Below are 144,179 nucleotides of genomic sequence, written 5' to 3'. Positions count from 1 at the left end.
ACATGCTTATGTCTTATGAAATAAAATGTTTTCTGCAATGCTGTAAGACAGTTTTTAATGTGTTAGAAGTTATATACACAAAAACTAATGTTAGGACTTCAATGATCAAGATTGTCAGTTTACAGCTTTCTGAGTCCAGTAATGCTGAAATAGTGTTTCTGTTCAAATGAAGTGAAATCAAGCCCAAATCTGCTCAAAAGCTTTTCTCTCTATTAGAGGAAGCTGTTTCATTCAGTATTCAGTGCAAATCTTGCCAAACTGAAACAAGCTTATGCCTTATGAAGTACAATGTTTTCTGCAATGCTGTAAGACAGTTTTTAATGTGTTAGAAGTTATATGCACAAAAACTAATGTTAGGACTGCAATGATCAAGATTGTCAGTTTACAGCTTTCTGAGTCCAGTAATGTTGAAATAGTGTTTCTGTTCAAATGAAGTGAAATCAAGCCCAAATCTGCTCAAAAGCTTTTCTCTCTATTAGATAAAGCTGTTTCATTCAGTATTCAGTGCAAATCTTGCCAAACTGAAACAAGCTTATGCCTTATGAAGTACAATGTTTTCTGCAATGCTGTAAGACAGTTTTTAATGTGTTTGAAGTTATATGCACAAAAACTAATGTTAGGACTGCAATGATCAAGATTGTCAGTTTACAGCTTTCTGAGTCCAGTAATGCTGAAATAGTGTTTCTGTTCAAATGAAGTGAAATCAAGCCCAAATCTGCTCAAAAGCTTTTCTCTCTATTAGAGAAAGCTGTTTCATTCAGTATTCAGTGCAAATCTTGCCAAACTGAAACTTGCTTATGTCTTATGAAATAAAATGTTTTCTGCAATGCTGTAAGACAGTTTTTAATGTGTTAGAAGTTATATACACAAAAACTAATGTTAGGACTGCAATGATCAAGATTGTCAGTTTACAGCTTTCTGAGTCCAGTAATGTTGAAATAGTGTTTCTGTTCAAATGAAGTGAAATCAAGCCCAAATCTGCTCAAAAGCTTTTCTCTCTATTAGAGAAAGCTGTTTCATTCAATATTCAGTGCAAATCTTGCCAAACTGAAACAAGCTTATGCCTTATGAAGTACAATGTTTTCTGCAATGCTGTAAGACAGTTTTTAATGTGTTAGAAGTTATATGCACAAAAACTAATGTTAGGACTGCAATGATCAAGATTGTCAGTTTACAGCTTTCTGAGTCCAGTAATGTTGAAATAGTGTTTCTGTTCAAATGAAGTGAAATCAAGCCCAAATCTGCTCAAAAGCTTTTCTCTCTATTAGAGAAAGCTGTTTCATTCAATATTCAGTTCAAATCTTGCCAAACTGAAACAAGCTTATGCCTTATGAAGTACATTGTTTTCTGCAATGCTGTAAGACAGTTTTTAATGTGTTAGAAGTTATATGCACAAAAACTTATGTTAGGACTTCAATGATCAAGATTGTCAGTTTACAGCTTTCTGAGTCCAGTAATGCTGAAATAGTGTTTCTGTTGAAATGAAGTGAAATCAAGCCCAAATCTGCTCAAAAGCTTTTCTCTCTATTAGATAAAGCTGTTTCATTCAGTATTCAGTGCAAATCTTGCCAAACTGAAACAAGCTTATGCCTTATGAAGTACAATGTTTTCTGCAATGCTGTAAGACAGTTTTTAATGTGTTTGAAGTTATATGCACAAAAACTAATGTTAGGACTGCAATGATCAAGATTGTCAGTTTACAGCTTTCTGAGTCCAGTAATGCTGAAATAGTGTTTCTGTTCAAATGAAGTGAAATCAAGCCCAAATCTGCTCAAAAGCTTTTCTCTCTATTAGAGAAAGCTGTTTCATTCAGTATTCAGTGCAAATCTTGCCAAACTGAAACTTGCTTATGTCTTATGAAATAAAATGTTTTCTGCAATGCTGTAAGACAGTTTTTAATGTGTTAGAAGTTATATACACAAAAACTAATGTTAGGACTGCAATGATCAAGATTGTCAGTTTACAGCTTTCTGAGTCCAGTAATGCTGAAATAGTGTTTCTGTTCAAATGAAGTGAAATCAAGCCCAAATCTGCTCAAAAGCTTTTCTCTCTATTAGAGAAAGCTGTTTCATTCAGTATTCAGTGCAAATCTTGCCAAACTGAAACTTGCTTATGTCTTATGAAATAAAATGTTTTCTGCAATGCTGTAAGACAGTTTTTAATGTGTTAGAAGTTATATACACAAAAACTAATGTTAGGACTGCAATGATCAAGATTGTCAGTTTACAGCTTTCTGAGTCCAGTAATGCTGAAATAGTGTTTCTGTTCAAATGAAGTGAAATCAAGCCCAAATCTGCTCAAAAGCTTTTCTCTCTATTAGAGAAAGCTGTTTCATTCAGTATTCAGTGCAAATCTTGCCAAACTGAAACATGCTTATGTCTTATGAAATAAAATGTTTTCTGCAATGCTGTAAGACAGTTTTTAATGTGTTAGAAGTTATATACACAAAAACTAATGTTAGGACTGCAATGATCAAGATTGTCAGTTTACAGCTTTCTGAGTCCAGTAATGTTGAAATAGTGTTTCTATTCAAATGAAGTGAAATCAAGCCCAAATCTGCTCAAAAGCTTTTCTCTCTATTAGAGAAAGCTGTTTCATTCAATATTCTGTGCAAATCTTGCCAAACTGAAACAAGCTTATGCCTTATGAAGTACAATGTTTTCTGCAATGCTGTAAGACAGTTTTTAATGTGTTAGAAGTTATATACACAAAAACTAATGTTAGGACTGCAATGATCAAGATTGTCAGTTTACAGCTTTCTGAGTCCAGTAATGCTGAAATAGTGTTTCTGTTCAAATGAAGTGAAATCAAGCCCAAATCTGCTCAAAAGCTTTTCTCTCTATTAGAGAAAGCTGTTTCATTCAGTATTCAGTGCAAATCTTGCCAAACTGAAACATGCTTATGTCTTATGAAATAAAATGTTTTCTGCAATGCTGTAAGACAGTTTTTAATGTGTTAGAAGTTATATACACAAAAACTAATGTTATGACTGCAATGATCAAGATTGTCAGTTTACAGCTTTCTGAGTCCAGTAATGTTGAAATAGTGTTTCTGTTCAAATGAAGTGAAATCAAGCCCAAATCTGCTCAAAAGCTTTTCTCTCTATTAGAGAAAGCTGTTTCATTCAATATTCAGTGCAAATCTTGCCAAACTGAAACAAGCTTATGCCTTATGAAGTACAATGTTTTCTGCAATGCTGTAAGACAGTTTTTAATGTGTTAGAAGTTATATGCACAAAAACTAATGTTAGGACTGCAATGATCAAGATTGTCAGTTTACAGCTTTCTGAGTCCAGTAATGTTGAAATAGTGTTTCTGTTCAAATGAAGTGAAATCAAGCCCAAATCTGCTCAAAAGCTTTTCTCTCTATTAGATAAAGCTGTTTCATTCAGTATTCAGTGCAAATCTTGCCAAACTGAAACAAGCTTATGTCTTATGAAGTACAATGTTTTCTGCAATGCTGTAAGACAGTTTTTAATGTGTTAGAAGTTATATGCACAAAAACTTATGTTAGTACTTCAATGATCAAGATTGTCAGTTTACAGCTTTCTGAGTCCAGTAATGCTGAAATAGTGTTTCTGTTGAAATGAAGTGAAATCAAGCCCAAATCTGCTCAAAAGCTTTTCTCTCTATTAGATAAAGCTGTTTCATTCAGTATTCAGTGCAAATCTTGCCAAACTGAAACATGCTTATGCCTTATGAAGTACAATGTTTTCTGCAATGCTGTAAGACAGTTTTTAATGTGTTAGAAGTTATATGCACAAAAACTAATGTTAGGACTTCAATGATCAAGATTGTCAGTTTACAGCTTTCTGAGTCCAGTAATGTTGAAATAGTGTTTCTGTTCAAATGAAGTGAAATCAAGCCCAAATCTGCTCAAAAGCTTTTCTCTCTATTAGAGAAAGCTGTTTCATTCAGTATTCAGTGCAAATCTTGCCAAACTGAAACATGCTTATGTCTTATGAAATAAAATGTTTTCTGCAATGCTGTAAGACAGTTTTTAATGTGTTAGAAGTTATATGCACAAAAACTAATGTTAGGACTTCAATGATCAAGATTGTCAGTTTACAGCTTTCTGAGTCCAGTAATGCTGAAATAGTGTTTCTGTTGAAATGAAGTGAAATTAAGCCCAAATCTGCTCAAAAGCTTTTCTCTCTATTAGATAAAGCTGTTTCATTCAGTATTCAGTGCAAATCTTGCCAAACTGAAACAAGCTTATGTCTTATGAAGTACAATGTTTTCTGCAATGCTGTAAGACAGTTTTTAATGTGTTTGAAGTTATATGCACAAAAACTAATGTTAGGACTGCAATGATCAAGATTGTCAGTTTACAGCTTTCTGAGTCCAGTAATGCTGAAATAGTGTTTCTGTTCAAATGAAGTGAAATCAAGCCCAAATCTGCTCAAAAGCTTTTCTCTCTATTAGAGAAAGCTGTTTCATTCAGTATTCAGTGCAAATCTTGCCAAACTGAAACTTGCTTATGTCTTATGAAATAAAATGTTTTCTGCAATGCTGTAAGACAGTTTTTAATGTGTTAGAAGTTATATACACAAAAACTAATGTTAGGACTGCAATGATCAAGATTGTCAGTTTACAGCTTTCTGAGTCCAGTAATGCTGAAATAGTGTTTCTGTTCAAATGAAGTGAAATCAAGCCCAAATCTGCTCAAAAGCTTTTCTCTCTATTAGAGAAAGCTGTTTCATTCAGTATTCAGTGCAAATCTTGCCAAACTGAAACATGCTTATGTCTTATGAAATAAAATGTTTTCTGCAATGCTGTAAGACAGTTTTTAATGTGTTAGAAGTTATATACACAAAAACTAATGTTAGGACTGCAATGATCAAGATTGTCAGTTTACAGCTTTCTGAGTCCAGTAATGTTGAAATAGTGTTTCTATTCAAATGAAGTGAAATCAAGCCCAAATCTGCTCAAAAGCTTTTCTCTCTATTAGAGAAAGCTGTTTCATTCAATATTCTGTGCAAATCTTGCCAAACTGAAACAAGCTTATGCCTTATGAAGTACAATGTTTTCTGCAATGCTGTAAGACAGTTTTTAATGTGTTAGAAGTTATATACACAAAAACTAATGTTAGGACTTCAATGATCAAGATTGTCAGTTTACAGCTTTCTGAGTCCAGTAATGCTGAAATAGTGTTTCTGTTGAAATGAAGTGAAATCAAGCCCAAATCTGCTCAAAAGCTTTTCTCTCTATTAGAGGAAGCTGTTTCATTCAGTATTCAGTGCAAATCTTGCCAAACTGAAACAAGCTTATGCCTTATGAAGTACAATGTTTTCTGCAATGCTGTAAGACAGTTTTTAATGTGTTAGAAGTTATATGCACAAAAACTAATGTTAGGACTGCAATGATCAAGATTGTCAGTTTACAGCTTTCTGAGTCCAGTAATGTTGAAATAGTGTTTCTGTTCAAATGAAGTGAAATCAAGCCCAAATCTGCTCAAAAGCTTTTCTCTCTATTAGAGAAAGCTGTTTCATTCAGTATTCAGTGCAAATCTTGCCAAACTGAAACTTGCTTATGTCTTATGAAATAAAATGTTTTCTGCAATGCTGTAAGACAGTTTTTAATGTGTTAGAAGTTATATACACAAAAACTAATGTTAGGACTGCAATGATCAAGATTGTCAGTTTACAGCTTTCTGAGTCCAGTAATGCTGAAATAGTGTTTCTGTTCAAATGAAGTGAAATCAAGCCCAAATCTGCTCAAAAGCTTTTCTCTCTATTAGAGAAAGCTGTTTCATTCAGTATTCAGTGCAAATCTTGCCAAACTGAAACATGCTTATGTCTTATGAAATAAAATGTTTTCTGCAATGCTGTAAGACAGTTTTTAATGTGTTAGAAGTTATATACACAAAAACTAATGTTAGGACTTCAATGATCAAGATTGTCAGTTTACAGCTTTCTGAGTCCAGTAATGCTGAAATAGTGTTTCTGTTGAAATGAAGTGAAATCAAGCCCAAATCTGCTCAAAAGCTTTTCTCTCTATTAGATAAAGCTGTTTCATTCAGTATTCAGTGCAAATCTTGCCAAACTGAAACAAGCTTATGCCTTATGAAGTACAATGTTTTCTGCAATGCTGTAAGACAGTTTTTAATGTGTTTGAAGTTATATGCACAAAAACTAATGTTAGGACTGCAATGATCAAGATTGTCAGTTTACAGCTTTCTGAGTCCAGTAATGCTGAAATAGTGTTTCTGTTCAAATGAAGTGAAATCAAGCCCAAATCTGCTCAAAAGCTTTTCTCTCTATTAGAGAAAGCTGTTTCATTCAGTATTCAGTGCAAATCTTGCCAAACTGAAACATGCTTATGTCTTATGAAATAAAATGTTTTCTGCAATGCTGTAAGACAGTTTTTAATGTGTTAGAAGTTATATACACAAAAACTAATGTTAGGACTGCAATGATCAAGATTGTCAGTTTACAGCTTTCTGAGTCCAGTAATGTTGAAATAGTGTTTCTGTTCAAATGAAGTGAAATCAAGCCCAAATCTGCTCAAAAGCTTTTCTCTCTATTAGATAAAGCTGTTTCATTCAGTATTCAGTGCAAATCTTGCCAAACTGAAACAAGCTTATGTCTTATGAAGTACAATGTTTTCTGCAATGCTGTAAGACAGTTTTTAATGTGTTAGAAGTTATATGCACAAAAACTTATGTTAGGACTTCAATGATCAAGACTGTCAGTTTACAGCTTTCTGAGTCCAGTAATGCTGAAATAGTGTTTCTGTTGAAATGAAGTGAAATCAAGCCCAAATCTGCTCAAAAGCTTTTCTCTCTATTAGATAAAGCTGTTTCATTCAGTATTCAGTGCAAATCTTGCCAAACTGAAACAAGCTTATGCCTTATGAAGTACAATGTTTTCTGCAATGCTGTAATACAGTTTTTAATGTGTTAGAAGTTATATGCACAAAAACTTATGTTAGGACTTCAATGATCAAGATTGTCAGTTTACAGCTTTCTGAGTCCAGTAATGTTGAAATAGTGTTTCTGTTCAAATGAAGTGAAATCAAGCCCAAATCTGCTCAAAAGCTTTTCTCTCTATTAGAGAAAGCTGTTTCATTCAGTATTCAGTGCAAATCTTGCCAAACTGAAACATGCTTATGTCTTATGAAATAAAATGTTTTCTGCAATGCTGTAAGACAGTTTTTAATGTGTTAGAAGTTATATACACAAAAACTAATGTTAGGACTTCAATGATCAAGATTGTCAGTTTACAGCTTTCTGAGTCCAGTAATGCTGAAATAGTGTTTCTGTTCAAATGAAGTGAAATCAAGCCCAAATCTGCTCAAAAGCTTTTCTCTCTATTAGATAAAGCTGTTTCATTCAGTATTCAGTGCTAATCTTGCCAAACTGAAACAAGCTTATGTCTTATGAAATAAAATGTTTTCTGCAATGCTGTAAGACAGTTTTTAATGTGTTAGAAGTTATATACACAAAAACTTATGTTAGGACTTCAATGATCAAGATTGTCAGTTTACAGCTTTCTGAGTCCAGTAATACTGAAATAGTGTTTCTGTTGAAATGAAGTGAAATCAAGCCCAAATCTGCTCAAAAGCTTTTCTCTCTATTAGAGGAAGCTGTTTCATTCAGTATTCAGTGCAAATCTTGCCAAACTGAAACATGCTTATGTCTTATGAAATAAAATGTTTTCTGCAATGCTGTAAGACAGTTTTTAATGTGTTAGAAGTTATATACACAAAAACTAATGTTAGGACTGCAATGATCAAGATTGTCAGTTTACAGCTTTCTGAGTCCAGTAATGTTGAAATAGTGTTTCTGTTCAAATGAAGTGAAATCAAGCCCAAATCTGCTCAAAAGCTTTTCTCTCTATTAGAGAAAGCTGTTTCATTCAATATTCAGTGCAAATCTTGCCAAACTGAAACAAGCTTATGCCTTATGAAGTACAATGTTTTCTGCAATGCTGTAAGACAGTTTTTAATGTGTTAGAAGTTATATGCACAAAAACTAATGTTAGGACTGCAATGATCAAGATTGTCAGTTTACAGCTTTCTGAGTCCAGCAATGTTGAAATAGTGTTTCTGTTGAAATGAAGTGAAATCAAGCCCAAATCTGCTCAAAAGCTTTTCTCTCTATTAGAGAAAGCTGTTTCATTCAATATTCAGTGCAAATCTTGCCAAACTGAAACAAGCTTATGCCTTATGAAGTACAATGTTTTCTGCAATGCTGTAAGACAGTTTTTAATGTGTTAGAAGTTATATGCACAAAAACTTATGTTAGGACTTCAATGATCAAGATTGTCAGTTTACAGCTTTCTGAGTCCAGTAATGCTGAAATAGTGTTTCTGTTCAAATGAAGTGAAATCAAGCCCAAATCTGCTCAAAAGCTTTTCTCTCTATTAGATAAAGCTGTTTCATTCAGTATTCAGTGCAAATCTTGCCAAACTGAAACAAGCTTATGCCTTATGAAGTACAATGTTTTCTGCAATGCTGTAAGACAGTTTTTAATGTGTTAGAAGTTATATGCACAAAAACTAATGTTAGGACTGCAATGATCAAGATTGTCAGTTTACAGCTTTCTGAGTCCAGTAATGCTGAAATAGTGTTTCTGTTCAAATGAAGTGAAATCAAGCCCAAATCTGCTCAAAAGCTTTTCTCTCTATTAGAGAAAGCTGTTTCATTCAGTATTCAGTGCAAATCTTGCCAAACTGAAACTTGCTTATGTCTTATGAAATAAAATGTTTTCTGCAATGCTGTAAGACAGTTTTTAATGTGTTAGAAGTTATATACACAAAAACTAATGTTAGGACTGCAATGATCAAGATTGTCAGTTTACAGCTTTCTGAGTCCAGTAATGTTGAAATAGTGTTTCTGTTCAAATGAAGTGAAATCAAGCCCAAATCTGCTCAAAAGCTTGTCTCTCTAATAGAGAATGAGGTTTCATTCAGTATTCAGTGCAAATCTTGCCAAACTGATAGATGCTTATGTCTTATGAAATAAAATGTTTTCTGCAATGCTGTAAGACAGTTTTTAATGTGTTAGAAGTTATATGCACAAAAACTAATGTTAGGACTTCAATGATCAAGATTGTCAGTTTACAGCTTTCTGAGTCCAGTAATGCTGAAATAGTGTTTCTGTTCAAATGAAGTGAAATCAAGCCCAAATCTGCTCAAAAGCTTTTCTCTCTATTAGATAAAGCTGTTTCATTCAGTATTCAGTGCAAATCTTGCCAAACTGAAACAAGCTTATGCCTTATGAAGTACAATGTTTTCTGCAATGCTGTAAGACAGTTTTTAATGTGTTTGAAGTTATATGCACAAAAACTAATGTTAGGACTGCAATGATCAAGATTGTCAGTTTACAGCTTTCTGAGTCCAGTAATGCTGAAATAGTGTTTCTGTTCAAATGAAGTGAAATCAAGCCCAAATCTGCTCAAAAGCTTTTCTCTCTATTAGAGAAAGCTGTTTCATTCAGTATTCAGTGCAAATCTTGCCAAACTGAAACATGCTTATGTCTTATGAAATAAAATGTTTTCTGCAATGCTGTAAGACAGTTTTTAATGTGTTAGAAGTTATATACACAAAAACTAATGTTAGGACTGCAATGATCAAGATTGTCAGTTTACAGCTTTCTGAGTCCAGTAATGTTGAAATAGTGTTTCTGTTCAAATGAAGTGAAATCAAGCCCAAATCTGCTCAAAAGCTTTTCTCTCTATTAGATAAAGCTGTTTCATTCAGTATTCAGTGCAAATCTTGCCAAACTGAAACAAGCTTATGTCTTATGAAGTACAATGTTTTCTGCAATGCTGTAAGACAGTTTTTAATGTGTTAGAAGTTATATGCACAAAAACTTATGTTAGGACTTCAATGATCAAGACTGTCAGTTTACAGCTTTCTGAGTCCAGTAATGCTGAAATAGTGTTTCTGTTGAAATGAAGTGAAATCAAGCCCAAATCTGCTCAAAAGCTTTTCTCTCTATTAGATAAAGCTGTTTCATTCAGTATTCAGTGCAAATCTTGCCAAACTGAAACAAGCTTATGCCTTATGAAGTACAATGTTTTCTGCAATGCTGTAATACAGTTTTTAATGTGTTAGAAGTTATATGCACAAAAACTTATGTTAGGACTTCAATGATCAAGATTGTCAGTTTACAGCTTTCTGAGTCCAGTAATGTTGAAATAGTGTTTCTGTTCAAATGAAGTGAAATCAAGCCCAAATCTGCTCAAAAGCTTTTCTCTCTATTAGAGAAAGCTGTTTCATTCAGTATTCAGTGCAAATCTTGCCAAACTGAAACATGCTTATGTCTTATGAAATAAAATGTTTTCTGCAATGCTGTAAGACAGTTTTTAATGTGTTAGAAGTTATATACACAAAAACTAATGTTAGGACTTCAATGATCAAGATTGTCAGTTTACAGCTTTCTGAGTCCAGTAATGCTGAAATAGTGTTTCTGTTGAAATGAAGTGAAATCAAGCCCAAATCTGCTCAAAAGCTTTTCTCTCTATTAGATAAAGCTGTTTCATTCAGTATTCAGTGCTAATCTTGCCAAACTGAAACAAGCTTATGTCTTATGAAATAAAATGTTTTCTGCAATGCTGTAAGACAGTTTTTAATGTGTTAGAAGTTATATACACAAAAACTTATGTTAGGACTTCAATGATCAAGATTGTCAGTTTACAGCTTTCTGAGTCCAGTAATACTGAAATAGTGTTTCTGTTCAAATGAAGTGAAATCAAGCCCAAATCTGCTCAAAAGCTTTTCTCTCTATTAGAGGAAGCTGTTTCATTCAGTATTCAGTGCAAATCTTGCCAAACTGAAACATGCTTATGTCTTATGAAATAAAATGTTTTCTGCAATGCTGTAAGACAGTTTTTAATGTGTTAGAAGTTATATACACAAAAACTAATGTTAGGACTGCAATGATCAAGATTGTCAGTTTACAGCTTTCTGAGTCCAGTAATGTTGAAATAGTGTTTCTGTTCAAATGAAGTGAAATCAAGCCCAAATCTGCTCAAAAGCTTTTCTCTCTATTAGAGAAAGCTGTTTCATTCAATATTCAGTGCAAATCTTGCCAAACTGAAACAAGCTTATGCCTTATGAAGTACAATGTTTTCTGCAATGCTGTAAGACAGTTTTTAATGTGTTAGAAGTTATATGCACAAAAACTAATGTTAGGACTGCAATGATCAAGATTGTCAGTTTACAGCTTTCTGAGTCCAGCAATGTTGAAATAGTGTTTCTGTTGAAATGAAGTGAAATCAAGCCCAAATCTGCTCAAAAGCTTTTCTCTCTATTAGAGAAAGCTGTTTCATTCAATATTCAGTGCAAATCTTGCCAAACTGAAACAAGCTTATGCCTTATGAAGTACAATGTTTTCTGCAATGCTGTAAGACAGTTTTTAATGTGTTAGAAGTTATATGCACAAAAACTTATGTTAGGACTTCAATGATCAAGATTGTCAGTTTACAGCTTTCTGAGTCCAGTAATGCTGAAATAGTGTTTCTGTTGAAATGAAGTGAAATCAAGCCCAAATCTGCTCAAAAGCTTTTCTCTCTATTAGATAAAGCTGTTTCATTCAGTATTCAGTGCAAATCTTGCCAAACTGAAACAAGCTTATGCCTTATGAAGTACAATGTTTTCTGCAATGCTGTAAGACAGTTTTTAATGTGTTAGAAGTTATATGCACAAAAACTAATGTTAGGACTGCAATGATCAAGATTGTCAGTTTACAGCTTTCTGAGTCCAGTAATGCTGAAATAGTGTTTCTGTTCAAATGAAGTGAAATCAAGCCCAAATCTGCTCAAAAGCTTTTCTCTCTATTAGAGAAAGCTGTTTCATTCAGTATTCAGTGCAAATCTTGCCAAACTGAAACTTGCTTATGTCTTATGAAATAAAATGTTTTCTGCAATGCTGTAAGACAGTTTTTAATGTGTTAGAAGTTATATACACAAAAACTAATGTTAGGACTGCAATGATCAAGATTGTCAGTTTACAGCTTTCTGAGTCCAGTAATGTTGAAATAGTGTTTCTGTTCAAATGAAGTGAAATCAAGCCCAAATCTGCTCAAAAGCTTGTCTCTCTAATAGAGAATGAGGTTTCATTCAGTATTCAGTGCAAATCTTGCCAAACTGATAGATGCTTATGTCTTATGAAATAAAATGTTTTCTGCAATGCTGTAAGACAGTTTTTAATGTGTTAGAAGTTATATGCACAAAAACTAATGTTAGGACTTCAATGATCAAGATTGTCAGTTTACAGCTTTCTGAGTCCAGTAATGCTGAAATAGTGTTTCTGTTCAAATGAAGTGAAATCAAGCCCAAATCTGCTCAAAAGCTTTTCTCTCTATTAGATAAAGCTGTTTCATTCAGTATTCAGTGCAAGTCTTGCCAAACTGAAACAAGCTTATGCCTTATGAAGTACAATGTTTTCTGCAATGCTGTAAGACAGTTTCTGTTCAAATGAAGTGAAATCAAGCCCAAATCTGCTCAAAAGATTTTCTCTCTATTAGAGAAAGCTGTTTCATTCAGTATTCAGTGCAAATCTTGCCAAACTGAAACATGCTTATGTCTTATGAAATAAAATGTTTTCTGCAATGCTGTAAGACAGTTTTTAATGTGTTAGAAGTTATATACACAAAAACTAATGTTAGGACTTCAATGATCAAGATTGTCAGTTTACAGCTTTCTGAGTCCAGTAATGCTGAAATAGTGTTTCTGTTGAAATGAAGTGAAATCAAGCCCAAATCTGCTCAAAAGCTTTTCTCTCTATTAGATAAAGCTGTTTCATTCAGTATTCAGTGCTAATCTTGCCAAACTGAAACAAGCTTATGTCTTATGAAATAAAATGTTTTCTGCAATGCTGTAAGACAGTTTTTAATGTGTTAGAAGTTATGTACACAAAAACTTATGTTAGGACTTCAATGATCAAGATTGTCAGTTTACAGCTTTCTGAGTCCAGTAATACTGAAATAGTGTTTCTGTTCAAATGAAGTGAAATCAAGCCCAAATCTGCTCAAAAGCTTTTCTCTCTATTAGAGAAAGCTGTTTCATTCAGTATTCAGTGCAAATCTTGCCAAACTGAAACATGCTTATGTCTTATGAAATAAAATGTTTTCTGCAATGCTGTAAGACAGTTTTTAATGTGTTAGAAGTTATATACACATAAACTAATGTTAGGACTGCAATGATCAAGATTGTCAGTTTACAGCTTTCTGAGTCCAGTAATGTTGAAATAGTGTTTCTGTTCAAATGAAGTGAAATCAAGCCCAAATCTGCTCAAAAGCTTTTCTCTCTATTAGATAAAGCTGTTTCATTCAATATTCAGTGCAAATCTTGCCAAACTGAAACAAGCTTATGCCTTATGAAGTACAATGTTTTCTGCAATGCTGTAAGACAGTTTTTAATGTGTTAGAAGTTATATGCACAAAAACTAATGTTAGGACTGCAATGATCAAGATTGTCAGTTTACAGCTTTCTGAGTCCAGCAATGTTGAAATAGTGTTTCTGTTGAAATGAAGTGAAATCAAGCCCAAATCTGCTCAAAAGCTTTTCTCTCTATTAGAGAAAGCTGTTTCATTCAATATTCAGTGCAAATCTTGCCAAACTGAAACAAGCTTATGCCTTATGAAGTACAATGTTTTCTGCAATGCTGTAAGACAGTTTTTAATGTGTTAGAAGTTATATGCACAAAAACTTATGTTAGGACTTCAATGATCAAGATTGTCAGTTTACAGCTTTCTGAGTCCAGTAATGCGGAAATAGTGTTTCTGTTGAAATGAAGTGAAATCAAGCCCAAATCTGCTCAAAAGCTTTTCTCTCTATTAGATAAAGCTGTTTCATTCAGTATTCAGTGCAAATCTTGCCAAACTGAAACAAGCTTATGCCTTATGAAGTACAATGTTTTCTGCAATGCTGTAAGACAGTTTTTAATGTGTTAGAAGTTATATGCACAAAAACTAATGTTAGGACTGCAATGATCAAGATTGTCAGTTTACAGCTTTCTGAGTCCAGTAATGCTGAAATAGTGTTTCTGTTCAAATGAAGTGAAATCAAGCCCAAATCTGCTCAAAAGCTTTTCTCTCTATTAGAGAAAGCTGTTTCATTCAGTATTCAGTGCAAATCTTGCCAAACTGAAACTTGCTTATGTCTTATGAAATAAAATGTTTTCTGCAATGCTGTAAGACAGTTTTTAATGTGTTAGAAGTTATATACACAAAAACTAATGTTAGGACTGCAATGATCAAGATTGTCAGTTTACAGCTTTCTGAGTCCAGTAATGTTGAAATAGTGTTTCTGTTCAAATGAAGTGAAATCAAGCCCAAATCTGCTCAAAAGCTTGTCTCTCTAATAGAGAATGCGGTTTCATTCAGTATTCAGTGCAAATCTTGCCAAACTGATAGATGCTTATGCCATATGAAATACAATGATTTCTGCAATGCTGTAAGACAGTTTTTAATGTGTTAGAAGTTATATGCACAAAAACTTATGTTAGGACTTCAATGATCAAGATTGTCAGTTTACAGCTTTCTGAGTACAGTAATGCTGAAATAGTGCTTCTGTTCAAATGAAGTGAAATCTAGCCCAAATCTGCTCAAAAGCTTGTCTATCTATTAGAGAAAGCTGTTTCATTCAATATTCAGTGCAAATCTTGCCAAACTGAAACATGCTTATGTCTTATGAAATAAAATGTTTTCTGCAATGCTGTAAGACAGTTTTTAATGTGTTAGAAGTTATATGCACAAAAACTAATGTTAGGACTTCAATGATCAAGATTGTCAGTTTACAGCTTTCTGAGTCCAGTAATGCTGAAATAGTGTTTCTGTTCAAATGAAGTGAAATCAAGCCCAAATCTGCTCAAAAGCTTTTCTCTCTATTAGATAAAGCTGTTTCATTCAGTATTCAGTGCAAATCTTGCCAAACTGAAACAAGCTTATGCCTTATGAAGTACAATGTTTTCTGCAATGCTGTAAGACAGTTTTTAATGTGTTAGAAGTTATATGCACAAAAACTTATGTTAGGACTTCAATGATCAAGATTGTCAGTTTACAGCTTTCTGAGTCCAGTAATGCTGAAATAGTGTTTCTGTTGAAATGAAGTGAAATCAAGCCCAAATCTGCTCAAAAGCTTTTCTCTCTAATAGAGAATGCGGTTTCAATCAGTATTCAGTGCAAATCTTGCCAAACTGAAACATGCTTATGTCTTATGAAATAAAATGTTTTCTGCAATGCTGTAAGACAGTTTTTAATGTGTTAGAAGTTATATGCACAAAAACTAATGTTAGGACTTCAATGATCAAGATTGTCAGTTTACAGCTTTCTGAGTCCAGTAATGTTGAAATAGTGTTTCTGTTCAAATGAAGTGAAATCAAGCCCAAATCTGCTCAAAAGATTTTCTCTCTATTAGAGAAAGCTGTTTCATTCAGTATTCAGTGCAAATCTTGCCAAACTGAAACATGCTTATGTCTTATGAAATAAAATGTTTTCTGCAATGCTGTAAGACAGTTTTTAATGTGTTAGAAGTTATATACACAAAAACTAATGTTAGGACTTCAATGATCAAGATTGTCAGTTTACAGCTTTCTGAGTCCAGTAATGCTGAAATAGTGTTTCTGTTGAAATGAAGTGAAATCAAGCCCAAATCTGCTCAAAAGCTTTTCTCTCTATTAGATAAAGCTGTTTCATTCAGTATTCAGTGCTAATCTTGCCAAACTGAAACAAGCTTATGTCTTATGAAATAAAATGTTTTCTGCAATGCTGTAAGACAGTTTTTAATGTGTTAGAAGTTATGTACACAAAAACTTATGTTAGGACTTCAATGATCAAGATTGTCAGTTTACAGCTTTCTGAGTCCAGTAATACTGAAATAGTGTTTCTGTTCAAATGAAGTGAAATCAAGCCCAAATCTGCTCAAAAGCTTTTCTCTCTATTAGAGGAAGCTGTTTCATTCAGTATTCAGTGCAAATCTTGCCAAACTGAAACATGCTTATGTCTTATGAAATAAAATGTTTTCTGCAATGCTGTAAGACAGTTTTTAATGTGTTAGAAGTTATATACACATAAACTAATGTTAGGACTGCAATGATCAAGATTGTCAGTTTACAGCTTTCTGAGTCCAGTAATGTTGAAATAGTGTTTCTGTTCAAATGAAGTGAAATCAAGCCCAAATCTGCTCAAAAGCTTTTCTCTCTATTAGATAAAGCTGTTTCATTCAATATTCAGTGCAAATCTTGCCAAACTGAAACAAGCGTATGCCTTATGAAGTACAATGTTTTCTGCAATGCTGTAAGACAGTTTTTAATGTGTTAGAAGTTATATGCACAAAAACTAATGTTAGGACTGCAATGATCAAGATTGTCAGTTTACAGCTTTCTGAGTCCAGCAATGTTGAAATAGTGTTTCTGTTCAAATGAAGTGAAATCAAGCCCAAATCTGCTCAAAAGCTTTTCTCTCTATTAGAGAAAGCTGTTTCATTCAATATTCAGTGCAAATCTTGCCAAACTGAAACAAGCTTATGCCTTATGAAGTACAATGTTTTCTGCAATGCTGTAAGACAGTTTTTAATGTGTTAGAAGTTATATGCACAAAAACTTATGTTAGGACTTCAATGATCAAGATTGTCAGTTTACAGCTTTCTGAGTCCAGTAATGCTGAAATAGTGTTTCTGTTGAAATGAAGTGAAATCAAGCCCAAATCTGCTCAAAAGCTTTTCTCTCTATTAGATAAAGCTGTTTCATTCAGTATTCAGTGCAAATCTTGCCAAACTGAAACAAGCTTATGCCTTATGAAGTACAATGTTTTCTGCAATGCTGTAAGACAGTGTTTAATGTGTTAGAAGTTATATGCACAAAAACTAATGTTAGGACTGCAATGATCAAGATTGTCAGTTTACAGCTTTCTGAGTCCAGTAATGCTGAAATAGTGTTTCTGTTCAAATGAAGTGAAATCAAGCCCAAATCTGCTCAAAAGCTTTTCTCTCTATTAGAGAAAGCTGTTTCATTCAGTATTCAGTGCAAATCTTGCCAAACTGAAACTTGCTTATGTCTTATGAAATAAAATGTTTTCTGCAATGCTGTAAGACAGATTTTAATGTGTTAGAAGTTATATACACAAAAACTAATGTTAGGACTGCAATGATCAAGATTGTCAGTTTACAGCTTTCTGAGTCCAGTAATGTTGAAATAGTGTTTCTGTTCAAATGAAGTGAAATCAAGCCCAAATCTGCTCAAAAGCTTTTCTCTCTAATAGAGAATGCGGTTTCATTCAGTATTCAGTGCAAATCTTGCCAAACTGATAGATGCTTATGCCATATGAAATACAATGATTTCTGCAATGCTGTAAGACAGTTTTTAATGTGTTAGAAGTTATATGCACAAAAACTTATGTTAGGACTTCAATGATCAAGATTGTCAGTTTACAGCTTTCTGAGTACAGTAATGTTGAAATAGTGCTTCTGTTCAAATGAAGTGAAATCTAGCCCAAATCTGCTCAAAAGCTTGTCTATCTATTAGAGAAAGCTGTTTCATCCAATATTCAGTGCAAATCTTGCCAAACTGAAACATGCTTATGTCTTATGAAATAAAATGTTTTCTGCAATGCTGTAAGACAGTTTTTAATGTGTTAGAAGTTATATGCACAAAAACTAATGTTAGGACTTCAATGATCAAGATTGTCAGTTTACAGCTTTCTGAGTCCAGTAATGCTGAAATAGTGTTTCTGTTCAAATGAAGTGAAATCAAGCCCAAATCTGCTCAAAAGCTTTTCTCTCTATTAGAGAAAGCTGTTTCATTCAGTATTCAGTGCAAATCTTGCCAAACTGAAACATGCTTATGTCTTATGAAATAAAATGTTTTCTGCAATGCTGTAAGACAGTTTTTAATGTGTTAGAAGTTATATACACAAAAACTAATGTTAGGACTTCAATGATCAAGATTGTCAGTTTACAGCTTTCTGAGTCCAGTAATGCTGAAATAGTGTTTCTGTTGAAATGAAGTGAAATCAAGCCCAAATCTGCTCAAAAGCTTTTCTCTCTATTAGAGAAAGCTGTTTCATTCAGTATTCAGTGCAAATCTTGCCAAACTGAAACTTGCTTATGTCTAATGAAATAAAATGTTTTCTGCAATGCTGTAAGACAGTTTTTAATGTGTCAGAAGTTATATACACAAAAACTAATGTTAGGACTGCAATGATCAAGATTGTCAGTTTACAGCTTTCTGAGTCCAGTAATGTTGAAATAGTGTTTCTTTTCAAATGAAGTGAAATCAAGCCCAAATCTGCTCAAAAGCTTGTCTCTCTAATAGAGAATGCGGTTTCATTCAGTATTCAGTGCAAATCTTGCCAAACTGATAGATGCTTATGCCATATGAAATACAATGATTTCTGCAATGCTGTAAGACAGTTTTTAATGTGTTAGAAGTTATATGCACAAAAACTTATGTTAGGACTTCAATGATCAAGATTGTCAGTTTACAGCTTTCTGAGTACAGTAATGCTGAAATAGTGCTTCTGTTCAAATGAAGTGAAATCTAGCCCAAATCTGCTCAAAAGCTTGTCTATCTATTAGAGAAAGCTGTTTCATTCAATATTCAGTGCAAATCTTGCCAAACTGAAACATGCTTATGTCTTATGAAATAAAATGTTTTCTGCAATGCTGTAAGACAGTTTTTAATGTGTTAGAAGTTATATGCACAAAAACTAATGTTAGGACTTCAATGATCAAGATTGTCAGTTTACAGCTTTCTGAGTCCAGTAATGCTGAAATAGTGTTTCTGTTCAAATGAAGTGAAATCAAGCCCAAATCTGCTCAAAAGCTTTTCTCTCTATTAGAGAAAGCTGTTTCATTCAGTATTCAGTGCAAATCTTGCCAAACTGAAACATGCTTATGTCTTATGAAATAAAATGTTTTCTGCAATGCTGTAAGACAGTTTTTAATGTGTTAGAAGTTATATACACAAAAACTAATGTTAGGACTTCAATGATCAAGATTGTCAGTTTACAGCTTTCTGAGTCCAGTAATGCTGAAATAGTGTTTCTGTTGAAATGAAGTGAAATCAAGCCCAAATCTGCTCAAAAGCTTTTCTCTCTATTAGATAAAGCTGTTTCATTCAGTATTCAGTGCTAATCTTGCCAAACTGAAACAAGCTTATGTCTTATGAAATAAAATGTTTTCTGCAATGCTGTAAGACAGTTTTTAATGTGTTAGAAGTTATATGCACAAAAACTAATGTTAGGACTTCAATGATCAAGATTGTCAGTTTACAGCTTTCTGAGTCCAGTAATGCTGAAATAGTGTTTCTGTTGAAATGAAGTGAAATCAAGCCCAAATCTGCTCAAAAGCTTTTCTCTCTATTAGATAAAGCTGTTTCATTCAGTATTCAGTGCAAATCTTGCCAAACTGAAACAAGCTTATGTCTTATGAAGTACAATGTTTTCTGCAATGCTGTAAGACAGTTTTTAATGTGTTAGAAGTTATATGCACAAAAACTTATGTTAGGACTTCAATGATCAAGATTGTCAGTTTACAGCTTTCTGAGTCCAGTAATGCTGAAATAGTGTTTCTGTTCAAATGAAGTGAAATCAAGCCCAAATCTGCTCAAAAGCTTTTCTCTCTAATAGAGAATGCGGTTTCAATCAGTATTCAGTGCAAATCTTGCCAAACTGAAACATGCTTATGTCTTATGAAATAAAATGTTTTCTGCAATGCTGTAAGACAGTTTTTAATGTGTTAGAAGTTATATGCACAAAAACTAATGTTAGGACTTCAATGATCAAGATTGTCAGTTTACAGCTTTCTGAGTCCAGTAATGTTGAAATAGTGTTTCTGTTCAAATGAAGTGAAATCAAGCCCAAATCTGCTCAAAAGCTTTTCTCTCTATTAGAGAAAGCTGTTCAATTCAGTATTCAGTGCAAATCTTGCCAAACTGAAACATGCTTATGTCTTATGAAATAAAATGTTTTCTGCAATGCTGTAAGACAGTTTTTAATGTGTTAGAAGTTATATACACAAAAACTAATGTTAGGACTTCAATGATCAAGATTGTCAGTTTACAGCTTTCTGAGTCCAGTAATGCTGAAATAGTGTTTCTGTTGAAATGAAGTGAAATCAAGCCCAAATCTGCTCAAAAGCTTTTCTCTCTATTAGATAAAGCTGTTTCATTCAATATTCAGTGCAAATCTTGCCAAACTGAAACAAGCTTATGCCTTATGAAGTACAATGTTTTCTGCAATGCTGTAGGACAGTTTTTAATGTGTTAGAAGTTATATGCACAAAAACTTATGTTAGGACTTCAATGATCAAGATTGTCAGTTTACAGCTTTCTGAGTCCAGTAATGCTGAAATAGTGTTTCTGTTGAAATGAAGTGAAATCAAGCCCAAATCTGCTCAAAAGCTTTTCTCTCTATTAGATAAAGCTGTTTCATTCAGTATTCAGTGCAAATCTTGCCAAACTGAAACAAGCTTATGCCTTATGAAGTACAATGTTTTCTGCAATGCTGTAAGACAGTTTTTAATGTGTTAGAAGTTATATGCACAAAAACTAATGTTAGGACTGCAATGATCAAGATTGTCAGTTTACAGCTTTCTGAGTCCAGTAATGCTGAAATAGTGTTTCTGTTCAAATGAAGTGAAATCAAGCCCAAATCTGCTCAAAAGCTTTTCTCTCTATTAGAGAAAGCTGTTTCATTCAGTATTCAGTGCAAATCTTGCCAAACTGAAACTTGCTTATGTCTTATGAAATAAAATGTTTTCTGCAATGCTGTAAGACAGTTTTTAATGTGTTAGAAGTTATATACACAAAAACTAATGTTAGGACTGCAATGATCAAGATTGTCAGTTTACAGCTTTCTGAGTCCAGTAATGTTGAAATAGTGTTTCTGTTCAAATGAAGTGAAATCAAGCCCAAATCTGCTCAAAAGCTTTTCTCTCTAATAGAGAATGCGGTTTCAATCAGTATTCAGTGCAAATCTTGCCAAACTGAAACATGCTTATGTCTTATGAAATAAAATGTTTTCTGCAATGCTGTAAGACAGTTTTTAATGTGTTAGAAGTTATATGCACAAAAACTAATGTTAGGACTTCAATGATCAAGATTGTCAGTTTACAGCTTTCTGAGTCCAGTAATGTTGAAATAGTGTTTCTGTTCAAATGAAGTGAAATCAAGCCCAAATCTGCTCAAAAGCTTTTCTCTCTATTAGAGAAAGCTGTTCAATTCAGTATTCAGTGCAAATCTTGCCAAACTGAAACATGCTTATGTCTTATGAAATAAAATGTTTTCTGCAATGCTGTAAGACAGTTTTTAATGTGTTAGAAGTTATATACACAAAAACTAATGTTAGGACTTCAATGATCAAGATTGTCAGTTTACAGCTTTCTGAGTCCAGTAATGCTGAAATAGTGTTTCTGTTGAAATGAAGTGAAATCAAGCCCAAATCTGCTCAAAAGCTTTTCTCTCTATTAGATAAAGCTGTTTCATTCAGTATTCAGTGCTAATCTTGCCAAACTGAAACAAGCTTATGTCTTATGAAATAAAATGTTTTCTGCAATGCTGTAAGACAGTTTTTAATGTGTTAGAAGTTATATGCACAAAAACTAATGTTAGGACTTCAATGATCAAGATTGTCAGTTTACAGCTTTCTGAGTCCAGCAATGTTGAAATAGTGTTTCTGTTCAAATGAAGTGAAATCAAGCCCAAATCTGCTCAAAAGCTTTTCTCTCTATTAGAGAAAGCTGTTTCATTCAATATTCAGTGCAAATCTTGCCAAACTGAAACAAGCTTATGCCTTATGAAGTACAATGTTTTCTGCAATGCTGTAGGACAGTTTTTAATGTGTTAGAAGTTATATGCACAAAAACTTATGTTAGGACTTCAATGATCAAGATTGTCAGTTTACAGCTTTCTGAGTCCAGTAATGCTGAAATAGTGTTTCTGTTGAAATGAAGTGAAATCAAGCCCAAATCTGCTCAAAAGCTTTTCTCTCTATTAGATAAAGCTGTTTCATTCAGTATTCAGTGCAAATCTTGCCAAACTGAAACAAGCTTATGCCTTATGAAGTACAATGTTTTCTGCAATGCTGTAAGACAGTTTTTAATGTGTTAGAAGTTATATGCACAAAAACTAATGTTAGGACTGCAATGATCAAGATTGTCAGTTTACAGCTTTCTGAGTCCAGTAATGCTGAAATAGTGTTTCTGTTCAAATGAAGTGAAATCAAGCCCAAATCTGCTCAAAAGCTTTTCTCTCTATTAGATAAAGCTGTTTCATTCAGTATTCAGTGCAAATCTTGCCAAACTGAAACTTGCTTATGTCTTATGAAATAAAATGTTTTCTGCAATGCTGTAAGACAGTTTTTAATGTGTTAGAAGTTATATACACAAAAACTAATGTTAGGACTGCAATGATCAAGATTGTCAGTTTACAGCTTTCTGAGTCCAGTAATGTTGAAATAGTGTTTCTGTTCAAATGAAGTGAAATCAAGCCCAAATCTGCTCAAAAGCTTTTCTCTCTAATAGAGAATGCGGTTTCATTCAGTATTCAGTGCAAATCTTGCCAAACTGATAGATGCTTATGCCATATGAAATACAATGATTTCTGCAATGCTGTAAGACAGTTTTTAATGTGTTAGAAGTTATATGCACAAAAACTTATGTTAGGACTTCAATGATCAAGATTGTCAGTTTACAGCTTTCTGAGTACAGTAATGCTGAAATAGTGCTTCTGTTCAAATGAAGTGAAATCTAGCCCAAATCTGCTCAAAAGCTTGTCTATCTATTAGAGAAAGCTGTTTCATCCAATATTCAGTGCAAATCTTGCCAAACTGAAACATGCTTATGTCTTATGAAATAAAATGTTTTCTGCAATGCTGTAAGACAGTTTTTAATGTGTTAGAAGTTATATGCACAAAAACTAATGTTAGGACTTCAATGATCAAGATTGTCAGTTTACAGCTTTCTGAGTCCAGTAATGCTGAAATAGTGTTTCTGTTCAAATGAAGTGAAATCAAGCCCAAATCTGCTCAAAAGCTTTTCTCTCTATTAGAGAAAGCTGTTTCATTCAGTATTCAGTGCAAATCTTGCCAAACTGAAACATGCTTATGTCTTATGAAATAAAATGTTTTCTGCAATGCTGTAAGACAGTTTTTAATGTGTTAGAAGTTATATACACAAAAACTAATGTTAGGACTTCAATGATCAAGATTGTCAGTTTACAGCTTTCTGAGTCCAGTAATGCTGAAATAGTGTTTCTGTTGAAATGAAGTGAAATCAAGCCCAAATCTGCTCAAAAGCTTTTCTCTCTATTAGAGAAAGCTGTTTCATTCAGTATTCAGTGCAAATCTTGCCAAACTGAAACTTGCTTATGTCTTATGAAATAAAATGTTTTCTGCAATGCTGTAAGACAGTTTTTAATGTGTCAGAAGTTATATACACAAAAACTAATGTTAGGACTGCAATGATCAAGATTGTCAGTTTACAGCTTTCTGAGTCCAGTAATGTTGAAATAGTGTTTCTTTTCAAATGAAGTGAAATCAAGCCCAAATCTGCTCAAAAGCTTGTCTCTCTAATAGAGAATGCGGTTTCATTCAGTATTCAGTGCAAATCTTGCCAAACTGATAGATGCTTATGCCATATGAAATACAATGATTTCTGCAATGCTGTAAGACAGTTTTTAATGTGTTAGAAGTTATATGCACAAAAACTTATGTTAGGACTTCAATGATCAAGATTGTCAGTTTACAGCTTTCTGAGTCCAGTAATGCTGAAATAGTGTTTCTGTTGAAATGAAGTGAAATTAAGCCCAAATCTGCTCAAAAGCTTTTCTCTCTATTAGATAAAACTGTTTCATTCAGTATTCAGTGCAAATCTTGCCAAACTGAAACAAGCTTATGTCTTATGAAGTACAATGTTTTCTGCAATGCTCTAAGACAGTTTTTAATGTGTTAGAAGTTATATGCACAAAAACTTATGTTAGGACTTCAATGATCAAGATTGTCAGTTTACAGCTTTCTGAGTCCAGTAATGCTGAAATAGTGTTTCTGTTGAAATGAAGTGAAATCAAGCCCAAATCTGCTCAAAAGCTTTTCTCTCTATTAGATAAAGCTGTTTCATTCAGTATTCAGTGCAAATCTTGCCAAACTGAAACAAGCTTATGCCTTATGAAGTACAATGTTTTCTGCAATGCTGTAAGACAGTTTTTAATGTGTTAGAAGTTATATGCACAAAAATTAATGTTAGGACTGCAATGATCAAGATTGTCAGTTTACAGCTTTCTGAGTCCAGTAATGCTGAAATAGTGTTTCTGTTCAAATGAAGTGAAATCAAGCCCAAATCTGCTCAAAAGCTTTTCTCTCTATTAGAGAAAGCTGTTTCATTCAGTATTCAGTGCAAATCTTGCCAAACTGAAACTTGCTTATGTCTTATGAAATAAAAAGTTTTCTGCAATGCTGTAAGACAGTTTTTAATGTGTTAGAAGTTATATACACAAAAACTAATGTTAGGACTGCAATGATCAAGATTGTCAGTTTACAGCTTTCTGAGTCCAGTAATGTTGAAATAGTGTTTCTGTTCAAATGAAGTGAAATCAAGCCCAAATCTGCTCAAAAGCTTTTCTCTCTAATAGAGAATGCGGTTTCATTCAGTATTCAGTGCAAATCTTGCCAAACTGATAGATGCTTATGCCATATGAAATACAATGATTTCTGCAATGCTGTAAGACAGTTTTTAATGTGTTAGAAGTTATATGCACAAAAACTTATGTTAGGACTTCAATGATCAAGATTGTCAGTTTACAGCTTTCTGAGTACAGTAATGCTGAAATAGTGCTTCTGTTCAAATGAAGTGAAATCTAGCCCAAATCTGCTCAAAAGCTTGTCTATCTATTAGAGAAAGCTGTTTCATCCAATATTCAGTGCAAATCTTGCCAAACTGAAACATGCTTATGTCTTATGAAATAAAATGTTTTCTGCAATGCTGTAAGACAGTTTTTAATGTGTTAGAAGTTATATGCACAAAAACTAATGTTAGGACTTCAATGATCAAGATTGTCAGTTTACAGCTTTCTGAGTCCAGTAATGCTGAAATAGTGTTTCTGTTCAAATGAAGTGAAATCAAGCCCAAATCTGCTCAAAAGCTTTTCTCTCTATTAGAGAAAGCTGTTTCATTCAGTATTCAGTGCAAATCTTGCCAAACTGAAACATGCTTATGTCTTATGAAATAAAATGTTTTCTGCAATGCTGTAAGACAGTTTTTAATGTGTTAGAAGTTATATACACAAAAACTAATGTTAGGACTTCAATGATCAAGATTGTCAGTTTACAGCTTTCTGAGTCCAGTAATGCTGAAATAGTGTTTCTGTTGAAATGAAGTGAAATCAAGCCCAAATCTGCTCAAAAGCTTTTCTCTCTATTAGAGAAAGCTGTTTCATTCAGTATTCAGTGCAAATCTTGCCAAACTGAAACTTGCTTATGTCTTATGAAATAAAATGTTTTCTGCAATGCTGTAAGACAGTTTTTAATGTGTCAGAAGTTATATACACAAAAACTAATGTTAGGACTGCAATGATCAAGATTGTCAGTTTACAGCTTTCTGAGTCCAGTAATGTTGAAATAGTGTTTCTTTTCAAATGAAGTGAAATCAAGCCCAAATCTGCTCAAAAGCTTGTCTCTCTAATAGAGAATGCGGTTTCATTCAGTATTCAGTGCAAATCTTGCCAAACTGATAGATGCTTATGCCATATGAAATACAATGATTTCTGCAATGCTGTAAGACAGTTTTTAATGTGTTAGAAGTTATATGCACAAAAACTTATGTTAGGACTTCAATGATCAAGATTGTCAGTTTACAGCTTTCTGAGTACAGTAATGCTGAAATAGTGCTTCTGTTCAAATGAAGTGAAATCTAGCCCAAATCTGCTCAAAAGCTTGTCTATCTATTAGAGAAAGCTGTTTCATTCAATATTCAGTGCAAATCTTGCCAAACTGAAACATGCTTATGTCTTATGAAATAAAATGTTTTCTGCAATGCTGTAAGACAGTTTTTAATGTGTTAGAAGTTATATGCACAAAAACTAATGTTAGGACTTCAATGATCAAGATTGTCAGTTTACAGCTTTCTGAGTCCAGTAATGCTGAAATAGTGTTTCTGTTCAAATGAAGTGAAATCAAGCCCAAATCTGCTCAAAAGCTTTTCTCTCTATTAGAGAAAGCTGTTTCATTCAGTATTCAGTGCAAATCTTGCCAAACTGAAACATGCTTATGTCTTATGAAATAAAATGTTTTCTGCAATGCTGTAAGACAGTTTTTAATGTGTTAGAAGTTATATACACAAAAACTAATGTTAGGACTTCAATGATCAAGATTGTCAGTTTACAGCTTTCTGAGTCCAGTAATGCTGAAATAGTGTTTCTGTTGAAATGAAGTGAAATCAAGCCCAAATCTGCTCAAAAGCTTTTCTCTCTATTAGATAAAGCTGTTTCATTCAGTATTCAGTGCTAATCTTGCCAAACTGAAACAAGCTTATGTCTTATGAAATAAAATGTTTTCTGCAATGCTGTAAGACAGTTTTTAATGTGTTAGAAGTTATATGCACAAAAACTTATGTTAGGACTTCAATGATCAAGATTGTCAGTTTACAGCTTTCTGAGTCCAGTAATGCTGAAATAGTGTTTCTGTTGAAATGAAGTGAAATTAAGCCCAAATCTGCTCAAAAGCTTTTCTCTCTATTAGATAAAGCTGTTTCATTCAGTATTCAGTGCAAATCTTGCCAAACTGAAACAAGCTTATGTCTTATGAAATAAAATGTTTTCTGCAATGCTGTAAGACAGTTTTTAATGTGTCAGAAGTTATATACACAAAAACTAATGTTAGGACTGCAATGATCAAGATTGTCAGTTTACAGCTTTCTGAGTCCAGTAATGTTGAAATAGTGTTTCTTTTCAAATGAAGTGAAATCAAGCCCAAATCTGCTCAAAAGCTTGTCTCTCTAATAGAGAATGCGGTTTCATTCAGTATTCAGTGCAAATCTTGCCAAACTGATAGATGCTTATGCCATATGAAATACAATGATTTCTGCAATGCTGTAAGACAGTTTTTAATGTGTTAGAAGTTATATGCACAAAAACTTATGTTAGGACTTCAATGATCAAGATTGTCAGTTTACAGCTTTCTGAGTACAGTAATGCTGAAATAGTGCTTCTGTTCAAATGAAGTGAAATCTAGCCCAAATCTGCTCAAAAGCTTGTCTATCTATTAGAGAAAGCTGTTTCATTCAATATTCAGTGCAAATCTTGCCAAACTGAAACATGCTTATGTCTTATGAAATAAAATGTTTTCTGCAATGCTGTAAGACAGTTTTTAATGTGTTAGAAGTTATATGCACAAAAACTAATGTTAGGACTTCAATGATCAAGATTGTCAGTTTACAGCTTTCTGAGTCCAGTAATGCTGAAATAGTGTTTCTGTTCAAATGAAGTGAAATCAAGCCCAAATCTGCTCAAAAGCTTTTCTCTCTATTAGAGAAAGCTGTTTCATTCAGTATTCAGTGCAAATCTTGCCAAACTGAAACATGCTTATGTCTTATGAAATAAAATGTTTTCTGCAATGCTGTAAGACAGTTTTTAATGTGTTAGAAGTTATATACACAAAAACTAATGTTAGGACTTCAATGATCAAGATTGTCAGTTTACAGCTTTCTGAGTCCAGTAATGCTGAAATAGTGTTTCTGTTGAAATGAAGTGAAATCAAGCCCAAATCTGCTCAAAAGCTTTTCTCTCTATTAGATAAAGCTGTTTCATTCAGTATTCAGTGCTAATCTTGCCAAACTGAAACAAGCTTATGTCTTATGAAATAAAATGTTTTCTGCAATGCTGTAAGACAGTTTTTAATGTGTTAGAAGTTATATGCACAAAAACTTATGTTAGGACTTCAATGATCAAGATTGTCAGTTTACAGCTTTCTGAGTCCAGTAATGCTGAAATAGTGTTTCTGTTGAAATGAAGTGAAATTAAGCCCAAATCTGCTCAAAAGCTTTTCTCTCTATTAGATAAAGCTGTTTCATTCAGTATTCAGTGCAAATCTTGCCAAACTGAAACAAGCTTATGTCTTATGAAGTACAATGTTTTCTGCAATGCTCTAAGACAGTTTTTAATGTGTTAGAAGTTATATGCACAAAAACTTATGTTAGGACTTCAATGATCAAGATTGTCAGTTTACAGCTTTCTGAGTCCAGTAATGCTGAAATAGTGTTTCTGTTGAAATGAAGTGAAATCAAGCCCAAATCTGCTCAAAAGCTTTTCTCTCTATTAGATAAAGCTGTTTCATTCAGTATTCAGTGCAAATCTTGCCAAACTGAAACAAGCTCATGCCTTATGAAGTACAATGTTTTCTGCAATGCTGTAAGACAGTTTTTAATGTGTTAGAAGTTATATGCACAAAAACTTATGTTAGGACTTCAATGATCAAGATTGTCAGTTTACAGCTTTCTGAGTCCAGTAATGCTGAAATAGTGTTTCTGTTGAAATGAAGTGAAATCAAGCCCAAATCTGCTCAAAAGCTTTTCTCTCTATTAGATAAAGCTGTTTCATTCAGTATTCAGTGCAAATCTTGCCAAACTGAAACAAGCTTATGCCTTATGAAGTACAATGTTTTCTGCAATGCTGTAAGACAGTTTTTAATGTGTTAGAAGTTATATGCACAAAAACTTATGTTAGGACTTCAATGATCAAGATTGTCAGTTTACAGCTTTCTGAGTCCAGTAATGCTGAAATAGTGTTTCTGTTGAAATGAAGTGAAATCAAGCCCAAATCTGCTCAAAAGCTTTTCTCTCTATTAGATAAAGCTGTTTCATTCAGTATTCAGTGCAAATCTTGCCAAACTGAAACAAGCTTATGTCTTATGAAGTACAATGTTTTCTGCAATGCTGTAAGACAGTTTTTAATGTGTTAGAAGTTATATGCACAAAAACTTATGTTAGGACTTCAATGATCAAGATTGTCAGTTTACAGCTTTCTGAGTCCAGTAATGCTGAAATAGTGTTTCTGTTCAAATGAAGTGAAATCAAGCCCAAATCTGCTCAAAAGCTTTTCTCTCTAATAGAGAATGCGGTTTCAATCAGTATTCAGTGCAAATCTTGCCAAACTGAAACATGCTTATGTCTTATGAAATAAAATGTTTTCTGCAATGCTGTAAGACAGTTTTTAATGTGTTAGAAGTTATATACACAAAAACTTATGTTAGGACTTCAATGATCAAGATTGTCAGTTTACAGCTTTCTGAGTCCAGTAATACTGAAATAGTGTTTCTGTTCAAATGAAGTGAAATCAAGCCCAAATCTGCTCAAAAGCTTTTCTCTCTATTAGAGGAAGCTGTTTCATTCAGTATTCAGTGCAAATCTTGCCAAACTGAAACAAGCTTATGCCTTATGAAGTACAATGTTTTCTGCAATGCTGTAAGACAGTTTTTAATGTGTTAGAAGTTATATGCACAAAAACTAATGTTAGGACTGCAATGATCAAGATTGTCAGTTTACAGCTTTCTGAGTCCAGTAATGCTGAAATAGTGTTTCTGTTCAAATGAAGTGAAATCAAGCCCAAATCTGCTCAAAAGCTTTTCTCTCTATTAGAGGAAGCTGTTTCATTCAGTATTCAGTGCAAATCTTGCCAAACTGAAACATGCTTATGTCTTATGAAATAAAATGTTTTCTGCAATGCTGTAAGACAGTTTTTAATGTGTTAGAAGTTATATACACATAAACTAATGTTAGGACTGCAATGATCAAGATTGTCAGTTTACAGCTTTCTGAGTCCAGTAATGTTGAAATAGTGTTTCTGTTCAAATGAAGTGAAATCAAGCCCAAATCTGCTCAAAAGCTTTTCTCTCTATTAGATAAAGCTGTTTCATTCAATATTCAGTGCAAATCTTGCCAAACTGAAACAAGCTTATGCCTTATGAAGTACAATGTTTTCTGCAATGCTGTAAGACAGTTTTTAATGTGTTAGAAGTTATATGCACAAAAACTTATGTTAGGACTTCAATGATCAAGATTGTCAGTTTACAGCTTTCTGAGTCCAGTAATGCTGAAATAGTGTTTCTGTTGAAATGAAGTGAAATCAAGCCCAAATCTGCTCAAAAGCTTTTCTCTCTATTAGATAAAGCTGTTTCATTCAGTATTCAGTGCAAATCTTGCCAAACTGAAACAAGCTTATGCCTTATGAAGTACAATGTTTTCTGCAATGCTGTAAGACAGTTTTTAATGTGTTAGAAGTTATATGCACAAAAATTAATGTTAGGACTGCAATGATCAAGATTGTCAGTTTACAGCTTTCTGAGTCCAGTAATGCTGAAATAGTGTTTCTGTTCAAATGAAGTGAAATCAAGCCCAAATCTGCTCAAAAGCTTTTCTCTCTATTAGAGAAAGCTGTTTCATTCAGTATTCAGTGCAAATCTTGCCAAACTGAAACTTGCTTATGTCTTATGAAATAAAATGTTTTCTGCAATGCTGTAAGACAGTTTTTAATGTGTTAGAAGTTATATACACAAAAACTAATGTTAGGACTGCAATGATCAAGATTGTCAGTTTACAGCTTTCTGAGTCCAGTAATGTTGAAATAGTGTTTCTGTTCAAATGAAGTGAAATCAAGCCCAAATCTGCTCAAAAGCTTTTCTCTCTAATAGAGAATGCGGTTTCATTCAGTATTCAGTGCAAATCTTGCCAAACTGATAGATGCTTATGCCATATGAAATACAATGATTTCTGCAATGCTGTAAGACAGTTTTTAATGTGTTAGAAGTTATATGCACAAAAACTTATGTTAGGACTTCAATGATCAAGATTGTCAGTTTACAGCTTTCTGAGTACAGTAATGCTGAAATAGTGCTTATGTTCAAATGAAGTGAAATCTAGCCCAAATCTGCTCAAAAGCTTGTCTATCTATTAGAGAAAGCTGTTTCATCCAATATTCAGTGCAAATCTTGCCAAACTGAAACATGCTTATGTCTTATGAAATAAAATGTTTTCTGCAATGCTGTAAGACAGTTTTTAATGTGTTAGAAGTTATATGCACAAAAACTAATGTTAGGACTTCAATGATCAAGATTGTCAGTTTACAGCTTTCTGAGTCCAGTAATGCTGAAATAGTGTTTCTGTTCAAATGAAGTGAAATCAAGCCCAAATCTGCTCAAAAGCTTTTCTCTCTATTAGAGAAAGCTGTTTCATTCAGTATTCAGTGCAAATCTTGCCAAACTGAAACATGCTTATGTCTTATGAAATAAAATGTTTTCTGCAATGCTGTAAGACAGTTTTTAATGTGTTAGAAGTTATATACACAAAAACTAATGTTAGGACTTCAATGATCAAGATTGTCAGTTTACAGCTTTCTGAGTCCAGTAATGCTGAAATAGTGTTTCTGTTGAAATGAAGTGAAATCAAGCCCAAATCTGCTCAAAAGCTTTTCTCTCTATTAGAGAAAGCTGTTTCATTCAGTATTCAGTGCAAATCTTGCCAAACTGAAACTTGCTTATGTCTTATGAAATAAAATGTTTTCTGCAATGCTGTAAGACAGTTTTTAATGTGTCAGAAGTTATATACACAAAAACTAATGTTAGGACTGCAATGATCAAGATTGTCAGTTTACAGCTTTCTGAGTCCAGTAATGTTGAAATAGTGTTTCTTTTCAAATGAAGTGAAATCAAGCCCAAATCTGCTCAAAAGCTTGTCTCTCTAATAGAGAATGCGGTTTCATTCAGTATTCAGTGCAAATCTTGCCAAACTGATAGATGCTTATGCCATATGAAATACAATGATTTCTGCAATGCTGTAAGACAGTTTTTAATGTGTTAGAAGTTATATGCACAAAAACTTATGTTAGGACTTCAATGATCAAGATTGTCAGTTTACAGCTTTCTGAGTACAGTAATGCTGAAATAGTGCTTCTGTTCAAATGAAGTGAAATCTAGCCCAAATCTGCTCAAAAGCTTGTCTATCTATTAGAGAAAGCTGTTTCATTCAATATTCAGTGCAAATCTTGCCAAACTGAAACATGCTTATGTCTTATGAAATAAAATGTTTTCTGCAATGCTGTAAGACAGTTTTTAATGTGTTAGAAGTTATATGCACAAAAACTAATGTTAGGACTTCAATGATCAAGATTGTCAGTTTACAGCTTTCTGAGTCCAGTAATGTTGAAATAGTGTTTCTGTTCAAATGAAGTGAAATCAAGCCCAAATCTGCTCAAAAGCTTTTCTCTCTATTAGAGAAAGCTGTTCAATTCAGTATTCAGTGCAAATCTTGCCAAACTGAAACATGCTTATGTCTTATGAAATAAAATGTTTTCTGCAATGCTGTAAGACAGTTTTTAATGTGTTAGAAGTTATATACACAAAAACTAATGTTAGGACTTCAATGATCAAGATTGTCAGTTTACAGCTTTCTGAGTCCAGTAATGCTGAAATAGTGTTTCTGTTGAAATGAAGTGAAATCAAGCCCAAATCTGCTCAAAAGCTTTTCTCTCTATTAGATAAAGCTGTTTCATTCAGTATTCAGTGCTAATCTTGCCAAACTGAAACAAGCTTATGTCTTATGAAATAAAATGTTTTCTGCAATGCTGTAAGACAGTTTTTAATGTGTTAGAAGTTATATACACAAAAACTTATGTTAGGACTTCAATGATCAAGATTGTCAGTTTACAGCTTTCTGAGTCCAGTAATACTGAAATAGTGTTTCTGTTCAAATGAAGTGAAATCAAGCCCAAATCTGCTCAAAAGCTTTTCTCTCTATTAGAGGAAGCTGTTTCATTCAGTATTCAGTGCAAATCTTGCCAAACTGAAACAAGCTTATGCCTTATGAAGTACAATGTTTTCTGCAATGCTGTAAGACAGTTTTTAATGTGTTAGAAGTTATATGCACAAAAACTAATGTTAGGACTGCAATGATCAAGATTGTCAGTTTACAGCTTTCTGAGTCCAGTAATGCTGAAATAGTGTTTCTGTTCAAATGAAGTGAAATCAAGCCCAAATCTGCTCAAAAGCTTTTCTCTCTATTAGAGGAAGCTGTTTCATTCAGTATTCAGTGCAAATCTTGCCAAACTGAAACATGCTTATGTCTTATGAAATAAAATGTTTTCTGCAATGCTGTAAGACAGTTTTTAATGTGTTAGAAGTTATATACACATAAACTAATGTTAGGACTGCAATGATCAAGATTGTCAGTTTACAGCTTTCTGAGTCCAGTAATGTTGAAATAGTGTTTCTGTTCAAATGAAGTGAAATCAAGCCCAAATCTGCTCAAAAGCTTTTCTCTCTATTAGATAAAGCTGTTTCATTCAATATTCAGTGCAAATCTTGCCAAACTGAAACAAGCTTATGCCTTATGAAGTACAATGTTTTCTGCAATGCTGTAAGACAGTTTTTAATGTGTTAGAAGTTATATGCACAAAAACTTATGTTAGGACTTCAATGATCAAGATTGTCAGTTTACAGCTTTCTGAGTCCAGTAATGCTGAAATAGTGTTTCTGTTGAAATGAAGTGAAATCAAGCCCAAATCTGCTCAAAAGCTTTTCTCTCTATTAGATAAAGCTGTTTCATTCAGTATTCAGTGCAAATCTTGCCAAACTGAAACAAGCTTATGCCTTATGAAGTACAATGTTTTCTGCAATGCTGTAAGACAGTTTTTAATGTGTTAGAAGTTATATGCACAAAAATTAATGTTAGGACTGCAATGATCAAGATTGTCAGTTTACAGCTTTCTGAGTCCAGTAATGCTGAAATAGTGTTTCTGTTCAAATGAAGTGAAATCAAGCCCAAATCTGCTCAAAAGCTTTTCTCTCTATTAGAGAAAGCTGTTTCATTCAGTATTCAGTGCAAATCTTGCCAAACTGAAACTTGCTTATGTCTTATGAAATAAAATGTTTTCTGCAATGCTGTAAGACAGTTTTTAATGTGTTAGAAGTTATATACACAAAAACTAATGTTAGGACTGCAATGATCAAGATTGTCAGTTTACAGCTTTCTGAGTCCAGTAATGTTGAAATAGTGTTTCTGTTCAAATGAAGTGAAATCAAGCCCAAATCTGCTCAAAAGCTTTTCTCTCTAATAGAGAATGCGGTTTCATTCAGTATTCAGTGCAAATCTTGCCAAACTGATAGATGCTTATGCCATATGAAATACAATGATTTCTGCAATGCTGTAAGACAGTTTTTAATGTGTTAGAAGTTATATGCACAAAAACTTATGTTAGGACTTCAATGATCAAGATTGTCAGTTTACAGCTTTCTGAGTACAGTAATGCTGAAATAGTGCTTCTGTTCAAATGAAGTGAAATCTAGCCCAAATCTGCTCAAAAGCTTGTCTATCTATTAGAGAAAGCTGTTTCATCCAATATTCAGTGCAAATCTTGCCAAACTGAAACATGCTTATGTCTTATGAAATAAAATGTTTTCTGCAATGCTGTAAGACAGTTTTTAATGTGTTAGAAGTTATATGCACAAAAACTAATGTTAGGACTTCAATGATCAAGATTGTCAGTTTACAGCTTTCTGAGTCCAGTAATGCTGAAATAGTGTTTCTGTTCAAATGAAGTGAAATCAAGCCCAAATCTGCTCAAAAGCTTTTCTCTCTATTAGAGAAAGCTGTTTCATTCAGTATTCAGTGCAAATCTTGCCAAACTGAAACATGCTTATGTCTTATGAAATAAAATGTTTTCTGCAATGCTGTAAGACAGTTTTTAATGTGTTAGAAGTTATATACACAAAAACTAATGTTAGGACTTCAATGATCAAGATTGTCAGTTTACAGCTTTCTGAGTCCAGTAATGCTGAAATAGTGTTTCTGTTGAAATGAAGTGAAATCAAGCCCAAATCTGCTCAAAAGCTTTTCTCTCTATTAGAGAAAGCTGTTTCATTCAGTATTCAGTGCAAATCTTGCCAAACTGAAACTTGCTTATGTCTTATGAAATAAAATGTTTTCTGCAATGCTGTAAGACAGTTTTTAATGTGTCAGAAGTTATATACACAAAAACTAATGTTAGGACTGCAATGATCAAGATTGTCAGTTTACAGCTTTCTGAGTCCAGTAATGTTGAAATAGTGTTTCTTTTCAAATGAAGTGAAATCAAGCCCAAATCTGCTCAAAAGCTTGTCTCTCTAATAGAGAATGCGGTTTCATTCAGTATTCAGTGCAAATCTTGCCAAACTGATAGATGCTTATGCCATATGAAATACAATGATTTCTGCAATGCTGTAAGACAGTTTTTAATGTGTTAGAAGTTATATGCACAAAAACTTATGTTAGGACTTCAATGATCAAGATTGTCAGTTTACAGCTTTCTGAGTACAGTAATGCTGAAATAGTGCTTCTGTTCAAATGAAGTGAAATCTAGCCCAAATCTGCTCAAAAGCTTGTCTATCTATTAGAGAAAGCTGTTTCATTCAATATTCAGTGCAAATCTTGCCAAACTGAAACATGCTTATGTCTTATGAAATAAAATGTTTTCTGCAATGCTGTAAGACAGTTTTTAATGTGTTAGAAGTTATATGCACAAAAACTAATGTTAGGACTTCAATGATCAAGATTGTCAGTTTACAGCTTTCTGAGTCCAGTAATGCTGAAATAGTGTTTCTGTTCAAATGAAGTGAAATCAAGCCCAAATCTGCTCAAAAGCTTTTCTCTCTATTAGAGAAAGCTGTTTCATTCAGTATTCAGTGCAAATCTTGCCAAACTGAAACATGCTTATGTCTTATGAAATAAAATGTTTTCTGCAATGCTGTAAGACAGTTTTTAATGTGTTAGAAGTTATATACACAAAAACTAATGTTAGGACTTCAATGATCAAGATTGTCAGTTTACAGCTTTCTGAGTCCAGTAATGCTGAAATAGTGTTTCTGTTGAAATGAAGTGAAATCAAGCCCAAATCTGCTCAAAAGCTTTTCTCTCTATTAGATAAAGCTGTTTCATTCAGTATTCAGTGCTAATCTTGCCAAACTGAAACAAGCTTATGTCTTATGAAATAAAATGTTTTCTGCAATGCTGTAAGACAGTTTTTAATGTGTTAGAAGTTATATGCACAAAAACTTATGTTAGGACTTCAATGATCAAGATTGTCAGTTTACAGCTTTCTGAGTCCAGTAATGCTGAAATAGTGTTTCTGTTGAAATGAAGTGAAATCAAGCCCAAATCTGCTCAAAAGCTTTTCTCTCTATTAGATAAAGCTGTTTCATTCAGTATTCAGTGCAAATCTTGCCAAACTGAAACAAGCTCATGCCTTATGAAGTACAATGTTTTCTGCAATGCTGTAAGACAGTTTTTAATGTGTTAGAAGTTATATGCACAAAAACTTATGTTAGGACTTCAATGATCAAGATTGTCAGTTTACAGCTTTCTGAGTCCAGTAATGCTGAAATAGTGTTTCTGTTGAAATGAAGTGAAATCAAGCCCAAATCTGCTCAAAAGCTTTTCTCTCTATTAGATAAAGCTGTTTCATTCAGTATTCAGTGCAAATCTTGCCAAACTGAAACAAGCTTATGCCTTATGAAGTACAATGTTTTCTGCAATGCTGTAAGACAGTTTTTAATGTGTTAGAAGTTATATGCACAAAAACTTATGTTAGGACTTCAATGATCAAGATTGTCAGTTTACAGCTTTCTGAGTCCAGTAATGCTGAAATAGTGTTTCTGTTGAAATGAAGTGAAATCAAGCCCAAATCTGCTCAAAAGCTTTTCTCTCTATTAGATAAAGCTGTTTCATTCAGTATTCAGTGCAAATCTTGCCAAACTGAAACAAGCTTATGTCTAATGAAGTACAATGTTTTCTGCAATGCTGTAAGACAGTTTTTAATGTGTTAGAAGTTATATGCACAAAAACTTATGTTAGGACTTCAATGATCAAGATTGTCAGTTTACAGCTTTCTGAGTCCAGTAATGCTGAAATAGTGTTTCTGTTCAAATGAAGTGAAATCAAGCCCAAATCTGCTCAAAAGCTTTTCTCTCTAATAGAGAATGCGGTTTCAATCAGTATTCAGTGCAAATCTTGCCAAACTGAAACATGCTTATGTCTTATGAAATAAAATGTTTTCTGCAATGCTGTAAGACAGTTTTTAATGTGTTAGAAGTTATATGCACAAAAACTAATGTTAGGACTTCAATGATCAAGATTGTCAGTTTACAGCTTTCTGAGTCCAGTAATGTTGAAATAGTGTTTCTGTTCAAATGAAGTGAAATCAAGCCCAAATCTGCTCAAAAGCTTTTCTCTCTATTAGAGAAAGCTGTTCAATTCAGTATTCAGTGCAAATCTTGCCAAACTGAAACATGCTTATGTCTTATGAAATAAAATGTTTTCTGCAATGCTGTAAGACAGTTTTTAATGTGTTAGAAGTTATATACACAAAAACTAATGATAGGACTTCAATGATCAAGATTGTCAGTTTACAGCTTTCTGAGTCCAGTAATGCTGAAATAGTGTTTCTGTTGAAATGAAGTGAAATCAAGCCCAAATCTGCTCAAAAGCTTTTCTCTCTATTAGATAAAGCTGTTTCATTCAGTATTCAGTGCTAATCTTGCCAAACTGAAACAAGCTTATGTCTTATGAAATAAAATGTTTTCTGCAATGCTGTAAGACAGTTTTTAATGTGTTAGAAGTTATATGCACAAAAACTAATGTTAGGACTTCAATGATCAAGATTGTCAGTTTACAGCTTTCTGAGTCCAGTAATGTTGAAATAGTGTTTCTGTTCAAATGAAGTGAAATCAAGCCCAAATCTGCTCAAAAGCTTTTCTCTCTATTAGAGAAAGCTGTTTCATTCAGTATTCAGTGCAAATCTTGCCAAACTGAAACATGCTTATGTCTTATGAAATAAAATGTTTTCTGCAATGCTGTAAGACAGTTTTTAATGTGTTAGAAGTTATATACACAAAAACTAATGTTAGGACTTCAATGATCAAGATTGTCAGTTTACAGCTTTCTGAGTCCAGTAATGCTGAAATAGTGTTTCTGTTGAAATGAAGTGAAATCAAGCCCAAATCTGCTCAAAAGCTTTTCTCTCTATTAGATAAAGCTGTTTCATTCAGTATTCAGTGCTAATCTTGCCAAACTGAAACAAGCTTATGTCTTATGAAATAAAATGTTTTCTGCAATGCTGTAAGACAGTTTTTAATGTGTTAGAAGATATGTACACAAAAACTTATGTTAGGACTTCAATGATCAAGATTGTCAGTTTACAGCTTTCTGAGTCCAGTAATACTGAAATAGTGTTTCTGTTCAAATGAAGTGAAATCAAGCCCAAATCTGCTCAAAAGCTTTTCTCTCTATTAGAGGAAGCTGTTTCATTCAGTATTCAGTGCAAATCTTGCCAAACTGAAACATGCTTATGTCTTATGAAATAAAATGTTTTCTGCAATGCTGTAAGACAGTTTTTAATGTGTTAGAAGTTATATACACATAAACTAATGTTAGGACTGCAATGATCAAGATTGTCAGTTTACAGCTTTCTGAGTCCAGTAATGTTGAAATAGTGTTTCTGTTCAAATGAAGTGAAATCAAGCCCAAATCTGCTCAAAAGCTTTTCTCTCTATTAGATAAAGCTGTTTCATTCAATATTCAGTGCAAATCTTGCCAAACTGAAACAAGCTTATGCCTTATGAAGTACAATGTTTTCTGCAATGCTGTAAGACAGTTTTTAATGTGTTAGAAGTTATATGCACAAAAACTAATGTTAGGACTGCAATGATCAAGATTGTCAGTTTACAGCTTTCTGAGTCCAGCAATGTTGAAATAGTGTTTCTGTTCAAATGAAGTGAAATCAAGCCCAAATCTGCTCAAAAGCTTTTCTCTCTATTAGAGAAAGCTGTTTCATTCAATATTCAGTGCAAATCTTGCCAAACTGAAACAAGCTTATGCCTTATGAAGTACAATGTTTTCTGCAATGCTGTAAGACAGTTTTTAATGTGTTAGAAGTTATATGCACAAAAACTTATGTTAGGACTTCAATGATCAAGATTGTCAGTTTACAGCTTTCTGAGTCCAGTAATGCTGAAATAGTGTTTCTGTTGAAATGAAGTGAAATCAAGCCCAAATCTGCTCAAAAGCTTTTCTCTCTATTAGATAAAGCTGTTTCATTCAGTATTCAGTGCAAATCTTGCCAAACTGAAACAAGCTTATGCCTTATGAAGTACAATGTTTTCTGCAATGCTGTAAGACAGTTTTTAATGTGTTAGAAGTTATATGCACAAAAACTAATGTTAGGACTGCAATGATCAAGATTGTCAGTTTACAGCTTTCTGAGTCCAGTAATGCTGAAATAGTGTTTCTGTTCAAATGAAGTGAAATCAAGCCCAAATCTGCTCAAAAGCTTTTCTCTCTATTAGAGAAAGCTGTTTCATTCAGTATTCAGTGCAAATCTTGCCAAACTGAAACTTGCTTATGTCTTATGAAATAAAATGTTTTCTGCAATGCTGTAAGACAGTTTTTAATGTGTTAGAAGTTATATACACAAAAACTAATGTTAGGACTGCAATGATCAAGATTGTCAGTTTACAGCTTTCTGAGTCCAGTAATGTTGAAATAGTGTTTCTGTTCAAATGAAGTGAAATCAAGCCCAAATCTGCTCAAAAGCTTTTCTCTCTAATAGAGAATGCGGTTTCATTCAGTATTCAGTGCAAATCTTGCCAAACTGATAGATGCTTATGCCATATGAAATACAATGATTTCTGCAATGCTGTAAGACAGTTTTTAATGTGTTAGAAGTTATATGCACAAAAACTTATGTTAGGACTTCAATGATCAAGATTGTCAGTTTACAGCTTTCTGAGTACAGTAATGCTGAAATAGTGCTTCTGTTCAAATGAAGTGAAATCTAGCCCAAATCTGCTCAAAAGCTTTTCTCTCTATTAGAGAAAGCTGTTTCATTCAGTATTCAGTGCAAATCTTGCCAAACTGAAACATGCTTATGTCTTATGAAATAAAATGTTTTCTGCAATGCTGTAAGACAGTTTTTAATGTGTTAGAAGTTATATACACAAAAACTAATGTTAGGACTTCAATGATCAAGATTGTCAGTTTACAGCTTTCTGAGTCCAGTAATGCTGAAATAGTGTTTCTGTTGAAATGAAGTGAAATCAAGCCCAAATCTGCTCAAAAGCTTTTCTCTCTATTAGAGAAAGCTGTTTCATTCAGTATTCAGTGCAAATCTTGCCAAACAGAAACTTGCTTATGTCTTATGAAATAAAATGTTTTCTGCAATGCTGTAAGACAGTTTTTAATGTGTCAGAAGTTATATACACAAAAACTAATGTTAGGACTGCAATGATCAAGATTGTCAGTTTACAGCTTTCTGAGTCCAGTAATGTTGAAATAGTGTTTCTGTTCAAATGAAGTGAAATCAAGCCCAAATCTGCTCAAAAGCTTTTCTCTCTATTAGAGAAAGCTGTTCAATTCAGTATTCAGTGCAAATCTTGCCAAACTGAAACATGCTTATGTCTTATGAAATAAAATGTTTTCTGCAATGCTGTAAGACAGTTTTTAATGTGTTAGAAGTTATATACACAAAAACTAATGATAGGACTTCAATGATCAAGATTGTCAGTTTACAGCTTTCTGAGTCCAGTAATGCTGAAATAGTGTTTCTGTTGAAATGAAGTGAAATCAAGCCCAAATCTGCTCAAAAGCTTTTCACTCTATTAGATAAAGCTGTTTCATTCAGTATTCAGTGCTAATCTTGCCAAACTGAAACAAGCTTATGTCTTATGAAATAAAATGTTTTCTGCAATGCTGTAAGACAGTTTTTAATGTGTTAGAAGTTATATGCACAAAAACTAATGTTAGGACTTCAATGATCAAGATTGTCAGTTTACAGCTTTCTGAGTCCAGTAATGTTGAAATAGTGTTTCTGTTCAAATGAAGTGAAATCAAGCCCAAATCTGCTCAAAAGCTTTTCTCTCTATTAGAGAAAGCTGTTCAATTCAGTATTCAGTGCAAATCTTGCCAAACTGAAACATGCTTATGTCTTATGAAATAAAATGTTTTCTGCAATGCTGTAAGACAGTTTTTAATGTGTTAGAAGTTATATACACAAAAACTAATGTTAGGACTTCAATGATCAAGATTGTCAGTTTACAGCTTTCTGAGTCCAGTAATGCTGAAATAGTGTTTCTGTTGAAATGAAGTGAAATCAAGCCCAAATCTGCTCAAAAGCTTTTCTCTCTATTAGATAAAGCTGTTTCATTCAGTATTCAGTGCTAATCTTGCCAAACTGAAACAAGCTTATGTCTTATGAAATAAAATGTTTTCTGCAATGCTGTAAGACAGTTTTTAATGTGTTAGAAGTTATATACACAAAAACTTATGTTAGGACTTCAATGATCAAGATTGTCAGTTTACAGCTTTCTGAGTCCAGTAATACTGAAATAGTGTTTCTGTTCAAATGAAGTGAAATCAAGCCCAAATCTGCTCAAAAGCTTTTCTCTCTATTAGAGGAAGCTGTTTCATTCAGTATTCAGTGCAAATCTTGCCAAACTGAAACAAGCTTATGCCTTATGAAGTACAATGTTTTCTGCAATGCTGTAAGACAGTTTTTAATGTGTTAGAAGTTATATGCACAAAAACTAATGTTAGGACTGCAATGATCAAGATTGTCAGTTTACAGCTTTCTGAGTCCAGTAATGCTGAAATAGTGTTTCTGTTCAAATGAAGTGAAATCAAGCCCAAATCTGCTCAAAAGCTTTTCTCTCTATTAGAGGAAGCTGTTTCATTCAGTATTCAGTGCAAATCTTGCCAAACTGAAACATGCTTATGTCTTATGAAATAAAATGTTTTCTGCAATGCTGTAAGACAGTTTTTAATGTGTTAGAAGTTATATACACATAAACTAATGTTAGGACTGCAATGATCAAGATTGTCAGTTTACAGCTTTCTGAGTCCAGTAATGTTGAAATAGTGTTTCTGTTCAAATGAAGTGAAATCAAGCCCAAATCTGCTCAAAAGCTTTTCTCTCTATTAGATAAAGCTGTTTCATTCAATATTCAGTGCAAATCTTGCCAAACTGAAACAAGCTTATGCCTTATGAAGTACAATGTTTTCTGCAATGCTGTAAGACAGTTTTTAATGTGTTAGAAGTTATATGCACAAAAACTTATGTTAGGACTTCAATGATCAAGATTGTCAGTTTACAGCTTTCTGAGTCCAGTAATGCTGAAATAGTGTTTCTGTTGAAATGAAGTGAAATCAAGCCCAAATCTGCTCAAAAGCTTTTCTCTCTATTAGATAAAGCTGTTTCATTCAGTATTCAGTGCAAATCTTGCCAAACTGAAACAAGCTTATGCCTTATGAAGTACAATGTTTTCTGCAATGCTGTAAGACAGTTTTTAATGTGTTAGAAGTTATATGCACAAAAATTAATGTTAGGACTGCAATGATCAAGATTGTCAGTTTACAGCTTTCTGAGTCCAGTAATGCTGAAATAGTGTTTCTGTTCAAATGAAGTGAAATCAAGCCCAAATCTGCTCAAAAGCTTTTCTCTCTATTAGAGAAAGCTGTTTCATTCAGTATTCAGTGCAAATCTTGCCAAACTGAAACTTGCTTATGTCTTATGAAATAAAATGTTTTCTGCAATGCTGTAAGACAGTTTTTAATGTGTTAGAAGTTATATACACAAAAACTAATGTTAGGACTGCAATGATCAAGATTGTCAGTTTACAGCTTTCTGAGTCCAGTAATGTTGAAATAGTGTTTCTGTTCAAATGAAGTGAAATCAAGCCCAAATCTGCTCAAAAGCTTTTCTCTCTAATAGAGAATGCGGTTTCATTCAGTATTCAGTGCAAATCTTGCCAAACTGATAGATGCTTATGCCATATGAAATACAATGATTTCTGCAATGCTGTAAGACAGTTTTTAATGTGTTAGAAGTTATATGCACAAAAACTTATGTTAGGACTTCAATGATCAAGATTGTCAGTTTACAGCTTTCTGAGTACAGTAATGCTGAAATAGTGCTTCTGTTCAAATGAAGTGAAATCTAGCCCAAATCTGCTCAAAAGCTTGTCTATCTATTAGAGAAAGCTGTTTCATCCAATATTCAGTGCAAATCTTGCCAAACTGAAACATGCTTATGTCTTATGAAATAAAATGTTTTCTGCAATGCTGTAAGACAGTTTTTAATGTGTTAGAAGTTATATGCACAAAAACTAATGTTAGGACTTCAATGATCAAGATTGTCAGTTTACAGCTTTCTGAGTCCAGTAATGCTGAAATAGTGTTTCTGTTCAAATGAAGTGAAATCAAGCCCAAATCTGCTCAAAAGCTTTTCTCTCTATTAGAGAAAGCTGTTTCATTCAGTATTCAGTGCAAATCTTGCCAAACTGAAACATGCTTATGTCTTATGAAATAAAATGTTTTCTGCAATGCTGTAAGACAGTTTTTAATGTGTTAGAAGTTATATACACAAAAACTAATGTTAGGACTTCAATGATCAAGATTGTCAGTTTACAGCTTTCTGAGTCCAGTAATGCTGAAATAGTGTTTCTGTTGAAATGAAGTGAAATCAAGCCCAAATCTGCTCAAAAGCTTTTCTCTCTATTAGAGAAAGCTGTTTCATTCAGTATTCAGTGCAAATCTTGCCAAACTGAAACTTGCTTATGTCTTATGAAATAAAATGTTTTCTGCAATGCTGTAAGACAGTTTTTAATGTGTCAGAAGTTATATACACAAAAACTAATGTTAGGACTGCAATGATCAAGATTGTCAGTTTACAGCTTTCTGAGTCCAGTAATGTTGAAATAGTGTTTCTTTTCAAATGAAGTGAAATCAAGCCCAAATCTGCTCAAAAGCTTGTCTCTCTAATAGAGAATGCGGTTTCATTCAGTATTCAGTGCAAATCTTGCCAAACTGATAGATGCTTATGCCATATGAAATACAATGATTTCTGCAATGCTGTAAGACAGTTTTTAATGTGTTAGAAGTTATATGCACAAAAACTTATGTTAGGACTTCAATGATCAAGATTGTCAGTTTACAGCTTTCTGAGTACAGTAATGCTGAAATAGTGCTTCTGTTCAAATGAAGTGAAATCTAGCCCAAATCTGCTCAAAAGCTTGTCTATCTATTAGAGAAAGCTGTTTCATTCAATATTCAGTGCAAATCTTGCCAAACTGAAACATGCTTATGTCTTATGAAATAAAATGTTTTCTGCAATGCTGTAAGACAGTTTTTAATGTGTTAGAAGTTATATGCACAAAAACTAATGTTAGGACTTCAATGATCAAGATTGTCAGTTTACAGCTTTCTGAGTCCAGTAATGCTGAAATAGTGTTTCTGTTCAAATGAAGTGAAATCAAGCCCAAATCTGCTCAAAAGCTTTTCTCTCTATTAGAGAAAGCTGTTTCATTCAGTATTCAGTGCAAATCTTGCCAAACTGAAACATGCTTATGTCTTATGAAATAAAATGTTTTCTGCAATGCTGTAAGACAGTTTTTAATGTGTTAGAAGTTATATACACAAAAACTAATGTTAGGACTTCAATTATCAAGATTGTCAGTTTACAGCTTTCTGAGTCCAGTAATGCTGAAATAGTGTTTCTGTTGAAATGAAGTGAAATCAAGCCCAAATCTGCTCAAAAGCTTTTCTCTCTATTAGATAAAGCTGTTTCATTCAGTATTCAGTGCAAATCTTGCCAAACTGAAACAAGCTCATGCCTTATGAAGTACAATGTTTTCTGCAATGCTGTAAGACAGTTTTTAATGTGTTAGAAGTTATATGCACAAAAACTTATGTTAGGACTTCAATGATCAAGATTGTCAGTTTACAGCTTTCTGAGTCCAGTAATGCTGAAATAGTGTTTCTGTTGAAATGAAGTGAAATCAAGCCCAAATCTGCTCAAAAGCTTTTCTCTCTATTAGATAAAGCTGTTTCATTCAGTATTCAGTGCAAATCTTGCCAAACTGAAACAAGCTTATGCCTTATGAAGTACAATGTTTTCTGCAATGCTGTAAGACAGTTTTTAATGTGTTAGAAGTTATATGCACAAAAACTTATGTTAGGACTTCAATGATCAAGATTGTCAGTTTACAGCTTTCTGAGTCCAGTAATGCTGAAATAGTGTTTCTGTTGAAATGAAGTGAAATCAAGCCCAAATCTGCTCAAAAGCTTTTCTCTCTATTAGATAAAGCTGTTTCATTCAGTATTCAGTGCAAATCTTGCCAAACTGAAACAAGCTTATGTCTAATGAAGTACAATGTTTTCTGCAATGCTGTAAGACAGTTTTTAATGTGTTAGAAGTTATATGCACAAAAACTTATGTTAGGACTTCAATGATCAAGATTGTCAGTTTACAGCTTTCTGAGTCCAGTAATGCTGAAATAGTGTTTCTGTTCAAATGAAGTGAAATCAAGCCCAAATCTGCTCAAAAGCTTTTCTCTCTAATAGAGAATGCGGTTTCAATCAGTATTCAGTGCAAATCTTGCCAAACTGAAACATGCTTATGTCTTATGAAATAAAATGTTTTCTGCAATGCTGTAAGACAGTTTTTAATGTGTTAGAAGTTATATGCACAAAAACTAATGTTAGGACTTCAATGATCAAGATTGTCAGTTTACAGCTTTCTGAGTCCAGTAATGTTGAAATAGTGTTTCTGTTCAAATGAAGTGAAATCAAGCCCAAATCTGCTCAAAAGCTTTTCTCTCTATTAGAGAAAGCTGTTCAATTCAGTATTCAGTGCAAATCTTGCCAAACTGAAACATGCTTATGTCTTATGAAATAAAATGTTTTCTGCAATGCTGTAAGACAGTTTTTAATGTGTTAGAAGTTATATACACAAAAACTAATGATAGGACTTCAATGATCAAGATTGTCAGTTTACAGCTTTCTGAGTCCAGTAATGCTGAAATAGTGTTTCTGTTGAAATGAAGTGAAATCAAGCCCAAATCTGCTCAAAAGCTTTTCTCTCTATTAGATAAAGCTGTTTCATTCAGTATTCAGTGCTAATCTTGCCAAACTGAAACAAGCTTATGTCTTATGAAATAAAATGTTTTCTGCAATGCTGTAAGACAGTTTTTAATGTGTTAGAAGTTATATGCACAAAAACTAATGTTAGGACTTCAATGATCAAGATTGTCAGTTTACAGCTTTCTGAGTCCAGTAATGTTGAAATAGTGTTTCTGTTCAAATGAAGTGAAATCAAGCCCAAATCTGCTCAAAAGCTTTTCTCTCTATTAGAGAAAGCTGTTTCATTCAGTATTCAGTGCAAATCTTGCCAAACTGAAACATGCTTATGTCTTATGAAATAAAATGTTTTCTGCAATGCTGTAAGACAGTTTTTAATGTGTTAGAAGTTATATACACAAAAACTAATGTTAGGACTTCAATGATCAAGATTGTCAGTTTACAGCTTTCTGAGTCCAGTAATGCTGAAATAGTGTTTCTGTTGAAATGAAGTGAAATCAAGCCCAAATCTGCTCAAAAGCTTTTCTCTCTATTAGATAAAGCTGTTTCATTCAGTATTCAGTGCTAATCTTGCCAAACTGAAACAAGCTTATGTCTTATGAAATAAAATGTTTTCTGCAATGCTGTAAGACAGTTTTTAATGTGTTAGAAGATATGTACACAAAAACTTATGTTAGGACTTCAATGATCAAGATTGTCAGTTTACAGCTTTCTGAGTCCAGTAATACTGAAATAGTGTTTCTGTTCAAATGAAGTGAAATCAAGCCCAAATCTGCTCAAAAGCTTTTCTCTCTATTAGAGGAAGCTGTTTCATTCAGTATTCAGTGCAAATCTTGCCAAACTGAAACATGCTTATGTCTTATGAAATAAAATGTTTTCTGCAATGCTGTAAGACAGTTTTTAATGTGTTAGAAGTTATATACACATAAACTAATGTTAGCACTGCAATGATCAAGATTGTCAGTTTACAGCTTTCTGAGTCCAGTAATGTTGAAATAGTGTTTCTGTTCAAATGAAGTGAAATCAAGCCCAAATCTGCTCAAAAGCTTTTCTCTCTATTAGATAAAGCTGTTTCATTCAATATTCAGTGCAAATCTTGCCAAACTGAAACAAGCTTATGCCTTATGAAGTACAATGTTTTCTGCAATGCTGTAAGACAGTTTTTAATGTGTTAGAAGTTATATGCACAAAAACTAATGTTAGGACTGCAATGATCAAGATTGTCAGTTTACAGCTTTCTGAGTCCAGCAATGTTGAAATAGTGTTTCTGTTCAAATGAAGTGAAATCAAGCCCAAATCTGCTCAAAAGCTTTTCTCTCTATTAGAGAAAGCTGTTTCATTCAATATTCAGTGCAAATCTTGCCAAACTGAAACAAGCTTATGCCTTATGAAGTACAATGTTTTCTGCAATGCTGTAAGACAGTTTTTAATGTGTTAGAAGTTATATGCACAAAAACTTATGTTAGGACTTCAATGATCAAGATTGTCAGTTTACAGCTTTCTGAGTCCAGTAATGCTGAAATAGTGTTTCTGTTGAAATGAAGTGAAATCAAGCCCAAATCTGCTCAAAAGCTTTTCTCTCTATTAGATAAAGCTGTTTCATTCAGTATTCAGTGCAAATCTTGCCAAACTGAAACAAGCTTATGCCTTATGAAGTACAATGTTTTCTGCAATGCTGTAAGACAGTTTTTAATGTGTTAGAAGTTATATGCACAAAAACTAATGTTAGGACTGCAATGATCAAGATTGTCAGTTTACAGCTTTCTGAGTCCAGTAATGCTGAAATAGTGTTTCTGTTCAAATGAAGTGAAATCAAGCCCAAATCTGCTCAAAAGCTTTTCTCTCTATTAGAGAAAGCTGTTTCATTCAGTATTCAGTGCAAATCTTGCCAAACTGAAACTTGCTTATGTCTTATGAAATAAAATGTTTTCTGCAATGCTGTAAGACAGTTTTTAATGTGTTAGAAGTTATATACACAAAAACTAATGTTAGGACTGCAATGATCAAGATTGTCAGTTTACAGCTTTCTGAGTCCAGTAATGTTGAAATAGTGTTTCTGTTCAAATGAAGTGAAATCAAGCCCAAATCTGCTCAAAAGCTTTTCTCTCTAATAGAGAATGCGGTTTCATTCAGTATTCAGTGCAAATCTTGCCAAACTGATAGATGCTTATGCCATATGAAATACAATGATTTCTGCAATGCTGTAAGACAGTTTTTAATGTGTTAGAAGTTATATGCACAAAAACTTATGTTAGGACTTCAATGATCAAGATTGTCAGTTTACAGCTTTCTGAGTACAGTAATGCTGAAATAGTGCTTCTGTTCAAATGAAGTGAAATCTAGCCCAAATCTGCTCAAAAGCTTTTCTCTCTATTAGAGAAAGCTGTTTCATTCAGTATTCAGTGCAAATCTTGCCAAACTGAAACATGCTTATGTCTTATGAAATAAAATGTTTTCTGCAATGCTGTAAGACAGTTTTTAATGTGTTAGAAGTTATATACACAAAAACTAATGTTAGGACTTCAATGATCAAGATTGTCAGTTTACAGCTTTCTGAGTCCAGTAATGCTGAAATAGTGTTTCTGTTGAAATGAAGTGAAATCAAGCCCAAATCTGCTCAAAAGCTTTTCTCTCTATTAGAGAAAGCTGTTTCATTCAGTATTCAGTGCAAATCTTGCCAAACAGAAACTTGCTTATGTCTTATGAAATAAAATGTTTTCTGCAATGCTGTAAGACAGTTTTTAATGTGTCAGAAGTTATATACACAAAAACTAATGTTAGGACTGCAATGATCAAGATTGTCAGTTTACAGCTTTCTGAGTCCAGTAATGTTGAAATAGTGTTTCTGTTCAAATGAAGTGAAATCAAGCCCAAATCTGCTCAAAAGCTTTTCTCTCTATTAGAGAAAGCTGTTCAATTCAGTATTCAGTGCAAATCTTGCCAAACTGAAACATGCTTATGTCTTATGAAATAAAATGTTTTCTGCAATGCTGTAAGACAGTTTTTAATGTGTTAGAAGTTATATACACAAAAACTAATGATAGGACTTCAATGATCAAGATTGTCAGTTTACAGCTTTCTGAGTCCAGTAATGCTGAAATAGTGTTTCTGTTGAAATGAAGTGAAATCAAGCCCAAATCTGCTCAAAAGCTTTTCACTCTATTAGATAAAGCTGTTTCATTCAGTATTCAGTGCTAATCTTGCCAAACTGAAACAAGCTTATGTCTTATGAAATAAAATGTTTTCTGCAATGCTGTAAGACAGTTTTTAATGTGTTAGAAGTTATATGCACAAAAACTAATGTTAGGACTTCAATGATCAAGATTGTCAGTTTACAGCTTTCTGAGTCCAGTAATGTTGAAATAGTGTTTCTGTTCAAATGAAGTGAAATCAAGCCCAAATCTGCTCAAAAGCTTTTCTCTCTATTAGAGAAAGCTGTTTCATTCAGTATTCAGTGCAAATCTTGCCAAACTGAAACATGCTTATGTCTTATGAAATAAAATGTTTTCTGCAATGCTGTAAGACAGTTTTTAATGTGTTAGAAGTTATATACACAAAAACTAATGTTAGGACTTCAATGATCAAGATTGTCAGTTTACAGCTTTCTGAGTCCAGTAATGCTGAAATAGTGTTTCTGTTGAAATGAAGTGAAATCAAGCCCAAATCTGCTCAAAAGCTTTTCTCTCTATTAGATAAAGCTGTTTCATTCAGTATTCAGTGCTAATCTTGCCAAACTGAAACAAGCTTATGTCTTATGAAATAAAATGTTTTCTGCAATGCTGTAAGACAGTTTTTAATGTGTTAGAAGATATGTACACAAAAACTTATGTTAGGACTTCAATGATCAAGATTGTCAGTTTACAGCTTTCTGAGTCCAGTAATACTGAAATAGTGTTTCTGTTCAAATGAAGTGAAATCAAGCCCAAATCTGCTCAAAAGCTTTTCTCTCTATTAGAGGAAGCTGTTTCATTCAGTATTCAGTGCAAATCTTGCCAAACTGAAACATGCTTATGTCTTATGAAATAAAATGTTTTCTGCAATGCTGTAAGACAGTTTTTAATGTGTTAGAAGTTATATACACATAAACTAATGTTAGGACTGCAATGATCAAGATTGTCAGTTTACAGCTTTCTGAGTCCAGTAATGTTGAAATAGTGTTTCTGTTCAAATGAAGTGAAATCAAGCCCAAATCTGCTCAAAAGCTTTTCTCTCTATTAGATAAAGCTGTTTCATTCAATATTCAGTGCAAATCTTGCCAAACTGAAACAAGCTTATGCCTTATGAAGTACAATGTTTTCTGCAATGCTGTAAGACAGTTTTTAATGTGTTAGAAGTTATATGCACAAAAACTAATGTTAGGACTGCAATGATCAAGATTGTCAGTTTACAGCTTTCTGAGTCCAGCAATGTTGAAATAGTGTTTCTGTTCAAATGAAGTGAAATCAAGCCCAAATCTGCTCAAAAGCTTTTCTCTCTATTAGAGAAAGCTGTTTCATTCAATATTCAGTGCAAATCTTGCCAAACTGAAACAAGCTTATGCCTTATGAAGTACAATGTTTTCTGCAATGCTGTAAGACAGTTTTTAATGTGTTAGAAGTTATATGCACAAAAACTTATGTTAGGACTTCAATGATCAAGATTGTCAGTTTACAGCTTTCTGAGTCCAGTAATGCTGAAATAGTGTTTCTGTTGAAATGAAGTGAAATCAAGCCCAAATCTGCTCAAAAGCTTTTCTCTCTATTAGATAAAGCTGTTTCATTCAGTATTCAGTGCAAATCTTGCCAAACTGAAACAAGCTTATGCCTTATGAAGTACAATGTTTTCTGCAATGCTGTAAGACAGTTTTTAATGTGTTAGAAGTTATATGCACAAAAACTAATGTTAGGACTGCAATGATCAAGATTGTCAGTTTACAGCTTTCTGAGTCCAGTAATGCTGAAATAGTGTTTCTGTTCAAATGAAGTGAAATCAAGCCCAAATCTGCTCAAAAGCTTTTCTCTCTATTAGAGAAAGCTGTTTCATTCAGTATTCAGTGCAAATCTTGCCAAACTGAAACTTGCTTATGTCTTATGAAATAAAATGTTTTCTGCAATGCTGTAAGACAGTTTTTAATGTGTTAGAAGTTATATACACAAAAACTAATGTTAGGACTGCAATGATCAAGATTGTCAGTTTACAGCTTTCTGAGTCCAGTAATGTTGAAATAGTGTTTCTGTTCAAATGAAGTGAAATCAAGCCCAAATCTGCTCAAAAGCTTTTCTCTCTAATAGAGAATGCGGTTTCATTCAGTATTCAGTGCAAATCTTGCCAAACTGATAGATGCTTATGCCATATGAAATACAATGATTTCTGCAATGCTGTAAGACAGTTTTTAATGTGTTAGAAGTTATATGCACAAAAACTTATGTTAGGACTTCAATGATCAAGATTGTCAGTTTACAGCTTTCTGAGTACAGTAATGCTGAAATAGTGCTTCTGTTCAAATGAAGTGAAATCTAGCCCAAATCTGCTCAAAAGCTTTTCTCTCTATTAGAGAAAGCTGTTTCATTCAGTATTCAGTGCAAATCTTGCCAAACTGAAACATGCTTATGTCTTATGAAATAAAATGTTTTCTGCAATGCTGTAAGACAGTTTTTAATGTGTTAGAAGTTATATACACAAAAACTAATGTTAGGACTTCAATGATCAAGATTGTCAGTTTACAGCTTTCTGAGTCCAGTAATGCTGAAATAGTGTTTCTGTTGAAATGAAGTGAAATCAAGCCCAAATCTGCTCAAAAGCTTTTCTCTCTATTAGAGAAAGCTGTTTCATTCAGTATTCAGTGCAAATCTTGCCAAACAGAAACTTGCTTATGTCTTATGAAATAAAATGTTTTCTGCAATGCTGTAAGACAGTTTTTAATGTGTCAGAAGTTATATACACAAAAACTAATGTTAGGACTGCAATGATCAAGATTGTCAGTTTACAGCTTTCTGAGTCCAGTAATGTTGAAATAGTGTTTCTTTTCAAATGAAGTGAAATCAAGCCCAAATCTGCTCAAAAGCTTGTCTCTCTAATAGAGAATGCGGTTTCATTCAGTATTCAGTGCAAATCTTGCCAAACTGATAGATGCTTATGCCATATGAAATACAATGATTTCTGCAATGCTGTAAGACAGTTTTTAATGTGTTAGAAGTTATATGCACAAAAACTTATGTTAGGACTTCAATGATCAAGATTGTCAGTTTACAGCTTTCTGAGTACAGTAATGCTGAAATAGTGCTTCTGTTCAAATGAAGTGAAATCTAGCCCAAATCTGCTCAAAAGCTTGTCTATCTATTAGAGAAAGCTGTTTCATTCAATATTCAGTGCAAATCTTGCCAAACTGAAACATGCTTATGTCTTATGAAATAAAATGTTTTCTGCAATGCTGTAAGACAGTTTTTAATGTGTTAGAAGTTATATGCACAAAAACTAATGTTAGGACTTCAATGATCAAGATTGTCAGTTTACAGCTTTCTGAGTCCAGTAATGTTGAAATAGTGTTTCTGTTCAAATGAAGTGAAATCAAGCCCAAATCTGCTCAAAAGCTTTTCTCTCTATTAGAGAAAGCTGTTCAATTCAGTATTCAGTGCAAATCTTGCCAAACTGAAACATGCTTATGTCTTATGAAATAAAATGTTTTCTGCAATGCTGTAAGACAGTTTTTAATGTGTTAGAAGTTATATACACAAAAACTAATGATAGGACTTCAATGATCAAGATTGTCAGTTTACAGCTTTCTGAGTCCAGTAATGCTGAAATAGTGTTTCTGTTGAAATGAAGTGAAATCAAGCCCAAATCTGCTCAAAAGCTTTTCTCTCTATTAGATAAAGCTGTTTCATTCAGTATTCAGTGCTAATCTTGCCAAACTGAAACAAGCTTATGTCTTATGAAATAAAATGTTTTCTGCAATGCTGTAAGACAGTTTTTAATGTGTTAGAAGTTATATGCACAAAAACTAATGTTAGGACTTCAATGATCAAGATTGTCAGTTTACAGCTTTCTGAGTCCAGTAATGTTGAAATAGTGTTTCTGTTCAAATGAAGTGAAATCAAGCCCAAATCTGCTCAAAAGCTTTTCTCTCTATTAGAGAAAGCTGTTTCATTCAGTATTCAGTGCAAATCTTGCCAAACTGAAACATGCTTATGTCTTATGAAATAAAATGTTTTCTGCAATGCTGTAAGACAGTTTTTAATGTGTTAGAAGTTATATACACAAAAACTAATGTTAGGACTTCAATGATCAAGATTGTCAGTTTACAGCTTTCTGAGTCCAGTAATGCTGAAATAGTGTTTCTGTTGAAATGAAGTGAAATCAAGCCCAAATCTGCTCAAAAGCTTTTCTCTCTATTAGATAAAGCTGTTTCATTCAGTATTCAGTGCTAATCTTGCCAAACTGAAACAAGCTTATGTCTTATGAAATAAAATGTTTTCTGCAATGCTGTAAGACAGTTTTTAATGTGTTAGAAGATATGTACACAAAAACTTATGTTAGGACTTCAATGATCAAGATTGTCAGTTTACAGCTTTCTGAGTCCAGTAATACTGAAATAGTGTTTCTGTTCAAATGAAGTGAAATCAAGCCCAAATCTGCTCAAAAGCTTTTCTCTCTATTAGAGGAAGCTGTTTCATTCAGTATTCAGTGCAAATCTTGCCAAACTGAAACATGCTTATGTCTTATGAAATAAAATGTTTTCTGCAATGCTGTAAGACAGTTTTTAATGTGTTAGAAGTTATATACACATAAACTAATGTTAGGACTGCAATGATCAAGATTGTCAGTTTACAGCTTTCTGAGTCCAGTAATGTTGAAATAGTGTTTCTGTTCAAATGAAGTGAAATCAAGCCCAAATCTGCTCAAAAGCTTTTCTCTCTATTAGATAAAGCTGTTTCATTCAATATTCAGTGCAAATCTTGCCAAACTGAAACAAGCTTATGCCTTATGAAGTACAATGTTTTCTGCAATGCTGTAAGACAGTTTTTAATGTGTTAGAAGTTATATCCACAAAAACTAATGTTAGGACTGCAATGATCAAGATTGTCAGTTTACAGCTTTCTGAGTCCAGCAATGTTGAAATAGTGTTTCTGTTCAAATGAAGTGAAATCAAGCCCAAATCTGCTCAAAAGCTTTTCTCTCTATTAGAGAAAGCTGTTTCATTCAATATTCAGTGCAAATCTTGCCAAACTGAAACAAGCTTATGCCTTATGAAGTACAATGTTTTCTGCAATGCTGTAAGACAGTTTTTAATGTGTTAGAAGTTATATGCACAAAAACTTATGTTAGGACTTCAATGATCAAGATTGTCAGTTTACAGCTTTCTGAGTCCAGTAATGCTGAAATAGTGTTTCTGTTGAAATGAAGTGAAATCAAGCCCAAATCTGCTCAAAAGCTTTTCTCTCTATTAGATAAAGCTGTTTCATTCAGTATTCAGTGCAAATCTTGCCAAACTGAAACAAGCTTATGCCTTATGAAGTACAATGTTTTCTGCAATGCTGTAAGACAGTTTTTAATGTGTTAGAAGTTATATGCACAAAAACTAATGTTAGGACTGCAATGATCAAGATTGTCAGTTTACAGCTTTCTGAGTCCAGTAATGCTGAAATAGTGTTTCTGTTCAAATGAAGTGAAATCAAGCCCAAATCTGCTCAAAAGCTTTTCTCTCTATTAGAGAAAGCTGTTTCATTCAGTATTCAGTGCAAATCTTGCCAAACTGAAACTTGCTTATGTCTTATGAAATAAAATGTTTTCTGCAATGCTGTAAGACAGTTTTTAATGTGTTAGAAGTTATATACACAAAAACTAATGTTAGGACTGCAATGATCAAGATTGTCAGTTTACAGCTTTCTGAGTCCAGTAATGTTGAAATAGTGTTTCTGTTCAAATGAAGTGAAATCAAGCCCAAATCTGCTCAAAAGCTTTTCTCTCTAATAGAGAATGCGGTTTCATTCAGTATTCAGTGCAAATCTTGCCAAACTGATAGATGCTTATGCCATATGAAATACAATGATTTCTGCAATGCTGTAAGACAGTTTTTAATGTGTTAGAAGTTATATACACAAAAACTAATGTTAGGACTTCAATGATCAAGATTGTCAGTTTACAGCTTTCTGAGTCCAGTAATGCTGAAATAGTGTTTCTGTTGAAATGAAGTGAAATCAAGCCCAAATCTGCTCAAAAGCTTTTCTCTCTATTAGAGAAAGCTGTTTCATTCAGTATTCAGTGCAAATCTTGCCAAACAGAAACTTGCTTATGTCTTATGAAATAAAATGTTTTCTGCAATGCTGTAAGACAGTTTTTAATGTGTCAGAAGTTATATACACAAAAACTAATGTTAGGACTGCAATGATCAAGATTGTCAGTTTACAGCTTTCTGAGTCCAGTAATGTTGAAATAGTGTTTCTGTTCAAATGAAGTGAAATCAAGCCCAAATCTGCTCAAAAGCTTTTCTCTCTATTAGAGAAAGCTGTTCAATTCAGTATTCAGTGCAAATCTTGCCAAACTGAAACATGCTTATGTCTTATGAAATAAAATGTTTTCTGCAATGCTGTAAGACAGTTTTTAATGTGTTAGAAGTTATATACACAAAAACTAATGATAGGACTTCAATGATCAAGATTGTCAGTTTACAGCTTTCTGAGTCCAGTAATGCTGAAATAGTGTTTCTGTTGAAATGAAGTGAAATCAAGCCCAAATCTGCTCAAAAGCTTTTCTCTCTATTAGATAAAGCTGTTTCATTCAGTATTCAGTGCTAATCTTGCCAAACTGAAACAAGCTTATGTCTTATGAAATAAAATGTTTTCTGCAATGCTGTAAGACAGTTTTTAATGTGTTAGAAGTTATATGCACAAAAACTAATGTTAGGACTTCAATGATCAAGATTGTCAGTTTACAGCTTTCTGAGTCCAGTAATGTTGAAATAGTGTTTCTGTTCAAATGAAGTGAAATCAAGCCCAAATCTGCTCAAAAGCTTTTCTCTCTATTAGAGAAAGCTGTTTCATTCAGTATTCAGTGCAAATCTTGCCAAACTGAAACATGCTTATGTCTTATGAAATAAAATGTTTTCTGCAATGCTGTAAGACAGTTTTTAATGTGTTAGAAGTTATATACACAAAAACTAATGTTAGGACTTCAATGATCAAGATTGTCAGTTTACAGCTTTCTGAGTCCAGTAATGCTGAAATAGTGTTTCTGTTGAAATGAAGTGAAATCAAGCCCAAATCTGCTCAAAAGCTTTTCTCTCTATTAGATAAAGCTGTTTCATTCAGTATTCAGTGCTAATCTTGCCAAACTGAAACAAGCTTATGTCTTATGAAATAAAATGTTTTCTGCAATGCTGTAAGACAGTTTTTAATGTGTTAGAAGATATGTACACAAAAACTTATGTTAGGACTTCAATGATCAAGATTGTCAGTTTACAGCTTTCTGAGTCCAGTAATACTGAAATAGTGTTTCTGTTCAAATGAAGTGAAATCAAGCCCAAATCTGCTCAAAAGCTTTTCTCTCTATTAGAGGAAGCTGTTTCATTCAGTATTCAGTGCAAATCTTGCCAAACTGAAACATGCTTATGTCTTATGAAATAAAATGTTTTCTGCAATGCTGTAAGACAGTTTTTAATGTGTTAGAAGTTATATACACATAAACTAATGTTAGGACTGCAATGATCAAGATTGTCAGTTTACAGCTTTCTGAGTCCAGTAATGTTGAAATAGTGTTTCTGTTCAAATGAAGTGAAATCAAGCCCAAATCTGCTCAAAAGCTTTTCTCTCTATTAGATAAAGCTGTTTCATTCAATATTCAGTGCAAATCTTGCCAAACTGAAACAAGCTTATGCCTTATGAAGTACAATGTTTTCTGCAATGCTGTAAGACAGTTTTTAATGTTTTAGAAGTTATATGCACAAAAACTAATGTTAGGACTGCAATGATCAAGATTGTCAGTTTACAGCTTTCTGAGTCCAGCAATGTTGAAATAGTGTTTCTGTTCAAATGAAGTGAAATCAAGCCCAAATCTGCTCAAAAGCTTTTCTCTCTATTAGAGAAAGCTGTTTCATTCAATATTCAGTGCAAATCTTGCCAAACTGAAACAAGCTTATGCCTTATGAAGTACAATGTTTTCTGCAATGCTGTAAGACAGTTTTTAATGTGTTAGAAGTTATATGCACAAAAACTTATGTTAGGACTTCAATGATCAAGATTGTCAGTTTACAGCTTTCTGAGTCCAGTAATGCTGAAATAGTGTTTCTGTTGAAATGAAGTGAAATCAAGCCCAAATCTGCTCAAAAGCTTTTCTCTCTATTAGATAAAGCTGTTTCATTCAGTATTCAGTGCAAATCTTGCCAAACTGAAACAAGCTTATGCCTTATGAAGTACAATGTTTTCTGCAATGCTGTAAGACAGTTTTTAATGTGTTAGAAGTTATATGCACAAAAACTAATGTTAGGACTGCAATGATCAAGATTGTCAGTTTACAGCTTTCTGAGTCCAGTAATGCTGAAATAGTGTTTCTGTTCAAATGAAGTGAAATCAAGCCCAAATCTGCTCAAAAGCTTTTCTCTCTATTAGAGAAAGCTGTTTCATTCAGTATTCAGTGCAAATCTTGCCAAACTGAAACTTGCTTATGTCTTATGAAATAAAATGTTTTCTGCAATGCTGTAAGACAGTTTTTAATGTGTTAGAAGTTATATACACAAAAACTAATGTTAGGACTGCAATGATCAAGATTGTCAGTTTACAGCTTTCTGAGTCCAGTAATGTTGAAATAGTGTTTCTGTTCAAATGAAGTGAAATCAAGCCCAAATCTGCTCAAAAGCTTTTCTCTCTAATAGAGAATGCGGTTTCATTCAGTATTCAGTGCAAATCTTGCCAAACTGATAGATGCTTATGCCATATGAAATACAATGATTTCTGCAATGCTGTAAGACAGTTTTTAATGTGTTAGAAGTTATATGCACAAAAACTTATGTTAGGACTTCAATGATCAAGATTGTCAGTTTACAGCTTTCTGAGTACAGTAATGCTGAAATAGTGCTTCTGTTCAAATGAAGTGAAATCTAGCCCAAATCTGCTCAAAAGCTTTTCTCTCTATTAGAGAAAGCTGTTTCATTCAGTATTCAGTGCAAATCTTGCCAAACTGAAACATGCTTATGTCTTATGAAATAAAATGTTTTCTGCAATGCTGTAAGACAGTTTTTAATGTGTTAGAAGTTATATACACAAAAACTAATGTTAGGACTTCAATGATCAAGATTGTCAGTTTACAGCTTTCTGAGTCCAGTAATGCTGAAATAGTGTTTCTGTTGAAATGAAGTGAAATCAAGCCCAAATCTGCTCAAAAGCTTTTCTCTCTATTAGAGAAAGCTGTTTCATTCAGTATTCAGTGCAAATCTTGCCAAACAGAAACTTGCTTATGTCTTATGAAATAAAATGTTTTCTGCAATGCTGTAAGACAGTTTTTAATGTGTCAGAAGTTATATACACAAAAACTAATGTTAGGACTGCAATGATCAAGATTGTCAGTTTACAGCTTTCTGAGTCCAGTAATGTTGAAATAGTGTTTCTTTTCAAATGAAGTGAAATCAAGCCCAAATCTGCTCAAAAGCTTGTCTCTCTAATAGAGAATGCGGTTTCATTCAGTATTCAGTGCAAATCTTGCCAAACTGATAGATGCTTATGCCATATGAAATACAATGATTTCTGCAATGCTGTAAGACAGTTTTTAATGTGTTAGAAGTTATATGCACAAAAACTTATGTTAGGACTTCAATGATCAAGATTGTCAGTTTACAGCTTTCTGAGTACAGTAATGCTGAAATAGTGCTTCTGTTCAAATGAAGTGAAATCTAGCCCAAATCTGCTCAAAAGCTTGTCTATCTATTAGAGAAAGCTGTTTCATTCAATATTCAGTGCAAATCTTGCCAAACTGAAACATGCTTATGTCTTATGAAATAAAATGTTTTCTGCAATGCTGTAAGACAGTTTTTAATGTGTTAGAAGTTATATGCACAAAAACTAATGTTAGGACTTCAATGATCAAGATTGTCAGTTTACAGCTTTCTGAGTCCAGTAATGCTGAAATAGTGTTTCTGTTGAAATGAAGTGAAATCAAGCCCAAATCTGCTCAAAAGCTTTTCTCTCTATTAGATAAAGCTGTTTCATTCAGTATTCAGTGCTAATCTTGCCAAACTGAAACAAGCTTATGTCTTATGAAATAAAATGTTTTCTGCAATGCTGTAAGACAGTTTTTAATGTGTTAGAAGATATGTACACAAAAACTTATGTTAGGACTTCAATGATCAAGATTGTCAGTTTACAGCTTTCTGAGTCCAGTAATACTGAAATAGTGTTTCTGTTCAAATGAAGTGAAATCAAGCCCAAATCTGCTCAAAAGCTTTTCTCTCTATTAGAGGAAGCTGTTTCATTCAGTATTCAGTGCAAATCTTGCCAAACTGAAACATGCTTATGTCTTATGAAATAAAATGTTTTCTGCAATGCTGTAAGACAGTTTTTAATGTGTTAGAAGTTATATACACATAAACTAATGTTAGGACTGCAATGATCAAGATTGTCAGTTTACAGCTTTCTGAGTCCAGTAATGTTGAAATAGTGTTTCTGTTCAAATGAAGTGAAATCAAGCCCAAATCTGCTCAAAAGCTTTTCTCTCTATTAGATAAAGCTGTTTCATTCAATATTCAGTGCAAATCTTGCCAAACTGAAACAAGCTTATGCCTTATGAAGTACAATGTTTTCTGCAATGCTGTAAGACAGTTTTTAATGTGTTAGAAGTTATATGCACAAAAACTAATGTTAGGACTGCAATGATCAAGATTGTCAGTTTACAGCTTTCTGAGTCCAGCAATGTTGAAATAGTGTTTCTGTTCAAATGAAGTGAAATCAAGCCCAAATCTGCTCAAAAGCTTTTCTCTCTATTAGAGAAAGCTGTTTCATTCAATATTCAGTGCAAATCTTGCCAAACTGAAACAAGCTTATGCCTTATGAAGTACAATGTTTTCTGCAATGCTGTAAGACAGTTTTTAATGTGTTAGAAGTTATATGCACAAAAACTTATGTTAGGACTTCAATGATCAAGATTGTCAGTTTACAGCTTTCTGAGTCCAGTAATGCTGAAATAGTGTTTCTGTTGAAATGAAGTGAAATCAAGCCCAAATCTGCTCAAAAGCTTTTCTCTCTATTAGATAAAGCTGTTTCATTCAGTATTCAGTGCAAATCTTGCCAAACTGAAACAAGCTTATGCCTTATGAAGTACAATGTTTTCTGCAATGCTGTAAGACAGTTTTTAATGTGTTAGAAGTTATATGCACAAAAACTAATGTTAGGACTGCAATGATCAAGATTGTCAGTTTACAGCTTTCTGAGTCCAGTAATGCTGAAATAGTGTTTCTGTTCAAATGAAGTGAAATCAAGCCCAAATCTGCTCAAAAGCTTTTCTCTCTATTAGAGAAAGCTGTTTCATTCAGTATTCAGTGCAAATCTTGCCAAACTGAAACTTGCTTATGTCTTATGAAATAAAATGTTTTCTGCAATGCTGTAAGACAGTTTTTAATGTGTTAGAAGTTATATACACAAAAACTAATGTTAGGACTGCAATGATCAAGATTGTCAGTTTACAGCTTTCTGAGTCCAGTAATGTTGAAATAGTGTTTCTGTTCAAATGAAGTGAAATCAAGCCCAAATCTGCTCAAAAGCTTTTCTCTCTAATAGAGAATGCGGTTTCATTCAGTATTCAGTGCAAATCTTGCCAAACTGATAGATGCTTATGCCATATGAAATACAATGATTTCTGCAATGCTGTAAGACAGTTTTTAATGTGTTAGAAGTTATATGCACAAAAACTTATGTTAGGACTTCAATGATCAAGATTGTCAGTTTACAGCTTTCTGAGTACAGTAATGCTGAAATAGTGCTTCTGTTCAAATGAAGTGAAATCTAGCCCAAATCTGCTCAAAAGCTTTTCTCTCTATTAGAGAAAGCTGTTTCATTCAGTATTCAGTGCAAATCTTGCCAAACTGAAACATGCTTATGTCTTATGAAATAAAATGTTTTCTGCAATGCTGTAAGACAGTTTTTAATGTGTTAGAAGTTATATACACAAAAACTAATGTTAGGACTTCAATGATCAAGATTGTCAGTTTACAGCTTTCTGAGTCCAGTAATGCTGAAATAGTGTTTCTGTTGAAATGAAGTGAAATCAAGCCCAAATCTGCTCAAAAGCTTTTCTCTCTATTAGAGAAAGCTGTTTCATTCAGTATTCAGTGCAAATCTTGCCAAACAGAAACTTGCTTATGTCTTATGAAATAAAATGTTTTCTGCAATGCTGTAAGACAGTTTTTAATGTGTCAGAAGTTATATACACAAAAACTAATGTTAGGACTGCAATGATCAAGATTGTCAGTTTACAGCTTTCTGAGTCCAGTAATGTTGAAATAGTGTTTCTTTTCAAATGAAGTGAAATCAAGCCCAAATCTGCTCAAAAGCTTGTCTCTCTAATAGAGAATGCGGTTTCATTCAGTATTCAGTGCAAATCTTGCCAAACTGATAGATGCTTATGCCATATGAAATACAATGATTTCTGCAATGCTGTAAGACAGTTTTTAATGTGTTAGAAGTTATATGCACAAAAACTTATGTTAGGACTTCAATGATCAAGATTGTCAGTTTACAGCTTTCTGAGTACAGTAATGCTGAAATAGTGCTTCTGTTCAAATGAAGTGAAATCTAGCCCAAATCTGCTCAAAAGCTTGTCTATCTATTAGAGAAAGCTGTTTCATTCAATATTCAGTGCAAATCTTGCCAAACTGAAACATGCTTATGTCTTATGAAATAAAATGTTTTCTGCAATGCTGTAAGACAGTTTTTAATGTGTTAGAAGTTATATGCACAAAAACTAATGTTAGGACTTCAATGATCAAGATTGTCAGTTTACAGCTTTCTGAGTCCAGTAATGCTGAAATAGTGTTTCTGTTCAAAAGAAGTGAAATCAAGCCCAAATCTGCTCAAAAGCTTTTCTCTCTATTAGAGAAAGCTGTTTCATTCAGTATTCAGTGCAAATCTTGCCAAACTGAAACATGCTTATGTCTTATGAAATAAAATGTTTTCTGCAATGCTGTAAGACAGTTTTTAATGTGTTAGAAGTTATATACACAAAAACTAATGTTAGGACTTCAATGATCAAGATTGTCAGTTTACAGCTTTCTGAGTCCAGTAATGCTGAAATAGTGTTTCTGTTGAAATGAAGTGAAATCAAGCCCAAATCTGCTCAAAAGCTTTTCTCTCTATTAGATAAAGCTGTTTCATTCAGTATTCAGTGCTAATCTTGCCAAACTGAAACAAGCTTATGTCTTATGAAATAAAATGTTTTCTGCAATGCTGTAAGACAGTTTTTAATGTGTTAGAAGTTATATGCACAAAAACTTATGTTAGGACTTCAATGATCAAGATTGTCAGTTTACAGCTTTCTGAGTCCAGTAATGCTGAAATAGTGTTTCTGTTGAAATGAAGTGAAATTAAGCCCAAATCTGCTCAAAAGCTTTTCTCTCTATTAGATAAAGCTGTTTCATTCAGTATTCAGTGCAAATCTTGCCAAACTGAAACAAGCTTATGTCTTATGAAGTACAATGTTTTCTGCAATGCTCTAAGACAGTTTTTAATGTGTTAGAAGTTATATGCACAAAAACTTATGTTAGGACTTCAATGATCAAGATTGTCAGCTTACAGCTTTCTGAGTCCAGTAATGCTGAAATAGTGTTTCTGTTGAAATGAAGTGAAATCAAGCCCAAATCTGCTCAAAAGCTTTTCTCTCTATTAGATAAAGCTGTTTCATTCAGTATTCAGTGCAAATCTTGCCAAACTGAAACAAGCTTATGCCTTATGAAGTACAATGTTTTCTGCAATGCTGTAAGACAGTTTTTAATGTGTTAGAAGTTATATGCACAAAAACTTATGTTAGGACTTCAATGATCAAGATTGTCAGTTTACAGCTTTCTGAGTCCAGTAATGCTGAAATAGTGTTTCTGTTGAAATGAAGTGAAATCAAGCCCAAATCTGCTCAAAAGCTTTTCTCTCTATTAGATAAAGCTGTTTCATTCAGTATTCAGTGCAAATCTTGCCAAACTGAAACAAGCTTATGCCTTATGAAGTACAATGTTTTCTGCAATGCTGTAAGACAGTTTTTAATGTGTTAGAAGTTATATGCACAAAAACTTATGTTAGGACTTCAATGATCAAGATTGTCAGTTTACAGCTTTCTGAGTCCAGTAATGCTGAAATAGTGTTTCTGTTGAAATGAAGTGAAATCAAGCCCAAATCTGCTCAAAAGCTTTTCTCTCTATTAGATAAAGCTGTTTCATTCAGTATTCAGTGCAAATCTTGCCAAACTGAAACAAGCTTATGTCTTATGAAGTACAATGTTTTCTGCAATGCTGTAAGACAGTTTTTAATGTGTTAGAAGTTATATGCACAAAAACTTATGTTAGGACTTCAATGATCAAGATTGTCAGTTTACAGCTTTCTGAGTCCAGTAATGCTGAAATAGTGTTTCTGTTCAAATGAAGTGAAATCAAGCCCAAATCTGCTCAAAAGCTTTTCTCTCTAATAGAGAATGCGGTTTCAATCAGTATTCAGTGCAAATCTTGCCAAACTGAAACATGCTTATGTCTTATGAAATAAAATGTTTTCTGCAATGCTGTAAGACAGTTTTTAATGTGTTAGAAGTTATATGCACAAAAACTAATGTTAGGACTTCAATGATCAAGATTGTCAGTTTACAGCTTTCTGAGTCCAGTAATGTTGAAATAGTGTTTCTGTTCAAATGAAGTGAAATCAAGCCCAAATCTGCTCAAAAGCTTTTCTCTCTATTAGAGAAAGCTGTTCAATTCAGTATTCAGTGCAAATCTTGCCAAACTGAAACATGCTTATGTCTTATGAAATAAAATGTTTTCTGCAATGCTGTAAGACAGTTTTTAATGTGTTAGAAGTTATATACACAAAAACTAATGTTAGGACTTCAATGATCAAGATTGTCAGTTTACAGCTTTCTGAGTCCAGTAATGCTGAAATAGTGTTTCTGTTGAAATGAAGTGAAATCAAGCCCAAATCTGCTCAAAAGCTTTTCTCTCTATTAGATAAAGCTGTTTCATTCAGTATTCAGTGCTAATCTTGCCAAACTGAAACAAGCTTATGTCTTATGAAATAAAATGTTTTCTGCAATGCTGTAAGACAGTTTTTAATGTGTTAGAAGTTATATACACAAAAACTTATGTTAGGACTTCAATGATCAAGATTGTCAGTTTACAGCTTTCTGAGTCCAGTAATACTGAAATAGTGTTTCTGTTCAAATGAAGTGAAATCAAGCCCAAATCTGCTCAAAAGCTTTTCTCTCTATTAGAGGAAGCTGTTTCATTCAGTATTCAGTGCAAATCTTGCCAAATTGAAACATGCTTATGTCTTATGAAATAAAATGTTTTCTGCAATGCTGTAAGACAGTTTTTAATGTGTTAGAAGTTATATACACAAAAACTAATTTTAAGACTGCAATGATCAAGATTGTCAGTTTACAGCTTTCTGAGTCCAGTAATGTTGAAATAGTGTTTCTGTTCAAATGAAGTGAAATTAAGCCCAAATCTGCTCAAAAGCTTTTCTCTCTATTAGATAAAGCTGTTTCATTCAGTATTCAGTGCAAATCTTGCCAAACTGAAACAAGCTTATGTCTTATGAAGTACAATGTTTTCTGCAATGCTGTAAGACAGTTTTTAATGTGTTAGAAGTTATATGCACAAAAACTTATGTTAGGACTTCAATGATCAAGATTGTCAGTTTACAGCTTTCTGAGTCCAGTAATGCTGAAATAGTGTTTCTGTTGAAATGAAGTGAAATCAAGCCCAAATCTGCTCAAAAGCTTTTCTCTCTATTAGATAAAGCTGTTTCATTCAGTATTCAGTGCAAATCTTGCCAAACTGAAACAAGCTTATGCCTTATGAAGTAGAATGTTTTCTGCAATGCTGTAAGACAGTTTTTAATGTGTTAGAAGTTATATGCACAAAAACTTATGTTAGGACTTCAATGATCAAGATTGTCAGTTTACAGCTTTCTGAGTCCAGTAATGCTGAAATAGTGTTTCTGTTGAAATGAAGTGAAATCAAGCCCAAATCTGCTCAAAAGCTTTTCTCTCTATTAGATAAAGCTGTTTCATTCAGTATTCAGTGCAAATCTTGCCAAACTGAAACAAGCTTATGCCTTATGAAGTACAATGTTTTCTGCAATGCTGTAAGACAGTTTTTAATGTGTTAGAAGTTATATGCACAAAAACTTATGTTAGGACTTCAATGATCAAGATTGTCAGTTTACAGCTTTCTGAGTCCAGTAATGCTGAAATAGTGTTTCTGTTGAAATGAAGTGAAATCAAGCCCAAATCTGCTCAAAAGCTTTTCAATCTATTAGATAAAGCTGTTTCATTCAGTATTCAGTGCAAATCTTGCCAAACTGAAACAAGCTTATGTCTTATGAAGTACAATGTTTTCTGCAATGCTGTAAGACAGTTTTTAATGTGTTAGAAGTTATATGCACAAAAACTTATGTTAGGACTTTAATGATCAAGATTGTCAGTTTACAGCTTTCTGAGTCCAGTAATGCTGAAATAGTGTTTCTGTTCAAATGAAGTGAAATCAAGCCCAAATCTGCTCAAAAGCTTTTCTCTCTAATAGAGAATGCGGTTTCAATCAGTATTCAGTGCAAATCTTGCCAAACTGAAACATGCTTATGTCTTATGAAATAAAATGTTTTCTGCAATGCTGTAAGACAGTTTTTAATGTGTTAGAAGTTATATGCACAAAAACTAATGTTAGGACTTCAATGATCAAGATTGTCAGTTTACAGCTTTCTGAGTCCAGTAATGTTGAAATAGTGTTTCTGTTCAAATGAAGTGAAATCAAGCCCAAATCTGCTCAAAAGCTTTTCTCTCTATTAGAGAAAGCTGTTCAATTCAGTATTCAGTGCAAATCTTGCCAAACTGAAACATGCTTATGTCTTATGAAATAAAATGTTTTCTGCAATGCTGTAAGACAGTTTTTAATGTGTTAGAAGTTATATACACAAAAACTAATGTTAGGACTTCAATGATCAAGATTGTCAGTTTACAGCTTTCTGAGTCCAGTAATGCTGAAATAGTGTTTCTGTTGAAATGAAGTGAAATCAAGCCCAAATCTGCTCAAAAGCTTTTCTCTCTATTAGATAAAGCTGTTTCACTCAGTATTCAGTGCTAATCTTGCCAAACTGAAACAAGCTTATGTCTTATGAAATAAAATGTTTTCTGCAATGCTGTAAGACAGTTTTTAATGTGTTAGAAGTTATATACACAAAAACTTATGTTAGGACTTCAATGATCAAGATTGTCAGTTTACAGCTTTCTGAGTCCAGTAATACTGAAATAGTGTTTCTGTTCAAATGAAGTGAAATCAAGCCCAAATCTGCTCAAAAGCTTTTCTCTCTATTAGAGGAAGCTGTTTCATTCAGTATTCAGTGCAAATCTTGCCAAATTGAAACATGCTTATGTCTTATGAAATAAAATGTTTTCTGCAATGCTGTAAGACAGTTTTTAATGTGTTATAGAAGTTATATACACAAAAACTAATTTTAGGACTGCAATGATCAAGATTGTCAGTTTACAGCTTTCTGAGTCCAGTAATGTTGAAATAGTGTTTCTGTTCAAATGAAGTGAAATCAAGCCCAAATCTGCTCAAAAGCTTTTCTCTCTATTAGAGAAAGCTGTTTCATTCAATATTCAGTGCAAATCTTGCCAAACTGAAACAAGCTTATGCCTTATGAAGTACAACGTTTTCTGCAATGCTGTAAGACAGTTTTTAATGTGTTAGAAGTTATATGCACAAAAACTAATGTTAGGACTGCAATGATCAAGATTGTCAGTTTACAGCTTTCTGAGTCCAGTAATGCTGAAATAGTGTTTCTGTTCAAATGAAGTGAAATCAAGCCCAAATCTGCTCAAAAGCTTTTCTCTCTATTAGAGAAAGCTGTTTCATTCAGTATTCAGTGCAAATCTTGCCAAACTGAAACATGCTTATGTCTTATGAAATAAAATGTTTTCTGCAATGCTGTAAGACAGTTTTTAATGTGTTAGAAGTTATATACACAAAAACTAATGTTAGGACTGCAATGATCAAGATTGTCAGTTTACAGCTTTCTGAGTCCAGTAATGTTGAAATAGTGTTTCTGTTCAAATGAAGTGAAATCAAGCCCAAATCTGCTCAAAAGCTTTTCTCTCTATTAGAGAAAGCTGTTTCATTCAATATTCAGTGCAAATCTTGCCAAACTGAAACAAGCTTATGCCTTATGAAGTACAATGTTTTCTGCAATGCTGTAAGACAGTTTTTAATGTGTTAGAAGTTATATGCACAAAAACTTATGTTAGGACTTCAATGATCAAGATTGTCAGTTTACAGCTTTCTGAGTCCAGTAATGCTGAAATAGTGTTTCTGTTGAAATGAAGTGAAATCAAGCCCAAATCTGCTCAAAAGCTTTTCTCTCTATTAGATAAAGCTGTTTCATTCAGTATTCAGTGCAAATCTTGCCAAACTGAAACAAGCTTATGCCTTATGAAGTACAATGTTTTCTGCAATGCTGTAAGACAGTTTTTAATGTGTTAGAAGTTATATGCACAAAAACTAATGTTAGGACTGCAATGATCAAGATTGTCAGTTTACAGCTTTCTGAGTCCAGTAATGCTGAAATAGTGTTTCTGTTCAAATGAAGTGAAATCAAGCCCAAATCTGCTCAAAAGCTTTTCTCTCTATTAGAGAAAGCTGTTTCATTCAGTATTCAGTGCAAATCTTGCCAAACTGAAACTTGCTTATGTCTTATGAAATAAAATGTTTTCTGCAATGCTGTAAGACAGTTTTTAATGTGTTAGAAGTTATATACACAAAAACTAATGTTAGGACTGCAATGATCAAGGTTGTCAGTTTACAGCTTTCTGAGTCCAGTAATGTTGAAATAGTGTTTCTGTTCAAATGAAGTGAAATCAAGCCCAAATCTGCTCAAAAGCTTGTCTCTCTAATAGAGAATGCGGTTTCATTCAGTATTCAGTGCAAATCTTGCCAAACTGATAGATGCTTATGCCATATGAAATACAATGATTTCTGCAATGCTGTAAGACAGTTTTTAATGTGTTAGAAGTTATATGCACAAAAACTTATGTTAGGACTGCAATGATCAAGATTGTCAGTTTACAGCTTTCTGAGTCCAGTAATGTTGAAATAGTGTTTCTGTTCAAATGAAGTGAAATCAAGCCCAAATCTGCTCAAAAGCTTGTCTCTCTAATAGAGAATGCGGTTTCATTCAGTATTCAGTGCAAATCTTGCCAAACTGATAGATGCTTATGCCATATGAAATACAATGATTTCTGCAATGCTGTAAGACAGTTTTTAATGTGTTAGAAGTTATATGCACAAAAACTTATGTTAGGACTTCAATGATCAAGATTGTCAGTTTACAGCTTTCTGAGTACAGTAATGCTGAAATAGTGCTTCTGTTCAAATGAAGTGAAATCTAGCCCAAATCTGCTCAAAAGCTTGTCTATCTATTAGAGAAAGCTGTTTCATTCAATATTCAGTGCAAATCTTGCCAAACTGAAACATGCTTATGTCTTATGAAATAAAATGTTTTCTGCAATGCTGTAAGACAGTTTTTAATGTGTTAGAAGTTATATACACAAAAACTAATGTTAGGACTTCAATGATCAAGATTGTCAGTTTACAGCTTTCTGAGTCCAGTAATGCTGAAATAGTGTTTCTGTTGAAATGAAGTGAAATCAAGCCCAAATCTGCTCAAAAGCTTTTCTCTCTATTAGAGAAAGCTGTTTCATTCAGTATTCAGTGCAAATCTTGCCAAACAGAAACTTGCTTATGTCTTATGAAATAAAATGTTTTCTGCAATGCTGTAAGACAGTTTTTAATGTGTCAGAAGTTATATACACAAAAACTAATGTTAGGACTGCAATGATCAAGATTGTCAGTTTACAGCTTTCTGAGTCCAGTAATGTTGAAATAGTGTTTCTGTTCAAATGAAGTGAAATCAAGCCCAAATCTGCTCAAAAGCTTTTCTCTCTATTAGAGAAAGCTGTTCAATTCAGTATTCAGTGCAAATCTTGCCAAACTGAAACATGCTTATGTCTTATGAAATAAAATGTTTTCTGCAATGCTGTAAGACAGTTTTTAATGTGTTAGAAGTTATATACACAAAAACTAATGATAGGACTTCAATGATCAAGATTGTCAGTTTACAGCTTTCTGAGTCCAGTAATGCTGAAATAGTGTTTCTGTTGAAATGAAGTGAAATCAAGCCCAAATCTGCTCAAAAGCTTTTCACTCTATTAGATAAAGCTGTTTCATTCAGTATTCAGTGCTAATCTTGCCAAACTGAAACAAGCTTATGTCTTATGAAATAAAATGTTTTCTGCAATGCTGTAAGACAGTTTTTAATGTGTTAGAAGTTATATGCACAAAAACTAATGTTAGGACTTCAATGATCAAGATTGTCAGTTTACAGCTTTCTGAGTCCAGTAATGTTGAAATAGTGTTTCTGTTCAAATGAAGTGAAATCAAGCCCAAATCTGCTCAAAAGCTTTTCTCTCTATTAGAGAAAGCTGTTTCATTCAGTATTCAGTGCAAATCTTGCCAAACTGAAACATGCTTATGTCTTATGAAATAAAATGTTTTCTGCAATGCTGTAAGACAGTTTTTAATGTGTTAGAAGTTATATACACAAAAACTAATGTTAGGACTTCAATGATCAAGATTGTCAGTTTACAGCTTTCTGAGTCCAGTAATGCTGAAATAGTGTTTCTGTTGAAATGAAGTGAAATCAAGCCCAAATCTGCTCAAAAGCTTTTCTCTCTATTAGATAAAGCTGTTTCATTCAGTATTCAGTGCTAATCTTGCCAAACTGAAACAAGCTTATGTCTTATGAAATAAAATGTTTTCTGCAATGCTGTAAGACAGTTTTTAATGTGTTAGAAGATATGTACACAAAAACTTATGTTAGGACTTCAATGATCAAGATTGTCAGTTTACAGCTTTCTGAGTCCAGTAATACTGAAATAGTGTTTCTGTTCAAATGAAGTGAAATCAAGCCCAAATCTGCTCAAAAGCTTTTCTCTCTATTAGAGGAAGCTGTTTCATTCAGTATTCAGTGCAAATCTTGCCAAACTGAAACATGCTTATGTCTTATGAAATAAAATGTTTTCTGCAATGCTGTAAGACAGTTTTTAATGTGTTAGAAGTTATATACACATAAACTAATGTTAGGACTGCAATGATCAAGATTGTCAGTTTACAGCTTTCTGAGTCCAGTAATGTTGAAATAGTGTTTCTGTTCAAATGAAGTGAAATCAAGCCCAAATCTGCTCAAAAGCTTTTCTCTCTATTAGATAAAGCTGTTTCATTCAATATTCAGTGCAAATCTTGCCAAACTGAAACAAGCTTATGCCTTATGAAGTACAATGTTTTCTGCAATGCTGTAAGACAGTTTTTAATGTGTTAGAAGTTATATGCACAAAAACTAATGTTAGGACTGCAATGATCAAGATTGTCAGTTTACAGCTTTCTGAGTCCAGCAATGTTGAAATAGTGTTTCTGTTCAAATGAAGTGAAATCAAGCCCAAATCTGCTCAAAAGCTTTTCTCTCTATTAGAGAAAGCTGTTTCATTCAATATTCAGTGCAAATCTTGCCAAACTGAAACAAGCTTATGCCTTATGAAGTACAATGTTTTCTGCAATGCTGTAAGACAGTTTTTAATGTGTTAGAAGTTATATGCACAAAAACTTATGTTAGGACTTCAATGATCAAGATTGTCAGTTTACAGCTTTCTGAGTCCAGTAATGCTGAAATAGTGTTTCTGTTGAAATGAAGTGAAATCAAGCCCAAATCTGCTCAAAAGCTTTTCTCTCTATTAGATAAAGCTGTTTCATTCAGTATTCAGTGCAAATCTTGCCAAACTGAAACAAGCTTATGCCTTATGAAGTACAATGTTTTCTGCAATGCTGTAAGACAGTTTTTAATGTGTTAGAAGTTATATGCACAAAAACTAATGTTAGGACTGCAATGATCAAGATTGTCAGTTTACAGCTTTCTGAGTCCAGTAATGCTGAAATAGTGTTTCTGTTCAAATGAAGTGAAATCAAGCCCAAATCTGCTCAAAAGCTTTTCTCTCTATTAGAGAAAGCTGTTTCATTCAGTATTCAGTGCAAATCTTGCCAAACTGAAACTTGCTTATGTCTTATGAAATAAAATGTTTTCTGCAATGCTGTAAGACAGTTTTTAATGTGTTAGAAGTTATATACACAAAAACTAATGTTAGGACTGCAATGATCAAGATTGTCAGTTTACAGCTTTCTGAGTCCAGTAATGTTGAAATAGTGTTTCTGTTCAAATGAAGTGAAATCAAGCCCAAATCTGCTCAAAAGCTTTTCTCTCTAATAGAGAATGCGGTTTCATTCAGTATTCAGTGCAAATCTTGCCAAACTGATAGATGCTTATGCCATATGAAATACAATGATTTCTGCAATGCTGTAAGACAGTTTTTAATGTGTTAGAAGTTATATGCACAAAAACTTATGTTAGGACTTCAATGATCAAGATTGTCAGTTTACAGCTTTCTGAGTACAGTAATGCTGAAATAGTGCTTCTGTTCAAATGAAGTGAAATCTAGCCCAAATCTGCTCAAAAGCTTTTCTCTCTATTAGAGAAAGCTGTTTCATTCAGTATTCAGTGCAAATCTTGCCAAACTGAAACATGCTTATGTCTTATGAAATAAAATGTTTTCTGCAATGCTGTAAGACAGTTTTTAATGTGTTAGAAGTTATATACACAAAAACTAATGTTAGGACTTCAATGATCAAGATTGTCAGTTTACAGCTTTCTGAGTCCAGTAATGCTGAAATAGTGTTTCTGTTGAAATGAAGTGAAATCAAGCCCAAATCTGCTCAAAAGCTTTTCTCTCTATTAGAGAAAGCTGTTTCATTCAGTATTCAGTGCAAATCTTGCCAAACAGAAACTTGCTTATGTCTTATGAAATAAAATGTTTTCTGCAATGCTGTAAGACAGTTTTTAATGTGTCAGAAGTTATATACACAAAAACTAATGTTAGGACTGCAATGATCAAGATTGTCAGTTTACAGCTTTCTGAGTCCAGTAATGTTGAAATAGTGTTTCTTTTCAAATGAAGTGAAATCAAGCCCAAATCTGCTCAAAAGCTTGTCTCTCTAATAGAGAATGCGGTTTCATTCAGTATTCAGTGCAAATCTTGCCAAACTGATAGATGCTTATGCCATATGAAATACAATGATTTCTGCAATGCTGTAAGACAGTTTTTAATGTGTTAGAAGTTATATGCACAAAAACTTATGTTAGGACTTCAATGATCAAGATTGTCAGTTTACAGCTTTCTGAGTACAGTAATGCTGAAATAGTGCTTCTGTTCAAATGAAGTGAAATCTAGCCCAAATCTGCTCAAAAGCTTGTCTATCTATTAGAGAAAGCTGTTTCATTCAATATTCAGTGCAAATCTTGCCAAACTGAAACATGCTTATGTCTTATGAAATAAAATGTTTTCTGCAATGCTGTAAGACAGTTTTTAATGTGTTAGAAGTTATATGCACAAAAACTAATGTTAGGACTTCAATGATCAAGATTGTCAGTTTACAGCTTTCTGAGTCCAGTAATGTTGAAATAGTGTTTCTGTTCAAATGAAGTGAAATCAAGCCCAAATCTGCTCAAAAGCTTTTCTCTCTATTAGAGAAAGCTGTTCAATTCAGTATTCAGTGCAAATCTTGCCAAACTGAAACATGCTTATGTCTTATGAAATAAAATGTTTTCTGCAATGCTGTAAGACAGTTTTTAATGTGTTAGAAGTTATATACACAAAAACTAATGATAGGACTTCAATGATCAAGATTGTCAGTTTACAGCTTTCTGAGTCCAGTAATGCTGAAATAGTGTTTCTGTTGAAATGAAGTGAAATCAAGCCCAAATCTGCTCAAAAGCTTTTCTCTCTATTAGATAAAGCTGTTTCATTCAGTATTCAGTGCTAATCTTGCCAAACTGAAACAAGCTTATGTCTTATGAAATAAAATGTTTTCTGCAATGCTGTAAGACAGTTTTTAATGTGTTAGAAGTTATATGCACAAAAACTAATGTTAGGACTTCAATGATCAAGATTGTCAGTTTACAGCTTTCTGAGTCCAGTAATGTTGAAATAGTGTTTCTGTTCAAATGAAGTGAAATCAAGCCCAAATCTGCTCAAAAGCTTTTCTCTCTATTAGAGAAAGCTGTTTCATTCAGTATTCAGTGCAAATCTTGCCAAACTGAAACATGCTTATGTCTTATGAAATAAAATGTTTTCTGCAATGCTGTAAGACAGTTTTTAATGTGTTAGAAGTTATATACACAAAAACTAATGTTAGGACTTCAATGATCAAGATTGTCAGTTTACAGCTTTCTGAGTCCAGTAATGCTGAAATAGTGTTTCTGTTGAAATGAAGTGAAATCAAGCCCAAATCTGCTCAAAAGCTTTTCTCTCTATTAGATAAAGCTGTTTCATTCAGTATTCAGTGCTAATCTTGCCAAACTGAAACAAGCTTATGTCTTATGAAATAAAATGTTTTCTGCAATGCTGTAAGACAGTTTTTAATGTGTTAGAAGATATGTACACAAAAACTTATGTTAGGACTTCAATGATCAAGATTGTCAGTTTACAGCTTTCTGAGTCCAGTAATACTGAAATAGTGTTTCTGTTCAAATGAAGTGAAATCAAGCCCAAATCTGCTCAAAAGCTTTTCTCTCTATTACAGGAAGCTGTTTCATTCAGTATTCAGTGCAAATCTTGCCAAACTGAAACATGCTTATGTCTTATGAAATAAAATGTTTTCTGCAATGCTGTAAGACAGTTTTTAATGTGTTAGAAGTTATATACACATAAACTAATGTTAGGACTGCAATGATCAAGATTGTCAGTTTACAGCTTTCTGAGTCCAGTAATGTTGAAATAGTGTTTCTGTTCAAATGAAGTGAAATCAAGCCCAAATCTGCTCAAAAGCTTTTCTCTCTATTAGATAAAGCTGTTTCATTCAATATTCAGTGCAAATCTTGCCAAACTGAAACAAGCTTATGCCTTATGAAGTACAATGTTTTCTGCAATGCTGTAAGACAGTTTTTAATGTGTTAGAAGTTATATGCACAAAAACTAATGTTAGGACTGCAATGATCAAGATTGTCAGTTTACAGCTTTCTGAGTCCAGCAATGTTGAAATAGTGTTTCTGTTCAAATGAAGTGAAATCAAGCCCAAATCTGCTCAAAAGCTTTTCTCTCTATTAGAGAAAGCTGTTTCATTCAATATTCAGTGCAAATCTTGCCAAACTGAAACAAGCTTATGCCTTATGAAGTACAATGTTTTCTGCAATGCTGTAAGACAGTTTTTAATGTGTTAGAAGTTATATGCACAAAAACTTATGTTAGGACTTCAATGATCAAGATTGTCAGTTTACAGCTTTCTGAGTCCAGTAATGCTGAAATAGTGTTTCTGTTGAAATGAAGTGAAATCAAGCCCAAATCTGCTCAAAAGCTTTTCTCTCTATTAGATAAAGCTGTTTCATTCAGTATTCAGTGCAAATCTTGCCAAACTGAAACAAGCTTATGCCTTATGAAGTACAATGTTTTCTGCAATGCTGTAAGACAGTTTTTAATGTGTTAGAAGTTATATGCACAAAAACTAATGTTAGGACTGCAATGATCAAGATTGTCAGTTTACAGCTTTCTGAGTCCAGTAATGCTGAAATAGTGTTTCTGTTCAAATGAAGTGAAATCAAGCCCAAATCTGCTCAAAAGCTTTTCTCTCTATTAGAGAAAGCTGTTTCATTCAGTATTCAGTGCAAATCTTGCCAAACTGAAACTTGCTTATGTCTTATGAAATAAAATGTTTTCTGCAATGCTGTAAGACAGTTTTTAATGTGTTAGAAGTTATATACACAAAAACTAATGTTAGGACTGCAATGATCAAGATTGTCAGTTTACAGCTTTCTGAGTCCAGTAATGTTGAAATAGTGTTTCTGTTCAAATGAAGTGAAATCAAGCCCAAATCTGCTCAAAAGCTTTTCTCTCTAATAGAGAATGCGGTTTCATTCAGTATTCAGTGCAAATCTTGCCAAACTGATAGATGCTTATGCCATATGAAATACAATGATTTCTGCAATGCTGTAAGACAGTTTTTAATGTGTTAGAAGTTATATGCACAAAAACTTATGTTAGGACTTCAATGATCAAGATTGTCAGTTTACAGCTTTCTGAGTACAGTAATGCTGAAATAGTGCTTCTGTTCAAATGAAGTGAAATCTAGCCCAAATCTGCTCAAAAGCTTTTCTCTCTATTAGAGAAAGCTGTTTCATTCAGTATTCAGTGCAAATCTTGCCAAACTGAAACATGCTTATGTCTTATGAAATAAAATGTTTTCTGCAATGCTGTAAGACAGTTTTTAATGTGTTAGAAGTTATATACACAAAAACTAATGTTAGGACTTCAATGATCAAGATTGTCAGTTTACAGCTTTCTGAGTCCAGTAATGCTGAAATAGTGTTTCTGTTGAAATGAAGTGAAATCAAGCCCAAATCTGCTCAAAAGCTTTTCTCTCTATTAGAGAAAGCTGTTTCATTCAGTATTCAGTGCAAATCTTGCCAAACAGAAACTTGCTTATGTCTTATGAAATAAAATGTTTTCTGCAATGCTGTAAGACAGTTTTTAATGTGTCAGAAGTTATATACACAAAAACTAATGTTAGGACTGCAATGATCAAGATTGTCAGTTTACAGCTTTCTGAGTCCAGTAATGTTGAAATAGTGTTTCTTTTCAAATGAAGTGAAATCAAGCCCAAATCTGCTCAAAAGCTTGTCTCTCTAATAGAGAATGCGGTTTCATTCAGTATTCAGTGCAAATCTTGCCAAACTGATAGATGCTTATGCCATATGAAATACAATGATTTCTGCAATGCTGTAAGACAGTTTTTAATGTGTTAGAAGTTATATGCACAAAAACTTATGTTAGGACTTCAATGATCAAGATTGTCAGTTTACAGCTTTCTGAGTACAGTAATGCTGAAATAGTGCTTCTGTTCAAATGAAGTGAAATCTAGCCCAAATCTGCTCAAAAGCTTGTCTATCTATTAGAGAAAGCTGTTTCATTCAATATTCAGTGCAAATCTTGCCAAACTGAAACATGCTTATGTCTTATGAAATAAAATGTTTTCTGCAATGCTGTAAGACAGTTTTTAATGTGTTAGAAGTTATATGCACAAAAACTAATGTTAGGACTTCAATGATCAAGATTGTCAGTTTACAGCTTTCTGAGTCCAGTAATGTTGAAATAGTGTTTCTGTTCAAATGAAGTGAAATCAAGCCCAAATCTGCTCAAAAGCTTTTCTCTCTATTAGAGAAAGCTGTTCAATTCAGTATTCAGTGCAAATCTTGCCAAACTGAAACATGCTTATGTCTTATGAAATAAAATGTTTTCTGCAATGCTGTAAGACAGTTTTTAATGTGTTAGAAGTTATATACACAAAAACTAATGATAGGACTTCAATGATCAAGATTGTCAGTTTACAGCTTTCTGAGTCCAGTAATGCTGAAATAGTGTTTCTGTTGAAATGAAGTGAAATCAAGCCCAAATCTGCTCAAAAGCTTTTCTCTCTATTAGATAAAGCTGTTTCATTCAGTATTCAGTGCTAATCTTGCCAAACTGAAACAAGCTTATGTCTTATGAAATAAAATGTTTTCTGCAATGCTGTAAGACAGTTTTTAATGTGTTAGAAGTTATATGCACAAAAACTAATGTTAGGACTTCAATGATCAAGATTGTCAGTTTACAGCTTTCTGAGTCCAGTAATGTTGAAATAGTGTTTCTGTTCAAATGAAGTGAAATCAAGCCCAAATCTGCTCAAAAGCTTTTCTCTCTATTAGAGAAAGCTGTTTCATTCAGTATTCAGTGCAAATCTTGCCAAACTGAAACATGCTTATGTCTTATGAAATAAAATGTTTTCTGCAATGCTGTAAGACAGTTTTTAATGTGTTAGAAGTTATATACACAAAAACTAATGTTAGGACTTCAATGATCAAGATTGTCAGTTTACAGCTTTCTGAGTCCAGTAATGCTGAAATAGTGTTTCTGTTGAAATGAAGTGAAATCAAGCCCAAATCTGCTCAAAAGCTTTTCTCTCTATTAGATAAAGCTGTTTCATTCAGTATTCAGTGCTAATCTTGCCAAACTGAAACAAGCTTATGTCTTATGAAATAAAATGTTTTCTGCAATGCTGTAAGACAGTTTTTAATGTGTTAGAAGATATGTACACAAAAACTTATGTTAGGACTTCAATGATCAAGATTGTCAGTTTACAGCTTTCTGAGTCCAGTAATACTGAAATAGTGTTTCTGTTCAAATGAAGTGAAATCAAGCCCAAATCTGCTCAAAAGCTTTTCTCTCTATTAGAGGAAGCTGTTTCATTCAGTATTCAGTGCAAATCTTGCCAAACTGAAACATGCTTATGTCTTATGAAATAAAATGTTTTCTGCAATGCTGTAAGACAGTTTTTAATGTGTTAGAAGTTATATACACATAAACTAATGTTAGGACTGCAATGATCAAGATTGTCAGTTTACAGCTTTCTGAGTCCAGTAATGTTGAAATAGTGTTTCTGTTCAAATGAAGTGAAATCAAGCCCAAATCTGCTCAAAAGCTTTTCTCTCTATTAGATAAAGCTGTTTCATTCAATATTCAGTGCAAATCTTGCCAAACTGAAACAAGCTTATGCCTTATGAAGTACAATGTTTTCTGCAATGCTGTAAGACAGTTTTTAATGTGTTAGAAGTTATATCCACAAAAACTAATGTTAGGACTGCAATGATCAAGATTGTCAGTTTACAGCTTTCTGAGTCCAGCAATGTTGAAATAGTGTTTCTGTTCAAATGAAGTGAAATCAAGCCCAAATCTGCTCAAAAGCTTTTCTCTCTATTAGAGAAAGCTGTTTCATTCAATATTCAGTGCAAATCTTGCCAAACTGAAACAAGCTTATGCCTTATGAAGTACAATGTTTTCTGCAATGCTGTAAGACAGTTTTTAATGTGTTAGAAGTTATATGCACAAAAACTTATGTTAGGACTTCAATGATCAAGATTGTCAGTTTACAGCTTTCTGAGTCCAGTAATGCTGAAATAGTGTTTCTGTTGAAATGAAGTGAAATCAAGCCCAAATCTGCTCAAAAGCTTTTCTCTCTATTAGATAAAGCTGTTTCATTCAGTATTCAGTGCAAATCTTGCCAAACTGAAACAAGCTTATGCCTTATGAAGTACAATGTTCCCTTTCGAGGGAACTTCGAACTGCGTCCTCTAGGGGGCGCTTTGGGGAACACCTCGTCGTGACCCGTGTCTGAAGCATACAATGAAAAAACACCAACTTGTTGGCCGTCGACAGCCTCCGACGTCACTACCGGCGCGACTATAAATCAGCACCGGGAGAGCACGTCATTATCTTCTTCATCTTCAACTGACTGTTTTGTTTGAAGCGTGCATCTGAAAGAACCGGTAAGGGCGATCTTTCTCTGTTTATCATGGCGACAACTAGCAAGCGTTTAGACGATGTGTGCATCCGTGTCGGCGTTATTTGACACCCGATGACACACGCGATCTTTGCGTCATTTGTTTGGGTGAAGAGCACGCACGCGATGTCTTTGAGGAGGCAATCTGCGTGCACTATGAGCGTTTTTTCAATGGAAAAAGCTCCGCTCTCGTTCGTCTCTCTTCTAAAAAAATAAAATAAAATAAAGGCAAGCCATCTGCTTCCCGCGGTTCAGGATCTGTCCACGCTGAGGCAGGAAAGAAAATGAGCTCGTGAGAATACATATGGATCTGTCTGAATGGTTTAAAGAGGGACTTTCCCTTTCGAGATCGTAAAAAAAAAAAAAAAGGGGCGGCGGACGAGAGAGAGCCTTGGGAGGATGATGTTATATCTTTAACACTTTCTCATACTGAGGTTAGTGCTCTGCTGGGTTTTTACCCAGGAAAAGCAGGAGATATTTGAGGATGGTGAAGAAGCTGAGGCTGAGCCTTCTCAATTCTCCTGCCCTGCGTATGTAGAGCTGTTGGAGGTTATTGAGCGAAAATTACCTTTTGACCATAACCCTCCAGCTCAGGTGAGCCTTTCATTTGTGCATGATCTCCATACAGAGATTAAAAAGAAATGAAAGATGCCGTTTTCTTTTTGCATCCATCGGTTTCGGCATTAAAGTAATCTGCCGACATCGAGGTGATGCATGAAAGCGGCTAGGAGGGAATGCCCCTGTAGAAAGAGCTAAAAATTTTATAAATAATTTATAAATTTTTATATGTGAAAAATGTTTTCTTTCTGCAGGGGAAACCTCCTCTCTTATTCTCCCTCCTTGCCATCTAAGCCCCTTCAGAAAATCATCTCGCTTAAATGGCAAGGCATACGCAGTAGCAGGTCAGGCTGAGGCTTTATTACACACAATGCTGGTGCTTCAAGCATATCAGACTGATCTGCTAAGAGACCTGGATAGAGGCTGGGGCCTTTTTCTGATCAGGTAGCTGAGCTGCGCCACACCATGGATCTCTCTCCATGCTACCAAGCAGGCCGCCTCCGCCATGGGGCAGGACTATGGCGGCCATGGTGGCAGCGGAGAGACATCTGTGGATGAACAGACATCGGGAGGAAAGAAAATGCTTTCTGCCCGATGCTCAGGTTTCGCCTTTTGAACTTTTCGGTATTTCCGTTGAGGCGGCGATTTGAAAAGTTCAGGGAGACGAAGGCGCGCTCTGCTGCTTTCAGATCCTTCGTCCCACGAAGGTCCAGGTCTGAGCCCAAACAACATAGGGGTCCTGGCCTGACTCGATCTGAGGATCAAAGATGGGCACAGAAGGCTAGTGTCGCAACTCGCGCTCCTCCCCCACCTGCGGGCAGGGGTTAGAGGAATCGTGGGTCACGAGGAGGTAAGCAGAACCTAAGAGGTATGATCTAGACGGGGCAGCGTTCTCGTCCAAATCAGAATGATACCGAGGTATCTACTAAAAGAAAAGACAAACGCGTATATGCGTTAATCGACTTCGAAAGGTTAACTTCTGCTTTTATACTCCCCTTCCTAATTCCCCTGTAACCACCAGCTCTCCACCTGATCGAGGTTAGGTGGAAACCTCTCGCATAACAGTCTACCCCTTGAGCGGGGCTCCGGCGTAGGAGGGTGAGTGAGTACATGTAACCCTCTCTGTATATACTTATGTGTATTTAATTGCTGGTGGTTACGTGTCTACTAATAAACTCTGTCTGAGTTTCCTTTGCAGTGCTCAGTTACAGTGTTTACTAAACATTCGTCAGCAGCAGCCATCCGGCTTCATGTTCCGGTATTAGGCGGCTGAGATCACAGGCTTCTGAGGGAGCCTCCTTGATCATCAGGCCTGGCACAGCACTGCAGGGAATTTCATGGATGTCTGGCCAGGTCACCCCGAGGGGTCTCCTGGCCGCTTAGGGGTGCTGTCGTATCTACCGGGAAGTGGAGGTGGCAGTTACAGAAGTCTTCTTGTATATGCTGCCTCAGGTGATGCTCCCCTCACCCGAGGTTTGTAATTGAGCTTGCCTCTCCCGTGAGATTCAGCTCCTCTACGATGCTTAGGAACCTTTAAGTACACACGCTAAGCTTTGTGTACTTTCTCAAAACCACATGGTGGTCAGTGTGTATGTGAACACACTTTCTAAAAATCCACAAGTGGTAAGTTTGCATGCAAGACTCTGCAAACTTTCTGAAATCTTGTACGATGAGGGGTAACGCTTCGTTCCCTTTCCTGAGATGATTAGACCTTGGTTCCTTGGGCTCCATTCAGCCAGTGTGTATTTGTTTATACACCTCAAGCATCGCTTTTCTCAACATGAGGGGCTATTGATTCTCGTGGTAATTTAGCAGCGCTCCCCTTTTTCCAAAAAATGGGTCACCTATGAGTGCGCTACTCTGAGCTCGGAGTTCTCCTCTCGTACGAGACGGAGTTCTCTGTTTTTTTCCCAGAGCGCTCCAGTATTGTTTCCATAGACCGAGTTGATGACTCTCAATCATACTGTTTTAAGATGCAACATTCCATCTATGAGCTGCTCTATCAGAGTGCCACGAGAGCCCCTCCTTAGAACAGTATTTGTAAATCCATGCTATGGTAAGTGTGCACGTGTAGTCTTTGCACATTTTCTGAAATCCACACTGTGGTAAGTTTGCACGCTAGTATTCTGCGTTCTTTCTAAAATCCTATATGGTGAGGGCTTCGCGCGGTTGCTTCGTGCCCTTTCTTGAGTTGGTAAAAGCCCCGTTCATCTTGGGCGCCACTCCACCTATGTATCCTCGGATACCTATCTAAACAGGGTGTTGCTACTAGAGAACTGTTGAGACGGCTCTTTCAGCAAGCTTATGCGTAAGCTAGCGGTAGCCCCTGTGTGACAGGCAAGAATTGGTAAAAATGCTAGGTTCTTAGCCGTATCCCTTTAAAGGAATCTTTCCTGATTCCAAGCCTTCAGCTCTACCCAGGGCCGAGGCCCTAACAATTAAGTTGGGTATGTAGCTTAGGCCTTTTGGCCATAAGGGGTACTGTCACAGACAGCCGTCTAAACGTCCCAGGGGCAACTCCCATAGTAATGGTAGAGTTGGTACTTAGTGCTCGCCATGATTCTGGCCTGCATTCCCCTCAGCATGGCGGCGTGGGTATACTGTTCCCCAAAGCGCCCCCTAGAGGACGCAGTTCGAAGTTCCCTCGAAAGGGAACGGTCTCAGGTTACGTATGTAACCATAGTTCCCTGAGTAGGGAACGAGACACTGCGTCCTCTAGCTCTCTGCCATGCTTCGGACGCAAGCTTCAGACGAAGAAGATAATGACGTGCTCTCCCGGTGCTGATTTATAGTCGCGCCGGTAGTGACGTCGGAGGCTGTCGACGGCCAACAAGTTGGTGTTTTTTCATTGTATGCTTCAGACACGGGTCACGACGAGGTGTTCCCCAAAGCGCCCCCTAGAGGACGCAGTGTCTCGTTCCCTACTCAGGGAACTATGGTTACATACGTAACCTGAGACCGTTTTCTGCAATGCTGTAAGACAGTTTTTAATGTGTTAGAAGTTATATACACAAAAACTAATGTTAGGACTTCAATGATCAAGATTGTCAGTTTACAGCTTTCTGAGTCCAGTAATGCTGAAATAGTGTTTCTGTTGAAATGAAGTGAAATCAAGCCCAAATCTGCTCAAAAGCTTTTCTCTCTATTAGAGAAAGCTGTTTCATTCAGTATTCAGTGCAAATCTTGCCAAACAGAAACTTGCTTATGTCTTATGAAATAAAATGTTTTCTGCAATGCTGTAAGACAGTTTTTAATGTGTCAGAAGTTATATACACAAAAACTAATGTTAGGACTGCAATGATCAAGATTGTCAGTTTACAGCTTTCTGAGTCCAGTAATGTTGAAATAGTGTTTCTGTTCAAATGAAGTGAAATCAAGCCCAAATCTGCTCAAAAGCTTTTCTCTCTATTAGAGAAAGCTGTTCAATTCAGTATTCAGTGCAAATCTTGCCAAACTGAAACATGCTTATGTCTTATGAAATAAAATGTTTTCTGCAATGCTGTAAGACAGTTTTTAATGTGTTAGAAGTTATATACACAAAAACTAATGATAGGACTTCAATGATCAAGATTGTCAGTTTACAGCTTTCTGAGTCCAGTAATGCTGAAATAGTGTTTCTGTTGAAATGAAGTGAAATCAAGCCCAAATCTGCTCAAAAGCTTTTCTCTCTATTAGATAAAGCTGTTTCATTCAGTATTCAGTGCTAATCTTGCCAAACTGAAACAAGCTTATGTCTTATGAAATAAAATGTTTTCTGCAATGCTGTAAGACAGTTTTTAATGTGTTAGAAGTTATATGCACAAAAACTAATGTTAGGACTTCAATGATCAAGATTGTCAGTTTACAGCTTTCTGAGTCCAGTAATGTTGAAATAGTGTTTCTGTTCAAATGAAGTGAAATCAAGCCCAAATCTGCTCAAAAGCTTTTCTCTCTATTAGAGAAAGCTGTTTCATTCAGTATTCAGTGCAAATCTTGCCAAACTGAAACATGCTTATGTCTTATGAAATAAAATGTTTTCTGCAATGCTGTAAGACAGTTTTTAATGTGTTAGAAGTTATATACACAAAAACTAATGTTAGGACTTCAATGATCAAGATTGTCAGTTTACAGCTTTCTGAGTCCAGTAATGCTGAAATAGTGTTTCTGTTGAAATGAAGTGAAATCAAGCCCAAATCTGCTCAAAAGCTTTTCTCTCTATTAGATAAAGCTGTTTCATTCAGTATTCAGTGCTAATCTTGCCAAACTGAAACAAGCTTATGTCTTATGAAATAAAATGTTTTCTGCAATGCTGTAAGACAGTTTTTAATGTGTTAGAAGATATGTACACAAAAACTTATGTTAGGACTTCAATGATCAAGATTGTCAGTTTACAGCTTTCTGAGTCCAGTAATACTGAAATAGTGTTTCTGTTCAAATGAAGTGAAATCAAGCCCAAATCTGCTCAAAAGCTTTTCTCTCTATTAGAGGAAGCTGTTTCATTCAGTATTCAGTGCAAATCTTGCCAAACTGAAACATGCTTATGTCTTATGAAATAAAATGTTTTCTGCAATGCTGTAAGACAGTTTTTAATGTGTTAGAAGTTATATACACATAAACTAATGTTAGGACTGCAATGATCAAGATTGTCAGTTTACAGCTTTCTGAGTCCAGTAATGTTGAAATAGTGTTTCTGTTCAAATGAAGTGAAATCAAGCCCAAATCTGCTCAAAAGCTTTTCTCTCTATTAGATAAAGCTGTTTCATTCAATATTCAGTGCAAATCTTGCCAAACTGAAACAAGCTTATGCCTTATGAAGTACAATGTTTTCTGCAATGCTGTAAGACAGTTTTTAATGTGTTAGAAGTTATATGCACAAAAACTAATGTTAGGACTGCAATGATCAAGATTGTCAGTTTACAGCTTTCTGAGTCCAGCAATGTTGAAATAGTGTTTCTGTTCAAATGAAGTGAAATCAAGCCCAAATCTGCTCAAAAGCTTTTCTCTCTATTAGAGAAAGCTGTTTCATTCAATATTCAGTGCAAATCTTGCCAAACTGAAACAAGCTTATGCCTTATGAAGTACAATGTTTTCTGCAATGCTGTAAGACAGTTTTTAATGTGTTAGAAGTTATATGCACAAAAACTTATGTTAGGACTTCAATGATCAAGATTGTCAGTTTACAGCTTTCTGAGTCCAGTAATGCTGAAATAGTGTTTCTGTTGAAATGAAGTGAAATCAAGCCCAAATCTGCTCAAAAGCTTTTCTCTCTATTAGATAAAGCTGTTTCATTCAGTATTCAGTGCAAATCTTGCCAAACTGAAACAAGCTTATGCCTTATGAAGTACAATGTTTTCTGCAATGCTGTAAGACAGTTTTTAATGTGTTAGAAGTTATATGCACAAAAACTAATGTTAGGACTGCAATGATCAAGATTGTCAGTTTACAGCTTTCTGAGTCCAGTAATGCTGAAATAGTGTTTCTGTTCAAATGAAGTGAAATCAAGCCCAAATCTGCTCAAAAGCTTTTCTCTCTATTAGAGAAAGCTGTTTCATTCAGTATTCAGTGCAAATCTTGCCAAACTGAAACTTGCTTATGTCTTATGAAATAAAATGTTTTCTGCAATGCTGTAAGACAGTTTTTAATGTGTTAGAAGTTATATACACAAAAACTAATGTTAGGACTGCAATGATCAAGATTGTCAGTTTACAGCTTTCTGAGTCCAGTAATGTTGAAATAGTGTTTCTGTTCAAATGAAGTGAAATCAAGCCCAAATCTGCTCAAAAGCTTTTCTCTCTAATAGAGAATGCGGTTTCATTCAGTATTCAGTGCAAATCTTGCCAAACTGATAGATGCTTATGCCATATGAAATACAATGATTTCTGCAATGCTGTAAGACAGTTTTTAATGTGTTAGAAGTTATATGCACAAAAACTTATGTTAGGACTTCAATGATCAAGATTGTCAGTTTACAGCTTTCTGAGTACAGTAATGCTGAAATAGTGCTTCTGTTCAAATGAAGTGAAATCTAGCCCAAATCTGCTCAAAAGCTTTTCTCTCTATTAGAGAAAGCTGTTTCATTCAGTATTCAGTGCAAATCTTGCCAAACTGAAACATGCTTATGTCTTATGAAATAAAATGTTTTCTGCAATGCTGTAAGACAGTTTTTAATGTGTTAGAAGTTATATACACAAAAACTAATGTTAGGACTTCAATGATCAAGATTGTCAGTTTACAGCTTTCTGAGTCCAGTAATGCTGAAATAGTGTTTCTGTTGAAATGAAGTGAAATCAAGCCCAAATCTGCTCAAAAGCTTTTCTCTCTATTAGAGAAAGCTGTTTCATTCAGTATTCAGTGCAAATCTTGCCAAACAGAAACTTGCTTATGTCTTATGAAATAAAATGTTTTCTGCAATGCTGTAAGACAGTTTTTAATGTGTCAGAAGTTATATACACAAAAACTAATGTTAGGACTGCAATGATCAAGATTGTCAGTTTACAGCTTTCTGAGTCCAGTAATGTTGAAATAGTGTTTCTTTTCAAATGAAGTGAAATCAAGCCCAAATCTGCTCAAAAGCTTGTCTCTCTAATAGAGAATGCGGTTTCATTCAGTATTCAGTGCAAATCTTGCCAAACTGATAGATGCTTATGCCATATGAAATACAATGATTTCTGCAATGCTGTAAGACAGTTTTTAATGTGTTAGAAGTTATATGCACAAAAACTTATGTTAGGACTTCAATGATCAAGATTGTCAGTTTACAGCTTTCTGAGTACAGTAATGCTGAAATAGTGCTTCTGTTCAAATGAAGTGAAATCTAGCCCAAATCTGCTCAAAAGCTTGTCTATCTATTAGAGAAAGCTGTTTCATTCAATATTCAGTGCAAATCTTGCCAAACTGAAACATGCTTATGTCTTATGAAATAAAATGTTTTCTGCAATGCTGTAAGACAGTTTTTAATGTGTTAGAAGTTATATGCACAAAAACTAATGTTAGGACTTCAATGATCAAGATTGTCAGTTTACAGCTTTCTGAGTCCAGTAATGCTGAAATAGTGTTTCTGTTCAAAAGAAGTGAAATCAAGCCCAAATCTGCTCAAAAGCTTTTCTCTCTATTAGAGAAAGCTGTTTCATTCAGTATTCAGTGCAAATCTTGCCAAACTGAAACATGCTTATGTCTTATGAAATAAAATGTTTTCTGCAATGCTGTAAGACAGTTTTTAATGTGTTAGAAGTTATATACACAAAAACTAATGTTAGGACTTCAATGATCAAGATTGTCAGTTTACAGCTTTCTGAGTCCAGTAATGCTGAAATAGTGTTTCTGTTGAAATGAAGTGAAATCAAGCCCAAATCTGCTCAAAAGCTTTTCTCTCTATTAGATAAAGCTGTTTCATTCAGTATTCAGTGCTAATCTTGCCAAACTGAAACAAGCTTATGTCTTATGAAATAAAATGTTTTCTGCAATGCTGTAAGACAGTTTTTAATGTGTTAGAAGTTATATGCACAAAAACTTATGTTAGGACTTCAATGATCAAGATTGTCAGTTTACAGCTTTCTGAGTCCAGTAATGCTGAAATAGTGTTTCTGTTGAAATGAAGTGAAATTAAGCCCAAATCTGCTCAAAAGCTTTTCTCTCTATTAGATAAAGCTGTTTCATTCAGTATTCAGTGCAAATCTTGCCAAACTGAAACAAGCTTATGTCTTATGAAGTACAATGTTTTCTGCAATGCTGTAAGACAGTTTTTAATGTGTTAGAAGTTATATGCACAAAAACTTATGTTAGGACTTCAATGATCAAGATTGTCAGTTTACAGCTTTCTGAGTCCAGTAATGCTGAAATAGTGTTTCTGTTGAAATGAAGTGAAATCAAGCCCAAATCTGCTCAAAAGCTTTTCTCTCTATTAGATAAAGCTGTTTCATTCAGTATTCAGTGCAAATCTTGCCAAACTGAAACAAGCTTATGCCTTATGAAGTACAATGTTTTCTGCAATGCTGTAAGACAGTTTTTAATGTGTTAGAAGTTATATGCACAAAAACTTATGTTAGGACTTCAATGATCAAGATTGTCAGTTTACAGCTTTCTGAGTCCAGTAATGCTGAAATAGTGTTTCTGTTGAAATGAAGTGAAATCAAGCCCAAATCTGCTCAAAAGCTTTTCTCTCTATTAGATAAAGCTGTTTCATTCAGTATTCAGTGCAAATCTTGCCAAACTGAAACAAGCTTATGTCTTATGAAGTACAATGTTTTCTGCAATGCTGTAAGACAGTTTTTAATGTGTTAGAAGTTATATGCACAAAAACTTATGTTAGGACTTCAATGATCAAGATTGTCAGTTTACAGCTTTCTGAGTCCAGTAATGCTGAAATAGTGTTTCTGTTCAAATGAAGTGAAATCAAGCCCAAATCTGCTCAAAAGCTTTTCTCTCTAATAGAGAATGCGGTTTCAATCAGTATTCAGTGCAAATCTTGCCAAACTGAAACATGCTTATGTCTTATGAAATAAAATGTTTTCTGCAATGCTGTAAGACAGTTTTTAATGTGTTAGAAGTTATATGCACAAAAACTAATGTTAGGACTTCAATGATCAAGATTGTCAGTTTACAGCTTTCTTAGTCCAGTAATGTTGAAATAGTGTTTCTGTTCAAATGAAGTGAAATCAAGCCCAAATCTGCTCAAAAGCTTTTCTCTCTATTAGAGAAAGCTGTTCAATTCAGTATTCAGTGCAAATCTTGCCAAACTGAAACATGCTTATGTCTTATGAAATAAAATGTTTTCTGCAATGCTGTAAGACAGTTTTTAATGTGTTAGAAGTTATATACACAAAAACTAATGTTAGGACTTCAATGATCAAGATTGTCAGTTTACAGCTTTCTGAGTCCAGTAATGCTGAAATAGTGTTTCTGTTGAAATGAAGTGAAATCAAGCCCAAATCTGCTCAAAAGCTTTTCTCTCTATTAGATAAAGCTGTTTCATTCAGTATTCAGTGCTAATCTTGCCAAACTGAAACAAGCTTATGTCTTATGAAATAAAATGTTTTCTGCAATGCTGTAAGACAGTTTTTAATGTGTTAGAAGTTATATACACAAAAACTTATGTTAGGACTTCAATGATCAAGATTGTCAGTTTACAGCTTTCTGAGTCCAGTAATACTGAAATAGTGTTTCTGTTCAAATGAAGTGAAATCAAGCCCAAATCTGCTCAAAAGCTTTTCTCTCTATTAGAGGAAGCTGTTTCATTCAGTATTCAGTGCAAATCTTGCCAAATTGAAACATGCTTATGTCTTATGAAATAAAATGTTTTCTGCAATGCTGTAAGACAGTTTTTAATGTGTTAGAAGTTATATACACAAAAACTAATTTTAAGACTGCAATGATCAAGATTGTCAGTTTACAGCTTTCTGAGTCCAGTAATGTTGAAATAGTGTTTCTGTTCAAATGAAGTGAAATTAAGCCCAAATCTGCTCAAAAGCTTTTCTCTCTATTAGATAAAGCTGTTTCATTCAGTATTCAGTGCAAATCTTGCCAAACTGAAACAAGCTTATGTCTTATGAAGTACAATGTTTTCTGCAATGCTGTAAGACAGTTTTTAATGTGTTAGAAGTTATATGCACAAAAACTTATGTTAGGACTTCAATGATCAAGATTGTCAGTTTACAGCTTTCTGAGTCCAGTAATGCTGAAATAGTGTTTCTGTTGAAATGAAGTGAAATCAAGCCCAAATCTGCTCAAAAGCTTTTCTCTCTATTAGATAAAGCTGTTTCATTCAGTATTCAGTGCAAATCTTGCCAAACTGAAACAAGCTTATGCCTTATGAAGTAGAATGTTTTCTGCAATGCTGTAAGACAGTTTTTAATGTGTTAGAAGTTATATGCACAAAAACTTATGTTAGGACTTCAATGATCAAGATTGTCAGTTTACAGCTTTCTGAGTCCAGTAATGCTGAAATAGTGTTTCTGTTGAAATGAAGTGAAATCAAGCCCAAATCTGCTCAAAAGCTTTTCTCTCTATTAGATAAAGCTGTTTCATTCAGTATTCAGTGCAAATCTTGCCAAACTGAAACAAGCTTATGCCTTATGAAGTACAATGTTTTCTGCAATGCTGTAAGACAGTTTTTAATGTGTTAGAAGTTATATGCACAAAAACTTATGTTAGGACTTCAATGATCAAGATTGTCAGTTTACAGCTTTCTGAGTCCAGTAATGCTGAAATAGTGTTTCTGTTGAAATGAAGTGAAATCAAGCCCAAATCTGCTCAAAAGCTTTTCAATCTATTAGATAAAGCTGTTTCATTCAGTATTCAGTGCAAATCTTGCCAAACTGAAACAAGCTTATGTCTTATGAAGTACAATGTTTTCTGCAATGCTGTAAGACAGTTTTTAATGTGTTAGAAGTTATATGCACAAAAACTTATGTTAGGACTTTAATGATCAAGATTGTCAGTTTACAGCTTTCTGAGTCCAGTAATGCTGAAATAGTGTTTCTGTTCAAATGAAGTGAAATCAAGCCCAAATCTGCTCAAAAGCTTTTCTCTCTAATAGAGAATGCGGTTTCAATCAGTATTCAGTGCAAATCTTGCCAAACTGAAACATGCTTATGTCTTATGAAATAAAATGTTTTCTGCAATGCTGTAAGACAGTTTTTAATGTGTTAGAAGTTATATGCACAAAAACTAATGTTAGGACTTCAATGATCAAGATTGTCAGTTTACAGCTTTCTGAGTCCAGTAATGTTGAAATAGTGTTTCTGTTCAAATGAAGTGAAATCAAGCCCAAATCTGCTCAAAAGCTTTTCTCTCTATTAGAGAAAGCTGTTCAATTCAGTATTCAGTGCAAATCTTGCCAAACTGAAACATGCTTATGTCTTATGAAATAAAATGTTTTCTGCAATGCTGTAAGACAGTTTTTAATGTGTTAGAAGTTATATACACAAAAACTAATGTTAGGACTTCAATGATCAAGATTGTCAGTTTACAGCTTTCTGAGTCCAGTAATGCTGAAATAGTGTTTCTGTTGAAATGAAGTGAAATCAAGCCCAAATCTGCTCAAAAGCTTTTCTCTCTATTAGATAAAGCTGTTTCACTCAGTATTCAGTGCTAATCTTGCCAAACTGAAACAAGCTTATGTCTTATGAAATAAAATGTTTTCTGCAATGCTGTAAGACAGTTTTTAATGTGTTAGAAGTTATATACACAAAAACTTATGTTAGGACTTCAATGATCAAGATTGTCAGTTTACAGCTTTCTGAGTCCAGTAATACTGAAATAGTGTTTCTGTTCAAATGAAGTGAAATCAAGCCCAAATCTGCTCAAAAGCTTTTCTCTCTATTAGAGGAAGCTGTTTCATTCAGTATTCAGTGCAAATCTTGCCAAATTGAAACATGCTTATGTCTTATGAAATAAAATGTTTTCTGCAATGCTGTAAGACAGTTTTTAATGTGTTATAGAAGTTATATACACAAAAACTAATTTTAGGACTGCAATGATCAAGATTGTCAGTTTACAGCTTTCTGAGTCCAGTAATGTTGAAATAGTGTTTCTGTTCAAATGAAGTGAAATCAAGCCCAAATCTGCTCAAAAGCTTTTCTCTCTATTAGAGAAAGCTGTTTCATTCAATATTCAGTGCAAATCTTGCCAAACTGAAACAAGCTTATGCCTTATGAAGTACAACGTTTTCTGCAATGCTGTAAGACAGTTTTTAATGTGTTAGAAGTTATATGCACAAAAACTAATGTTAGGACTGCAATGATCAAGATTGTCAGTTTACAGCTTTCTGAGTCCAGTAATGCTGAAATAGTGTTTCTGTTCAAATGAAGTGAAATCAAGCCCAAATCTGCTCAAAAGCTTTTCTCTCTATTAGAGAAAGCTGTTTCATTCAGTATTCAGTGCAAATCTTGCCAAACTGAAACATGCTTATGTCTTATGAAATAAAATGTTTTCTGCAATGCTGTAAGACAGTTTTTAATGTGTTAGAAGTTATATACACAAAAACTAATGTTAGGACTGCAATGATCAAGATTGTCAGTTTACAGCTTTCTGAGTCCAGTAATGTTGAAATAGTGTTTCTGTTCAAATGAAGTGAAATCAAGCCCAAATCTGCTCAAAAGCTTTTCTCTCTATTAGAGAAAGCTGTTTCATTCAATATTCAGTGCAAATCTTGCCAAACTGAAACAAGCTTATGCCTTATGAAGTACAATGTTTTCTGCAATGCTGTAAGACAGTTTTTAATGTGTTAGAAGTTATATACACAAAAACTTATGTTAGGACTTCAATGATCAAGATTGTCAGTTTACAGCTTTCTGAGTCCAGTAATGCTGAAATAGTGTTTCTGTTGAAATGAAGTGAAATCAAGCCCAAATCTGCTCAAAAGCTTTTCTCTCTATTAGATAAAGCTGTTTCATTCAGTATTCAGTGCAAATCTTGCCAAACTGAAACAAGCTTATGCCTTATGAAGTACAATGTTTTCTGCAATGCTGTAAGACAGTTTTTAATGTGTTAGAAGTTATATGCACAAAAACTAATGTTAGGACTGCAATGATCAAGATTGTCAGTTTACAGCTTTCTGAGTCCAGTAATGCTGAAATAGTGTTTCTGTTCAAATGAAGTGAAATCAAGCCCAAATCTGCTCAAAAGCTTTTCTCTCTATTAGAGAAAGCTGTTTCATTCAGTATTCAGTGCAAATCTTGCCAAACTGAAACTTGCTTATGTCTTATGAAATAAAATGTTTTCTGCAATGCTGTAAGACAGTTTTTAATGTGTTAGAAGTTATATACACAAAAACTAATGTTAGGACTGCAATGATCAAGGTTGTCAGTTTACAGCTTTCTGAGTCCAGTAATGTTGAAATAGTGTTTCTGTTCAAATGAAGTGAAATCAAGCCCAAATCTGCTCAAAAGCTTGTCTCTCTAATAGAGAATGCGGTTTCATTCAGTATTCAGTGCAAATCTTGCCAAACTGATAGATGCTTATGCCATATGAAATACAATGATTTCTGCAATGCTGTAAGACAGTTTTTAATGTGTTAGAAGTTATATGCACAAAAACTTATGTTAGGACTGCAATGATCAAGATTGTCAGTTTACAGCTTTCTGAGTCCAGTAATGTTGAAATAGTGTTTCTGTTCAAATGAAGTGAAATCAAGCCCAAATCTGCTCAAAAGCTTGTCTCTCTAATAGAGAATGCGGTTTCATTCAGTATTCAGTGCAAATCTTGCCAAACTGATAGATGCTTATGCCATATGAAATACAATGATTTCTGCAATGCTGTAAGACAGTTTTTAATGTGTTAGAAGTTATATGCACAAAAACTTATGTTAGGACTTCAATGATCAAGATTGTCAGTTTACAGCTTTCTGAGTACAGTAATGCTGAAATAGTGCTTCTGTTCAAATGAAGTGAAATCTAGCCCAAATCTGCTCAAAAGCTTGTCTATCTATTAGAGAAAGCTGTTTCATTCAATATTCAGTGCAAATCTTGCCAAACTGAAACATGCTTATGTCTTATGAAATAAAATGTTTTCTGCAATGCTGTAAGACAGTTTTTAATGTGTTAGAAGTTATATGCACAAAAACTAATGTTAGGACTTCAATGATCAAGATTGTCAGTTTACAGCTTTCTGAGTCCAGTAATGCTGAAATAGTGTTTCTGTTCAAATGAAGTGAAATCTAGCCCAAATCTGCTCAAAAGCTTGTCTATCTATTAGATAAAGCTGTTTCATTCAGTATTCAGTGCAAATCTTGCCAAACTGAAACTTGCTTATGTCTTATGAAATAAAATGTTTTCTGCAATGCTGTAAGACAGTTTTTAATGTGTTAGAAGTTATATACACAAAAACTAATGTTAGGACTGCAATGATCAAGATTGTCAGTTTACAGCTTTCTGAGTCCAGTAATGTTGAAATAGTGTTTCTGTTCAAATGAAGTGAAATCAAGCCCAAATCTGCTCAAAAGCTTGTCTCTCTAATAGAGAATGCGGTTTCATTCAGTATTCAGTGCAAATCTTGCCAAACTGATAGATGCTTATGCCATATGAAATACAATGATTTCTGCAATGCTGTAAGACAGTTTTTAATGTGTTAGAAGTTATATGCACAAAAACTTATGTTAGGACTTCAATGATCAAGATTGTCAGTTTACAGCTTTCTGAGCACAGTAATGCTGAAATAGTGCTTCTGTTCAAATGAAGTGAAATCTAGCCCAAATCTGCTCAAAAGCTTGTCTATCTATTAGAGAAAGCTGTTTCATTCAATATTCAGTGCAAATCTTGCCAAACTGAAACATGCTTATGTCTTATGAAATAAAATGTTTTCTGCAATGCTGTAAGACAGTTTTTAATGTGTTAGAAGTTATATGCACAAAAACTAATGTTAGGACTTCAATGATCAAGATTGTCAGTTTACAGGTTTCTGAGTCCAGTAATGCTGAAATAGTGTTTCTGTTCAAATGAAGTGAAATCAAGCCCAAATCTGCTCAAAAGCTTTTCTCTCTATTAGAGAAAGCTGTTTCATTCAGTATTCAGTGCAAATCTTGCCAAACTGAAACATGCTTATGTCTTATGAAATAAAATGTTTTCTGCAATGCTGTAAGACAGTTTTTAATGTGTTAGAAGTTATAGACACAAAAACTAATGTTAGGACTGCAATGATCAAGATTGTCAGTTTACAGCTTTCTGAGTCCAGTAATGCTGAAATAGTGTTTCTGTTCAAATGAAGTGAAATCAAGCCCAAATCTGCTCAAAAGCTTTTCTCTCTATTAGAGAAAGCTGTTTCATTCAATATTCAGTGCAAATCTTGCCAAACTGAAACAAGCTTATGCCTTATGAAGTACAATGTTTTCTGCAATGCTGTAAGACCGTTTTTAATGTGTTAGAAGTTATATGCACAAAAACTTATGTTAGGACTTCAATGATCAAGATTGTCAGTTTACAGCTTTCTGAGTCCAGTAATGCTGAAATAGTGTTTCTGTTGAAATGAAGTGAAATCAAGCCCAAATCTGCTCAAAAGCTTTTCTCTCTATTAGAGAAAGCTGTTCAATTCAGGATTCAGTGCAAATCTTGCCAAACTGAAACAAGCTTATGTCTTATGAAATAAAATGTTTCCTGCAATGCTGTAAGACAGTTTTTAATGTGTTAGAAGTTATATACACAAAAACTTATGTTAGGACTTCAATGATCAAGATTGTCAGTTTACAGCTTTCTGAGTCCAGTAATGTTGAAATAGTGTTTCTGTTCAAATGAAGTGAAATCAAGCCCAAATCTGCTCAAAAGCTTTCCTCTCTATTAGAGAAAGCTGTTTCATTCAATATTCAGTGCAAATCTTGCCAAACTGAAACAAGCTTATGCCTTATGAAGTACAATGTTTTCTGCAATGCTGTAAGACAGTTTTTAATGTGTTAGAAGTTATATGCACAAAAACTTATGTTAGGACTTCAATGATCAAGATTGTCAGTTTACAGCTTTCTGAGTCCAGTAATGCTGAAATAGTGTTTCTGTTCAAATGAAGTGAAATCAAGCCCAAATCTGCTCAAAAGCTTTTCTCTCTAATAGAGAATGCGGTTTCAATCAGTATTCAGTGCAAATCTTGCCAAACTGAAACATGCTTATGTCTTATGAAATAAAATGTTTTCTGCAATGCTGTAAGACAGTTTTTAATGTGTTAGAAGTTATATGCACAAAAACTAATGTTAGGACTTCAATGATCAAGATTGTCAGTTTACAGCTTTCTGAGTCCAGTAATGTTGAAATAGTGTTTCTGTTCAAATGAAGTGAAATCAAGCCCAAATCTGCTCAAAAGCTTTTCTCTCTATTAGAGAAAGCTGTTCAATTCAGTATTCAGTGCAAATCTTGCCAAACTGAAACATGCTTATGTCTTATGAAATAAAATGTTTTCTGCAATGCTGTAAGACAGTTTTTAATGTGTTAGAAGTTATATACACAAAAACTAATGTTAGGACTTCAATGATCAAGATTGTCAGTTTACAGCTTTCTGAGTCCAGTAATGCTGAAATAGTGTTTCTGTTGAAATGAAGTGAAATCAAGCCCAAATCTGCTCAAAAGCTTTTCTCTCTATTAGATAAAGCTGTTTCATTCAGTATTCAGTGCTAATCTTGCCAAACTGAAACAAGCTTATGTCTTATGAAATAAAATGTTTTCTGCAATGCTGTAAGACAGTTTTTAATGTGTTAGAAGTTATATACACAAAAACTTATGTTAGGACTTCAATGATCAAGATTGTCAGTTTACAGCTTTCTGAGTCCAGTAATACTGAAATAGTGTTTCTGTTCAAATGAAGTGAAATCAAGCCCAAATCTGCTCAAAAGCTTTTCTCTCTATTAGAGGAAGCTGTTTCATTCAGTATTCAGTGCAAATCTTGCCAAATTGAAACATGCTTATGTCTTATGAAATAAAATGTTTTCTGCAATGCTGTAAGACAGTTTTTAATGTGTTAGAAGTTATATACACAAAAACTAATTTTAAGACTGCAATGATCAAGATTGTCAGTTTACAGCTTTCTGAGTCCAGTAATGTTGAAATAGTGTTTCTGTTCAAATGAAGTGAAATCAAGCCCAAATCTGCTCAAAAGCTTTTCTCTCTATTAGAGAAAGCTGTTTCATTCAATATTCAGTGCAAATCTTGCCAAACTGAAACAAGCTTATGCCTTATGAAGTACAATGTTTTCTGCAATGCTGTAAGACAGTTTTTAATGTGTTAGAAGTTATATGCACAAAAACTAATGTTAGGACTGCAATGATCAAGATTGTCAGTTTACAGCTTTCTGAGTCCAGTAATGCTGAAATAGTGTTTCTGTTCAAATGAAGTGAAATCAAGCCCAAATCTGCTCAAAAGCTTTTCTCTCTATTAGAGAAAGCTGTTTCATTCAGTATTCAGTGCAAATCTTGCCAAACTGAAACATGCTTATGTCTTATGAAATAAAATGTTTTCTGCAATGCTGTAAGACAGTTTTTAATGTGTTAGAAGTTATATACACAAAAACTAATGTTAGGACTTCAATGATCAAGATTGTCAGTTTACAGCTTTCTGAGTCCAGTAATGCTGAAATAGTGTTTCTGTTGAAATGAAGTGAAATCAAGCCCAAATCTGCTCAAAAGCTTTTCTCTCTATTAGATAAAGCTGTTTCATTCAGTATTCAGTGCTAATCTTGCCAAACTGAAAGAAGCTTATGTCTTATGAAATAAAATGTTTTCTGCGATGCTGTAAGACAGTTTTTAATGTGTTAGAAGTTATATGCACAAAAACTTATGTTAGGACTTCAATGATCAAGATTGTCAGTTTACAGCTTTCTGAGTCCAGTAATGCTGAAATAGTGTTTCTGTTGAAATGAAGTGAAATTAAGCCCAAATCTGCTCAAAAGCTTTTCTCTCTATTAGATAAAGCTGTTTCATTCAGTATTCAGTGCAAATCTTGCCAAACTGAAACAAGCTTATGTCTTATGAAGTACAATGTTTTCTGCAATGCTGTAAGACAGTTTTTAATGTGTTAGAAGTTATATGCACAAAAACTTATGTTAGGACTTCAATGATCAAGATTGTCAGTTTACAGCTTTCTGAGTCCAGTAATGCTGAAATAGTGTTTCTGTTGAAATGAAGTGAAATCAAGCCCAAATCTGCTCAAAAGCTTTTCTCTCTATTAGATAAAGCTGTTTCATTCAGTATTCAGTGCAAATCTTGCCAAACTGAAACAAGCTTATGCCTTATGAAGTAGAATGTTTTCTGCAATGCTGTAAGACAGTTTTTAATGTGTTAGAAGTTATATGCACAAAAACTTATGTTAGGACTTCAATGATCAAGATTGTCAGTTTACAGCTTTCTGAGTCCAGTAATGCTGAAATAGTGTTTCTGTTGAAATGAAGTGAAATCAAGCCCAAATCTGCTCAAAAGCTTTTCTCTCTATTAGATAAAGCTGTTTCATTCAGTATTCAGTGCAAATCTTGCCAAACTGAAACAAGCTTATGCCTTATGAAGTACAATGTTTTCTGCAATGCTGTAAGACAGTTTTTAATGTGTTAGAAGTTATATGCACAAAAACTTATGTTAGGACTTCAATGATCAAGATTGTCAGTTTACAGCTTTCTGAGTCCAGTAATGCTGAAATAGTGTTTCTGTTGAAATGAAGTGAAATCAAGCCCAAATCTGCTCAAAAGCTTTTCAATCTATTAGATAAAGCTGTTTCATTCAGTATTCAGTGCAAATCTTGCCAAACTGAAACAAGCTTATGTCTTATGAAGTACAATGTTTTCTGCAATGCTGTAAGACAGTTTTTAATGTGTTAGAAGTTATATGCACAAAAACTTATGTTAGGACTTTAATGATCAAGATTGTCAGTTTACAGCTTTCTGAGTCCAGTAATGCTGAAATAGTGTTTCTGTTCAAATGAAGTGAAATCAAGCCCAAATCTGCTCAAAAGCTTTTCTCTCTAATAGAGAATGCGGTTTCAATCAGTATTCAGTGCAAATCTTGCCAAACTGAAACATGCTTATGTCTTATGAAATAAAATGTTTTCTGCAATGCTGTAAGACAGTTTTTAATGTGTTAGAAGTTATATGCACAAAAACTAATGTTAGGACTTCAATGATCAAGATTGTCAGTTTACAGCTTTCTGAGTCCAGTAATGTTGAAATAGTGTTTCTGTTCAAATGAAGTGAAATCAAGCCCAAATCTGCTCAAAAGCTTTTCTCTCTATTAGAGAAAGCTGTTCAATTCAGTATTCAGTGCAAATCTTGCCAAACTGAAACATGCTTATGTCTTATGAAATAAAATGTTTTCTGCAATGCTGTAAGACAGTTTTTAATGTGTTAGAAGTTATATACACAAAAACTAATGTTAGGACTTCAATGATCAAGATTGTCAGTTTACAGCTTTCTGAGTCCAGTAATGCTGAAATAGTGTTTCTGTTGAAATGAAGTGAAATCAAGCCCAAATCTGCTCAAAAGCTTTTCTCTCTATTAGATAAAGCTGTTTCACTCAGTATTCAGTGCTAATCTTGCCAAACTGAAACAAGCTTATGTCTTATGAAATAAAATGTTTTCTGCAATGCTGTAAGACAGTTTTTAATGTGTTAGAAGTTATATACACAAAAACTTATGTTAGGACTTCAATGATCAAGATTGTCAGTTTACAGCTTTCTGAGTCCAGTAATACTGAAATAGTGTTTCTGTTCAAATGAAGTGAAATCAAGCCCAAATCTGCTCAAAAGCTTTTCTCTCTATTAGAGGAAGCTGTTTCATTCAGTATTCAGTGCAAATCTTGCCAAATTGAAACATGCTTATGTCTTATGAAATAAAATGTTTTCTGCAATGCTGTAAGACAGTTTTTAATGTGTTATAGAAGTTATATACACAAAAACTAATTTTAGGACTGCAATGATCAAGATTGTCAGTTTACAGCTTTCTGAGTCCAGTAATGTTGAAATAGTGTTTCTGTTCAAATGAAGTGAAATCAAGCCCAAATCTGCTCAAAAGCTTTTCTCTCTATTAGAGAAAGCTGTTTCATTCAATATTCAGTGCAAATCTTGCCAAACTGAAACAAGCTTATGCCTTATGAAGTACAACGTTTTCTGCAATGCTGTAAGACAGTTTTTAATGTGTTAGAAGTTATATGCACAAAAACTAATGTTAGGACTGCAATGATCAAGATTGTCAGTTTACAGCTTTCTGAGTCCAGTAATGCTGAAATAGTGTTTCTGTTCAAATGAAGTGAAATCAAGCCCAAATCTGCTCAAAAGCTTTTCTCTCTATTAGAGAAAGCTGTTTCATTCAGTATTCAGTGCAAATCTTGCCAAACTGAAACATGCTTATGTCTTATGAAATAAAATGTTTTCTGCAATGCTGTAAGACAGTTTTTAATGTGTTAGAAGTTATATACACAAAAACTAATGTTAGGACTGCAATGATCAAGATTGTCAGTTTACAGCTTTCTGAGTCCAGTAATGTTGAAATAGTGTTTCTGTTCAAATGAAGTGAAATCAAGCCCAAATCTGCTCAAAAGCTTTTCTCTCTATTAGAGAAAGCTGTTTCATTCAATATTCAGTGCAAATCTTGCCAAACTGAAACAAGCTTATGCCTTATGAAGTACAATGTTTTCTGCAATGCTGTAAGACAGTTTTTAATGTGTTAGAAGTTATATGCACAAAAACTTATGTTAGGACTTCAATGATCAAGATTGTCAGTTTACAGCTTTCTGAGTCCAGTAATGCTGAAATAGTGTTTCTGTTGAAATGAAGTGAAATCAAGCCCAAATCTGCTCAAAAGCTTTTCTCTCTATTAGATAAAGCTGTTTCATTCAGTATTCAGTGCAAATCTTGCCAAACTGAAACAAGCTTATGCCTTATGAAGTACAATGTTTTCTGCAATGCTGTAAGACAGTTTTTAATGTGTTAGAAGTTATATGCACAAAAACTAATGTTAGGACTGCAATGATCAAGATTGTCAGTTTACAGCTTTCTGAGTCCAGTAATGCTGAAATAGTGTTTCTGTTCAAATGAAGTGAAATCAAGCCCAAATCTGCTCAAAAGCTTTTCTCTCTATTAGAGAAAGCTGTTTCATTCAGTATTCAGTGCAAATCTTGCCAAACTGAAACTTGCTTATGTCTTATGAAATAAAATGTTTTCTGCAATGCTGTAAGACAGTTTTTAATGTGTTAGAAGTTATATACACAAAAACTAATGTTAGGACTGCAATGATCAAGGTTGTCAGTTTACAGCTTTCTGAGTCCAGTAATGTTGAAATAGTGTTTCTGTTCAAATGAAGTGAAATCAAGCCCAAATCTGCTCAAAAGCTTGTCTCTCTAATAGAGAATGCGGTTTCATTCAGTATTCAGTGCAAATCTTGCCAAACTGATAGATGCTTATGCCATATGAAATACAATGATTTCTGCAATGCTGTAAGACAGTTTTTAATGTGTTAGAAGTTATATGCACAAAAACTTATGTTAGGACTGCAATGATCAAGATTGTCAGTTTACAGCTTTCTGAGTCCAGTAATGTTGAAATAGTGTTTCTGTTCAAATGAAGTGAAATCAAGCCCAAATCTGCTCAAAAGCTTGTCTCTCTAATAGAGAATGCGGTTTCATTCAGTATTCAGTGCAAATCTTGCCAAACTGATAGATGCTTATGCCATATGAAATACAATGATTTCTGCAATGCTGTAAGACAGTTTTTAATGTGTTAGAAGTTATATGCACAAAAACTTATGTTAGGACTTCAATGATCAAGATTGTCAGTTTACAGCTTTCTGAGTACAGTAATGCTGAAATAGTGCTTCTGTTCAAATGAAGTGAAATCTAGCCCAAATCTGCTCAAAAGCTTGTCTATCTATTAGAGAAAGCTGTTTCATTCAATATTCAGTGCAAATCTTGCCAAACTGAAACATGCTTATGTCTTATGAAATAAAATGTTTTCTGCAATGCTGTAAGACAGTTTTTAATGTGTTAGAAGTTATATGCACAAAAACTAATGTTAGGACTTCAATGATCAAGATTGTCAGTTTACAGCTTTCTGAGTCCAGTAATGCTGAAATAGTGTTTCTGTTCAAATGAAGTGAAATCTAGCCCAAATCTGCTCAAAAGCTTGTCTATCTATTAGATAAAGCTGTTTCATTCAGTATTCAGTGCAAATCTTGCCAAACTGAAACTTGCTTATGTCTTATGAAATAAAATGTTTTCTGCAATGCTGTAAGACAGTTTTTAATGTGTTAGAAGTTATATACACAAAAACTAATGTTAGGACTGCAATGATCAAGATTGTCAGTTTACAGCTTTCTGAGTCCAGTAATGTTGAAATAGTGTTTCTGTTCAAATGAAGTGAAATCAAGCCCAAATCTGCTCAAAAGCTTGTCTCTCTAATAGAGAATGCGGTTTCATTCAGTATTCAGTGCAAATCTTGCCAAACTGATAGATGCTTATGCCATATGAAATACAATGATTTCTGCAATGCTGTAAGACAGTTTTTAATGTGTTAGAAGTTATATGCACAAAAACTTATGTTAGGACTTCAATGATCAAGATTGTCAGTTTACAGCTTTCTGAGTACAGTAATGCTGAAATAGTGCTTCTGTTCAAATGAAGTGAAATCTAGCCCAAATCTGCTCAAAAGCTTGTCTATCTATTAGAGAAAGCTGTTTCATTCAATATTCAGTGCAAATCTTGCCAAACTGAAACATGCTTATGTCTTATGAAATAAAATGTTTTCTGCAATGCTGTAAGACAGTTTTTAATGTGTTAGAAGTTATATGCACAAAAACTAATGTTAGGACTTCAATGATCAAGATTGTCAGTTTACAGGTTTCTGAGTCCAGTAATGCTGAAATAGTGTTTCTGTTCAAATGAAGTGAAATCAAGCCCAAATCTGCTCAAAAGCTTTTCTCTCTATTAGAGAAAGCTGTTTCATTCAGTATTCAGTGCAAATCTTGCCAAACTGAAACATGCTTATGTCTTATGAAATAAAATGTTTTCTGCAATGCTGTAAGACAGTTTTTAATGTGTTAGAAGTTATAGACACAAAAACTAATGTTAGGACTGCAATGATCAAGATTGTCAGTTTACAGCTTTCTGAGTCCAGTAATGCTGAAATAGTGTTTCTGTTCAAATGAAGTGAAATCAAGCCCAAATCTGCTCAAAAGCTTTTCTCTCTATTAGAGAAAGCTGTTTCATTCAATATTCAGTGCAAATCTTGCCAAACTGAAACAAGCTTATGCCTTATGAAGTACAATGTTTTCTGCAATGCTGTAAGACAGTTTTTAATGTGTTAGAAGTTATATGCACAAAAACTTATGTTAGGACTTCAATGATCAAGATTGTCAGTTTACAGCTTTCTGAGTCCAGTAATGCTGAAATAGTGTTTCTGTTGAAATGAAGTGAAATCAAGCCCAAATCTGCTCAAAAGCTTTTCTCTCTATTAGAGAAAGCTGTTCAATTCAGTATTCAGTGCAAATCTTGCCAAACTGAAACAAGCTTATGTCTTATGAAATAAAATGTTTCCTGCAATGCTGTAAGACAGTTTTTAATGTGTTAGAAGTTATATACACAAAAACTTATGTTAGGACTTCAATGATCAAGATTGTCAGTTTACAGCTTTCTGAGTCCAGTAATGTTGAAATAGTGTTTCTGTTCAAATGAAGTGAAATCAAGCCCAAATCTGCTCAAAAGCTTTCCTCTCTATTAGAGAAAGCTGTTTCATTCAATATTCAGTGCAAATCTTGCCAAACTGAAACAAGCTTATGCCTTATGAAGTACAATGTTTTCTGCAATGCTGTAAGACAGTTTTTAATGTGTTAGAAGTTATATGCACAAAAACTTATGTTAGGACTTCAATGATCAAGATTGTCAGTTTACAGCTTTCTGAGTCCAGTAATGCTGAAATAGTGTTTCTGTTGAAATGAAGTGAAATCAAGCCCAAATCTGCTCAAAAGCTTTTCTCTCTATTAGATAAAGCTGTTTCATTCAGTATTCAGTGCAAATCTTGCCAAACTGAAACACGCTTATGTCTTATGAAATAAAATGTTTCCTGCAATGCTGTAAGACAGTTTTTAATGTGTTAGAAGTTATATACACAAAAACTTATGTTAGGACTTCAATGATCAAGATTGTCAGTTTACAGCTTTCTGAGTCCAGTAATGTTGAAATAGTGTTTCTGTTCAAATGAAGTGAAATCAAGCCCAAATCTGCTCAAAAGCTTTCCTCTCTATTAGAGAAAGCTGTTTCATTCAGTATTCAGTGCAAATCTTGCCAAACTGAAACAAGATAATGCCTTATGAAGTACAATGTTTTCTGCAATGCTGTAAGACAGTTTTTAATGTGTTAGAAGTTATATGCACAAAAACTAATGTTAGGACTGCAATGATCAAGATTGTCAGTTTACAGCTTTCTGAGTCCAGTAATGTTGAAATAGTGCCTCTGTTCAAATGAAGTGAAATCAAGCCCAAATCTGCTCAAAAGCTTTTCTCTCTAGTAGAGAAAGCGGTTTCATTCAGTAATCAGTGGAAATCTTGCCAAACTGAAAGATGCTTATGCCTTATGAAATACAATGTTTTCTGCAATGCTGTAAGACAGTTTTTAATGTGTTAGAAGTTATATGCACAAAAACTTATGTTAGGAATTTAATGATCAAGATTGTCAGTTTACAGCTTTCTGAGTCCAGTAATGTTGAAAGAGTGCATCTGTTCAAATGAAGTGAAATCAAGCCCAAATCTGCTCAAAAGCTTTTCTCTCTAGTAGAGAAAGCTGTTTCATTCAGTATTCAGTGCAAATATTGCCAAACTGAAAGATGCTTATGCCTTATGAAATACAATGTTTTCTGCAATGCTGTAAGACAGTTTTTAATGTGTTAGAAGTTATATGCACAAAAACTTATGTTAGGACTTCAATGCTGTAAGACAGTTTTTAATGTGTTAGAAGTTATATGCACAAAAACTAATGTTAGGACTGCAATGATCAAGATTGTCAGTTTACAGCTTTCTGAGTCCAGTAATGTTGAAATAGTGTTTCTGTTCAAATGAAGTGAAATCAAGCCCAAATCTGCTCAAAAGCTTTTCTCTCTATTAGAGAAAGCTGTTTCATTCAATATTCAGTGCAAATCTTGCCAAACTGACACAAGCTTATGCCTTATGAAGTACAATGTTTTCTGCAATGCTGTAAGACAGTTTTTAATGTGTTAGAAGTTATATGCACAAAAACTTATGTTAGGACTTCAATGATCAAGATTGTCAGTATACAGCTTTCTGAGTCCAGTAATGCTGAAATAGTGTTTCTGTTGAAATGAAGTGAAATCAAGCCCAAATCTGCTCAAAAGCTTTTCTCTCTATTAGATAAAGCTGTTTCATTCAGTATTCAGTGCAAATCTTGCCAAACTGAAACAAGCTTATGTCTTATGAAATAAAATGTTTCCTGCAATGCTGTAAGACAGTTTTTAATGTGTTAGAAGTTATATGCACAAAAACTTATGTTAGGACTTCAATGATCAAGATTGTCAGTTTACAGCTTTCTGAGTCCAGTAATGCTGAAATAGTGTTTCTGTTGAAATGAAGTGAAATCAAGCCCAAATCTGCTCAAAAGCTTTTCTCTCTATTAGATAAAGCTGTTTCGTTCAGTATTCAGTGCAAATCTTGCCAAACTGAAACAAGCTTATGCCTTATGAAGTACAATGTTTTCTGCAATGCTGTAAGACAGTTTTTAATGTGTTAGAAGTTATATGCACAAAAACTTATGTTAGGACTTCAATGATCAAGATTGTCAGTTTACAGCTTTCTGAGTCCAGTAATGCTGAAATAGTGTTTCTGTTGAAATGAAGTGAAATCAAGCCCAAATCTGCTCAAAAGCTTTTCTCTCTATTAGATAAAGCTGTTTCATTCAGTATTCAGTGCAAATCTTGCCAAACTGAAACAAGCTTATGCCTTATGAAGTACAATGTTTTCTGCAATGCTGTAAGACAGTTTTTAATGTGTTAGAAGTTATATGCACAAAAACTTATGTTAGGACTTCAATGATCAAGATTGTCAGTTTACAGCTTTCTGAGTCCAGTAATGCTGAAATAGTGTTTCTGTTGAAATGAAGTGAAATCAAGCCCAAATCTGCTCAAAAGCTTTTCTCTCTATTAGATAAAGCTGTTTCATTCAGTATTCAGTGCAAATCTTGCCAAACTGAAACAAGCTTATGTCTTATGAAGTACAATGTTTTCTGCAATGCTGTAAGACAGTTTTTAATGTGTTAGAAGTTATATGCACAAAAACTTATGTTAGGACTTCAATGATCAAGATTGTCAGTTTACAGCTTTCTGAGTCCAGTAATGCTGAAATAGTGTTTCTGTTCAAATGAAGTGAAATCAAGCCCAAATCTGCTCAAAAGCTTTTCTCTCTAATAGAGAATGCGGTTTCAATCAGTATTCAGTGCAAATCTTGCCAAACTGAAACATGCTTATGTCTTATGAAATAAAATGTTTTCTGCAATGCTGTAAGACAGTTTTTAATGTGTTAGAAGTTATATGCACAAAAACTAATGTTAGGACTTCAATGATCAAGATTGTCAGTTTACAGCTTTCTGAGTCCAGTAATGTTGAAATAGTGTTTCTGTTCAAATGAAGTGAAATCAAGCCCAAATCTGCTCAAAAGCTTTTCTCTCTATTAGAGAAAGCTGTTCAATTCAGTATTCAGTGCAAATCTTGCCAAACTGAAACATGCTTATGTCTTATGAAATAAAATGTTTTCTGCAATGCTGTAAGACAGTTTTTAATGTGTTAGAAGTTATATACACAAAAACTAATGTTAGGACTTCAATGATCAAGATTGTCAGTTTACAGCTTTCTGAGTCCAGTAATGCTGAAATAGTGTTTCTGTTGAAATGAAGTGAAATCAAGCCCAAATCTGCTCAAAAGCTTTTCTCTCTATTAGATAAAGCTGTTTCATTCAGTATTCAGTGCTAATCTTGCCAAACTGAAACAAGCTTATGTCTTATGAAATAAAATGTTTTCTGCAATGCTGTAAGACAGTTTTTAATGTGTTAGAAGTTATATACACAAAAACTTATGTTAGGACTTCAATGATCAAGATTGTCAGTTTACAGCTTTCTGAGTCCAGTAATACTGAAATAGTGTTTCTGTTCAAATGAAGTGAAATCAAGCCCAAATCTGCTCAAAAGCTTTTCTCTCTATTAGAGGAAGCTGTTTCATTCAGTATTCAGTGCAAATCTTGCCAAATTGAAACATGCTTATGTCTTATGAAATAAAATGTTTTCTGCAATGCTGTAAGACAGTTTTTAATGTGTTAGAAGTTATATACACAAAAACTAATTTTAAGACTGCAATGATCAAGATTGTCAGTTTACAGCTTTCTGAGTCCAGTAATGTTGAAATAGTGTTTCTGTTCAAATGAAGTGAAATCAAGCCCAAATCTGCTCAAAAGCTTTTCTCTCTATTAGAGAAAGCTGTTTCATTCAATATTCAGTGCAAATCTTGCCAAACTGAAACAAGCTTATGCCTTATGAAGTACAATGTTTTCTGCAATGCTGTAAGACAGTTTTTAATGTGTTAGAAGTTATATGCACAAAAACTAATGTTAGGACTGCAATGATCAAGATTGTCAGTTTACAGCTTTCTGAGTCCAGTAATGCTGAAATAGTGTTTCTGTTCAAATGAAGTGAAATCAAGCCCAAATCTGCTCAAAAGCTTTTCTCTCTATTAGAGAAAGCTGTTTCATTCAGTATTCAGTGCAAATCTTGCCAAACTGAAACATGCTTATGTCTTATGAAATAAAATGTTTTCTGCAATGCTGTAAGACAGTTTTTAATGTGTTAGAAGTTATATACACAAAAACTAATGTTAGGACTTCAATGATCAAGATTGTCAGTTTACAGCTTTCTGAGTCCAGTAATGCTGAAATAGTGTTTCTGTTGAAATGAAGTGAAATTAAGCCCAAATCTGCTCAAAAGCTTTTCTCTCTATTAGATAAAGCTGTTTCATTCAGTATTCAGTGCAAATCTTGCCAAACTGAAACAAGCTCATGTCTTATGAAGTACAATGTTTTCTGCAATGCTGTAAGACAGTTTTTAATGTGTTAGAAGTTATATGCACAAAAACTTATGTTAGGACTTCAATGATCAAGATTGTCAGTTTACAGCTTTCTGAGTCCAGTAATGCTGAAATAGTGTTTCTGTTGAAATGAAGTGAAATCAAGCCCAAATCTGCTCAAAAGCTTTTCTCTCTATTAGATAAAGCTGTTTCATTCAGTATTCAGTGCAAATCTTGCCAAACTGAAACAAGCTTATGCCTTATGAAGTAGAATGTTTTCTGCAATGCTGTAAGACAGTTTTTAATGTGTTAGAAGTTATATGCACAAAAACTTATGTTAGGACTTCAATGATCAAGATTGTCAGTTTACAGCTTTCTGAGTCCAGTAATGCTGAAATAGTGTTTCTGTTGAAATGAAGTGAAATCAAGCCCAAATCTGCTCAAAAGCTTTTCTCTCTATTAGATAAAGCTGTTTCATTCAGTATTCAGTGCAAATCTTGCCAAACTGAAACAAGCTTATGCCTTATGAAGTACAATGTTTTCTGCAATGCTGTAAGACAGTTTTTAATGTGTTAGAAGTTATATGCACAAAAACTTATGTTAGGACTTCAATGATCAAGATTGTCAGTTTACAGCTTTCTGAGTCCAGTAATGCTGAAATAGTGTTTCTGTTGAAATGAAGTGAAATCAAGCCCAAATCTGCTCAAAAGCTTTTCAATCTATTAGATAAAGCTGTTTCATTCAGTATTCAGTGCAAATCTTGCCAAACTGAAACAAGCTTATGTCTTATGAAGTACAATGTTTTCTGCAATGCTGTAAGACAGTTTTTAATGTGTTAGAAGTTATATGCACTAAAAACTTATGTTAGGACTTTAATGATCAAGATTGTCAGTTTACAGCTTTCTGAGTCCAGTAATGCTGAAATAGTGTTTCTGTTCAAATGAAGTGAAATCAAGCCCAAATCTGCTCAAAAGCTTTTCTCTCTAATAGAGAATGCGGTTTCAATCAGTATTCAGTGCAAATCTTGCCAAACTGAAACATGCTTATGTCTTATGAAATAAAATGTTTTCTGCAATGCTGTAAGACAGTTTTTAATGTGTTAGAAGTTATATGCACAAAAACTAATGTTAGGACTTCAATGATCAAGATTGTCAGTTTACAGCTTTCTGAGTCCAGTAATGTTGAAATAGTGTTTCTGTTCAAATGAAGTGAAATCAAGCCCAAATCTGCTCAAAAGCTTTTCTCTCTATTAGAGAAAGCTGTTCAATTCAGTATTCAGTGCAAATCTTGCCAAACTGAAACATGCTTATGTCTTATGAAATAAAATGTTTTCTGCAATGCTGTAAGACAGTTTTTAATGTGTTAGAAGTTATATACACAAAAACTAATGTTAGGACTTCAATGATCAAGATTGTCAGTTTACAGCTTTCTGAGTCCAGTAATGCTGAAATAGTGTTTCTGTTGAAATGAAGTGAAATCAAGCCCAAATCTGCTCAAAAGCTTTTCTCTCTATTAGATAAAGCTGTTTCACTCAGTATTCAGTGCTAATCTTGCCAAACTGAAACAAGCTTATGTCTTATGAAATAAAATGTTTTCTGCAATGCTGTAAGACAGTTTTTAATGTGTTAGAAGTTATATACACAAAAACTTATGTTAGGACTTCAATGATCAAGATTGTCAGTTTACAGCTTTCTGAGTCCAGTAATACTGAAATAGTGTTTCTGTTCAAATGAAGTGAAATCAAGCCCAAATCTGCTCAAAAGCTTTTCTCTCTATTAGAGGAAGCTGTTTCATTCAGTATTCAGTGCAAATCTTGCCAAATTGAAACATGCTTATGTCTTATGAAATAAAATGTTTTCTGCAATGCTGTAAGACAGTTTTTAATGTGTTATAGAAGTTATATACACAAAAACTAATTTTAGGACTGCAATGATCAAGATTGTCAGTTTACAGCTTTCTGAGTCCAGTAATGTTGAAATAGTGTTTCTGTTCAAATGAAGTGAAATCAAGCCCAAATCTGCTCAAAAGCTTTTCTCTCTATTAGAGAAAGCTGTTTCATTCAATATTCAGTGCAAATCTTGCCAAACTGAAACAAGCTTATGCCTTATGAAGTACAACGTTTTCTGCAATGCTGTAAGACAGTTTTTAATGTGTTAGAAGTTATATGCACAAAAACTAATGTTAGGACTGCAATGATCAAGATTGTCAGTTTACAGCTTTCTGAGTCCAGTAATGCTGAAATAGTGTTTCTGTTCAAATGAAGTGAAATCAAGCCCAAATCTGCTCAAAAGCTTTTCTCTCTATTAGAGAAAGCTGTTTCATTCAGTATTCAGTGCAAATCTTGCCAAACTGAAACATGCTTATGTCTTATGAAATAAAATGTTTTCTGCAATGCTGTAAGACAGTTTTTAATGTGTTAGAAGTTATATACACAAAAACTAATGTTAGGACTGCAATGATCAAGATTGTCAGTTTACAGCTTTCTGAGTCCAGTAATGTTGAAATAGTGTTTCTGTTCAAATGAAGTGAAATCAAGCCCAAATCTGCTCAAAAGCTTTTCTCTCTATTAGAGAAAGCTGTTTCATTCAATATTCAGTGCAAATCTTGCCAAACTGAAACAAGCTTATGCCTTATGAAGTACAATGTTTTCTGCAATGCTGTAAGACAGTTTTTAATGTGTTAGAAGTTATATGCACAAAAACTTATGTTAGGACTTCAATGATCAAGATTGTCAGTTTACAGCTTTCTGAGTCCAGTAATGCTGAAATAGTGTTTCTGTTGAAATGAAGTGAAATCAAGCCCAAATCTGCTCAAAAGCTTTTCTCTCTATTAGATAAAGCTGTTTCATTCAGTATTCAGTGCAAATCTTGCCAAACTGAAACAAGCTTATGCCTTATGAAGTACAATGTTTTCTGCAATGCTGTAAGACAGTTTTTAATGTGTTAGAAGTTATATGCACAAAAACTAATGTTAGGACTGCAATGATCAAGATTGTCAGTTTACAGCTTTCTGAGTCCAGTAATGCTGAAATAGTGTTTCTGTTCAAATGAAGTGAAATCAAGCCCAAATCTGCTCAAAAGCTTTTCTCTCTATTAGAGAAAGCTGTTTAATTCAGTATTCAGTGCAAATCTTGCCAAACTGAAACTTGCTTATGTCTTATGAAATACAATGTTTTCTGCAATGCTGTAAGACAGTTTTTAATGTGTTAGAAGTTATATACACAAAAACTAATGTTAGGACTGCAATGATCAAGGTTGTCAGTTTACAGCTTTCTGAGTCCAGTAATGTTGAAATAGTGTTTCTGTTCAAATGAAGTGAAATCAAGCCCAAATCTGCTCAAAAGCTTGTCTCTCTAATAGAGAATGCGGTTTCATTCAGTATTCAGTGCAAATCTTGCCAAACTGATAGATGCTTATGCCATATGAAATACAATGATTTCTGCAATGCTGTAAGACAGTTTTTAATGTGTTAGAAGTTATATGCACAAAAACTTATGTTAGGACTGCAATGATCAAGATTGTCAGTTTACAGCTTTCTGAGTCCAGTAATGTTGAAATAGTGTTTCTGTTCAAATGAAGTGAAATCAAGCCCAAATCTGCTCAAAAGCTTGTCTCTCTAATAGAGAATGCGGTTTCATTCAGTATTCAGTGCAAATCTTGCCAAACTGATAGATGCTTATGCCATATGAAATACAATGATTTCTGCAATGCTGTAAGACAGTTTTTAATGTGTTAGAAGTTATATGCACAAAAACTTATGTTAGGACTTCAATGATCAAGATTGTCAGTTTACAGCTTTCTGAGTACAGTAATGCTGAAATAGTGCTTCTGTTCAAATGAAGTGAAATCTAGCCCAAATCTGCTCAAAAGCTTGTCTATCTATTAGAGAAAGCTGTTTCATTCAATATTCAGTGCAAATCTTGCCAAACTGAAACATGCTTATGTCTTATGAAATAAAATGTTTTCTGCAATGCTGTAAGACAGTTTTTAATGTGTTAGAAGTTATATGCACAAAAACTAATGTTAGGACTTCAATGATCAAGATTGTCAGTTTACAGCTTTCTGAGTCCAGTAATGCTGAAATAGTGTTTCTGTTCAAATGAAGTGAAATCTAGCCCAAATCTGCTCAAAAGCTTGTCTATCTATTAGATAAAGCTGTTTCATTCAGTATTCAGTGCAAATCTTGCCAAACTGAAACTTGCTTATGTCTTATGAAATAAAATGTTTTCTGCAATGCTGTAAGACAGTTTTTAATGTGTTAGAAGTTATATACACAAAAACTAATGTTAGGACTGCAATGATCAAGATTGTCAGTTTACAGCTTTCTGAGTCCAGTAATGTTGAAATAGTGTTTCTGTTCAAATGAAGTGAAATCAAGCCCAAATCTGCTCAAAAGCTTGTCTCTCTAATAGAGAATGCGGTTTCATTCAGTATTCAGTGCAAATCTTGCCAAACTGATAGATGCTTATGCCATATGAAATACAATGATTTCTGCAATGCTGTAAGACAGTTTTTAATGTGTTAGAAGTTATATGCACAAAAACTTATGTTAGGACTTCAATGATCAAGATTGTCAGTTTACAGCTTTCTGAGTACAGTAATGCTGAAATAGTGCTTCTGTTCAAATGAAGTGAAATCTAGCCCAAATCTGCTCAAAAGCTTGTCTATCTATTAGAGAAAGCTGTTTCATTCAATATTCAGTGCAAATCTTGCCAAACTGAAACATGCTTATGTCTTATGAAATAAAATGTTTTCTGCAATGCTGTAAGACAGTTTTTAATGTGTTAGAAGTTATATGCACAAAAACTAATGTTAGGACTTCAATGATCAAGATTGTCAGTTTACAGGTTTCTGAGTCCAGTAATGCTGAAATAGTGTTTCTGTTCAAATGAAGTGAAATCAAGCCCAAATCTGCTCAAAAGCTTTTCTCTCTATTAGAGAAAGCTGTTTCATTCAGTATTCAGTGCAAATCTTGCCAAACTGAAACATGCTTATGTCTTATGAAATAAAATGTTTTCTGCAATGCTGTAAGACAGTTTTTAATGTGTTAGAAGTTATAGACACAAAAACTAATGTTAGGACTGCAATGATCAAGATTGTCAGTTTACAGCTTTCTGAGTCCAGTAATGCTGAAATAGTGTTTCTGTTCAAATGAAGTGAAATCAAGCCCAAATCTGCTCAAAAGCTTTTCTCTCTATTAGAGAAAGCTGTTTCATTCAATATTCAGTGCAAATCTTGCCAAACTGAAACAAGCTTATGCCTTATGAAGTACAATGTTTTCTGCAATGCTGTAAGACAGTTTTTAATGTGTTAGAAGTTATATGCACAAAAACTTATGTTAGGACTTCAATGATCAAGATTGTCAGTTTACAGCTTTCTGAGTCCAGTAATGCTGAAATAGTGTTTCTGTTGAAATGAAGTGAAATCAAGCCCAAATCTGCTCAAAAGCTTTTCTCTCTATTAGAGAAAGCTGTTCAATTCAGTATTCAGTGCAAATCTTGCCAAACTGAAACAAGCTTATGTCTTATGAAATAAAATGTTTCCTGCAATGCTGTAAGACAGTTTTTAATGTGTTAGAAGTTATATACACAAAAACTTATGTTAGGACTTCAATGATCAAGATTGTCAGTTTACAGCTTTCTGAGTCCAGTAATGTTGAAATAGTGTTTCTGTTCAAATGAAGTGAAATCAAGCCCAAATCTGCTCAAAAGCTTTTCTCTCTATTAGATAAAGCTGTTTCATTCAGTATTCAGTGCAAATCTTGCCAAACTGAAACAAGCTTATGTCTTATGAAATAAAATGTTTCCTGCAATGCTGTAAGACAGTTTTTAATGTGTTAGAAGTTATATACACAAAAACTTATGTTAGGACTTCAATGATCAAGATTGTCAGTTTACAGCTTTCTGAGTCCAGTAATGTTGAAATAGTGTTTCTGTTCAAATGAAGTGAAATCAAGCCCAAATCTGCTCAAAAGCTTTCCTCTCTATTAGAGAAAGCTGTTTCATTCAATATTCAGTGCAAATCTTGCCAAACTGAAACAAGCTTATGCCTTATGAAGTACAATGTTTTCTGCAATGCTGTAAGATAGTTTTTAATGTGTTAGAAGTTATATGCACAAAAACTAATGTTAGGACTGCAATGATCAAGATTGTCAGTTTACAGCTTTCTGAGTCCAGTAATGTTGAAATAGTGCCTCTGTTCAAATGAAGTGAAATCAAGCCCAAATCTGCTCAAAAGCTTTTCTCTCTAGTAGAGAAAGCGGTTTCATTCAGTAATCAGTGGAAATCTTGCCAAACTGAAAGATGCTTATGCCTTATGAAATACAATGTTTTCTGCAATGCTGTAAGACAGTTTTTAATGTGTTAGAAGTTATATGCACAAAAACTTATGTTAGGAATTTAATGATCAAGATTGTCAGTTTACAGCTTTCTGAGTCCAGTAATGTTGAAAGAGTGCATCTGTTCAAATGAAGTGAAATCAAGCCCAAATCTGCTCAAAAGCTTTTCTCTCTAGTAGAGAAAGCTGTTTCATTCAGTATTCAGTGCAAATATTGCCAAACTGAAAGATGCTTATGCCTTATGAAATACAATGTTTTCTGCAATGCTGTAAGACAGTTTTTAATGTGTTAGAATGTATATGCACAAAAACTTATGTTAGGACTTCAATGCTGTAAGACAGTTTTTAATGTGTTAGAAGTTATATGCACAAAAACTAATGTTAGGACTGCAATGATCAAGATTGTCAGTTTACAGCTTTCTGAGTCCAGTAATGTTGAAATAGTGTTTCTGTTCAAATGAAGTGAAATCAAGCCCAAATCTGCTCAAAAGCTTTTCTCTCTATTAGAGAAAGCTGTTTCATTCAATATTCAGTGCAAATCTTGCCAAACTGACACAAGCTTATGCCTTATGAAGTACAATGTTTTCTGCAATGCTGTAAGACAGTTTTTAATGTGTTAGAAGTTATATGCACAAAAACTTATGTTAGGACTTCAATGATCAAGATTGTCAGTATACAGCTTTCTGAGTCCAGTAATGCTGAAATAGTGTTTCTGTTGAAATGAAGTGAAATCAAGCCCAAATCTGCTCAAAAGCTTTTCTCTCTATTAGATAAAGCTGTTTCATTCAGTATTCAGTGCAAATCTTGCCAAACTGAAACAAGCTTATGTCTTATGAAATAAAATGTTTCCTGCAATGCTGTAAGACAGTTTTTAATGTGTTAGAAGTTATATACACAAAAAGTTATGTTAGGACTTCAATGATCAAGATTGTCAGTTTACAGCTTTCTGAGTCCAGTAATGCTGAAATAGTGTTTCTGTTCAAATGAAGTGAAATCAAGCCCAAATCTGCTCAAAAGCTTTTCTCTCTATTAGAGAATGCTGTTTCATTCAGTATTCAGTGCAAATCTTGCCAAACTGAAACATGCTTATGTCTTATGAAATAAAATGTTTTCTGCAATGCTGTAAGACAGTTTTTAATGTGTTAGAAGTTATATACACAAAAACTAATGTTAGGACTGCAATGATCAAGATTGTCAGTTTACAGCTTTCTGAGTCCAGTAATGTTGAAATAGTGTTTCTGTTCAAATGAAGTGAAATCAAGCCCAAATCTGCTCAAAAGCTTTTCTCTCTATTAGAGAAAGCTGTTTCATTCAATATTCAGTGCAAATCTTGCCAAACTGAAACAAGCTTATGCCTTATGAAGTACAATGTTTTCTGCAATGCTGTAAGACAGTTTTTAATGTGTTAGAAGTTATATGCACAAAAACTTATGTTAGGACTTCAATGATCAAGATTGTCAGTTTACAGCTTTCTGAGTCCAGTAATGCTGAAATAGTGTTTCTGTTGAAATGAAGTGAAATCAAGCCCAAATCTGCTCAAAAGCTTTTCTCTCTATTAGATAAAGCTGTTTCATTCAGTATTCAGTGCAAATCTTGCCAAACTGAAACAAGCTTATGTCTTATGAAATAAAATGTTTCCTGCAATGCTGTAAGACAGTTTTTAATGTGTTAGAAGTTATATACACAAAAACTTATGTTAGGACTTCAATGATCAAGATTGTCAGTTTACAGCTTTCTGAGTCAAGTAATGTTGAAATAGTGTTTCTGTTCAAATGAAGTGAAATCAAGCCCAAATCTGCTCAAAAGCTTTCCTCTCTATTAGAGAAAGCTGTTTCATTCAATATTCAGTGCAAATCTTGCCAAACTGAAACAAGCTTATGCCTTATGAAGTACAATGTTTTCTGCAATGCTGTAAGACAGTTTTTAATGTGTTAGAAGTTATATGCACAAAAACTAATGTTAGGACTGCAATGATCAAGATTGTCAGTTTACAGCTTTCTGAGTCCAGTAATGTTGAAATAGTGCCTCTGTTCAAATGAAGTGAAATCAAGCCCAAATCTGCTCAAAAGCTTTTCTCTCTAGTAGAGAAAGCTGTTTCATTCAGTAATCAGTGGAAATCTTGCCAAACTGAAAGATGCTTATGCCTTATGAAATACAATGTTTTCTGCAATGCTGTAAGACAGTTTTTAATGTGTTAGAAGTTATATGCACAAAAACTTATGTTAGGACTTCAATGATCAAGATTGTCAGTTTACAGCTTTCTGAGTCCAGTAATGTTGAAAGAGTGCATCTGTTCAAATGAAGTGAAATCAAGCCCAAATCTGCTCAAAAGCTTTTCTCTCTAGTAGAGAAAGCTGTTTCATTCAGTATTCAGTGCAAATCTTGCCAAACTGAAAGATGCTTATGCCTTATGAAATACAATGTTTTCTGCAATGCTGTAAGACAGTTTTTAATGTGTTAGAAGTTATATGCACAAAAACTTATGTTAGGACTTCAATGCTGTAAGACAGTTTTTAATGTGTTAGAAGTTATATGCACAAAAACTAATGTTAGGACTGCAATGATCAAGATTGTCAGTTTACAGCTTTCTGAGTCCAGTAATGTTGAAATAGTGTTTCTGTTCAAATGAAGTGAAATCAAGCCCAAATCTGCTCAAAAGCTTTTCTCTCTATTAGAGAAAGCTGTTTCATTCAATATTCAGTGCAAATCTTGCCAAACTGAAACAAGCTTATGCCTTATGAAGTACAATGTTTTCTGCAATGCTGTAAGACAGTTTTTAATGTGTTAGAAGTTATATGCACAAAAACTTATGTTAGGACTTCAATGATCAAGATTGTCAGTATACAGCTTTCTGAGTCCAGTAATGCTGAAATAGTGTTTCTGTTGAAATGAAGTGAAATCAAGCCCAAATCTGCTCAAAAGCTTTTCTCTCTATTAGATAAAGCTGTTTCATTCAGTATTCAGTGCAAATCTTGCCAAACTGAAACAAGCTTATGTCTTATGAAATAAAATGTTTCCTGCAATGCTGTAAGACAGTTTTTAATGTGTTAGAAGTTATATACACAAAAACTTATGTTAGGACTTCAATGATCAAGATTGTCAGTTTACAGCTTTCTGAGTCCAGTAATGCTGAAATAGTGTTTCTGTTCAAATGAAGTGAAATCAAGCCCAAATCTGCTCAAAAGCTTTTCTCTCTATTAGATAAAGCTGTTTCGTTCAGTATTCAGTGCAAATCTTGCCAAACTGAAACAAGCTTATGCCTTATGAAGTACAATGTTTTCTGCAATGCTGTAAGACAGTTTTTAATGTGTTAGAAGTTATATGCACAAAAACTTATGTTAGGACTTCAATGATCAAGATTGTCAGTTTACAGCTTTCTGAGTCCAGTAATGCTGAAATAGTGTTTCTGTTGAAATGAAGTGAAATCAAGCCCAAATCTGCTCAAAAGCTTTTCTCTCTATTAGATAAAGCTGTTTCATTCAGTATTCAGTGCAAATCTTGCCAAACTGAAACAAGCTTATGCCTTATGAAGTACAATGTTTTCTGCAATGCTGTAAGACAGTTTTTAATGTGTTAGAAGTTATATGCACAAAAACTTATGTTAGGACTTCAATGATCAAGATTGTCAGTTTACAGCTTTCTGAGTCCAGTAATGCTGAAATAGTGTTTCTGTTGAAATGAAGTGAAATCAAGCCCAAATCTGCTCAAAAGCTTTTCTCTCTATTAGATAAAGCTGTTTCATTCAGTATTCAGTGCAAATCTTGCCAAACTGAAACAAGCTTATGTCTTATGAAGTACAATGTTTTCTGCAATGCTGTAAGACAGTTTTTAATGTGTTAGAAGTTATATGCACAAAAACTTATGTTAGGACTTCAATGATCAAGATTGTCAGTTTACAGCTTTCTGAGTCCAGTAATGCTGAAATAGTGTTTCTGTTCAAATGAAGTGAAATCAAGCCCAAATCTGCTCAAAAGCTTTTCTCTCTAATAGAGAATGCGGTTTCAATCAGTATTCAGTGCAAATCTTGCCAAACTGAAACATGCTTATGTCTTATGAAATAAAATGTTTTCTGCAATGCTGTAAGACAGTTTTTAATGTGTTAGAAGTTATATGCACAAAAACTAATGTTAGGACTTCAATGATCAAGATTGTCAGTTTACAGCTTTCTGAGTCCAGTAATGTTGAAATAGTGTTTCTGTTCAAATGAAGTGAAATCAAGCCCAAATCTGCTCAAAAGCTTTTCTCTCTATTAGAGAAAGCTGTTCAATTCAGTATTCAGTGCAAATCTTGCCAAACTGAAACATGCTTATGTCTTATGAAATAAAATGTTTTCTGCAATGCTGTAAGACAGTTTTTAATGTGTTAGAAGTTATATACACAAAAACTAATGTTAGGACTTCAATGATCAAGATTGTCAGTTTACAGCTTTCTGAGTCCAGTAATGCTGAAATAGTGTTTCTGTTGAAATGAAGTGAAATCAAGCCCAAATCTGCTCAAAAGCTTTTCTCTCTATTAGATAAAGCTGTTTCATTCAGTATTCAGTGCTAATCTTGCCAAACTGAAACAAGCTTATGTCTTATGAAATAAAATGTTTTCTGCAATGCTGTAAGACAGTTTTTAATGTGTTAGAAGTTATATACACAAAAACTTATGTTAGGACTTCAATGATCAAGATTGTCAGTTTACAGCTTTCTGAGTCCAGTAATACTGAAATAGTGTTTCTGTTCAAATGAAGTGAAATCAAGCCCAAATCTGCTCAAAAGCTTTTCTCTCTATTAGAGGAAGCTGTTTCATTCAGTATTCAGTGCAAATCTTGCCAAATTGAAACATGCTTATGTCTTATGAAATAAAATGTTTTCTGCAATGCTGTAAGACAGTTTTTAATGTGTTAGAAGTTATATACACAAAAACTAATTTTAAGACTGCAATGATCAAGATTGTCAGTTTACAGCTTTCTGAGTCCAGTAATGTTGAAATAGTGTTTCTGTTCAAATGAAGTGAAATCAAGCCCAAATCTGCTCAAAAGCTTTTCTCTCTATTAGAGAAAGCTGTTTCATTCAATATTCAGTGCAAATCTTGCCAAACTGAAACAAGCTTATGCCTTATGAAGTACAATGTTTTCTGCAATGCTGTAAGACAGTTTTTAATGTGTTAGAAGTTATATGCACAAAAACTAATGTTAGGACTGCAATGATCAAGATTGTCAGTTTACAGCTTTCTGAGTCCAGTAATGCTGAAATAGTGTTTCTGTTCAAATGAAGTGAAATCAAGCCCAAATCTGCTCAAAAGCTTTTCTCTCTATTAGAGAAAGCTGTTTCATTCAGTATTCAGTGCAAATCTTGCCAAACTGAAACATGCTTATGTCTTATGAAATAAAATGTTTTCTGCAATGCTGTAAGACAGTTTTTAATGTGTTAGAAGTTATATACACAAAAACTAATGTTAGGACTTCAATGATCAAGATTGTCAGTTTACAGCTTTCTGAGTCCAGTAATGCTGAAATAGTGTTTCTGTTGAAATGAAGTGAAATTAAGCCCAAATCTGCTCAAAAGCTTTTCTCTCTATTAGATAAAGCTGTTTCATTCAGTATTCAGTGCAAATCTTGCCAAACTGAAACAAGCTTATGTCTTATGAAGTACAATGTTTTCTGCAATGCTGTAAGACAGTTTTTAATGTGTTAGAAGTTATATGCACAAAAACTTATGTTAGGACTTCAATGATCAAGATTGTCAGTTTACAGCTTTCTGAGTCCAGTAATGCTGAAATAGTGTTTCTGTTGAAATGAAGTGAAATCAAGCCCAAATCTGCTCAAAAGCTTTTCTCTCTATTAGATAAAGCTGTTTCATTCAGTATTCAGTGCAAATCTTGCCAAACTGAAACAAGCTTATGCCTTATGAAGTAGAATGTTTTCTGCAATGCTGTAAGACAGTTTTTAATGTGTTAGAAGTTATATGCACAAAAACTTATGTTAGGACTTCAATGATCAAGATTGTCAGTTTACAGCTTTCTGAGTCCAGTAATGCTGAAATAGTGTTTCTGTTGAAATGAAGTGAAATCAAGCCCAAATCTGCTCAAAAGCTTTTCTCTCTATTAGATAAAGCTGTTTCATTCAGTATTCAGTGCAAATCTTGCCAAACTGAAACAAGCTTATGCCTTATGAAGTACAATGTTTTCTGCAATGCTGTAAGACAGTTTTTAATGTGTTAGAAGTTATATGCACAAAAACTTATGTTAGGACTTCAATGATCAAGATTGTCAGTTTACAGCTTTCTGAGTCCAGTAATGCTGAAATAGTGTTTCTGTTGAAATGAAGTGAAATCAAGCCCAAATCTGCTCAAAAGCTTTTCAATCTATTAGATAAAGCTGTTTCATTCAGTATTCAGTGCAAATCTTGCCAAACTGAAACAAGCTTATGTCTTATGAAGTACAATGTTTTCTGCAATGCTGTAAGACAGTTTTTAATGTGTTAGAAGTTATATGCACAAAAACTTATGTTAGGACTTTAATGATCAAGATTGTCAGTTTACAGCTTTCTGAGTCCAGTAATGCTGAAATAGTGTTTCTGTTCAAATGAAGTGAAATCAAGCCCAAATCTGCTCAAAAGCTTTTCTCTCTAATAGAGAATGCGGTTTCAATCAGTATTCAGTGCAAATCTTGCCAAACTGAAACATGCTTATGTCTTATGAAATAAAATGTTTTCTGCAATGCTGTAAGACAGTTTTTAATGTGTTAGAAGTTATATGCACAAAAACTAATGTTAGGACTTCAATGATCAAGATTGTCAGTTTACAGCTTTCTGAGTCCAGTAATGTTGAAATAGTGTTTCTGTTCAAATGAAGTGAAATCAAGCCCAAATCTGCTCAAAAGCTTTTCTCTCTATTAGAGAAAGCTGTTCAATTCAGTATTCAGTGCAAATCTTGCCAAACTGAAACATGCTTATGTCTTATGAAATAAAATGTTTTCTGCAATGCTGTAAGACAGTTTTTAATGTGTTAGAAGTTATATACACAAAAACTAATGTTAGGACTTCAATGATCAAGATTGTCAGTTTACAGCTTTCTGAGTCCAGTAATGCTGAAATAGTGTTTCTGTTGAAATGAAGTGAAATCAAGCCCAAATCTGCTCAAAAGCTTTTCTCTCTATTAGATAAAGCTGTTTCACTCAGTATTCAGTGCTAATCTTGCCAAACTGAAACAAGCTTATGTCTTATGAAATAAAATGTTTTCTGCAATGCTGTAAGACAGTTTTTAATGTGTTAGAAGTTATATACACAAAAACTTATGTTAGGACTTCAATGATCAAGATTGTCAGTTTACAGCTTTCTGAGTCCAGTAATACTGAAATAGTGTTTCTGTTCAAATGAAGTGAAATCAAGCCCAAATCTGCTCAAAAGCTTTTCTCTCTATTAGAGGAAGCTGTTTCATTCAGTATTCAGTGCAAATCTTGCCAAATTGAAACATGCTTATGTCTTATGAAATAAAATGTTTTCTGCAATGCTGTAAGACAGTTTTTAATGTGTTATAGAAGTTATATACACAAAAACTAATTTTAGGACTGCAATGATCAAGATTGTCAGTTTACAGCTTTCTGAGTCCAGTAATGTTGAAATAGTGTTTCTGTTCAAATGAAGTGAAATCAAGCCCAAATCTGCTCAAAAGCTTTTCTCTCTATTAGAGAAAGCTGTTTCATTCAATATTCAGTGCAAATCTTGCCAAACTGAAACAAGCTTATGCCTTATGAAGTACAACGTTTTCTGCAATGCTGTAAGACAGTTTTTAATGTGTTAGAAGTTATATGCACAAAAACTAATGTTAGGACTGCAATGATCAAGATTGTCAGTTTACAGCTTTCTGAGTCCAGTAATGCTGAAATAGTGTTTCTGTTCAAATGAAGTGAAATCAAGCCCAAATCTGCTCAAAAGCTTTTCTCTCTATTAGAGAAAGCTGTTTCATTCAGTATTCAGTGCAAATCTTGCCAAACTGAAACATGCTTATGTCTTATGAAATAAAATGTTTTCTGCAATGCTGTAAGACAGTTTTTAATGTGTTAGAAGTTATATACACAAAAACTAATGTTAGGACTGCAATGATCAAGATTGTCAGTTTACAGCTTTCTGAGTCCAGTAATGTTGAAATAGTGTTTCTGTTCAAATGAAGTGAAATCAAGCCCAAATCTGCTCAAAAGCTTTTCTCTCTATTAGAGAAAGCTGTTTCATTCAATATTCAGTGCAAATCTTGCCAAACTGAAACAAGCTTATGCCTTATGAAGTACAATGTTTTCTGCAATGCTGTAAGACAGTTTTTAATGTGTTAGAAGTTATATGCACAAAAACTTATGTTAGGACTTCAATGATCAAGATTGTCAGTTTACAGCTTTCTGAGTCCAGTAATGCTGAAATAGTGTTTCTGTTGAAATGAAGTGAAATCAAGCCCAAATCTGCTCAAAAGCTTTTCTCTCTATTAGATAAAGCTGTTTCATTCAGTATTCAGTGCAAATCTTGCCAAACTGAAACAAGCTTATGCCTTATGAAGTACAATGTTTTCTGCAATGCTGTAAGACAGTTTTTAATGTGTTAGAAGTTATATGCACAAAAACTAATGTTAGGACTGCAATGATCAAGATTGTCAGTTTACAGCTTTCTGAGTCCAGTAATGCTGAAATAGTGTTTCTGTTCAAATGAAGTGAAATCAAGCCCAAATCTGCTCAAAAGCTTTTCTCTCTATTAGAGAAAGCTGTTTAATTCAGTATTCAGTGCAAATCTTGCCAAACTGAAACTTGCTTATGTCTTATGAAATACAATGTTTTCTGCAATGCTGTAAGACAGTTTTTAATGTGTTAGAAGTTATATACACAAAAACTAATGTTAGGACTGCAATGATCAAGGTTGTCAGTTTACAGCTTTCTGAGTCCAGTAATGTTGAAATAGTGTTTCTGTTCAAATGAAGTGAAATCAAGCCCAAATCTGCTCAAAAGCTTGTCTCTCTAATAGAGAATGCGGTTTCATTCAGTATTCAGTGCAAATCTTGCCAAACTGATAGATGCTTATGCCATATGAAATACAATGATTTCTGCAATGCTGTAAGACAGTTTTTAATGTGTTAGAAGTTATATGCACAAAAACTTATGTTAGGACTTCAATGATCAAGATTGTCAGTTTACAGCTTTCTGAGTACAGTAATGCTGAAATAGTGCTTCTGTTCAAATGAAGTGAAATCTAGCCCAAATCTGCTCAAAAGCTTGTCTATCTATTAGAGAAAGCTGTTTCATTCAATATTCAGTGCAAATCTTGCCAAACTGAAACATGCTTATGTCTTATGAAATAAAATGTTTTCTGCAATGCTGTAAGACAGTTTTTAATGTGTTAGAAGTTATATGCACAAAAACTAATGTTAGGACTTCAATGATCAAGATTGTCAGTTTACAGCTTTCTGAGTCCAGTAATGCTGAAATAGTGTTTCTGTTCAAATGAAGTGAAATCTAGCCCAAATCTGCTCAAAAGCTTGTCTATCTATTAGATAAAGCTGTTTCATTCAGTATTCAGTGCAAATCTTGCCAAACTGAAACTTGCTTATGTCTTATGAAATAAAATGTTTTCTGCAATGCTGTAAGACAGTTTTTAATGTGTTAGAAGTTATATACACAAAAACTAATGTTAGGACTGCAATGATCAAGATTGTCAGTTTACAGCTTTCTGAGTCCAGTAATGTTGAAATAGTGTTTCTGTTCAAATGAAGTGAAATCAAGCCCAAATCTGCTCAAAAGCTTGTCTCTCTAATAGAGAATGCGGTTTCATTCAGTATTCAGTGCAAATCTTGCCAAACTGATAGATGCTTATGCCATATGAAATACAATGATTTCTGCAATGCTGTAAGACAGTTTTTAATGTGTTAGAAGTTATATGCACAAAAACTTATGTTAGGACTTCAATGATCAAGATTGTCAGTTTACAGCTTTCTGAGTACAGTAATGCTGAAATAGTGCTTCTGTTCAAATGAAGTGAAATCTAGCCCAAATCTGCTCAAAAGCTTGTCTATCTATTAGAGAAAGCTGTTTCATTCAATATTCAGTGCAAATCTTGCCAAACTGAAACATGCTTATGTCTTATGAAATAAAATGTTTTCTGCAATGCTGTAAGACAGTTTTTAATGTGTTAGAAGTTATATGCACAAAAACTAATGTTAGGACTTCAATGATCAAGATTGTCAGTTTACAGGTTTCTGAGTCCAGTAATGCTGAAATAGTGTTTCTGTTCAAATGAAGTGAAATCAAGCCCAAATCTGCTCAAAAGCTTTTCTCTCTATTAGAGAAAGCTGTTTCATTCAGTATTCAGTGCAAATCTTGCCAAACTGAAACATGCTTATGTCTTATGAAATAAAATGTTTTCTGCAATGCTGTAAGACAGTTTTTAATGTGTTAGAAGTTATAGACACAAAAACTAATGTTAGGACTGCAATGATCAAGATTGTCAGTTTACAGCTTTCTGAGTCCAGTAATGCTGAAATAGTGTTTCTGTTCAAATGAAGTGAAATCAAGCCCAAATCTGCTCAAAAGCTTTTCTCTCTATTAGAGAAAGCTGTTTCATTCAATATTCAGTGCAAATCTTGCCAAACTGAAACAAGCTTATGCCTTATGAAGTACAATGTTTTCTGCAATGCTGTAAGACAGTTTTTAATGTGTTAGAAGTTATATGCACAAAAACTTATGTTAGGACTTCAATGATCAAGATTGTCAGTTTACAGCTTTCTGAGTCCAGTAATGCTGAAATAGTGTTTCTGTTGAAATGAAGTGAAATCAAGCCCAAATCTGCTCAAAAGCTTTTCTCTCTATTAGAGAAAGCTGTTCAATTCAGTATTCAGTGCAAATCTTGCCAAACTGAAACAAGCTTATGTCTTATGAAATAAAATGTTTCCTGCAATGCTGTAAGACAGTTTTTAATGTGTTAGAAGTTATATACACAAAAACTTATGTTAGGACTTCAATGATCAAGATTGTCAGTTTACAGCTTTCTGAGTCCAGTAATGTTGAAATAGTGTTTCTGTTCAAATGAAGTGAAATCAAGCCCAAATCTGCTCAAAAGCTTTTCTCTCTATTAGATAAAGCTGTTTCATTCAGTATTCAGTGCAAATCTTGCCAAACTGAAACAAGCTTATGTCTTATGAAATAAAATGTTTCCTGCAATGCTGTAAGACAGTTTTTAATGTGTTAGAAGTTATATACACAAAAACTTATGTTAGGACTTCAATGATCAAGATTGTCAGTTTACAGCTTTCTGAGTCCAGTAATGTTGAAATAGTGTTTCTGTTCAAATGAAGTGAAATCAAGCCCAAATCTGCTCAAAAGCTTTCCTCTCTATTAGAGAAAGCTGTTTCATTCAATATTCAGTGCAAATCTTGCCAAACTGAAACAAGCTTATGCCTTATGAAGTACAATGTTTTCTGCAATGCTGTAAGATAGTTTTTAATGTGTTAGAAGTTATATGCACAAAAACTAATGTTAGGACTGCAATGATCAAGATTGTCAGTTTACAGCTTTCTGAGTCCAGTAATGTTGAAATAGTGCCTCTGTTCAAATGAAGTGAAATCAAGCCCAAATCTGCTCAAAAGCTTTTCTCTCTAGTAGAGAAAGCGGTTTCATTCAGTAATCAGTGGAAATCTTGCCAAACTGAAAGATGCTTATGCCTTATGAAATACAATGTTTTCTGCAATGCTGTAAGACAGTTTTTAATGTGTTAGAAGTTATATGCACAAAAACTTATGTTAGGAATTTAATGATCAAGATTGTCAGTTTACAGCTTTCTGAGTCCAGTAATGTTGAAAGAGTGCATCTGTTCAAATGAAGTGAAATCAAGCCCAAATCTGCTCAAAAGCTTTTCTCTCTAGTAGAGAAAGCTGTTTCATTCAGTATTCAGTGCAAATATTGCCAAACTGAAAGATGCTTATGCCTTATGAAATACAATGTTTTCTGCAATGCTGTAAGACAGTTTTTAATGTGTTAGAATGTATATGCACAAAAACTTATGTTAGGACTTCAATGCTGTAAGACAGTTTTTAATGTGTTAGAAGTTATATGCACAAAAACTAATGTTAGGACTGCAATGATCAAGATTGTCAGTTTACAGCTTTCTGAGTCCAGTAATGTTGAAATAGTGTTTCTGTTCAAATGAAGTGAAATCAAGCCCAAATCTGCTCAAAAGCTTTTCTCTCTATTAGAGAAAGCTGTTTCATTCAATATTCAGTGCAAATCTTGCCAAACTGACACAAGCTTATGCCTTATGAAGTACAATGTTTTCTGCAATGCTGTAAGACAGTTTTTAATGTGTTAGAAGTTATATGCACAAAAACTTATGTTAGGACTTCAATGATCAAGATTGTCAGTATACAGCTTTCTGAGTCCAGTAATGCTGAAATAGTGTTTCTGTTGAAATGAAGTGAAATCAAGCCCAAATCTGCTCAAAAGCTTTTCTCTCTATTAGATAAAGCTGTTTCATTCAGTATTCAGTGCAAATCTTGCCAAACTGAAACAAGCTTATGTCTTATGAAATAAAATGTTTCCTGCAATGCTGTAAGACAGTTTTTAATGTGTTAGAAGTTATATACACAAAAAGTTATGTTAGGACTTCAATGATCAAGATTGTCAGTTTACAGCTTTCTGAGTCCAGTAATGCTGAAATAGTGTTTCTGTTCAAATGAAGTGAAATCAAGCCCAAATCTGCTCAAAAGCTTTTCTCTCTATTAGAGAATGCTGTTTCATTCAGTATTCAGTGCAAATCTTGCCAAACTGAAACATGCTTATGTCTTATGAAATAAAATGTTTTCTGCAATGCTGTAAGACAGTTTTTAATGTGTTAGAAGTTATATACACAAAAACTAATGTTAGGACTGCAATGATCAAGATTGTCAGTTTACAGCTTTCTGAGTCCAGTAATGTTGAAATAGTGTTTCTGTTCAAATGAAGTGAAATCAAGCCCAAATCTGCTCAAAAGCTTTTCTCTCTATTAGAGAAAGCTGTTTCATTCAATATTCAGTGCAAATCTTGCCAAACTGAAACAAGCTTATGCCTTATGAAGTACAATGTTTTCTGCAATGCTGTAAGACAGTTTTTAATGTGTTAGAAGTTATATGCACAAAAACTTATGTTAGGACTTCAATGATCAAGATTGTCAGTTTACAGCTTTCTGAGTCCAGTAATGCTGAAATAGTGTTTCTGTTGAAATGAAGTGAAATCAAGCCCAAATCTGCTCAAAAGCTTTTCTCTCTATTAGATAAAGCTGTTTCATTCAGTATTCAGTGCAAATCTTGCCAAACTGAAACAAGCTTATGTCTTATGAAATAAAATGTTTCCTGCAATGCTGTAAGACAGTTTTTAATGTGTTAGAAGTTATATACACAAAAACTTATGTTAGGACTTCAATGATCAAGATTGTCAGTTTACAGCTTTCTGAGTCAAGTAATGTTGAAATAGTGTTTCTGTTCAAATGAAGTGAAATCAAGCCCAAATCTGCTCAAAAGCTTTCCTCTCTATTAGAGAAAGCTGTTTCATTCAATATTCAGTGCAAATCTTGCCAAACTGAAACAAGCTTATGCCTTATGAAGTACAATGTTTTCTGCAATGCTGTAAGACAGTTTTTAATGTGTTAGAAGTTATATGCACAAAAACTAATGTTAGGACTGCAATGATCAAGATTGTCAGTTTACAGCTTTCTGAGTCCAGTAATGTTGAAATAGTGCCTCTGTTCAAATGAAGTGAAATCAAGCCCAAATCTGCTCAAAAGCTTTTCTCTCTAGTAGAGAAAGCTGTTTCATTCAGTAATCAGTGGAAATCTTGCCAAACTGAAAGATGCTTATGCCTTATGAAATACAATGTTTTCTGCAATGCTGTAAGACAGTTTTTAATGTGTTAGAAGTTATATGCACAAAAACTTATGTTAGGACTTCAATGATCAAGATTGTCAGTTTACAGCTTTCTGAGTCCAGTAATGTTGAAAGAGTGCATCTGTTCAAATGAAGTGAAATCAAGCCCAAATCTGCTCAAAAGCTTTTCTCTCTAGTAGAGAAAGCTGTTTCATTCAGTATTCAGTGCAAATCTTGCCAAACTGAAAGATGCTTATGCCTTATGAAATACAATGTTTTCTGCAATGCTGTAAGACAGTTTTTAATGTGTTAGAAGTTATATGCACAAAAACTTATGTTAGGACTTCAATGCTGTAAGACAGTTTTTAATGTGTTAGAAGTTATATGCACAAAAACTAATGTTAGGACTGCAATGATCAAGATTGTCAGTTTACAGCTTTCTGAGTCCAGTAATGTTGAAATAGTGTTTCTGTTCAAATGAAGTGAAATCAAGCCCAAATCTGCTCAAAAGCTTTTCTCTCTATTAGAGAAAGCTGTTTCATTCAATATTCAGTGCAAATCTTGCCAAACTGAAACAAGCTTATGCCTTATGAAGTACAATGTTTTCTGCAATGCTGTAAGACAGTTTTTAATGTGTTAGAAGTTATATGCACAAAAACTTATGTTAGGACTTCAATGATCAAGATTGTCAGTATACAGCTTTCTGAGTCCAGTAATGCTGAAATAGTGTTTCTGTTGAAATGAAGTGAAATCAAGCCCAAATCTGCTCAAAAGCTTTTCTCTCTATTAGATAAAGCTGTTTCATTCAGTATTCAGTGCAAATCTTGCCAAACTGAAACAAGCTTATGTCTTATGAAATAAAATGTTTCCTGCAATGCTGTAAGACAGTTTTTAATGTGTTAGAAGTTATATACACAAAAACTTATGTTAGGACTTCAATGATCAAGATTGTCAGTTTACAGCTTTCTGAGTCCAGTAATGCTGAAATAGTGTTTCTGTTCAAATGAAGTGAAATCAAGCCCAAATCTGCTCAAAAGCTTTTTTCTCTATTAGAGAATGCTGTTTCATTCAGTATTCAGTGCAAATCTTGCCAAACTGAAACATGCTTATGTCTTATGAAATAAAATGTTTTCTGCAATGCTGTAAGACAGTTTTTAATGTGTTAGAAGTTATATGCACAAAAACTAATGTTAGGACTGCAATGATCAAGATTGTTAGTTTACAGCTTTCTGAGTCCAGTAATGTTGAAATAGTGTTTCTGTTCAAATGAAGTGAAATCAAGCCCAAATCTGCTCAAAAGCTTTTCTCTCTATTAGAGAAAGCTGTTTCATTCAATATTCAGTGCAAATCTTGCCAAACTGAAACAAGCTTATGCCTTATGAAGTACAACGTTTTCTGCAATGCTGTAAGACAGTTTTTAATGTGTTAGAAGTTATATGCACAAAAACTAATGTTAGGACTGCAATGATCAAGATTGTCTACAGCTTTCTGAGTCCAGTAATGTTGAAATAGTGTTTCTGTTCAAATGAAGTGAAATCAAGCCCAAATCTGCTCAAAAGCTTTTCTCTCTATTAGAGAAAGCTGTTTCATTCAGTATTCAGTGCAAATCTTGCCAAACTGAAACATGCTTATGTCTTATGAAATAAAATGTTTTCTGCAATGCTGTAAGACAGTTTTTAATGTGTTAGAAGTTATATACACAAAAACTAATGTTAGGACTGCAATGATCAAGATTGTCAGTTTACAGCTTTCTGAGTCCAGTAATGTTGAAATAGTGTTTCTGTTCAAATGAAGTGAAATCAAGCCCAAATCTGCTCAAAAGCTTTCCTCTCTATTAGAGAAAGCTGTTTCATTCAATATTCAGTGCAAATCTTGCCAAACTGAAACAAGCTTATGCCTTATGAAGTACAATGTTTTCTGCAATGCTGTAAGACAGTTTTTAATGTGTTAGAAGTTATATGCACAAAAACTAATGTTAGGACTGCAATGATCAAGATTGTCAGTTTACAGCTTTCTGAGTCCAGTAATGTTGAAATAGTGCCTCTGTTCAAATAAAGTGATATCAAGCCCAAATCTGCTCAAAAGCTTTTCTCTCTAGTAGAGAAAGCTGTTTCATTCAGTAATCAGTGGAAATCTTGCCAAACTGAAAGATGCTTATGCCTTATGAAATACAATGTTTTCTGCAATGCTGTAAGACAGTTTTTAATGTGTTAGAAGTTATATGCACAAAAACTTATGTTAGGACTTCAATGATCAAGATTGTCAGTTTACAGCTTTCTGAGTCCAGTAATGTTGAAAGAGTGCATCTGTTCAAATGAAGTGAAATCAAGCCCAAATCTGCTCAAAAGCTTTTCTCTCTAGTAGAGAAAGCTGTTTCATTCAGTATTCAGTGCAAATCTTGCCAAACTGAAAGATGCTTATGCCTTATGAAATACAATGTTTTCTGCAATGCTGTAAGACAGTTTTTAATGTGTTAGAAGTTATATGCACAAAAACTTATGTTAGGACTTCAATGATCAAGATTGTCAGTATACAGCTTTCTGAGTCCAGTAATGCTGAAATAGTGTTTCTGTTCAAATGAAGTGAAATCAAGCCCAAATCTGCTCAAAAGCTTTTCTCTCTATTAGATAAAGCTGTTTCATTCAGTATTCAGTGCAAATCTTGCCAAACTGAAACAAGCTTATGTCTTATGAAATAAAATGTTTCCTGCAATGCTGTAAGACAGTTTTTAATGTGTTAGAAGTTATATACACAAAAACTTATGTTAGGACTTCAATGATCAAGATTGTCAGTTTACAGCTTTCTGAGTCCAGTAATGCTGAAATAGTGTTTCTGTTCAAATGAAGTGAAATCAAGCCCAAATCTGCTCAAAAGCTTTTCTCTCTATTAGAGAATGCTGTTTCATTCAGTATTCAGTGCAAATCTTGCCAAACTGAAACATGCTTATGTCTTATGAAATAAAATGTTTTCTGCAATGCTGTAGGACAGTTTTTAATGTGTTAGAAGTTATATACACAAAAACTAATGTTAGGACTGCAATGATCAAGATTGTCAGTTTACAGCTTTCTGAGTCCAGTAATGTTGAAATAGTGTTTCTGTTCAAATGAAGTGAAATCAAGCCCAAATCTGCTCAAAAGCTTTTCTCTCTATTAGAGAAAGCTGTTTCATTCAATATTCAGTGCAAATCTTGCCAAACTGAAACAAGCTTATGCCTTATGAAGTACGATGTTTTCTGCAATGCTGTAAGACAGTTTTTAATGTGTTAGAAGTTATATGCACAAAAACTAATGTTAGGACTGCAATGATCAAGATTGTCAGTTTACAGCTTTCTGAGTCCAGTAATGCTGAAATAGTGTTTCTGTTCAAATGAAGTGAAATCAAGCCCAAATCTGATCAAAAGCTTTTCTCTCTATTAGAGAAAGCTGTTTCATTCAGTATTCAGTGCAAATCTTGCCAAACTGAAACATGCTTATGTCTTATGAAATAAAATGTTTTCTGCAATGCTGTAAGACAGTTTTTAATGTGTTAGAAGTTATATACACAAAAACTAATGTTAGGACTGCAATGATCAAGATTGTCAGTTTACAGCTTTCTGAGTCCAGTAATGTTGAAATAGTGTTTCTGTTCAAATGAAGTGAAATCAAGCCCAAATCTGCTCAAAAGCTTTTCTCTCTATTAGAGAAAGCTGTTTCATTCAATATTCAGTGCAAATCTTGCCAAACTGAAACAAGCTTATGCCTTATGAAGTACAATGTTTTCTGCAATGCTGTAAGACAGTTTTTAATGTGTTAGAAGTTATATGCACAAAAACTTATGTTAGGACTTCAATGATCAAGATTGTCAGTTTACAGCTTTCTGAGTCCAGTAATGCTGAAATAGTGTTTCTGTTGAAATGAAGTGAAATCAAGCCCAAATCTGCTCAAAAGCTTTTCTCTCTATTAGATAAAGCTGTTTCATTCAGTATTCAGTGCAAATCTTGCCAAACTGAAACATGCTTATAACTTATGAAATAAAATGTTTCCTGCAATGCTGTAAGACAGTTTTTAATGTGTTAGAAGTTATATACACAAAAACTTATGTTAGGACTTCAATGATCAAGATTGTCAGTTTACAGCTTTCTGAGTCCAGTAATGTTGAAATAGTGTTTCTGTTCAAATGAAGTGAAATCAAGCCCAAATCTGCTCAAAAGCTTTCCTCTCTATTAGAGAAAGCTGTTTCATTCAATATTCAGTGCAAATCTTGCCAAACTGAAACAAGCTTATGCCTTATGAAGTACAATGTTTTCTGCAATGCTGTAAGACAGTTTTTAATGTGTTAGAAGTTATATGCACAAAAACTAATGTTAGGACTGCAATGATCAAGATTGTCAGTTTACAGCTTTCTGAGTCCAGTAATGTTGAAATAGTGCCTCTGTTCAAATGAAGTGAAATCAAGCCCAAATCTGCTCAAAAGCTTTTCTCTCTAGTAGAGAAAGCTGTTTCATTCAGTAATCAGTGGAAATCTTGCCAAACTGAAAGATGCTTATGCCTTATGAAATACAATGTTTTCTGCAATGCTGTAAGACAGTTTTTAATGTGTTAGAAGTCATATGCACAAAAACTAATGTTAGGACTGCAATGATCAAGATTGTCAGTTTACAGCTTTCTGAGTCCAGTAATGCTGAAATAGTGTTTCTGTTCAAATGAAGTGAAATCAAGCCCAAATCTGCTCAAAAGCTTTTCTCTCTATTAGAGAAAGCTGTTTCATTCAGTATTCAGTGCAAATCTTGCCAAACTGAAACATGCTTATGTCTTATGAAATAAAATGTTTTCTGCAATGCTGTAAGACAGTTTTTAATGTGTTAGAAGTTATATACACAAAAACTAATGTTAGGACTGCAATGATCAAGATTGTCAGTTTACAGCTTTCTGAGTCCAGTAATGTTGAAATAGTGTTTCTGTTGAAATGAAGTGAAATCAAGCCCAAATCTGCTCAAAAGCTTTTCTCTCTATTAGAGAAAGCTGTTTCATTCAATATTCAGTGCAAATCTTGCCAAACTGAAACAAGCTTATGCCTTATGAAGTACAATGTTTCCTGCAATGCTGTAAGACAGTTTTTAATGTGTTAGAAGTTATATACACAAAAACTTATGTTAGGACTTCAATGATCAAGATTGTCAGTTTACAGCTTTCTGAGTCCAGTAATGTTGAAATAGTGTTTCTGTTCAAATGAAGTGAAATCAAGCCCAAATCTGCTCAAAAGCTTTCCTCTCTATTAGAGAAAGCTGTTTCATTCAATATTCAGTGCAAATCTTGCCAAACTGAAACAAGCTTATGCCTTATGAAGTACAATGTTTTCTGCAATGCTGTAAGACAGTTTTTAATGTGTTAGAAGTTATATGCACAAAAACTAATGTTAGGACTGCAATGATCAAGATTGTCAGTTTACAGCTTTCTGAGTCCAGTAATGTTGAAATAGTGCCTCTGTTCAAATGAAGTGAAATCAAGCCCAAATCTGCTCAAAAGCTTTTCTCTCTAGTAGAGAAAGCTGTTTCATTCAGTAATCAGTGGAAATCTTGCCAAACTGAAAGATGCTTATGCCTTATGAAATACAATGTTTTCTGCAATGCTGTAAGACAGTTTTTAATGTGTTAGAAGTTATATGCACAAAAACTTATGTTAGGACTTCAATGATCAAGATTGTCAGTTTACAGCTTTCTGAGTCCAGTAATGTTGAAAGAGTGCATCTGTTCAAATGAAGTGAAATCAAGCCCAAATCTGCTCAAAAGCTTTTCTCTCTAGTAGAGAAAGCTGTTTCATTCAGTATTCAGTGCAAATCTTGCCAAACTGAAAGATGCTTATGCCTTATGAAATACAATGTTTTCTGCAATGCTGTAAGACAGTTTTTAATGTGTTAGAAGTTATATGCACAAAAACTTATGTTAGGACTTCAATGCTGTAAGACAGTTTTTAATGTGTTAGAAGTTATATGCACAAAAACTAATGTTAGGACTGCAATGATCAAGATTGTCAGTTTACAGCTTTCTGAGTCCAGTAATGTTGAAATAGTGTTTCTGTTCAAATGAAGTGAAATCAAGCCCAAATCTGCTCAAAAGCTTTTCTCTCTATTAGAGAAAGCTGTTTCATTCAATATTCAGTGCAAATCTTGCCAAACTGAAACAAGCTTATGCCTTATGAAGTACAATGTTTTCTGCAATGCTGTAAGACAGTTTTTAATGTGTTAGAAGTTATATGCACAAAAACTTATGTTAGGACTTCAATGATCAAGATTGTCAGTATACAGCTTTCTGAGTCCAGTAATGCTGAAATAGTGTTTCTGTTGAAATGAAGTGAAATCAAGCCCAAATCTGCTCAAAAGCTTTTCTCTCTATTAGATAAAGCTGTTTCATTCAGTATTCAGTGCAAATCTTGCCAAACTGAAACAAGCTTATGTCTTATGAAATAAAATGTTTCCTGCAATGCTGTAAGACAGTTTTTAATTTGTTAGAAGTTATATACACAAAAACTTATGTTAGGACTTCAATGATCAAGATTGTCAGTTTACAGCTTTCTGAGTCCAGTAATGCTGAAATAGTGTTTCTGTTCAAATGAAGTGAAATCAAGCCCAAATCTGCTCAAAAGCTTTTCTCTCTATTAGAGAATGCTGTTTCATTCAGTATTCAGTGCAAATCTTGCCAAACTGAAACATGATTATGTCTTATGAAATAAAATGTTTTCTGCAATGCTGTAAGACAGTTTTTAATGTTTTAGAAGTTATATGCACAAAAACTAATGTTAGGACTGCAATGATCAAGATTGTTAGTTTACAGCTTTCTGAGTCCATTAATGTTGAAATAGTGTTTCTGTTCAAATGAAGTGAAATCAAGCCCAAATCTGCTCAAAAGCTTTTCTCTCTATTAGAGAAAGCTGTTTCATTCAATATTCAGTGCAAATCTTGCCAAACTGAAACAAGCTTATGCCTTATGAAGTACAATGTTTTCTGCAATGCTGTAAGACAGTTTTTAATGTGTTAGAAGTTATATGCACAAAAACTAATGTTAGGACTGCAATGATCAAGATTGTCAGTTTACAGCTTTCTGAGTCCAGTAATGTTGAAATAGTGTTTCTGTTCAAATGAAGTGAAATCAAGCCCAAATCTGCTCAAAAGCTTTTCTCTCTATTAGAGAAAGCTGTTTCATTCAATATTCAGTGCAAATCTTGCCAAACTGAAACAAGCTTATGCCTTATGAAGTACAATGTTTTCTGCAATGCTGTAAGACAGTTTTTAATGTGTTAGAAGTTATATGCACAAAAACTTATGTTAGGACTTCAATGATCAAGATTGTCAGTATACAGCTTTCTGAGTCCAGTAATGCTGAAATAGTGTTTCTGTTGAAATGAAGTGAAATCAAGCCCAAATCTGCTCAAAAGCTTTTCTCTCTATTAGATAAAGCTGTTTCATTCAGTATTCAGTGCAAATCTTGCCAAACTGAAACAAGCTTATGTCTTATGAAATAAAATGTTTCCTGCAATGCTGTAAGACAGTTTTTAATTTGTTAGAAGTTATATACACAAAAACTTATGTTAGGACTTCAATGATCAAGATTGTCAGTTTACAGCTTTCTGAGTCCAGTAATGCTGAAATAGTGTTTGTGTTCAAATGAAGTGAAATCAAGCCCAAATCTGCTCAAAAGCTTTTCTCTCTATTAGAGAATGCTGTTTCATTCAGTATTCAGTGCAAATCTTGCCAAACTGAAACATGCTTATGTCTTATGAAATAAAATGTTTTCTGCAATGCTGTAAGACAGTTTTTAATGTTTTAGAAGTTATATGCACAAAAACTAATGTTAGGACTGCAATGATCAAGATTGTTAGTTTACAGCTTTCTGAGTCCATTAATGTTGAAATAGTGTTTCTGTTCAAATGAAGTGAAATCAAGCCCAAATCTGCTCAAAAGCTTTTCTCTCTATTAGAGAAAGCTGTTTCATTCAATATTCAGTGCAAATCTTGCCAAACTGAAACAAGCTTATGCCTTATGAAGTACAATGTTTTCTGCAATGCTGTAAGACAGTTTTTAATGTGTTAGAAGTTATATGCACAAAAACTAATGTTAGGACTGCAATGATCAAGATTGTCAGTTTACAGCTTTCTGAGTCCAGTAATGTTGAAATAGTGTTTCTGTTCAAATGAAGTGAAATCAAGCCCAAATCTGCTCAAAAGCTTTTCTCTCTATTAGAGAAAGCTGTTTCATTCAGTATTCAGTGCAAATCTTGCCAAACTGAAACATGCTTATGTCTTATGAAATAAAATGTTTTCTGCAATGCTGTAAGACAGTTTTTAATGTGTTAGAAGTTATATACACAAAAACTAATGTTAGGACTGCAATGATCAAGATTGTCAGTTTACAGCTTTCTGAGTCCAGTAATGTTGAAATAGTGTTTCTGTTCAAATGAAGTGAAATCAAGCCCAAATCTGCTCAAAAGCTTTTCTCTCTATTAGAGAAAGCTGTTTCATTCAATATTCAGTGCAAATCTTGCCAAACTGAAACAAGCTTATGCCTTATGAAGTACAATGTTTTCTGCAATGCTGTAAGACAGTTTTTAATGTGTTAGAAGTTATATACACAAAAACTAATGTTAGGACTGCAATGATCAAGATTGTCAGTTTACAGCTTTCTGAGTCCAGTAATGTTGAAATAGTGTTTCTGTTCAAATGAAGTGAAATCAAGCCCAAATCTGCTCAAAAGCTTTTCTCTCTATTAGAGAAAGCTGTTTCATTCAGTATTCAGTGCAAATCTTGCCAAACTGAAACATGCTTATGTCTTATGAAATAAAATGTTTTCTGCAATGCTGTAAGACAGTTTTTAATGTGTTAGAAGTTATATACACAAAAACTAATGTTAGGACTGCAATGATCAAGATTGTCAGTTTACAGCTTTCTGAGTCCAGTAATGTTGAAATAGTGTTTCTGTTCAAATGAAGTGAAATCAAGCCCAAATCTGCTCAAAAGCTTTTCTCTCTATTAGAGAAAGCTGTTTCATTCAATATTCAGTGCAAATCTTGCCAAACTGAAACAAGCTTATGCCTTATGAAGTACAATGTTTTCTGCAATGCTGTAAGACAGTTTTTAATGTGTTAGAAGTTATATACACAAAAACTAATGTTAGGACTGCAATGATCAAGATTGTCAGTTTACAGCTTTCTGAGTCCAGTAATGTTGAAATAGTGTTTCTGTTCAAATGAAGTGAAATCAAGCCCAAATCTGCTCAAAAGCTTTTCTCTCTATTAGAGAAAGCTGTTTCATTCAATATTCAGTGCAAATCTTGCCAAACTGAAACAAGCTTATGCCTTATGAAGTACAATGTTTTCTGCAATGCTGTAAGACAGTTTTTAATGTGTTAGAAGTTATATACACAAAAACTAATGTTAGGACTGCAATGATCAAGATTGTCAGTTTACAGCTTTCTGAGTCCAGTAATGTTGAAATAGTGTTTCTGTTCAAATGAAGTGAAATCAAGCCCAAATCTGCTCAAAAGCTTTTCTCTCTAATAGAGAATGCGGTTTCATTCAGTATTCAGTGCAAATCTTGCCAAACTGAAACATGCTTATGTCTTATGAAATAAAATGTTTTCTGCAATGCTGTAAGACAGTTTTTAATGTGTTAGAAGTTATATGCACAAAAACTAATGTTAGGACTTCAATGATCAAGATTGTCAGTTTACAGCTTTCTGTGTCCAGTAATACTGAAATAGTGTTTTTGTTCAAATGAAGTGAACTCAAGCCCAAATCTGCTCAAAAGCTTTTCTCTCTATTAGAGAAGCTGTTTCATTCAGTATTCAGTGCAAATCTTGCCAAACTGAAACATGCTTATGTCTTATGAAATAAAATGTTTTCTGCAATGCTGTAAGACAGTTTTTAATGTGTTAGAAGTTATATGCACAAAAACTTATGTTAGGACTTCAATGATCAAGATTGTCAGTTTACAGCTTTCTGAGTCCAGTAATGTTGAAAGAGTGCATCTGTTCAAATGAAGTGAAATCAAGCCCAAATCTGCTCAAAAGCTTTTCTCTCTAGTAGAGAAAGCTGTTTCATTCAGTATTCAGTGCAAATCTTGCCAAACTGAAAGATGCTTATGCCTTATGAAATACAATGTTTTCTGCAATGCTGTAAGACAGTTTTTAATGTGTTAGAAGTTATATGCACAAAAACTTATGTTAGGACTTCAATGCTGTAAGACAGTTTTTAATGTGTTAGAAGTTATATGCACAAAAACTAATGTTAGGACTGCAATGATCAAGATTGTCAGTTTACAGCTTTCTGAGTCCAGTAATGTTGAAATAGTGTTTCTGTTCAAATGAAGTGAAATCAAGCCCAAATCTGCTCAAAAGCTTTTCTCTCTATTAGAGAAAGCTGTTTCATTCAATATTCAGTGCAAATCTTGCCAAACTGAAACAAGCTTATGCCTTATGAAGTACAATGTTTTCTGCAATGCTGTAAGACTGTTTTTAATGTGTTAGAAGTTATATGCACAAAAACTTATGTTAGGACTTCAATGATCAAGATTGTCAGTATACAGCTTTCTGAGTCCAGTAATGCTGAAATAGTGTTTCTGTTGAAATGAAGTGAAATCAAGCCCAAATCTGCTCAAAAGCTTTTCTCTCTATTAGATAAAGCTGTTTCATTCAGTATTCAGTGCAAATCTTGCCAAACTGAAACAAGCTTATGTCTTATGAAATAAAATGTTTCCTGCAATGCTGTAAGACAGTTTTTAATGTGCTAGAAGTTATATACACAAAAACTTATGTTAGGACTTCAATGATCAAGATTGTCAGTTTACAGCTTTCTGAGTCCAGTAATGCTGAAATAGTGTTTCTGTTCAAATGAAGTGAAATCAAGCCCAAATCTGCTCAAAAGCTTTTCTCTCTATTAGAGAATGCTGTTTCATTCAGTATTCAGTGCAAATCTTGCCAAACTGAAACATGCTTATGTCTTATGAAATAAAATGTTTTCTGCAATGCTGTAAGACAGTTTTTAATGTGTTAGAAGTTATATACACAAAAACTAATGTTAGGACTGCAATGATCAAGATTGTCAGTTTACAGCTTTCTGAGTCCAGTAATGTTGAAATAGTGTTTCTGTTCAAATGAAGTGAAATCAAGCCCAAATCTGCTCAAAAGCTTTTCTCTCTATTAGAGAAAGCTGTTTCATTCAATATTCAGTGCAAATCTTGCCAAACTGAAACAAGCTTATGCCTTATGAAGTACAATGTTTTCTGCAATGCTGTAAGACAGTTTTTAATGTGTTAGAAGTTATATACACAAAAACTAATGTTAGGACTGCAATGATCAAGATTGTCAGTTTACAGCTTTCTGAGTCCAGTAATGTTGAAATAGTGTTTCTGTTCAAATGAAGTGAAATCAAGCCCAAATCTGCTCAAAAGCTTTTCTCTCTATTAGAGAAAGCTGTTTCATTCAATATTCAGTGCAAATCTTGCCAAACTGAAACAAGCTTATGTCTTATGAATTACAATGTTTTCTGCAATGCTGTAAGACAGTTTTTAATGTGTTAGAAGTTATATACACAAAAACTAATGTTAGGACTTCAATGATCAAGATTGTCAGTTTACAGCTTTCTGAGTCCAGTAATGCTGAAATAGTGTTTCTGTTGAAATGAAGTGAAATCAAGCCCAAATCTGCTCAAAAGCTTTTCTCTCTATTAGATAAAGCTGTTTCATTCAGTATTCAGTGCAAATCTTGCCAAACTGAAACAAGCTTATGTCTTATGAAATAAAATGTTTCCTGCAATGCTGTAAGACAGTTTTTAATGTGTTAGAAGTTATATACACAAAAACTTATGTTAGGACTTCAATGATCAAGATTGTCAGTTTACAGCTTTCTGAGTCCAGTAATGCTGAAATAGTGTTTCTGTTCAAATGAAGTGAAATCAAGCCCAAATCTGCTCAAAAGCTTTTCTCTCTATTAGAGAATGCTGTTTCATTCAGTATTCAGTGCAAATCTTGCCAAACTGAAACATGCTTATGTCTTATGAAATAAAATGTTTTCTGCAATGCTGTAAGACAGTTTTTAATGTGTTAGAAGTTATATGCACAAAAACTAATGTTAGGACTGCAATGATCAAGATTGTTAGTTTACAGCTTTCTGAGTCCAGTAATGTTGAAATAGTGTTTCTGTTCAAATGAAGTGAAATCAAGCCCAAATCTGCTCAAAAGCTTTTCTCTCTATTAGAGAAAGCTGTTTCATTCAATATTCAGTGCAAATCTTGCCAAACTGAAACAAGCTTATGCCTTATGAAGTACAATGTTTTCTGCAATGCTGTAAGACAGTTTTTAATGTGTTAGAAGTTATATGCACAAAAACTAATGTTAGGACTGCAATGATAAAGATTGTCTACAGCTTTCTGAGTCCAGTAATGTTGAAATAGTGTTTCTGTTCAAATGAAGTGAAATCAAGCCCAAATCTGCTCAAAAGCTTTTCTCTCTATTAGAGAAAGCTGTTTCATTCAGTATTCAGTGGAAATCTTGCCAAACTGAAACATGCTTATGTCTTATGAAATAAAATGTTTTCTGCAATGCTGTAAGACAGTTTTTAATGTGTTACAAGTTATATACACAAAAACTAATGTTAGGACTGCAATGATAAAGATTGTCTACAGCTTTCTGAGTCCAGTAATGTTGAAATAGTGTTTCTGTTCAAATGAAGTGAAATCAAGCCCAAATCTGCTCAAAAGCTTTTCTCTCTATTAGAGAATGCTGTTTCATTCAGTATTCAGTGCAAATCTTGCCAAACTGAAACATGCTTATGTCTTATGAAATAAAATGTTTTCTGCAATGCTGTAAGACAGTTTTTAATGTGTTAGAAGTTATATGCACAAAAACTAATGTTAGGACTGCAATGATCAAGATTGTTAGTTTACAGCTTTCTGAGTCCAGTAATGTTGAAATAGTGTTTCTGTTCAAATGAAGTGAAATCAAGCCCAAATCTGCTCAAAAGCTTTTCTCTCTATTAGAGAAAGCTGTTTCATTCAATATTCAGTGCAAATCTTGCCAAACTGAAACAAGCTTATGCCTTATGAAGTACAATGTTTTCTGCAATGCTGTAAGACAGTTTTTAATGTGTTAGAAGTTATATGCACAAAAACTAATGTTAGGACTGCAATGATAAAGATTGTCTACAGCTTTCTGAGTCCAGTAATGTTGAAATAGTGTTTCTGTTCAAATGAAGTGAAATCAAGCCCAAATCTGCTCAAAAGCTTTTCTCTCTATTAGAGAAAGCTGTTTCATTCAGTATTCAGTGCAAATCTTGCCAAACTGAAACATGCTTATGTCTTATGAAATAAAATGTTTTCTGCAATGCTGTAAGACAGTTTTTAATGTGTTACAAGTTATATACACAAAAACTAATGTTAGGACTGCAATGATCAAGATTGTCAGTTTACAGCTTTCTGAGTCCAGTAATGTTGAAATAGTGTTTCTGTTCAAATGAAGTGAAATCAAGCCCAAATCTGCTCAAAAGCTTTTCTCTCTATTTGAGAAAGCTGTTTCATTCAATACTCAGTGCAAATCTTGCCAAACTGAAACAAGCTTATGCCTTATGAAGTACAATGTTTTCTGCAATGCTGTAAGACAGTTTTTAATGTGTTAGAAGTTATATACACAAAAACTAATGTTAGGACTGCAATGATCAAGATTGTCAGTTTACAGCTTTCTGAGTCCAGTAATGTTGAAATAGTGTTTCTGTTCAAATGAAGTGAAATCAAGCCCAAATCTGCTCAAAAGCTTTTCTCTCTATTAGAGAAAGCTGTTTCATTCAGTATTCAGTGCAAATCTTGCCAAACTGAAACATGCTTATGTCTTATGAAATAAAATGTTTTCTGCAATGCTGTAAGACAGTTTTTAATGTGTTAGAAGTTATATACACAAAAACTAATGTTAGGACTGCAATGATCAAGATTGTCAGTTTACAGCTTTCTGAGTCCAGTAATGTTGAAATAGTGTTTCTGTTCAAATGAAGTGAAATCAAGCCCAAATCTGCTCAAAAGCTTTTCTCTCTATTAGAGAAAGCTGTTTCATTCAATATTCAGTGCAAATCTTGCCAAACTGAAACAAGCTTATGCCTTATGAAGTACAATGTTTTCTGCAATGCTGTAAGACAGTTTTTAATGTGTTAGAAGTTATATACACAAAAACTAATGTTAGGACTGCAATGATCAAGATTGTCAGTTTACAGCTTTCTGAGTCCAGTAATGTTGAAATAGTGTTTCTGTTCAAATGAAGTGAAATCAAGCCCAAATCTGCTCAAAAGCTTTTCTCTCTAATAGAGAATGCGGTTTCATTCAGTATTCAGTGCAAATCTTGCCAAACTGAAACATGCTTATGTCTTATGAAATAAAATGTTTTCTGCAATGCTGTAAGACAGTTTTTAATGTGTTAGAAGTTATATGCACAAAAACTAATGTTAGGACTGCAATGATCAAGATTGTCAGTTTACAGCTTTCTGAGTCCAGTAATGTTGAAATAGTGTTTCTGTTCAAATGAAGTGAAATCAAGCCCAAATCTGCTCAAAAGCTTTCCTCTCTATTAGAGAAAGCTGTTTCATTCAATATTCAGTGCAAATCTTGCCAAACTGAAACAAGCTTATGCCTTATGAAGTACAATGTTTTCTGCAATGCTGTAAGACAGTTTTTAATGTGTTAGAAGTTATATGCACAAAAACTAATGTTAGGACTGCAATGATCAAGATTGTCAGTTTACAGCTTTCTGAGTCCAGTAATGTTGAAAGAGTGCATCTGTTCAAATGAAGTGATATCAAGCCCAAATCTGCTCAAAAGCTTTTCTCTCTAGTAGAGAAAGCTGTTTCATTCAGTATTCAGTGCAAATCTTGCCAAACTGAAAGATGCTTATGCCTTATGAAATACAATGTTTTCTGCAATGCTGTAAGACAGTTTTTAATGTGTTAGAAGTTATATGCACAAAAACTTATGTTAGGACTTCAATGATCAAGATTGTCAGTATACAGCTTTCTGAGTCCAGTAATGCTGAAATAGTGTTTCTGTTGAAATGAAGTGAAATCAAGCCCAAATCTGCTCAAAAGCTTTTCTCTCTATTAGAGAATGCTGTTTCATTCAGTATTCAGTGCAAATCTTGCCAAACTGAAACATGCTTATGTCTTATGAAATAAAATGTTTTCTGCAATGCTGTAAGACAGTTTTTAATGTGTTAGAAGTTATATACACAAAAACTAATGTTAGGACTGCAATGATCAAGATTGTCAGTTTACAGCTTTCTGAGTCCAGTAATGTTGAAATAGTGTTTCTGTTCAAATGAAGTGAAATCAAGCCCAAATCTGCTCAAAAGCTTTTCTCTCTATTAGAGAAAGCTGTTTCATTCAATATTCAGTGCAAATCTTGCCAAACTGAAACAAGCTTATGCCTAATGAAGTACAATGTTTTCTGCAATGCTGTAAGACAGTTTTTAATGTGTTAGAAGTTATATGCACAAAAACTAATGTTAGGACTGCAATGATCAAGATTGTCAGTTTACAGCTTTCTGAGTCCAGTAATGCTGAAATAGTGTTTCTGTTCAAATGAAGTGAAATCAAGCCCAAATCTGCTCAAAAGCTTTTCTCTCTATTAGAGAAAGCTGTTTCATTCAGTATTCAGTGCAAATCTTGCCAAACTGAAACATGCTTATGTCTTATGAAATAAAATGTTTTCTGCAATGCTGTAAGACAGTTTTTAATGTGTTAGAAGTTATATACACAAAAACTAATGTTAGGACTTCAATGATCAAGATTGTCAGTTTACAGCTTTCTGAGTCCAGTAATGTTGAAATAGTGTTTCTGTTCAAATGAAGTGAAATCAAGCCCAAATCTGCTCAAAAGCTTTTCTCTCTATTAGAGAAAGCTGTTTCATTCAATATTCAGTGCAAATCTTGCCAAACTGAAACAAGCTTATGCCTTATGAAGTACAATGTTTTCTGCAATGCTGTAAGACAGTTTTTAATGTGTTAGAAGTTATATGCACAAAAACTTATGTTAGAGCCTCAATGCTCAGGTTTGTCAGTTCACAGTATTCTGAGATCACTATTGCTGAAAATGGTGTTTCTGTTGAAATGAAGTGGAAACAAGCCCAAATATGCAAAAACCATCTTTCTCAGTTAGAGAATGTTGCTTCAATCCATGTTAAATACAAATCTTGCCAAAATGAAAGATTCCTCTGTCTTGTGAATTGAAATGCTTTTTGCAAGACAGAAAGATAGTTCTCAATGTCTTAGAATTCCTATGCACATAAACTTGTGTTAGAGCCTCAATGCTCAGGTTTGTCAGTTCACAGCATTCTGAGATCACTAATGCTGAAATAGTGTTTCTGTTTAAATGAAGTGGAAACAAGCCCAAATATGCTAAAAACCATCTCTCTCATTTAGATAATGTTGCTTCATTCAGTGTTAAATAAAAAATCTTGCCAAAATGATAGATGACTCTGTCTTGTGATTAGAAATGCTTTTTGCAAGACGGAAAGACAGTTTTCAATGTGTTAGAATTCCTATGCACATAAACTTGTGTTAGAGCCTCAATGCTCAGGTTTGTCAGTTCACAGTATTCTGAGATCACTAATGCTGAAATGGTGTTTCTGTTGAAATGAAGTGGAAACAAGCCCAAATATGCTAAAAATCATCTCTCTCAATTAGAGAATGTTGCTTTATTCCATGTTAAATACAAATCTTGCCAAAATGTTAGATTCCTCTGTCTTGTGAATTTAAATGCTTTTTGCAAGACAGAAAGATAGTTCTCAATGTGTTAGAATTCCTATGCACATAAACTTGTGTTAGAGCCTCAATGCTCAGGTTTGTCAGTTCACAGCATTCTGAGATCACTAATGCTGAAATAGTGTTTCTGTTTAAATGAAGTGGAAACAAGCCCAAATATGCTAAAAACCATCTCTCTCATTTAGATAATGTTGCTTCATTCAGTGTTAAACAAAAAATCTTGCCAAAATGATAGATGACTCTGTCTTGTGATTAGAAATTCTTTTTGCAAGACGGAAAGACAGTTTTCAATGTGTTAGAATTCCTATGCACATAAACTTGTGTTAGAGCCTCAATGCTCAGGTTTGTCAGTTCACAGTATTCTGAGATCACTAATGCTGAAATGGTGTTTCTGTTGAAATGAAGTGGAAACAAGCCCAAATATGCTAAAAACCATCTCTCTCAATTAGAGAATGTTGCTTCATTCCATGTTAAATACAAATCTTGCCAAAATGTTAGATGACTCTGTCTTGTGATTAGAAATGTTTTTTTTGCAAGACAGAAAGACAGTTTTCAATGTGTTAGAATTCCTATGCACATAAACTTGTGTTAGAGCCTCAATGCTCAGGTTTGTCAGTTCACAGCATTCTGAGATCACTAATGCTGAAATAGTGTTTCTG

This window comes from Carassius gibelio, chromosome B13 (genome assembly GCF_023724105.1).
Source record: "Carassius gibelio isolate Cgi1373 ecotype wild population from Czech Republic chromosome B13, carGib1.2-hapl.c, whole genome shotgun sequence".
NCBI classification, from domain to species: Eukaryota; Metazoa; Chordata; class Actinopteri; order Cypriniformes; family Cyprinidae; genus Carassius; species Carassius gibelio.
This window is presented reverse-complemented; position numbering follows the sequence as displayed.